Genomic DNA, 144,179 nt, shown 5'->3' with positions numbered 1-144,179 from the left:
CCTGATGATATTTATAATGAGATTGTTGGGCTTCCTGAAATAAAGGAGAACTGGCCAACATGGTTAGAAGGCAATCTACCTTTGAATTATCATCAAAAATAGGACCTGGAAGTCCACTATGAGAATGGACATGCAAGATATCAATCTTACCTTGATGCTTTCTCACTTGCTCTTGAAGTTCCTTAAAGAGCTGATATATATTGGAAGCTACAAATTTTATTTGGGCTGTGGCAATTCTTTGTACCACACTTACTGAATAGGCAGAATCAGATATTATATTTATATCTCCTGGATAATAAGTAAGAGCTAGAATGATTGCATACAATTCATTCTGCTGAGTGGACTGAAAAGGAATTCTGACTAGTTAAGTCACGAGAGTATACAGCACAAATATTATGTTTGGATACATCTGTAAAGATAGTTGGTCTTTTAAGAGGAACTTTGGAAACAATTTCTTCAAGAATCCATCGCCAATTATGTAATAATTCTGGTTATCTTTAATGGAGACCCATGTGTAAAATTTGGAGCCATGGCCAATAAAATTTGCCACTCTGGGATTGTTTCACAGCATGCATTAATTTGTGCATTAGTATTAAAGGTGTATGTCTTGTCAAGTCTTATCCCAGATAATTGTACTGCTCCCTTAATGGCGACAAGCACTCGGTAAGGAGTAAGGCTTTATTCTGGTTGTGCTGGAAGGTTCTCCCATTCTATCATACTGTCTCTTTGATGAAAGACTGCTGTGAGTGCCTCTTGTGTAGCAAAACCTGATATTTCCAAGGGTATTTGAATGACTCTTTCAATTATATTGAATAAAGCCAATTCAACTTCTCTCAAAGCCTCTTGAGCTTCTTTTGTAAGCTGGCATGGTGAGTTTAAAGCACTGTCTCCCCTTAAAATGTCATATAATGGTTGCAATTGATAGGTAGTCAAGCCTAACACTGGACACATATATTGGATATCTCCTATCAATTTATGATTTTCATTTAAGGTGATTAGCTTTTCTGTCCTTAAGGAAAGTTTTTGTACTGTAAGCACCTTAGGGTATATTTCATATCCTAAGTATTGAAAAGGAGAATGTCTTTGAATTTTTTCTGGAGCTATGTGCAATTTGTAGTTCCTTAGTGATTCTATGGTGTTTTGTAGACATGCTTCTAACATTTGCTCCTCAGGTGCACACTCCAATATATCATCCATGTAATTTAACAACATAACTTTTGGAAATGCTTTTCTTACTGGAGTAAGAACAGCAGCAACATATATTTGGCACATAATAGGGCTGTTTTTCATTCCCTGTGGCAAAACTGTCCATTCATATATTTTATAAGGCTCAGCTAAGTTAATGCTGGGCACTGAAAAGGCAAATCTTTTCATATCCTCCTTATCTAGAGGGATAGAATAGAAACAATCCTTAATATTTATAATTCTTTAGGCAACTGAGTAGGAAATGAAAATTCCAGTTCCCATCGTTTCCATCTTTTCATTTACTTTTCTTAAATCAGCCAACATCCTCCATTTTCCAGATTTTTTTTTTACAACAAATATAGGGGAATTCTAAGGACTTAGAGAAGATTGTAAGTGTCCTCGGTCAAGTTGCTCTGGTACTATATCTAATAAAGACTGAATTTTATCTTTGGCTAAGGACCACTTTTCTATCCATACTGGTGTACCAGTTTTTCACTGAACAAGAATAGGTGAGAATGTTGGCAGGCCTTCAACAGCAGCCCTGCTTAAAAAACCCGAAGTACTCATTTGTAATCTTAATTGTTGTAAAATGTCTCTTCCCCACAAATTGATGGGGATTTTTTTTTAACTATAAAAGGAGTAAAAACTCCTGTTTAACCTTCAAATGTCTATCTCAAAAGGGTAGCACTAACTTCAGCTGCTATTGGTTCTCCTATGCCAGACATGGAGGTGTCTGCTTTTTGATAAAAGAGACCCTGTCTTCTCATGTTCGGATCTTGGGAAGTCTGCATCGCAGCTTGGGAATAAAATTCATTTGTGTCCATTGTGGCACAGCACCTTATGATCTCCTCTAAAGGAGCTTCCTTGTGTAGTCCTAGTATAATTTTTCTGCAAACCTCATTAGTATTTTCTTTAACAAGTTGTGTTATCATAATTTCTGTTGCTGCATTTTCACCAATAGTTTGTATGACAGCTGTCTGCAGATTTCCCACAAAATCAGCAAAAGATTCATTTGGACCGTGCTCTATTTTTGTGAAGGCTTCCCCTCTATCCTGGGAGGGTGTCCCATGGTTTGATAGCAGCAAAAGCAATTTACTCATATGCTGCTATGGGATAATTAATCTGTGCTGAAGTGTCTGCAGAAGAACTTACAAATATTAGTTGGTCACAGATGAGTTGTATATTAACTCCAGTTTGCCTGTTTTGTTGAGCTTCTTTCTCAGAGTTCACTATACTCAGAAAGCCACATCAAATTCTGTCCAGGTTCTAAACATGTTCTTGATATATTTTTCCAATCACTAGGGTTAAATTTTCTTAAGCCAAATTCTGTAATAACATCTTAACATAAGATGATGTAGACCCATAAAGAGTGCAAGCCTTTTTCAGATCTTTGATAATTTCTAGATTGAAAGATTTAAGAGTTAAGCTGTTCAATCACAGGATAAATTTCTATTCTCAAATCAGCTGTATTCTGCCCTCCTCTTTAAGCAGTACCTTTTGCAATGGAGTCATAAGAGGTGGTGGTGGCCTGGGGGAGGTGCTGGTGGTATCTGCCCTTTACCCAGGAAGATGAAGTTAATGGGGTCAAGTCAAGCTCCTGCTGGGGCATAGGTGGAGATGAAGCTGAGCTATGAGAGTGAAAATCACTATACCCTTTAAATTCACTCAACTCCCCATGCCTTTTGGCTATTTTATCAGTACCATGCCCCTTCTCTTCCTCTTTCTCCTCCAGCTTCCTTGTGTGGCTGTTCTCCTTAAAACTTTTCTTTTTCTTTTTCTTAAAACTTGTGAGAGTCTTTAAGGCCAATTGTGTTTTGTTGTATATATAGAATGTTTTCTTAGAAATTGAATCAGGACCATTATCATTGAAATATTCATGTAGTTGCTCTCCTACTAATTTCCAATTATCTGCCTCTATTTCTTCTTTCTTGAAGATTCTAATGTTTCTAAGAGTCCACCAATCTGTTCCCAGTTATAAGCACATCTTGTCTCTTTATTAATTTAAGTATGATTTCTATAGAGCTCACTCAGGGTGGGGGTGGGGGTGGGTTTTGGGGGAGAATATTTTCCTAATATCTGCCCCATTTCAGCTAGAAAATGAAAGCTACTAGTTTAGCTCTTAACAAAGTTCCTTGTTTGTCTATTTCCTGGTCACAAGGAGTTCTTCACTGAAATTATGGTTCTTAGTCCACACTGGGGCGCCAAATTTAATGTCCAGACTAGCTCCCTGGAGGGCCTCAGGATTAGTCAGTCAGGATTAATCAAAGTTCTTGGTCTTTAGGGGGAGAAGTGAAGGAGGCAGGCAAGCTGCCACATAGCTTGCCAAAGATGTATCCTGTATTCTGGAGCTTAGAGTCTCCAGCCTCTCTTCTCCTCTTCCTGCATCCAAGTGACTCTGGCTTCTTTCTCTCCTCCCCCACTCCACCTCCTTCCAATCTTGCCTAGGATTATGTTACCACCAAACATTCAGCAAGTACCAATAGTGAGGAGAGCCATCATATCACCATCTCATGTAAATATGTATATAGAGCCATTATCTCAAATCAAATAGGTTATTAGCCTTAAGTGGTCTGCTTTCTGATTCAGGCATACCTTTTTGGAGTTCCATCCCTCTTCACATGGCAAATTTTGTTCTTTTTCTATTTTTTTTTTTTCTATTTTGAAATAAATTCTTAAATTTTTTTTTTCTTTTTCTTTCTTTCTTTCTTTTTCTTTTCTTTTCTTTTCTTTTTCTTTTTTTTTTTTTTGGCTGAGGCAATTAGAGTTAAGTGACTTGCCCAGGGTCACACAGCTAGGAAGTGTTAAGTGTCTGAGACCAGATTTGAACTCAGATCCCCCTGACTTCAGGGCTGGTACTCTATCCACTGAACCACCTAGCTGCCCCCCCCCTTTTTTTTTAAAGAACAAAATTGATTTTTTCTAGACCTGTTGTAATCCATACGCCAGAGGACTTTGAGGCTATATTGGATCTCTTGAGATGATGAGTTCTGATCTCTACTAAAGCTAATGTTGATCAGGAATCCACTATAAGTCTGGGACCAAAAAGATAAACCTGAAGAAATGGGTTCCCTAAAGAGCAGTTAAAAGACCCAAATTGGAAACAAGAGCAGGTCAAAGCTTTTGACATGGAAGCTTGAATGGCTGCTTGTTTTTCTCTTCAGTTTTTTTGATGCTTTTCATTTCTATTTTGTGGGAATTTCCAAATATACTCTTCTCCACCTAAAAAAATTCTCCTTTGAGGTAAACTAAGACAGTTAAGTGAAGCTATTTGACATGTTGATTATCTGACATTTGAAATGTGCTGGTGCCAGCCTGAACTAGTTGGAAAGAGCTAATTTTTACAAGTGATAGAGAAAATGTTTATATGCAAATCAAACTTTAAAATGTGTCCAGTATATTTCTTCTTTTCCTGAAGAGTCATTGTTAAACATTTACTAGCATACTACTGATCTTATAGTGTATGCGGTATTTTTCAACTGTAGTCCTCTCACCTCTCTATTAAAGTTACATCAACAATAACCAAGTCCAGGTTCCATTTCAATTCTGTTTGTGTGGAAAAGTGAAGAACTTACAGATTAAGTACATATTGATCAGAGACTATTAGCTAACGTAGATTAGGCCTATAGGCCCCAGTCACATGATTTTAGATAAGGCCTAGAATACATTCCATTATCCAAAGAAGGGATTAAAAACATATATGTGGCTGAAGAGGCTGTATATCACTTTGTCTATTACATTCCACTGACCAAATAAGGGAATACAGACTTAAATGACCAATCACAACATATAGAGGGTGGGAGGTTCTTTGTCTGAAATGTGTAAAAGCTGTGAACATTTTCAAGGGAGTGGCTCTCTCCTGCTGTGAATTTGGCTCACAGACCAGGATGGAGTCCGCTTCTCAAGATTCTAATAAATAATTCTGCTTTCTATGTGTGAGTTCTGAGTAGTCAATTTGGGTAGGTCTTTTTGTCCCAAACATGTTCTTGGAAAGTTATGATGTGTTTTATATTTCTATCTATCTATCTATATCTATATATTTGAAAAACAAGGGATCATAAAATATGCTTTCATTTAGAGATATGCTCTAACATTTGGAAGGAAGCTTCCTAGTCATTTTCTTTCTGTGTGCCTGGAAAAATCACCATTATCCAGCCATACACCAGAATTTTAGCAAATTCAAATAGGAAATTCATATGTATAAGTTGATTGCACATGTGTATGAGTAGTACAAGGGAAAAATGCAACAAACCCAATAACAACTTAGAATTAAATAACAGAGCTGCAAAGTGGATACTAGGTGCCATCAATCTCTGTCTCTTTGATAACTCTCATGAATTCCCATGTCTCCTTTTTAGCCTGGGATGGGAAATTACATTACTGCTACTGTTGTCATGTTGCAGCTCCTAGTTGCTTCTCCACTATCTGCTTTCTTTTTCTATACTGTTATCTGTGATTATTTTTGGAAAGTTAAAATTAAAACATCCCAGGGATTGTACATTTAGCCCTTGGAGAGCCAGATCATCCCATGAGGAGGGATTCCAACATATTCTAGGTTTGCTGTGATTGAAAGAAATAGTATATCCTTTAAAAAACTCAGATTTGCTCTTCCTATTATGATAGTGATGTGAACATTTGAAAAGAAGCAGTTCTCACACACACATTTTTCTATTTTACATATTTTTTTATTATTAAAATTTTTTATTTACAAAACATATGCATGGATAATTTTTCAACATTGATCCTTGCAAAACCTTCTATTTTAACTTTTCCCCTCCTTTCTGCCACTCCCTCCCCTACATGGCAGGGAGTCCAATACATGTTAAATATGTTAAAGTATATATTAAATACAACATATGTATACATATTTATAGTTATCTTGTTGCACAAGAAAAATCAAATTTAGAAAGAAGGTAAAAATAATCTAAGAAGGAAAACAAGAATGCAAATAGACAATAACAGAAAGAGTGGAAATGCTTGTCACACACATATTTTAAAGGACCTCAGATAGAACAATGATGAAGAAAACTAATGAGAAAGAGAAGAAGCTCTTGTATCTTGTCTGCACAAGGAAATGGTCAGGAGTCAAAGAATGGAAGGCAGGAAAACTAGAATGAGCTCTGCTAAACAACTTTGAAGCCAAAGGATTCTTACCCTGGGAGCATTCTAGGGAAGCCAACATAAACTTCAGCAAGTGGGTAATGTATGAGAAGTACTAGAGAAGCCAGTATGAGCTCAGGTAATTGCCCTTCAAGAGAAAGGGGGAATAGGGAATTAAGTGAGCATGAATTCTGTTAATTAAGGATCTGCCCTCATATCCCAGACCTGACCTGTCAGAGCATAATCAAGAATATAGCTTGTTCCTATGCATGGAGCACAGTGCAAGGAGTCTCCCCATGCCCTTTTCAAAGAAATGGGATCCACATCACAGTCCAATCATCTTGTAGGTACCTAGCCTCCTTGAGAATATTGAGAAACTCCCAGTATTGCTGGATTCCAGGGTTAAGTCATCATGACTTCTCTTAATTGGAGACCTAAAGCCATCAGATGACAGCCCTGACCTATTTGCACATAATCAAGAGATATAGTTTGTCACTCTCAAGTCACAGTGCAAGGACACAGGCCTCCCTTATATCTCTCAAAAAAATGAGATCCACATTAGGGTCCAATCAGCTTGTGAGTGCCCAGGTTCCTTGGGAATAATGAGTCAACTTACATTGACTAAGACCTGTTAGGAATATAGAAGAAGTCAGAATTAATTACTGTTAGAGCATTGTGGAAATATAGGACACATGTAAGGCTGAGTATAGCATCCTTAGGAGATTGAGACAGAAGTCAGGGACTGAGTCAGAGAGTGGGATTTACTGACAGCCACATCTTTTATAATGTTAATATCAGGAGCATGCAGATGACAGGTGACAGGACCCAGGAGGCCCTACCCAACCCATCTACAAGTTTTAGAGCAGTCAGAGCCTAGACTTCGTAGAGTTTAAATCTAAGAACTGAAGCTTGAAATATGAATAATCAGGGGGAAAAAACCACCCAGAAAATAATGAATACTGTTGATTAAAAAAAAAACAGACATAGTAAACTAAGAAGAAGAGAATAATTCCATAACAAATACAACCAAACCTCAGTGGACAAAATGGCTTGGCCAAAAGACATGTGATTTGGAGAAAATCTTGCCAAAAAGTAGAAACTAAAGGCTTACTTCTGAAAATGACTTACTTTAGAAAAGTGAGTATAATTTTACATGTAATATGAAGAGAGAGGGAAGGAAAAATATCTTCAGAATTGAGAACAATAGAGCATTCCTGATGTAAAGACCAAACCCAAGCAGAAATTTTGAAATGCAAAGATGGAAATTGAATAAATCTAGAAAGTTCCTTTGAGAAATTTAAATGAATGAATGTGTTCCTTTGAATGTGTATTTGTACTTTATATCTTAAAATGGGTATGCATTATAAGGCTGATATCCTTCCTTTCAACATTAACACAATTTTTATATCCATAAAAAGACCTATATTTCCCACAATTGTAAGAAAATTCTTCAAAGTAATCTTAGGTCTTCAAAATTAGCCACTATGAAATTTTCCATTGCTATGTTTAGGATGCTTATAGACCAGGACTAGCTTTTTTGGTAATCTTTGAAAGCTGCTTATTTTTTCTAAAATCCCTAAATTTCATTCTGGATTTATCCTTCACTGAAGTAATCATTGACCATCTGTTTTGGATTGTGATCTGTCAGTTCACAAAAATTAAAAACAAACAAACAAACAAAAACCCCAAGATAGAAGAGTCTTATTTGTATGGTATTCACCTTTAATGTCTTCTCTGGACAATTGGAATTTTTTATTTTACTTATATAAGATTTAGAATATCAAATTTATTGTTCTTTAATTAAAAATTTTCCTGTTAAAAAACTTAGTAGGAAGAGGGTATGTCCTCAGCAGGTACATGGCACCATAGTGCTTGCACAGAAGACTTGAATCTTGGATTGAATCTCAGACAGTAGCAGCATGACCCTGGGCAAAGCTCCTTAATTTCTGTCTACCTCAGTTTTCTCAAATTTAAAATAGGAATAAATAGCATCCACCTGTAAAGTATAGGCTAGTTCCCTGGAGGGCCACAGGGTCAGCCAGAGTCAGGATAAATCAAAGTCCTTGGTCTTTAAGGGGAGAAATGAAGGAGGCAGACAAGTTGCCATGCAGCTTGCCAAAGATGTATCCTGGATTCTGAAGTCTAGAGTCTCCAGCCTTTCTCCTCCTCATCCTGCCTCCAAGTGACTCTGGCTTCTCCCCCCACCTCCACCCCACTCTGCCCCCACTCCAATCCTTGCCTACCATTATCTCAACACCAAACATTCATCAAGCATCACATCACCACATCATATGAATATGTTTATAGAGCCATTGTCTCACATTGAATAGATAATTAGCCTTAAGTGCTTGGTTGTCTGATTGAAGCATACCTTTTTTTGGAGTTTCAGACTTCTACATTTTCCACTTTCTTTTGTTTTAGAATACAGGTGCTCAGGCTCTCCTTGACTTCTCAAGGAAGTGAGAAACCCAAAAAGAAAGTGATCACACCCCTCCCTGACTTCTCAGGAAAGGAGGTGAAAGCTCTAAAAAGGAGATGATCATGCCCTCCCTGACTTCTTAGGAAGGGAGATGAAAAACACCAAAGGGAAGTGGGGATTGCTAATGGGTTTCTGGGCTGAACGGTCTTACTAGAAACAGTTATACACAAATCCATCAGCATAGGAAATGTTACACAAGCACATAGCAATAAAGCACAGGCTATTAGTGATGACTTTCCCCACAGCTGGTGCAGGCTCAATGTGATGTAACAAACATGAATTATATATGCAAATAGTAATATAACAAACAATATGAATCAACATGGTATTGTAAAAGATTTCCAGAAGTCCTAGAAGGAGGCTATATAAATAACAATCGCACATACTTCTCCTTCATCAATCAAGAGATAGTCCATTACTTTATGTGTAAGAGAATCTAATGATTCCTGCAGATTTTGAAGTCCTGTAACAGTCTTATCATGTCTCAGGGATTCCAATGATTCCTGAGGTTTTTGAAGTCCTGCATCAGTCTCATTAACAATTTTTGATGGCCATGAGCATGTCTTTGAATTTTTTCTAGAGCTATATGCAATTTATAGTTCCTTAGTGTTTCTATGGTCTTTTGTAGACATGCTTCTAACATTTACTCTTCAGGTGCATATCCCAATATATCATCCATATAATGTAATAACATTTCTTTTGGAAATGCTTTTCTTATTGGAGTAGGAGCAGTAGCAACATACACGACACATAGTAGGGCTATTTTTCATTCCCTGTGGCAAAACTGTCCATTCATATTTTTTTATAAGGCTCAGCTAAGTTAATGCTGGGCACTGAAAAGGCAAATGCTTTCATATCCTCCTTATCTAGAGGGATAGAATAGAAATAATCCTTAATGTCTATAACCCAAAGAGGCTATAGAGGCAATTGAATAGGAGATGGAAGTCTAAGCTGAAGAATTCCCATAGTTTCCATCTATTCATTTACTTTTCTTAAATCAGTCAACATCCTCCATTTTCCAGATTTCTTTCTTGCAACAAATACAGGGGAATTCTAAGGACTCGGAGAAGAATGTAAGTGTTCTTGGTCAAGTTGCTCTGGTATTATATCTAATAAGGCCTGAATTTTATCAATAGCCACTATTCTACCCACATTGGTGTATCAGTTTTCTATTGAATGGGAATAGAGGAGAGTGCAGCCAGGCCTTCAACAGCAACCCTGCCTAAAAATACAAAGTATTCATTTGTAATCCTAACTGTTGTAAAATGTCTCTTCCCCACAAATTGATGGGGATTTTTTCAACTATAAAAAAGAGTAAAAACTCCTGTTTCACCTTCAAATATCCATCTCAAAAGAGTAGCACTAACTTCACCTGCTATTGATCCTCCTATGCCAGAAATATAGGTATCTGCCAATGGCCACCTTTGCCAGTGACTGGGCCAGTTGGCACCTCTAATGACTGTACAATCTGCACTTGTATCTACCAATCCTCCTAGTGGTATGCCATTCACATAAATAGTGAGCATAGGATGGTCAGCTGTCATAGCTTCAATCCACAATATTCCTGGATTCTGTTGCTTGGAGTCAGAATCTGGGCAACTAACACCAGACTGATTATTAGGAGTCTGTATCAGTAAACCTGATGCTACTGCTTCTCCTGGTCTACCTGTATTAGTGACAGGGATATTGTCTACACCAATGGTCCTCAAACTTTTAAAATAGGGGGCCAGTTCACTGTCCCTCAGAATGTTGGAGGGCTGGACTATAGTAAAAACAAAAACTATGAACAAATTCCTATGCATGCTGCATATTTTGCTTATTTTGAAGTGAAGAAACAAAACAGGAACAAATACAATATTTAAAATGAAGTAAAGTTAAGTCAACAAACTTACCAGTATTTCAATGGGAATTATGGGCCTGATTTTGGCTCATGAGATGGTCAATGTCTGGTTCCATATTTGTCACTTTTAGTCTTAACAAGTGATGCAAGTGTGCATCCATTAGTCTTGATCTAGTTGGAGATTTCAAATGTTTCATTCTAGAAAAAGTCTGTTCACAGACCTAAGTGCTGCCAAAGATGGTTGCCATTTTGAGGGCATGGTTCCTGAGTTGAGGATATGTCTCAGAGGGGAGAGATGCATAGAAGGAGAGGCTGCTTGACTTGAATGCGTCTTTCAGAGTCACAATTCTGCAGTTTAGCTAGTTCCATTTGGTAAATTGTATCCACATTTTCAATGTCAATAGAAAATGGGTTATGGAAAAGCTGTATGTCCTGTCCATGGAGATGAAGCTCTTTAAATCTAAATTGGAAAGCCTTTTGCAATTTTTCCAATTAATCCATACATGTTTTATTTGGGAATGCAATCAGCGGTTTTTCTGCTAACAGATTTTGAATTGTGGGGAGATGGCAGAAGTTTTCCTCCTTCACGTGTTTGATAAGGAGCCCTAATTTTACTTCAAATGCTTTGACATGTAATCACATGCATATCACAGATGAGCTTCCCTTTTCCTTGAAGTTGCATATTGAAATTGTTGAGTTACATTTGTCAGAAAAGCAAGGTGCCATTTCCATTCTGCATCATTGAGCTCTGGTACGTCTTTGTTTTTTGAAAGCAGAAAAGTTGTAATCTGTGGAAGTAAGTAATAGAAATGTTTCAAAACTCTCCCTCAACTCAGCCAATGGACTTCTGTATGATATAGAACATCTTCATACTCAACATTTAGCTCAGACAGAAATTCCTGAAATTGTCTGTGATTTATTGCATTAGCTCTAATGAGCTAGATACCACAATTTTCATAACAGAGTCCCACTTCAGTGATTTACTACACAGCGCTTGTTGGTGGATGAGGTAGTGTATGGCTATTTGATAAGAATGGTTGTTTGTCCATCTCTTGATTAATGTGAGAAATTACTCCTTTCTTAGACCCCGTCATGCTAGGGGCACCATCAGTTGTCATGCTGGCTAGTTTAGCCCAGTCCAGCTCCAAACCATTCATAGTTTGGCAAACCTTTTCATAGATATCCTTTTTGGTAGTTGTTCCTTTGATGCTTTGCAGTGCAGCAAGCTCTTCTATGATTTCAAAATAAATGAATAAAAATTAGAAGTTGTGCAGAATCACAAACACCATTGCTTTCATTGAGTGCCAAGGAAAAATATGAATTTTTTTTTTGTGTGTGTGTGTAGTTTTCCAAATGTTGATGCAGACTATCTCCCATTTCTTCAATCCTTCATGTAATTGTAAGTCCTGAAAGACTCACTGTGTGTCTCTGGACACATCTTTTTGGCAACAGAAAGAAGGCATTCTTTAACAAATTCTCCCTCCATGAATGGTCTGCCAGTGCATGCTATTAGCTTGGCAACTTGAAAACTTGCACGCAGTGATGAAATATTTAGCTGCTTCTGCTTCACTAAAATATTTTGCTGAGTTGTCAATGTATTTTTCAGTTTTAATATTTTATCTTTTATCATTTCTCCAACCAATCATATTTATCTTTATGTTGAGTTTCATAGTGTCGATACAAATTATATTCTTTGAGCACAGACACTATATTCTGGCATATCAGACATACAGCTCTTTCCTTGTACTGCATGAAAAAGTAATCATAAGTCCACTGTTCTTTGAATATACTACACTCCAAGTCAATTTTTCTTTTTCTTGACATCATTATTTCTAAGGGATTCCAAATTGCTATTAGTAAAATACCTACATACACACACACACACACACATATATATATATATATATATATATATATATATATATATATATATATAAAGTACAAAAACAATATACCAGCAATAACTTTGCCCACACAGAGACATACAGACTGCAATGCCCAACTTCCTCCAAGCTGCCTCTGCACTGTGATGCCTCCATTTCCTGTACTCTTTCTCCTGCTTCAGACTTCCACTGCACACAAATCACCACTCAGGCGGCCTACCCAAATGCCCTGGCTTCCTTTGAATCCTGGGATCGATTCTTTTTTTTTTTTTTTTTTTTTTTTTTTTTGAGGCTGGGGTTAAGTGACTTGCCCAGGGTCACACAGCTAGAAAGTGTTAAGTGTCTGAGACCAGATTTGAACTCAGGTCCTCCTGAATTCAAGACCCCGGGATCAATTCTCATGATCCAGCCCTGCATGATTGTATGTGCTGCACTCATAATTTATCATAATTGCAGGCAAGACTGCATATATGTATATAATTGCATGATATATTGTATGTGCAGAATGAGCTTCAGTGACAAATTGTACATTGAGGCTTCTGGAGCAAGTTATCACGTGACTTGAAGCTGCACAAATGTATGGGGACCTTAAGAATCTGGAGGAGGATGAAGCAGTGCACCAGCTCTGCACCCCTTCTTACTCAGGATAAGTGGGGGGGCATTAAGGTCAGACTCTCAGTGATTATAAGGTGATGACATATGTTAGCAAATTCCATCTCTTTATGAAACTACAGAACATACACACAATGATAAAACTGATGACCACAACAGCCAGATATGAGGTCACTATGGATACAAGGCCATGGCCTGGTACCAGGAGCCTCAATTGGACGACAATAGCAGTCAGTCCTGCAACATGTGCTAAAGATGAAGCTGTTACATTGTCATTACAGCATAATGACAATGATAGTCAAGCTGGGACTTGTAGTACTAACTGTTACTATACCTGCGCACCAGCAACAGCCCATATATTCCTCCTTCAGTGGCTGTGACATGCACAGCATGCACTGTACATCCTTTGCACCTGTCTGTTGTTCTGGGTTCCTTTACTTTACAAGGCTGTGGGCCTTCAGTTCTCTGTCTTCTGCATCTCTCTCCCTTCCCCACACCATACACCCAGACCTGAGAACTCATCTCACCTCAGTATCACCTCACACTCTGTCTTTGCGGCCTCAGCCCAGTGCCGGAAGTGTGCGTTGCTAATGCGAGTTTAGGTCAATATCACTTCCGGTCTGATTTTGCCATAACCTGGTGGGTTGCATCTGGCCGGCAGGCAGTAGTTTAAGGATCCCTGATCTACACATTCCCCAGTTTCCCATACCTGTGTACTGTTGAACACTGTTCTGTAAGTACTCTCAGGAGGCGAAATGGTGAAGCCTACTGTGCCTGGAGGCAAAGGATCTATAGGCTGGAGAGGAACAGATTTCACCTCTCCAGGGGATATCTCAATAGTCGCAGCAGCATACAACTCTATTTTCCCCAATTGTAATCCCTTTCTTCCATCAGATTGCTTCCTGGCTGATTGGTCCTGTCTGAGTACTAAACTTCTAAAAACTCTCTGGGTGTAGCATCAGCTGCCATTATGGCCCAAGTGTTTTTTGCCTTGGGCCCTCGGGCTGGGTCTCCCATCTCCTTTCTCTGAATCAATCTATATTCTGATGCTCAATGGAAGGCTCTGTTGCATTTTGGACAAGGGGGTTTGGGTCTTGTTCTTCCCACCTTGTTTTCTCACTCTGTCTTGATGACTACATTGAGTTTTTAGATGCCCTACTTTACCACATTGAAAGCATTGATGAGTCTCTTGGGAAGTCCCTTGACAAGAGACCCTGTCTTCTCATGTTCGGATCTTGGGAAGTCTGCATCGTAGCTTGGGAATAAAATTCATTTGTGCCCATTGTGGCACAGCACCTTATGATCTCCTCTAAAGGAGCTTCCTTGTGTAGTCCTAGTATAATTTTTCTGCAAACCTCATTAGTATTTTCTTTAACAAGTTGTGTTATCATAATTTCTGTTGCTGCATTTTCACCAATAGTTTGTATGACAGCTGTCTGCAGATTTCCCACAAAATCAGCAAAAGATTCATTTGGACTTTGCTCTATTTTTGTGAATGCCCCATGCTTTAATAGCAGCAGAAGCAAATTGCTCATATGCTGCTATGGGGTAATTAATCTGTGCTGAAGTGTCTGCATAAGAACTTACACCTGTTAGTTGGTCACAGGTGATTGGTGTATTAACTCCAGTTTGCCTGTTTTGTTGGTCTTTTATCCTGTAGAGTTCACTATATTCAGAAAGCCACAAGTTTTGTCCAAGTTCTAAGCATGTTCTTGCTATAAATTTCCAGTCACCAGGAGTTAACATTTCATAAGCCTAATTCTATAATAACATTTTAACATAAGATGATGTAGATTCATAAAGAGTACAAGCCTTTTTCAGATCTTTGATAATTTCTAGATTAAAAGGTGTGTATCTTCTTTTGTCTTGACCTTAAGAGTTAAGCTGTTCAATCACAGGATAAATTTCTATACTCAGATGAGCTGTATTCTGCTCTTCCTCTTTGGCTTTAAATACATTTTGCAATGGAGTCATGGTCGGGGTGATTGCTGGGGGAAAGGTACTGGTGATATCACTGCTCCTCCTCCCTCCATCCAGGAGGGTGAAGTTGATGGATTGAGGGTTGAGGGTCAAGTGCCTCCTGGGGCATAGGTGGAGATGAAGCTGGGCTCTGAGAGTGAGAATCAGCACATTCTTTAAGTTCACTTAACTCCCCATGCCTTTTGGTGATATTTTCATTACCCTCTCCCTTCTTTTTCCTCTTTCTCCTCATGCTAGCTTATCTGGTTGTTCTTAAAACTTTTCTTTTTTCTAGAACTTGTGGGATTCTTTAAGGCCAATTGTATTATGTTGTATATAGAATGCTTCTGTGGAAATTGAATTGGGACCTTTATCATTGTAATATCCACATAGTTGATCTCCTACTAGTTTCCAATAATCTGCCTTTATTTCTTCTTCCTTGAAGAACGAAGGGGATGTGCATTCTAATGTATCCAAGAGTCCACCAATCTGCTTCCAAGTTACAAGCAAATCTTGCCTCTTTATTAGTCTAAATATTCTTTCTATGGAGCTCCCTGGGGGTGGGGGTGGGGGTGGGGGAGAATCTTTTCCTACTATCTGCCCCATTTCAGCTAGAAAAGGTTACTAGTTTAGCTCGTAAGGAAGTAAGTTCCCTGTTTGTCTATTTTAATACTCACCCTATTTCCAGGTAATAGGGACTTCTTCACTGAAATTATGGTCCTTGTTCCAAACTGGGTGCCAAAAATGTAAAGTACGGGCTAGCTCCCTGAAGGGCCTCAGGGTCAGCTAGAGTCAGGATAAATCAAAGTCCTTGATCTTTAGGGAGAGAAGTGAAGGAGGAAGGCAACCTGCCATATGGCTGCCAAAGATGTATCCTAGATTCTGAAGTCTGGAGTCTCCAGCTTCTCTCCTCCTCTTTCTGCTTCCAAGTGACTCTAACCTCTCTCTGCACCCCCTCCCCCAATCCTTGCCTATGATTACCTCAACACCAAACATTCAGCAAGCAGCAATGTTGAAGAGGACCATCACATCACCATCTCATCTAAATATCTATATAGAGCCATTAACTCACATTGGATAGAGAGACATTTTAAGATTACATGTTAAGACATGTTAAGATTACAAATGAATACTTCAGTCTTTTAGGCAGAGCTGCTGTTGAATGCCTACCAACACTCTCATCTGTTCCTATTCAATGGAAAATTGATACACTAGTGTGAATAGAATAGTGACCCTTAGCTAGTGATAAAATTCAGGCCTTATTAAATATAGTACAGGAGCAACTTGACCAACTATATACTTACAACCTTCTCTAAATCCTTGGAATTCCCCTGTATTTGTTGTAAGAAAGAAATCTGGAAAATGGAGGATGTTGACTGATTTAAGAAAGGTAAATGAACAAATGGAAACTATGGGAACTCTTCAATCTGGACTTCTATCTCTTACTCAATTGTCTAGAGAATGGCCTCTGTGGGTTATAGACATTAAGGATTGTTTCTATTTTATCCCTCTAGATAAGGAGGTTATGAAAAGATTTGCCTTTTCAGTGCCCAACATTAACTTAGCTGAGCCTTAAAAAAGATATGAATGGACAGTTTTGCCACAGGGAATGAAAAACAGCCCTACTATGTGCCAAATGTATGTTGCTGCTGCTCTTACTCCAGTAAGAAAAACATTTTCCAAAAGTAATGGTATTACATTACATGGATGAGATATTGGAATGTGCACCTGAGGAACAAATGTTAGAGGCATGTCTACAAAAAACCATGGAAACACTAAGGAATTATAAATTGCATATAGCTCCAGAAAAAATTCAAAGACATGCTCCTTTTCAACATTTAGGATATGAAGTGTACCCTAAGTTGCTTACAGTACAAAAACTTTTCCTTAAATGACTTTTAGAAATTGATAGGAGATATTCAATGTATGTGTCCAGTGTTAGGCTTGACTACCTATCAATTGCAACCATTATATGACATTTTAAGGGGAGACAGTGCTTTAAACTCACCATGCCAGCTTACAAAAGAAGCTCAAGAGGCTTTGAGAGAAGTTGAATTGGCTTTATCCAATATGGTTAAAAGAGTCACTCAAATACCCTTGGAAATATCATTTTTTGCTACAAAAAAGGCACACACAGCAGTCCTTCATCAAGGACACCAGTGTGATAGAGTGGGGGAACCTCCCAGAATAAGCAGCACAGTGCTTGTGGCTAGAATTTTATTAAAGGCCATTAAGGAAGCAGTACAATTATCTGAGATAAGACCTGACAAGTTATAAACCTTTTATACCAATGCATAAATTAATGTATGCTATGAAACCATCCAGAATGGCAAATTTTATTGGCCATGGCTCCAAATTTTACACACGGGAATCCATTAAAGATAACCTGACTATTATACCCATCTAAAAGGATAAAAGCTCAAATGAGATGATATTTTTGAAGCACTTAGTATAGTGCTTGGAATATAAATATTTAACAAATGCTTATTTTCTTCCTTCATGGCTGAAGAAAAGACCCCTTAATGGCAGAAGAAAATTAACTAGGGGCCTATGAGCTTCCTCTGCATGCAGTGGTGATTACTTGTATTTTTTTCAATATTTAATGTCAGACACTTATTTTAGAAAAATGGGATATGAATTTTTAAAAATAAATGAACAAATTTCAAATTTGATTGGCCAATACTAGTACTTTAATGTTTCATTCATTCATTTGGACTGTCATATATAAGAAATATGTTTGTCTTAATACTGTGAAAGGACAATGTTTAAGGAAAATACAATTCCGAAAGTTATTGTTAAAAAAGGAGGCAAATTAGAAAAAATTAAAGAACTAACTTCAGAATAACGGGGATAAGATAAGAAAAAATAATGTGGATTTTTAAAATTCCCTATAGCACATTCCTTGTCTTAACTTTGTTTGACTGTAAATGGATACCAATGGAATCAAAATCACACTTAAATCTAGCTGTAGTGAGCACCTTTGCCAATAGGAATTTTCAAAAGATCAGTCTAGTATATATTAATCTGGTACAATATTTTGAAAGCATAATCCAGATAAATTTGTACTACCATCAAATTAAACTTTAAAAATATTAAGGAAAATGTCAAACCACAATTTTTGCTTTAATTTTTTTTTTTGAAGAAGATAACTTGTGATTTTTCTTCTTCTTCTTTTTCTTTTTTTTCTGTAAGGAATCCCAGTTAGGAATTACTCTTCAAAAATGCAGATAGCTGTTATGCAATTTTAGTTATGAGAGTTAGAGTATTTATGTTGATTCAAATTTCAATGGTTTTCTGTAGATGTTAATATCTATAATACTTTTGTATAAATTAGAGATGTTAAAAGTAGGTTGAACATGGATCATCATAAATCTGTCCAGAAAAAGAAATGAGGAGTGTAAGAAAAATAGGATTGGTTTTCACTTCTTCACCTACATATTTAAGTTGCTAGTCTTCTTTATTCATAGGCAAAAACAAGGCCTATTATTAGGAAGGCAAACATAGAAAATTATTTCTATCTCTTTCCATGATGCCCTAAAAAGAACTCCCATCAGTCATTTTGGTTAATTTCACGGACATTCTTTGAAAAGATCACATAGAACAAAAACCCAAGTTAGAAAATGTTTATACTTTCTACTTTATTCTCTTTCTTTAAATCCCCCAACAGGAACACCAGCAGAACACATCACCCAAGCCTAATAAGCACTCTGCTTTGTGTCCAATCTGTTTTATAAAATTACTATCACAGGAAATAGAAGTAACTTCAATTTGGAAATTGAATGTTGATCATTTGAGATTTTCTCCTAAATGAACATTTCTTTAATACCCTGTTGTCCTGATTTAGTTGATTCTACCACAGAAACTAAGGTTTTGATCAAAGGCAATCACAAGCATCATAGGCTAGCTGTATTTCACTTTTCTAGGATAATTGCTTCTTTTTCCCCCCTCTTTTCTTCAAGTCCCTATCCCAGTAAAATCTTCCAAAATTTGATGTGAAATGCAAATATCAGAATTACACTTTACTCATGGAATATCGATGGATCTTCCAAGATTTGCAGGGTGTAACAAATGCACATTAGTTTAGTAATTTAAAAGAAGACAGTGAACTAAGAAGAGCCTTCTGAGTATATTTGAGATAGATATAGGATCCAGGGCCTCCCTTAACATGAAATTCATTCCAGTGAATGTATTCATGACATTGCAGGGTAGAAACTGTTCCACATCTGCCATTCTGAGAAGTGGAAGCTATCTGGTGGATAAATTGACATACTGTCTCTACTGCAAGAAATATGTATATTTTATTTACAGCATTTGAAATAACCAGATCCCTCAGTGGCTATAGAACTTAAGTTGATAAATTAAGTAGAATCAGTGTTTGAATCCAAAATATATAAAAAATATGATTTTCCCCCTAGAAATTTATCTCCCTATGATTTCTTATTGTTAATCAAATTCTCTCCATCTCCATATTATTTTCTATCATTAAGTGTTGGTCCTTGGGGCAGGTGGTTTAGATGGCTCAAAGTGAGTATAAATAGCAATTATTTCTGTTTGACCAGAAATCCTGAGGGTCTTCCTTTCAGACTGAATATTTTTTTGACTAGGTAAAAGAGGCCATTTATTGTCTCATTTCTTATCTAACTTTAGTCATTTTATGGGCATTGGCTGGGAAAGAACTTAAAAAGGCCAAGATCTCCCATTTCATCCAGGGCCATCTCCAATCATCCCCTGAGGTTAAATTTCCCCTATTAATCTGTCCCTGTTTACACTGTCTTGCTGAATTTCTCCTGGGTTAGCTCACCATGATGTTTTGTGGGGTCTTTCCTCTCATCCTCTCCCCCTTGCCTCATGGTGTCTTTCTCCTATATGTATTTAGCCTGCCACAGTGGTGTATTCCCAGCTCATAGTGTATGCCCTTTCTCTTGGTTCATTGTGAGTTCCAGTTATCTTTTTCATTGTTAATTGTTAACACCCCTTTCCTTCCTAAGTGTATGCTTTCCCAAATTTATTTCATATTTACCATTCCTGATGCCTATTTTATCTCTTCATTTTGTCTATAACCTCTTCTCATAAATAAATGTACCTTTTGGCAAAGAGAAAACCCTTGTCAATTCTTCACATGTGAATTGCTATTGAACCTCAACATTTGGTGCCAATTGCAATCCTTAGTCTCATCATTTACTGTCTACCTGAATCTCATGTCTCTCCCTCCCTTCCTTTCTTCCTTCCTTACTTCTTTCCTTCCCCCTTTCCAAACCTCTTTGCCTTCCTCCCTCCCTCTCTTCCCTCTTTTCTTTTTCCCCTTCCATCTCTGCCCTCCCTTCTCTGTCCCTCTCTTCCTCCCCCTCCTTCCCTCTCTTCCTTCCTCCAACCTTTTCTTTCTTCATCGTCTCCCTTTGTCCATATGGGAAATCTTATTCTTACTGTAATGCCTCAGTTTCCTTGAATTGTTCTGCTTCAATTTCCCTGAATTATTCTTCCTCAGTTCCCTGGTGGCAATCCCCCTTTCTGGCCAATAGGACTGAGATAATTAGAACCACTAGCATTCCAAAGAGTCATAAAAGTACAGATAGCTTATCTCAGATATCTTACACCTTGGGCTTAGTGTCTTCTACACTCCCAATTTATCAGAATGTATGATCCTTCTTCATCCCCAACCTGTCAGAACCAAATTTATGGTCTGCTCCTGGAAGTTCCCATTCACCAATGCTCTACACCCCCTCTGTCTTTGTTTCCCTGATCCCTGGATCCCTATAAGAATCCCTGGAATCCCTCACTCCTTGCTGGATACTTTGAGACAACAGTCTAATACAGAGAAGTAGTCCAAGTTCACCATTAATAAAATATTAAAAATCTCTAATCTCTATCTTGTCTTGGTTTCTCCAGCATTACATTACCTGCTGGTACACTGCCCAAAGGAACATAAATTTTGATTCCTGGAATATTGAAAAATATTTTGGGGTTTATGGGCCAGATTTTTTTTCTTCAGAATCCTGTCTTCAAGTCAGATCACTTCTGGTTCTCATTGCAGTCATCCTGATCTTTATCTTGACAAAGGACTCTGATAGCTTTGGAGGAGAGAATGCCTTTGCATAACTCTGCCTCACTTAAATCCAATATACTTGCAAATTATGGTATCACCTTCCTGATGTCATGGTCCTCTTAGGTGTGATTACTGTGATTAAGTCTATTCATCCCTTCTCTTGGCAGTTAGGAAGCTCACTGAAGAGACAGTTGGACCTAGAATCAGGTAGACCAGTTCAAATTTGGCCTCAGATACTTATTAGCCATATGTCCTTGGAAAAGTCAATTAACTTTTATTTGCTTCCATTTCCTCAAATGTAAAAACAAGCTAATAATAATACTTATTTTGTAGATCAAATGAGAATATTTGAAAAACTAGTAGGTGCTTAAAGAATACATGTTCCCTTCCTTTCCTCCCTTCCCTTTGGGGTATTCCTTTTGTACTGTTTCTGCAATAATTTAGACTTTAGGATGATTGTGAAATAAATTGTGAAATAAACTTTGAAAATCTGCAAAAAATGCTTACTACTGGTAAGGAGAGTATAAAAATAGCAACCCAGTATCAAGAGACCCCTGCTAATATTTTACATGAAGTAAGGAGCAAATAAGTAGTAGGGAACAAGGTTCCCAATTGTCAGGTCAAATATCTGGTCATTAGGCAGAAAGTTAATGATCTGAAATACTAGGCTGGGAATACCTCAACTTCACTCTATCCACATGAGCTGGATATGTATTGAGGCTGGGTAGAAAAGAACGTAAAGATGTAATGAAGAAGATTTGAATTTGAGACCTGGGATTTGAGAACATGCCATCCCCCTTGTGGGGAGAAAGAAAGGGTCTAGGAAATATGGATATGCTGTAAGGACCAAAGAATATTTCTGTCCCTCTAACCTTATCCCAGACCCCCTAATTCCCAGGTTTGGCATGGGGTTCCTGCTTTTCCCATTAGGCCCTTTGTTTGTTATTCTTTTGGGCACAGTGTGATTCAGCAGGTTGAATCCAGAGCTGCCCATCCTTGGCAAAGAAAGAAGTTTTGCTTCTCATTCTCTTTCTCTCTCTCTCTCTCTCTCTCTCTCTCTCTCTCTCTCTCTCTCTCTCTCTCTCTCTCTCTCTCTCTCTCCAGATACACACACACACACATACATATATTATACACATTTACATACTCCCTTCTCGACCAACTTGCTTTCTGGAAGCTATAATCCTGCACTTTCCGCTGGCCAAGGCTCAAGGCTGCCAGGAGTCCTGGGTCCTTTGTGGCTGTCTCTACCTCGGCTCTATCACTGTTTGCTCATGCTACTGTAGCTGCTCCTGCTGAATATGTGGGTCATTCTGTGACCTTTCTAGTAATATTGTTTTGGGAGCTGGAAAACTGTACCCTACAGCTGCATTGTCTTGCAGGAATTGCCCCTCGATTTGATTTGCCCACTAAGGTGCTCAACCTCAGTATTGAGGGTTCTAAATTGATAATCACATGACTACCTTTCCTGGGGAGGAGCTGCTCAAGGTCAAGGATAATAGCACCAGTGAGGAGCTGAGCATCGAGTCTAGCCAGCTTCAATGGCCTACTGGCTCAACCAAGATAACATCCAAATGTGACAAGCAAGTGAACCTTTTTTTCTCATCAAATTGTGTCCATAATTTTCAAAGCAGATGAGTGCTAAGGTATTACTACATATAAGATGTACATGTGTGTCTATGTCTATCATCCATTTATCGACAGATACATACCTACACACACACATACACACAATATATACACCTATGTAAAAGCATACACATGTATATACACATACATATACCTACATACTTACATACATATAAACACATTTATACTATATATAAGAATGTACATGTATATACACTGTACATATACATATACCTGCACACCTATATACATACAAACGCATCTATACTATATAATAAGAATGTGTTATATAAGAAGTGAAATAAACTATGAAATTAATCTTCTTCTCTCCAGAGGCTGAAGAATTATGGGGTAGGGCTGGGGAGAGAAGGGGAGAATAGATTATGTTCTATATGTTAGAGCCTATGTTTATGTATTTGTTATTATACTTTTAAAGTTAAGTATTGTTTTGTAAAAGCAGATCCAACTATTAGTGGCTAAAGGGAATTGGAACTCTCCTACATTTGAAAAAACACCATTGGCAGAGACTGGAGCCAATGATAGAGAACTGGACACCCCTAAGGCTCTATAAAGGTACCAGAGAACTCTGGGAGAGTAGTGAAATGTAACATACCTGACCTTCAGGCAATGGAGGCCAGGGTAGTATGTATTGCAGATACTTCCTATGCATGTCTACTCTTCTCATTAATGATATATACTTTATGGGAAAGTGAAATTTAAGTTCATGAGAACATTATTTAATTATTGTTATTTCCTTAAATGTCTTTTCTTTGAATGAAATATGTCCTATTAAAAGTAAATACACCACTGGGGGTTTGTGGACAACAGAATAGAGAGGATTCTGATTAACAAAGAACCTGGGGTAGCTCTTCAGGAGTCCACAAGTGAGAGGGACCCTGGCTACTATAGATACATATCCATTACATATTCCAAATGTAATGTTGGGGCCTCTCCAATCCAGAGGAACTGGAACAACTTCCTCTTTTTCCAATTCTCTTAATTCTCTGGTGAAAGCACAGAGACAGCTGTTACACAACCTGGTTTCTGGTAATCCGTGTTCATACATAAAAGCCCCAATAAAAGAAATTAAATACAATAAACATAGCAGGAAAAACAATCCTAGAATATGTGTCAATGACATGATTGTTCTTAAGAATGATTCTGCCAACATGGCCTTTCAAAGACTTCTTCCTCTTCAGTTGAGCTGAATCAGTGGTGGGGATGCTGGGGTTTTTGCTGTTCACTGAATATTCTTCTGAATGTATAGAAAAGGGGGTCAGGTCAATATCAGTCTCGCTGTCATGGTAACAACCATCAAATGCCATAGCTTGTACTGCCTCAATGTTATATATTCCAGAAATCTGATTAAAAAAAAAAAAAAAAAGAATTACTCTTGTATCATGAATTACAAAATGGAGCAAAAAGATACATGGGGCAGTTTCATGTATAAAAATGACATAGTTTAATCAATAAGTAAAGATTTATTGCCTTAGTGTTTATTTAATTCAACACAATTTTGCTTAATTTAAAGAAATTTGGAATTAAGTAACTTGCGCAGGGTCATACAGCTAGGAAGTGTTATTTAATTTTTTTTTTTAATTTCATTTTTTTCGCTGAGGCAATTGGGCTTATGTGACTTGTCCAGGGTCTCACAGCCAGGAAGTATTAAATGTCTGGGAGAGACAAGGTTTGAACTCAGGTCCTCCTGACTTGAGGGCTGGGGCTTTATCAACACTGTGCCATTTAGCTGCTCCAATTTGCATTCTTTTTAAAGGAATCAATTTCATAGATTTTTGTGTGTGCAATGTAAATATATTTATTATTTATTACCATAGAGCCTCATTTTCCTTCCCATCAAATGGGAATAATTATCATAGCTGATTTTTTTTTCTGCAGAGTTTTTTTGAGAATGCAATGGTCTTTTCTATGGATAATTTTTATGACTTAAAAAAATACTAGCTGAGCTTTCATTATTATCATTTGACAATAATCTAATATCCTGCCAACTTTATTTAATAAATTCTCATTATCTTTCTTACCTCCAAATGAAAGAGTTCTCTCCTTATTCATTTATCAGATTTGTGGATGACATAGAACTGAAAGGGAGAGGAAATTCGCTGGATAATTGAATGAATATTAAAAGAGACCTTGACAAGATGGAATTTAACTGGGATAAATGTTAAATCTTCCACTAGGATTCAAAAAATAAAGCTCACATGTATAACATAGGGGCAACTCAGTTGAACAACATCCTTTGAAAAGTATCTCAGGATTTTAATGTCATTAATACTGAGCTGAATCGTGGATCCTTGGAGGAGACTGGAGTTGGAATTACTGAGCTTGGAATCAAGAAGACTCTTCTTCATGAATTCAAATCTGGCCTCATACACTAGCTGTGTGACCCTGGGCAAGTCCCTCAGTTTCCTCATCTGTAAAATAAACTGGAGAAGAAAATAGCAAATCACTTAAGTATAGTTGTTAAGAAAATGCCAAATGAAATCATGAAGAGTCATGACTCAACAACAACAAATGAGAAGCAAGAAAATTTGACTTTCTCAAAAACTAAATTTGGAAATAAGTAATTTGCCTTTGATAGTCCTTTTCAGTTTCTTCATCCTTTTCCTCTGGTCTCGCATCCCATTCTCTTTACCTAAATCCCTTACTGAAACACCACAACTATACCTGTTGTACTCCTCACTCCCAAGAACTAAATTGTATAAAACCAGCAGTTCCTACTACAAAATGTGCTGTTAATCAGATATAAATATTAAGAATGAAAAAAAAATCCCTATTCTTTTAAGAGCTTACATTCTAATAGAGGCATATCTTCAATATTTATGAAGTTCCTACTATGGACAAAGGCAATGATTTGGACAACAATAATAATACTCTCTTAAGAATAGATGTGTATATTCACTCACATGTATACATGTATGTGTACACACATACATGCCTGAATTAAAACCCGTATTCCCTCATTACAGTTGATCTCAATGCTGGGTTAAATGGAGAGATCTAACTGTCTTAATAATCACTAAGGTATGAATGACTAAAAGCCTAATCTCCCATAAATCTTTGGTTGCTAAAGTTTTAGGTAGTAGAATAAAGTAAAAATTCAGATAGTGTCTGGGAAGGTATTTTTGAGATGAAGTCTAAGAACAGGTTAGCCTTGTCTGTCCCTTCAGCACTCATACTCTTAGTGTCGACATTATCTCTCTATATTCTCAACATCTTACTTTAATTCCAGTTATGGACTTCCACTACAGAGGCAGCTAGGGGTATACTGGCTGCACCTGGGGCCAGGAAGCTGTGAGTTCAAATCTAGTCTCACAGACTTAATAGCTCTGAAACATAGGGCAAATCATTTAATCTCTGTCTACTTCAATTACTTCCTCTGTAAAATGAAGTATTTACCTCTCTGGGTTGCTGAGATGATAATATTTGTAAAATATTGGCAAACCTTTAAATGCTACATAAATGTTAGCTATTGTTATTATTACTTTTATTTTATATTTTAGTATACAAATAAATACAAAGTATTTAGTATATTTCAAGCCCCTAACTTACATTTTAGGGGAAGTTAGGTGACATAGTAGATAGAGCATACTGGACTTGGAATCAGGAGGACTTCAGATATGTCCTCAGACACTTACTATATGACCCTGGGAAAGTTATTTAACCCTATTTGTTTCAGTTTCCTCTTCTGTAAAATGAGCAGGAAAAAGAAATGACAATCCATTCCAGGATCTTTATCAAGAAAATCCCAAATGGGGTTATGAAGATATAGATACAACTGAACACACATCTTGCATTTTAATTATGCATGCCCTTGTCATAACCCTCTCCAATCTTGTAAAATTATAAGTCACCTCAGGTAGGGTTTGCCTTTATATATAGCACAGTGTTTTTGCAAGTCAAAGCCATTTAATGAATTAAGTTGATCTGAATTTGGTTGCATGGTAGTCTGTACTTTGAGTCCGTTATTTTTGTATTTTATGGAAGGATTATGTTGTAATGGATAGTGTACTAGGCTTGGACTCTGATAAACCTGAGTTCAAATATTATCTAAAGATTTTATTAGCTATGTGATCTAGGGAAAGCGAATTAGCCTTTAAGAGATTTTAGTTTCCCCTTTTATAAAATGGGGCTAATAAAACTTACCTAACCTTTCTTACAGAGATATTTATTGTTCAGAAAGTACTGTGAAAACTAAAGTTCTAATGCAACCAAATTTAAAATGCAAGTTACTATTTCCATAATCTCTCTTTAATTTCTGAGTTTACAAATTATTTAAATTATTCTCAACTCCCAACAATCACAAACATGCAGACTAACTTTTTTGGCAATGGAATAGGAAAATGAGAGATGGGGCAGCTGTAACCTATTTGGCATTTCATGGGATATATGTCTTTGTAGCTTCATCACCTTCATTTTTACATGAGCAAAATGAAGCTCAGAGACGTTAGAAGGCTTTTCCATAGTTCTAGGTAACAAGTATAAAAGCTAGGATTTGAAGCTAGGTCCTTTGACTCCAAATGTAGTCTAATTTACTTTATCTTTACTTTACCAAGTAAAGATAAGAAGCAAGAAAATTTGCTATTTAATTTGCCAATTTGCCAAAAAATATAGCCATAGAAAGTGACCATCCATTTTAGTTGAATTTTAGAGAGGATATATGGTCTTTTCCTTTGCAAGCTGGATGATACTGGATAGGTCACTTAAGCTTTCTGTTTCTCTATTTCCTTATCTGTTATTAAAGTCCCCTTTGGATCTGCCTCTTGCAATTTGTGTGATGTTAGGAAGGTCATGCAAGCTTTCTGTTTCTCTGTTTCTTTATCTATTAAAGTCCCTTTTGGATAAGACATCTTTTAAGGTGTTTTCCAGCTGTCTATAACTCTGTGAATTTATTAATTACTATAAAGGGAAAAAGAGATGACATGGTTAATTCAGGCAAAGGGCTTGATTATTCTCCTCTGAGCCCAGGAAAAATTTGATAGCTGTTCTTGAGTCATTTCAGGTATGGTTTGATTTTTTGCGATTTGGGGATTTCTTAGCAAGGATGCTGGAATGTCTTTCCATTGCCTTGTCCAGCTCATTTTACAAATGAGAAAACTGAGGCAAAAAAGATTAACTGACTTAGCCAGATGGGAAGTGTCTGAGCCACATTTGAATTCAGGAAGAGATTCTAGACCCAGTGCTGTATTCAGGCTGCCCCAAATTCAATGGACAGGGCATTAAATCTGCAGTCAGAGGAATTAGTTTCAAATCTCATTTTTGCTTGCTACTTCTGTGATCTTGGGTAAATCATTTAACCCATTCAGTGGCCTCAGTTTCCTCACTAGCAAAATTAGGAGGGGGGACTAAAAGGCCTTTGAGATACTGACCAGTACTTAGTTTATAATTCATTAATTTAAAAATCTTTACCTTCACTATTTCCTCTCCTTTTCTAGTGAACATGAAGTAAACAATAAGTCTTGAGGATAGTGATCTATTAGAAGAATAAAATTGGATGCTCTTCCACTTCTCCAGACCACACTTTAAAAGGTGAACTATTCATAGATGAGGGAAGAATAATCCTCTCTGATCAAACTAGGATGATAAAGGACATCTTAGAGTAATCTCATATCAGTGAAGAGCCTCAGATTTTTGTCCTAATTTAATAAACTTGTATATTGTGAAGGTATCTGAGGGAATAAAGGCTTAGCATGTTAGGTTTGTGATGATGTCAGCTGGTGTTTGGACATGAGATTGAATTAAAAACACACACACACAAGAAAAACAAACATATGAGGCTGTACCTTCCCTCTCTTTTTAAATTGCTTCCTTTCTTCCACTGTGGTGAGATAATTCACTGCTGCATACTCAATGACAGACAGGAACACAAAGAGAAAACTGACCCATAAGTAAATATCCACAGCTTTGATGTAAGACACCTGAGGCATTGAGGCACTGGCTCCAGTGATAACGGTGGACATTGTCAGCACAGTAGTTATACCTGCCAAGTCAAGGAGAATGAATCATAAATCCAGTGAAAATAGATCATGGTATCAGAGCCAACTAGGTGGTACAAGGGATAGAGTGTTGAGCCTGCAGCTAGGAAGAACTGAGTCTGAATGAGTCTTTTGATATTTATTACCTATACAATCCTGGGCAAGGATCTTAACTTCTTCCAGCCTTAATTTTCTTAATTGTAAAATGGGGATAATAATAGACCTGTCCATTTGCAAAATGCCTATCATTACATAAATGATGGTTTCCTTGCTCCTTATCATAGATTCAGGCTGGAAAAGGACTTAGAAATTATCTAGTCATTTTTTCAGAAGAGGAAACTGAGTCAGTGGAAGGTATGGGAACATATTCAAAGTCATAGGTAGTAAGGGGCAATGCCAGTTTCTAAATCCAGGTGCTTTTACCCTAGATTCAACACTTTTCCATAATAAGTAATAATAGAACCTCTTGAACTTTATACTGGATTAACTCAGGCCACCATTTTCTTGTTTATAGCCTAATAATTTTAACATCAAAGCAAACAGCTAAAATAACAAATAAAATAAAAGCTGAAAACAAGGTTGAGCCAATCTTTTTTATTTTTATTTTTTGCTGAGGCAATTGGGGTTAAGTGAATTGCCCAGAGTCACATGGCTAGAAGTATTAATTGTCTGAGGTTGAATTTGAACTCAGGTTTTCCTGACTTCAGGGCTGGTGCTCTATTCATTGTGCCATCTTGCTGCCCCAAATATCTATTTAATTATCTATCTAAATTTTAAAACTTTTTTTTTATTGAGGCACTTAGGGTTAAGTGACTTGTCCAGGATCACACATGTAGGAAATATTAAGGGTTTGAAGGTGGATTTGAACTCAGGACTTCCTGACTCCAGGGCTGACACTCTCTATCCACTGCCATCCAGCTATCCTGTGAACCAATCTCAATCTTAAGTCTTTTTATTTATTAAATCTAAATCTAAGATTTTTTTTCCTCTCTTTACTTATCTCTTATTCTCTTTCTCCATCTTTTCCCCTCATTTCCCTTGATCAGGGATGATTAGCTAGATACTAGAGATGCAGGGATAGTTGCCACAGAGAAGCTGTTCTCAAGTAATTTATTACTAAAGAGTGGGATGGAGGTAGTGGGAGACGCCTACACAAATAACTATGATATGAGTGAGAGTTTGAAAGTGCAAAGGAGGTCAGATAAAGTGCAATAAGAAATTTGAAGGTGGAAAAGTCAGTCCAACTGGGATAGGGGATGTCAGAGAAGATTTGTTTGAGGAAATGGTATCTAGTGTGTGCCATGAAAGAAGGAAAGTGATGAATATGTTATATTAAAGTTTTCAAGGGATAGTGTGAACAAATCTATTAATAAAAAAAGATGTCAGGATGAGAATTTCATTGTTACATAGACTTTATAAAGGGTAGTGGTATGAGATAGAGCCAGCTAAGATGGCTCAGTAGATAGTGTGCTATCTCTGGAGTCAAGGAAGACCTGAATTTAAGTCTGATCTCAGACACTTACCAGCTCTGTTGACTGTTGGAAAGTCACTTAACCTATACTTTACTTAATCCACTGGAGAAAGAAATAGCAAACCACTCCAGAATCTTTTCGGAGAAAACTTCACAGACAGCAATAGAGTTTTATAGTCCATGGGGTTTCAAAGAAACATAACAGAAAATAATATGACATAATACTGAAAAAGTAGATGAGTGAGATTATGTGTGCTGGGGTGTGTGTGTATGTGTGTGTGTGTGAGAGAGAGAGAGAGAGGTGGGGGGGAAGGAAGGGAAAGAGAGAAAGAGATTGGGGAATGAGAACATTATGGGAATTGTGTGAATCACACTGACTCCATCTTGAAACTAAATTTCTGGATCTTGCTCAGTTTCCTTTCTCTTCAGTTATGGGTCTAGTCCAATTTCTGTTTTGCAAAAAAAAAACTGTTCAATTATGGGAATTGTAAGAAAACTTTATTTTATTGTTTGAACCTAATCCTCCATAGCTGGGAACCTAAACTACTTCCACCTATTGTTCTGAGGCCTTTAACTAAGGATCTAGATTGTGCTGACCAGAAACTCAGTCAGATTTGAAGATTAATACAAGGAGTTTTCAGTTCAAGTCGTATGTCTTATCTGAAAACTGATCTTGTACTGGTCAATCAGTTTCTGTTTCCTTATTCTTTTGAATGAACACAGACACTTTGGGAGAAAGACACATTTTTCTGTTTTTTTGGTTGTTGTTTTTTCAGTTTTCTTTACCTGTTCACTCACTCCCAACTTGGAAAGCCTCTAATCTTTCTAACAATTAGAAATCAGATTACCTAATCTTGTATCATGGTTTATGTTCTGAGTTACTAATTTTCTTTTAAGGCATAAAAATATATTTCCCTATATATTTAGGATCCAGTGCCAAGCTGAATGTGCCTGGACCAGATTTTGTTTCCTCACTCATTTCAGTCAATTTATATTTCACAGGAGGAGGGTTTCAAGAGCCAGCACCAATAACATTTTATGAGTAATTACTTGATTAGATTCTGACTAGCATATTTTAAACATATTAACTGTCCATGAAGAAAGTACAAAAGGGGTCTGAAGATTTTTCAAGTAGTGAGGAGCCTTTTCCACTAGTGTGAAACCCAAATAGCAAAATGAACTCTAACTGCACAGACTTAGCATGAATGTCACTAGCTACTAGTCACTCATAATACTTCTGACCCTCAAAACAGTTCTTTGAGATTTCCATTCGTTTAAAGCACATGTTGAATACGAAAGCATTGTTACAAAATCATTGCAGTTTTCCATTTCTTTGCTTCTTCATTTTTTTTTCTCAAAACAAAACCAAACCAAAAAGTAGAACTCCAGGCTCAACTTTTTCATTATCAAGATATGTAAGATCCTTGAAGGCTGCTCTAGGTTCTATTAAGCCATAAAGACTTTTAGTATAGTCTAAGTAATGTGTCTGTTGTCCAAAAATAAGGCCAACTAAATACCTGAGAATTCTAACACCAATCATTTGGCTGCTAGGTGACAGATTCTTTGACCATGGCATTCCAAGAAATAAGTCAAACCAACAAGCATTTGTTAATTCATCTGCCACGTGCCAGATACTGCATTAAATAAAGGAAAAAAATCTATGTGTTATAATAGTAAGCATTTATTTAGCCCTTTAAGATTTGCTAAGTACTCCACCAGTTCTTTTATTTTGCCTTCACAATAACCCTGATAGCTAAGTGCTATTATTATGCTGAGTCTAAAAGAAAGTTAAGTGACTTTTATATAAAAACAAGTATCTGGTACATGGCCATGATGGTTTTCTCCAGGTATTTTCCACTATCATGCTGTGAGTAGAGGAAAAAGGAAACTGAGCAACATCCCAGTATCTATTAGTGTCTGGTTTTTAGATAGGAATAACCATTACAGGGCAATTTTTTTTGCCTTTTGCTTCATAGTGTTTTGTTATAGGCCCAAACTCCAAAACAAGGATTCTTACAAGGTGTTAAGTCAGTGGAATTGATTAGACAATGGTTATCTAGTTTAGCATGGTGCTTAATAGTTCTCTAAGTTCAGTGTGATTGATTTAATCTTACAACAAATAATGGTTTCTTAGTGATATAATAATTGGTTCATACTCAGTATAGAGCATATAAACTGAGACAAACTCAGCCAAAAGACTGAGAGACTGATTCATTCATCCCATCCCATAGCACTATGGTGGCAGGGCTCTCCTCCTTAGCTTCTCCACTGAAACCAAGTCCCCCTGAAGACCACGAGAAAGCTAGCTGAACACATGGAGAAAGACAATAAAGACTTTTGGATTTTAACACCTGGCTATTCTTGTGGTGATTACTGAACTGAAGTGAAGGCTGCCCAGAGACCTCCAGAAAACCAAACAAGAACATTATAGTGTTTGATACACATTCTCACACAGACACACACAGATACACAAACATACATTCACAGAGTTTTGTTTTTTGCCTAAATCTGTGATTTCAGGGGTGAAAGGAGCTTAAAGGGAGGAAAGTTCTTCTGTTAATATGGTCAATACCTACTCATAACATAAGAGTTCTAGAGAGCCTCCTGAGAACATTGAGAGGCTAAAAGACTCTCTGTATTACTCAGTATTTATTAAGGGCAGGATTTGAAGCTAGCCTTCTTAATTTCAAGGACTATTTTGGAATTATTCTCTCTCTCTTCTTAGTTTTTAATAGCCAGGATTTCAGTGGGGAGATTCTAAAGTCCAGGAGATTCACAAGTCTAAAGGAAAAGCCTGTTCATGGACTTCCAGGAGATTCAGAACTAGGATTGACTTCCGGGAGATTCACAAGGCAGAAACCCACAATCCCACACTCTTGGAGATTCAGAGTCAAGATTCATTCCCACTTCAACCTTAGTGCTGGCTAGAGATACCGGGACAAGAGTTCTTGGGAACCAAAGAGAGAGTTCTAAGAAAGCTAACAGGGCCCAGGAAAAGTTCAGGATTTTGAAGGACACAATAAAGGATCTGGACTTTAAGCCCTGGCTGCATTTTGGGATTATTGAACTGAACTGAAACTAAGGCTGCTTCCAGAAGCTCCCCAAGAAATCTGCTCTTAAGAGAACAATTACGTTTTAGAAAAACAGAATATAATTCTCAGTAGGCAAATGAATGATTTACAATTCAATGTCAGAGAAGTCTTGTCTCATGTTCTAAATTAATGAAAGTTGGTACCCCCAAAATTGCATATTTACACCCCCCAGAAATCAATGTATTTGCAGCCATTTTCTTTTATAAGGTTACTTAAATCAACTCATTGACTTTGGCTTACATTTATATATTTATTTTGAATCTGCATTCAAAGCCCTAACCCCCCTCCCTCTTTTTAAAAGTAAAATAAAAATGAATTAGGTGAACAGGAAGGAGAGAATAGGGGGAGAAGGGGAGAAGTGATCATGCTCAAAAATAATGAATTATAAGAACACTCATATATAAATTCCTAGAGCAATAGGTCTAGGGTTTGAGAACATTATAGCTCTATTAGACATACTTGTGGGTCTCTAGCCACTTCTTAGAGATATATTAATCTTAAAAAAGTATTCCTATCAAAACCATTGGAATTAATCTCCCATCAAAAGAGTTTTGAATGATTTATACTGACCATTTACTGAAGAAATGTTTTCTCTTGGGATCAGAAGCTTCTTTTCCCATCCACTGACAATACTACAGCTGGAATAATACTAATAAAATGTTTTTGGTAAAAATGTTTCATAAAAGTCAAGTCTTTTGGGTCATAGCTTTGTTTTCTCTAGTAGATGGAGTATTAGAATCAAGAAGATTTGGATTCTAATCCTACCTCTGGCATTTCCTAGCATATCAGCATAGTCAAGTCACAATTTTCTGTGTCTTGGTTTCCATCTCTGTAAAATAGTATAATAATGCCTGTAAGTACTTACTTCACAAAGTTATTGTGAGATGCAAATAAGAGAATGTATGAAATGCATTTTGCAAATTTTAAAGAGCTAGTAGTCAGTTACCATTTTGTAGTTGCTGCTGCTACTACTTATGAGGTCCTGGATCATTAGGTGGGAGTTGTCAGAGAAAGCCTCAAATACTACTAAGATTACTCCCTGAGGCAAGCAAGGCAAAGGCACTGATAGAGATCATTTCAGTCTTATAGTCCCACCCATTGTGGAAGTCTTGGGTAATTCTACCTTACTGTATCTAATCAGAAAGCCAAATTATATCAAACCCAACAGGATGAATTTCCTTTATAACTCTGTCCATAGCCTGAGCCATCTTTGCTTGAATCCTTTTTGGGTTAGCTTGTCACAGCATTCTGCCTTATGCTTTCTTTTTCCCCATCCCTTCCCCCATACCTCATGGTGTTTTTCTCCTTATAGCTAACTAACTCTTTTAAGATGTTAAATCAGTCAGTGGCATATTCCCTTTCTTCTGATACATTGTGAATTCCACTAAAGAACTTGTCTTTTCCATTGTCAACTATATGCTTTCCCAAATCTATTTCATATTTGCCATTCCTGCTATTTTACCTCTTCATTTTGTTTTTAACCCCTCTCATTTTAGGATTCTTGTGGCAAAGGTGCTGGGATGATTTGCCATTTCCTTCTCTAGGTCATTTTTTAAAGGAGGAAACTGAGATAAATAGGGTTAATTATCTTGCCCAGGGTCACATAGCTGATAAGTATCTGAGGCCAGATTTGATCTCTGGAGGAGGAGCCTTTCTGACTCTAAGGCCAGCATTCTATCTACAACTACTTTACTACCACTACTATCACCATCACTGTTGCCACATTATTAAAGATCTTTAGTTTATTTTCCACACTTTTAATTAGGATTTTTTTTTGTTCTCTTGAGATTGCCATGTATTACTTGGAAATGAAAGTGAATAAAGAAAATGAAGTGCAAAAAAGTACACAAGCTTTCTTTAGTCATACAGAATTCAGATGGCCCAATTCAGAAGGCCTGGAAGTGACTGTATAGTGACAAGGCACAGCAGTATTTCCCAGCCCATTACCTCTGAGAGCAAATAGAAACACTTCCATTTGGCATTTAAAGCTCTTTACAGAATGAGCTTCAACCTGTCTTTCCAGTCTTATAATTCATTTTCCTTTACATATTTTATGACTTAGTCAGACTTGCTTTTCTGTTGCTCACATATGATACTCCATTTCCCATTTCAGTATTTTTGCTCCACCTGTTCTAGTTGATTGACTGGTAAAAACATTTACAATTATCCCTTTCGCAGCATGGGGTTTAAAGGCACAGTACCCCTTATCCCCATGACCTGGAAAATCTGCGTAAAAATTTTTGGTCCTCCCTTTGTACTAGAGAAGCCTGAATTATTATGGTAGTAAAAGATAAACTATATTGATTTTATACAATACTATACATATATTTTATGCATTTTTGAGTTTCTAAACTTTTTCTATGTCATCAAATGGCCTTTACATATTATCTCTGGCTTCTACAAAACTCGCCCTAAATTCCTGGCCTGTGATATATCAAAACCACAAGGGAAAGAAAGTCACGATGTGAAAGGAATAACTACTTTTTTTTTTTTTAACCTCAGATCACTCTGCTTTTTATAAGCTTCAGTCTAATAAGTCTCTCTCAAAGAGGGACAAGGCCAAGAGGAAATGTGGGATATAGAGGAAGCAGAATTAAAAGCAATAAGTTGATTTTTAAGTTTACAAGGTTTCAGGAAATAAAGATCTTTGGTAGAAAAAGCTTTCTGGCCTGATAAAAATTTGTTCTAGTCTATTGTTTGTTAGCTGGAAAAATAACTCTGATTATCCACTTGCCCCAAATATTTGCTTTGACCATAGATAGGTCTTATTACAGGAAAAAACAAAACAGAACAAATACTCACTTCTTACCTTGAAATGAATATAAACTTTTCCCCTTCTAGTTGGAAGGAAGGGAAGGCCATACATGTATGTGGAAGAGAAAGTGAGCTAGACATCTTTCTCTTATCTCTCCAGAATCCTATATCTTTCTGCCCACAAAGGGGTTACCCAAAAGCTTATTGAATATCTGCCTATAATTGGGTTTATTGACTCCTTTCTTTGTAAATAAAAAATCTAGCTCTAGTTTTCTAGATATCTCTTCCAATCACAAATATAACTAGATGGGGGAGATGTGAGTTGGATGCCAGTTGAGGGAAAAAATGGCATTGATGTTAGCAGGGTTACATGCATTAATTTGCGAATGGCTGCAGATTGAAAAATTTCTATTTCTATATTGTGTACAACCAAGACCTGGTTCATACCCCTTTGGTCGTTATTGTGGAGCAGTGGACTGAGAACTGGGCATAGACTCAAAAAGACATGAATTCAAACCATCCTCAGGCACGTATTAACTATGTGACCCTGAGCAAGTTTCTTAACCTGTTTGCCTCAGTTTCCTCATCTGTAAAATACCTTCCAGTACTGTTGTGAGAATCAAATAAGATAATTATCATGTACCTACTGTAGTTCCTAGCACATAGTAAGTGATGATGATGATGATGTCCTAACCCAATAAACCAGTTGACAGAACAGTGTACCTTGTATTGCTAGGTTAGGAAATATAATCCTTCCCTAAATCGGAAGGATATTTAGACTAACAAATTCATAGATTTACAGTTGATCTTGTTCAATCCTATGATTTTTTACAGAGAAGAAATTTGCCGTTCTAGGGGGTTAAATGACTTGCTCAGGATAAGAATTTAAAACATCCCTAAGCAATTGTCAGATAGTCCAGAAGCCTTACACATAGGTGTGGCTAGAAGAATATAATTCCAAATTAAATTATAACAGTTCTTTTTACTACCTATTTATGATGTAGTAGCTTAAAATATGTTGTTTTCAGGAAAGAAATTGGGGCAGCTAGATAGTACAGTGGATAGAGCAATGGTTATGGAATCAGGAGAACTTGAGTTGAAATCTGGTCTCAGACACTAACTATTTGACCCTGGACAAGTCATTTTGCCAAAGAAAAGACCTTTATTCCTTAGGATTAGGGATATTGTTAGACTAGAGAATCAGGAAGACTTGCATTCATATTCAGCCAGATACTTATTGGCTTTGTTACCCTGTTTATAAACCTTAACCTCTTTTCATTTCAGTTTCCTCATTTGTGAAATGGAATACTAGATAATATTTGTAAAGCACTTAGCCCAGTGCTTAGCATATAGTAGTCATTATATAAATATTTCCCATTTCATTTCCCCTTCCTCCTTGTTCCTTCCTTATGAAGACTTATCACAGCTTCCCTATGAATTAGGGGGTGGTCTTTAAGACTTTTGGCAAATTTATTCCATTAAATTTATTCCATTAAAGCCAAAGAGTCTTTGGAAATTTAGCTTAGCTGTTTCTCAGATAGAGGACATGGGCATATAGTTTATTGTTGGGTCTATCCTGGAAGCCAGCAATCTAGTGAGGTCTGCCAGAGCTTGTTCTCTGAGGTGTAGCCTTTAAGGACCTAGGATCAATGAAGTATTAGATTACTTCTGTAGTAAAGGAATAATAATAATAATAATCATAGGGGCAGCTAGGTGGTGCAGTGGATAGAGCACCAGCCTTGAATTCAGGAGGACCAGAGTTCAAATCTGGTCTCAGATACTTAACACTTCCTAGCTGTGTGACCCTGGGCAAGTCACTTAACCCCAGCCTAAAAAAATAATAAATAAAATAATAATAATAATAATGATACCATCATACCTCATTTTATTGTGCTTTACAGATAGTGTGTTTTTTACAAATTGAAGATTTATGGAAGCCCTACATCAAGCAAGTCTATGGGCACCATTTTTCGAACAGCATGTGCTCACATCATGGCTCTTGGGTCACATTTTGGCAATTTTCACAGCATTTCATACTTTTTTTTCTATTATGGTAATCTGTGATCATTGATGTTACTATTGTAATTATTTTTGGGCATCATGTATCACACCCATAAAAGAAGGTGAACTTAATAAATAAATGTTGGACTGCTCCACCAATTTGCTACTCTCTATCTCTCTCTCACTCCTCGGGCTTCCCTATTCCCTTAGACAAAACAATATTGAAATTGGGCCAATTAATAATCCTACAATGGCCTCTAGGTTTTCAAGTGAAATGAAGAGTCCACCAATGAGGGCTTGTTGTCTTATTTTTAAGAAATTGACTCATCCATCCTAACTTTTAATAACTATTATCATGATTAGTGAGCAGCCATCAGTATTGTAGCAAGATCTTCCACATGTGAAAAGATTACAACTCACTGAAATCTCAGATAATGGTTAACATTTTTTTTTAGCAGTAAAGTAAGGTATATACATTATTTTCTTTAGAAATAGAACTAATGTACACTTAATAGACTGCATTGTAGTATAAATATAACTTTTATATGCACTGGAAAACAAAAAATTCAATATTAATTTTATTACTGTGATCTGGAATTGAACCCCATAATATTGCCAAGATATGACTGTATAATGTAGTAATATTTTGAAAGATACCTATAATTTATGAATGTTTGACTTATATGTCACCCTTTCTGGCATAAATTAGATGCTGATTATAATAATTATGAAACACTTGTTTTAGTATGCTTAAGGCTATTATATATGAAAAATAACTGTTACAATGTAAACAGTACTGGATTCTGAAAGATTTAACTTTGAAACTTGGCTCTTCTATTTACTGTTTATCCATCCCATCTTGGGCAAATTATTTAACCATTCTGGGTCTTAATTGTTTCATCTGTGCATTATAAAATGAGAAGAATTTGATTAGATGATTTCTGAACTTCCTTTTAGTTATTACTTGTGTGATCTTAGGATCTACTCCTGATTTCTCAGATACATGAATGACAATGAATTTTAGTTTTTATCTTTCTCATAATTTGATATGTTTAAGAGTAGCAAGTAGCACAGAATAATCATTTGTCTATATATTCTGCTCTAAGAATTACTGAAAAGGAAAAAGATAAAAGTTAGGCTTGCCAAAGCTAAATATAACCTATTTCAGTGGTGTCAAGGGTTAGTTATGACTGATTTTATGGGGATAACTCAGTATATAACACGTCTCTGCTACCCTAGTACTTCACACAGAGCTTTCATACCTCTTCTAGTCAGAGTATCAGCCCCTTCTCCTTTCCACCCATAACCTGAATTCTTCTCTTGGATCCCTTGGCTTGATAAATGAAATTCAATATAATCTTTTTGAGGCTCAGACATCTTCCTAGCCAATAGGCTATTCAATGCTATGTGATTTCATTTGTCCCTTTCTCCCTTTCTAGTTTTTTTTTTTTTACTTGTTTTATCTTCTTCCATTAGTCTTCTTGAGGTAGGGACTAGTTTGCTTTCTGGTATTTATATTTCTAGCAATTAGCACAATGTATGGAAAACTTAATATATGCATTTGCTCTCTGTCTTTCTCTCTCCCTATCTCTGTCTGTCTCTCTTTTTCTTTTTCTCTGTGTGTCTCTCTCCCTCCCCTTTCTTTTTGCTCCCTTTCCCTCCATTGTATGTGTGAACATATGTGCATATACATGCATATGCATATAAATAAATAAACAAAGGAATAAACAAATAAGTAAAAGCATCTTCAAATCTCTCATCTTTTGTAGCTAATGGCTGATTTCAATCTCAATCAGTCTAATGATACAGTCACTGTCTAGAGCAAGGAATCACACAGAAACATTTATACAATCTCTACATTTTACTTCAAATCACTATTCTCAATTGCCTATCCAATTATTAACATTGTACAAAGATTCATGAAGATTTACCCAATGAAAGTCTGGCAGGAACAGCTCGTCTATCAATCCAAAATGAAACCCATGACAGCATCACCATAAGCATGGCTGGGAAATAGGATTTCAGGACAAAAAAGAAAATATGCCTCCTTAGCACAAAGTTAATGAAAAGTCTGTTGTACCAACCTGTTGGGAAAAGGTTAAGAATTTTCATTAGTGCAAATACCTATCTTTATATCCATCCTCACAATTATCAATCAAGTATTTAGTAAGTGCTTACCATATGCCAGTATCTGTCATAGGAGCCAAGGAAACAAATACACCTAATAAAAAACTTCTAATTGCAATGAGTTTACATTCAAGTTACAGGAAACAAAACTTACTAATATAATCAGGAACACAGTAAGTTATTTCCAGGAAGCAAATGCTTAATTGAATAAGTGAAAGTATGATTGTTTTAATTTTAGGTCAAATTATTTCAAGGAATTTTGCTACTATAATTCAAACAGTATTCTGTAAGTTGTCCTTTGAAGACAATCCTTAGTGATTCTTCATAATTAAACTTCTTCAAAAATATTTTCAAGTTTTCTACAAACAAACGGCTTGTTTCAAATACTTCAGTGTAACTATTGGACATGGGCAATCCAAGTTTAACCTAGAATGCCTTTGTTCTTAGTGTTTCTTCTTCAATTCTTATCCAATGCTCAGCTCAATTGTCCCTTAATTTTTTCCCTCTCTGTTTTTAATAGTATTTGTCATTTCTGAATGGTGGCATCACTTTTTACCCTTCTAATTGCATTTCCACTTTTCACCTCGTATTAGAACTATATAAATTTATATGTCTTTCAATAGATTATAAATTCTTGCTTGTATTCTTAGTACCCAGCACCTAGTAAAGTGCCTGGAACATAGTGGGAATTTATTAAGCTCTTGTTGATTGAGAGCAGGCAATATTTGTAAATTTGTAAATTAACACAATGCCTGCATAGGAGCTTAATGAATGCTTATTCCTTTTCCTCACTCCATTGTATTCTCCCAACAATTTTTAGCATGATATTTTAACCACCAATCAAAAATCATTAAATGATTATTCTCGGTGAATGAAATCCAATATTTCCATTGGTCAGTAAGTTAATGATAGCAAAAGTATTGTTCTACTATGTGCCAGACATTCTACCAAATGCTGACTTGCTTGAAGTGAAATTATTGAGAAGTAGTAGTAATTTCCAAAGTAACTTCTTCTGTGACTTCATTGCTTCTTAGTAATCCTACTCTGAATTATTTTGTCTCTCTAGGTAATTGCTTCACAGCAACTTTATCAACCCTTTGCTTTTTGCTTTAAGCCTTCAAAAACAACTCTGTACTCCTAGATGATTTCTTTATCCATTAAATGAAATTATATTTGTACCAAACCATTAGCACAGTGTGTGACAATAGTAGGTGCTATATAAATACTCATTCCCTCCTTCTTCTTCACTGAGAAACTTGAAGTCATAAAACTATATGGCTTTCATAGTGGCTAGAAACTGGAAAATGAATGGATGTCCATCAATTGGAGAATGGTTGGGTAAATTATGGTATACGAATGTTATGGAATATTATTGTTTTGTAAGAAATGACCAACAGGAGGAATACAGAGAGGCTTGGAGAGACTTACATCAACTGATGCTGAGTGAAATGAGCAGAACTAGGAAATCATTATACACTTCAACAATGATACTGTATGAGGATGTATTCTGATGGAAGTGGATATCTTCAACATAGAGAAGAGCTAATCCAATTCCAATTGATCAATGATGGACAGAATCAGCTACATCCAGAAAAGGAACACTGGGAAATGAGTGTAAACTGTGAGCATTTTTTTTGTTTGTTTTTCTTCCCAGATTATTTTTACGTTCCGAATACAATTCTTCCTTTGCAACAACAACAAAATTCGGTTCTGCACATATATATTGTACCTAGGATATACTATAAAATATTTAATATGTATGAGAATGCCTGCCATCTAGGGGAGGGGATGGAAGGAAGCAGGGAAAAATTCGGAACAGAAGGGAGTAAAGGGATAATGTTGTAAAAAAAAACCCAAAAAATTACCTATGCATATGTACTTTAAAAAAAAAGTTATAATTATAAAATTAATTAAAAAAAAAAGAAAAAATATATATTTTTTCTAACCAAAAAAAAAAAAAAACAACAACAACAACAAAAAAAACCAAAACTATATGGCTTTCCTTAGCTTGTTTCTATTTCTAAAAGTTTTTCAGCATCATCACCCATTTTCTCTTCATTCCTTTCTGTCCCAGAGAAAAAGCTATCCCTAAAAATTTAATTCTCTTATGATATTTGTGATCCTGTTCATTCTTATTACCATACCTCCAGATCCTGGTTTTAACAGTCATCCCCTATCACATATTTTCAATCTTTCCTTTACTACTACTACTATTGTTTTTTTTTACACTTATCTAAAAGCAGGCTCATGTCTCTCAAGTCCTAAAAAAAGGACTCTCTTCTGTCCTTCCAATTCATATTACATCTTATCTCCCTTCGCAGGCAAGAAATCTATATACAATTGTAATGGCTGGGCTACTTACTCTCTGGTGGGCATTGGGATCAGTCTGAGGCCTTGGGCTTAGTGAGTGAAGTGAAGGAGGCAGGAGAGCAGACATGTGGCTGGTCAGCTCGCTACACCCAATGTCTCCACTTCATCACTACATACTTCATCCTCAATAATTTGAAATTTGATTTGTAGCTATACAAACCATCAGTACTAAATAGATGGAAGAAATTGAAGATTATTAAAAAAGCTCTGAAATTTCCCAAGGATAATACATTCTATTCTCTTCTATTTAATTCTGTGGTCAACTCATTGTCCATTTGTGCGGATGGCAGAAGATATAAGATGGAGAAATAAACTCATGTAATAGGTTCCATGATATAAATGATAGATATTTTTATATACTTGATTTTTTCCCATATAGATGGTAGTCCAAACTTTCTAGTGTAGTAACATATAGCTTATTATTGGAAGTTCTACAATGTGCCAGAGCCTAATATCATTAGCAAATAGGAGGGACTGAAGAATCTCAGCATCTGTAAGTATCATACAATTCTAGAGAGACAGATTTAGAATTGAAAGGGACCTGAAAGGTAATCTTATTTAACCTTCTTCATTTTATATACAGAGACTGAGGTACAGGGAGGTTGAATAATCTGCCCAAGGTCATACTAATCATTAAGATCTAAAGCAGGATTGGAACTCTTTGAGGAATCTAATCTACAACAAATCCTTCCTTTTAAGCTCCTCAAATACAGTTATATTTGTTGTTATATCTCTAAATTATTCAATCTTGAATAATTTTGATGTGTGAATAGGAGACACTTTATTAGATATTTAATAGATAGTCTAATAGGAATATTAAGTAGGATCAAATCAGTGAAAATACTGACTTGGAATACAAATATTCAATCATTCAGCAGTTGTGTGGAAAGGGAGAAGTATTTATTTAGCTCCTAATTAAGACAGAACTGTCATACATCTGAGAGCCACAGATTTCTAAAAATTCTTTACAGAATAGTTAAGCAAATCTAGTATCAATATAAAATCTTATTTTCTTTTTCTTTTCTTTTACTTTTTGCTTTTCTTCTACATTTTATAAATGAAGTCCAAGTCAGGATTCAAACTATACTATTATATATGTATTATAACTGTTACAGAAACAACAGGAATAGACTGAGTGATGGATTAGGAATCATAAAGACCTGAATTTAAATCCCACTGCAGACACTAACTTGAAATGTAACCTGGAGAAAGTTTCAATTTCTCATGCATCTACAAGCAGAAATTGTGAAAATCTCCTATTTGTTTTGGTAGAAGTAGTTTTCTCACTGGAAGCTCAATAAAATCATACCTCTGGACCAAAAGGATAGAAAACTTTTTTTTTTGGGGGGGGTCTACCAAAGTTCTCAGAAATAGAAATAATCTTATAAAAACCATAGTTTTTTCTTCATTTTTTTTCTTAGACATTACATTCTTTTTTTAATGCTAAGAATTTGAAGTTCACTTTGAAATAACTTGAAACATATCTTTTAATGAGGCATAGCTTGTCAAAGAGAATCTCTGACTATAGACAGATTCAAGTATATGACCAGAAACATGAAAAATCCAAATGAAATACCATGGCTAACTAAGTCCAATGTGGCAGGTAAAGAGAATATTGTATAATTGTCATGAGTTAGCTGGGAAGTTGGGAATTGGAAGCTAAGTTCTTTCTGCTATCAATTTCTGGAGCAGGTCTATCAGCTAGGCTTGAAGTATATTTTTTTAATATTTATTATGTATAGTAGTAGTGTCAATTACAAATGAAGACCACTCATCATATATAAGGATCATTACCTGTATATATTGACTAATAATACACATAGTGACATTATGTAGTCCAATATTTGAAACAGATTCATGACTAGACCCCAAGAAAATTTATTAAAAGTTTGATATCCTTGGAAAGATATCTATAATGGAATATTTTAAACTTGACTCTACTAATATTTTTATTAGTGGCTTGGATAAACACATAGCTATCATACTCATTAAATTTTGCAGATGATTCTTAAGTTGAGAGAGATAACTGGCATGCTAGCTGACACTCAGAATTCAAAAATATCTCAACAGACTTCGAACCTTAGAATTAATTTTAAAAATCAACTTTGAAAATACAAGATAGATGAGGGGTGGTTGAGAAGTATATCATCTGGAAAAGAGGTTAACATATTAGTGAATTGTAAGCTCAATAATGAGTCAATAGTTTGATATAGCAGCCAAGAAATCTTTGGCAGCATTACAGGGGATGTAATTCATAAGACTGGAGGTGATATATCTATTGTATTCTGTCCTGATGAGTCATCTGGAAAATCATGAATGTGATTTTTTGGAGTTAAATTTTAGGAAGAATAGTATTTATAAGCTGGAACTATGCAACTGAGAGCAACCAGGATAGTGTGATGGACTTGAGCTCAGGCCATATTTGGAGTGGTTAGAGGAATTGAACAGATGTCCATCTTGATAAAGAGAAGCATTAGAATACTCAAGTACTTGTAGGGCTGTGACTTGGAAGAAGTATTTATTATATTTGTCTAACTTGTCTGAACTAAGATCAATGGATGGAAAGAGAAACTAGATGTACTAGGACATTGGCGATCAGTGTCAACACTGTAAGTGAACGTAAAGGTTCCCTTGCCTATCTATGTGATTCCCTTAGTATGTGGTATGATGTTTGTACCAGAAAAAACCTTCATCCTAGATGTAAAGGTACGTGTATTCCAACATCTCATGAAGAGTGAGATGTGGGTAAAACATTTGGTAAAGGATGGAGCAGAGAAAATGGGAGGAATTCTAGAGCAGAGACTCACTGAGTTCTCCCTCAAATGACTCCAAATATCTTTGAAGTAATGATGATAAACAAATTTTAGAATGTCAGAATGTACAAAAAAAAAAAAAAAACAAAAAAAAAACAAACAATTTTCCAGTAGATGACAACTTAAACTTCAGCAGGAAAGGTTTTTCAATAGGGTGAGAAACCAGTGAATCAGGAGTAGGTGTGGGTAGTGATGGCTGTGGTAGCTTTCAGAAGCCTCAGCTCAGCTCCTTTGCTAGCATTAAGGAAGAACTCTGTTGCTTTCGCACTTAGAGCCACAATGGAGCCGGAATACTTCACAATTCCAGGTTAGAAAAGAGTGTTTGTGATCAGGTCCCTAGAAGGTTCTCTAAAAATAGCTTGGAATAGTACACCCTCCACCCTGGAAACCATGGTACACTTTTAACAAAGTTAAAAGCTGAGTAATAAACTGGGAAAATGAGTAGACAACAGAAAAAGATTCTGACCATAGAAAGTTACTGTGGTGACAAGGAAGATCAAAACACACCCTCAAAAGAATATAAGAAAATAACAAAGTCAAAGCTCTTACATCCAAAACCTCCAAGAAAAATAAGAATTGGTCTCAAGCCATGGAAGAGCTCAAAAGGGATTTTGAAAATCAAGTAAGAGAGATAGAGGATAAATTGCGGAGAGAATGGTCAGTAGCAAAATACTTTTGAGGAGGGTCAGGGTGAAAGAGAAAAAATAGAGTAAACATGGGCAATCCAGTTAGCAATAATAATTGGGAAAAGAATTTTGAGGCAAGGTTCTCTGATGAAGGTCACATTTTTCAAATGCATAGGGAACTGAATCAAATTTATTTTTTTAAAAAAGCTATTTCCAAATTAATAAATGATCAGAGAGTATGAACTATGCTCAAAGGGTTATAAAATCAATGTATATCCTTTGACCTAACTATAACATTACTAGTCACAAATCCCCAAAAAGATGAAAAAAAGGAAAAAACCTATATATACAAAAATATTTTCGGGGCAAATAATTGGAAATTGAGGGATGCCCATCAATTGAAAAATGGCTGAATAAATCATAAGTAATTATGATGGAATATTATTATTTCAGAACAGGATGCTTCCAGAAAAAATCTGGAAAGTCCTTCATGAATTCAAGCAAAGTGAAATGTATTGTGTACAAAGTAATAGCAATATTGTGAGATGACCAGCTGTGAATGACTTTGCCATTCTCAGTAACACAATGAATGATTCATGACTACTTTGAAAAACTAATGATGAAAAATGCCATTAATACATAGAGAAAGAATTGATTATGTCTGAATACAAATTGAAACATATTTTTTTTTTACTTTTCTTGAGGGATTTTTTTTTTTTTTGGTGGGGAAGGAATTTATGATTTCTTTCATAAGAAATGGCTTTTATGGAAATATTTTGCAAATTCACATGTGCCTTCTTAAAAAAGATTGGGATGGGAGAAAAGGAGAGAATCTGGAACTCAAAGTTTTAAAAACAAATATAAAAATTGTTTTATATGTAGTTGGAAAAATAAAAGTATTTTTTAAAAAATCACTCAAAAATTAACTTTATAATGTTTAACATCCATCAAAAATAATAATTTTAGAGTGTTTTGTTACAAGAATTCTGCCACGGTTCTGATTAAACTAAAGGGTTCTCATATGGAAGAATCTTTAATTTGCTTTAAGAGATTGTGTTATCATAGCTCTTGTTTCTACTGCTACATAGAAGACACACCAAAGCTTTGTTAGAAAAGCTGTGGTTCTCTGTGTTGCCTAAAAACAACACCAATCTTTTCTCTCTCTCTTTTTTTTTTAATATTCTGCCCTTTTCAAAAGAGTGTAGTAACTCCAAAGACGATCTTTATTTCATTAAAGTGGATATTTTACATTGTTGTTTATCTGATAAATTCAAGTCAGACTTCAGATACTAGCTATGTGACCCTAGGCAAGTATAACCTTATTTGCTGCAGGTTCCTCATCTATAAAATGAGATGGAGAAGGAAATTGCTGACCATTTTAGTATCTTTGTGAAGAAAACCCCAAAATGGACTTATGAAAAGTCATATACAACAGAATGGTGTAGAACAGATTAAAATGCAGTTGGCAATAAATAAATACAAATACAATAAAACACAAATAATGTTAATTTATAGTTTTTTGTGTATCAACATGTGCCCACAGGCATCTGCTGCTATTTGAGTCTGACTCCATCAATATAGAAGGATTCTTATTCAAGTATAGGTTGAAATTGATGGCATCTGAAGATACCTTCCAACTCTCAGATTTGATGGTTCCTGATGATGTTTGTTGGATTCTGAGAACTAGCAACCAAGAAGGCATTCCTCTCCATCCTATGGTAGGATATGACTAATGTCCTACCAGATGTAAGAATCATGTGTAATTTAATAAAATGTTTTGAGATTTTTAGATAAATGTGAAACCAGGAGATATATTATCTTAATAATGAATAGTAGAATATGTCGCATAGAGCAGAGTTTTGGATAAATCATTTAATTTGGCCAATGATAGATTAGCATCTTTTATTACCTCTATGTCAGTTGGCTGCCTAGATATAAATATCTCGTTTAAACCAGTAGGTGTGCAATGCATAATAGGTATTCAATAAATGTTTCTTAGTAAGTTAAGTAACATACTGTACCAGTGCTACTGTAGAAGGCTAATCCACTAGATGCACTGAACTCTTCAATAAGGAACTGAGAAAGGGAAATATGCTCATCTGTGTTTAAGGACTTATTTCCATGTTTCCAGTATAACATCAAATCTTCCTCATTATATGCATCTAAAATAGAAAAGAAAAAAATATCCTTATAACTTTCTTGTAAACTCTTTGAAGGCTGATCCAGAGCTTCCTAGAACTTGCAGGACTTAACATAGGATGTTTTGCAGGGTGGGTACTCAATAAATGTTTTTGTCTAATCAGTCCTTGTGTCTAAAAAGAAACAAAGTTTTTCAATGATTATACTTGTCTGGCTGATATACAATAGGGAGTTTGTTTGTTTGTTTGTTTGTTTGTTTTGTTTTATTTTTTTTAACAAGTTTAGCATATTAAACTAAGGCTATTTCAATATGTTTGCCAAATCATTGCTTCCTTCTTTACAAGTTAGAGTTTCCCTAGAGTGAAGGGATTGGGATTCATGTAAATAGGATTGGTGGAAGGATCTGACTATGATCCTATGATCATGAGTTTAGAGCTGGAAATAACATTAAATGTCATCTAGAATTAAAAGAGACCACCTAGTCTCATCATCCCCATTTTACAGATGAAAAAACTGAGACCCAGGGAAGTGAAATGAAAAGTCCTAGTAGATAGTTGTGACAGAGCAGGAATTTGGAGACAAGTTCTTGAACTCTAAATCCAGGACTCTTATCACAGAGCCACTGTTTTTTCCAAAGACTTCTTTGGGGTATTTTATTCTTCATAAAAAAAGGACTGGAAAAAAAATGGAATACAATTGGAATTTTCAGACAAATCTCGGAAACATATTATGTCTTATGACAATTCCATATATAACAGGTAGCATACTAGTCTTCACTGAGATGCTTCAATGTGCCCTAAATAAAATACTTAATTGGTTATTAATATTCTTTAAAGGAAGTTACTTTATAGGAGACATTTTCATAGGAAAAATGCTCTGGGGGATACATTTCTAGGTAGCCAGAATTCAAATCATCAAAAGGTATTTATAAAAATATGAAAGTATTTATTCTCTTGGATTTTATTGATTTAATGTCAGTAAACATTTATGTGGCAGTTAGGTGAAGCAGTGTTTAGAGCACTGGGGCAGGAATCAGAAAGATTTGAGTTCAAATTTCACCTTAGAGATTTATTTACTATGTGACTGGGTAAGTCATTTAACCCTGTTTGTATCAGTTTCTTTACTTGAAAAATGTACTAGAGAAGGAAATGGCAAACCATTCCAGTATCTTTGCCAAGAAAACCCCAAATGGGATCATGAAGAGTTGGACATAATTAAAATGAATTAACAATGATAACACAAAACATTCATGGAGTGACCTCTACACATGAGACATGGTTTTAGGCTGTGGCAATATATAGAAACAAAAAAGAAACATTTCATGCTCTCCAGGACCTTATTACTGACAGGAATATAATATGTACATATCATAGATAAAGTAATTTCAGGAAGGAGGGAACATTGAAAACATAGGTCAGTGGCAGTATCAGGAAAAGAGGTGGTATCTGAGTCATAGTAAAAATGGTTGAGGAATAGGGACTGGATCTGTAATTTCATTGATATGGGGAATTCTCAGGTGAGGAAAACCAATGCACATCCCTACACCTTCCCAGAAATACCATCTGAGGAGGTTGAGTGATTTACCCAGAAAAACATAAAACCAATATGCATTAGAAACAGGACTTGAATCCAGGACTTCCTGACCTGGAGGCCAGGTCTCTTCAAGATCCATTATGTCATATTTCCTTGCTGGTGATATTTTAAAAATAGGAACAATGAAAAATCATTCTTTTTCAAATATGTAAGGATTTCAATAGGTTTATCAGCATCTTAAGTATGAATTCTTGCCAATCTGGTGCAGCAAACACAGGACTAATTAATTCAGGTTGTTATTGAACATCTGACTTATATCTTGAACGATGACCAAGTAATAACAAGAAACATTTCATGAGAAGATGGTAGAGAAGTGATAGGAAATGAGACATAGTTTTTGAACAGGACTAATGAGATTGTTTTTCTTGATTTTGTTGATTTGTTGTAAAAAACATATTTTTGTTTTTTCTCCAATGGGGCTGAGAATTGGGAACAAGAAAAAACAAATTTCTGTTAATTAAATTTTAATTTAAAAAGAAATGTTTATCCAAGAGCATCTTTGGGTAGACATTATGAAAATACTTGGAAGTTGGATTTCAAGTTGGAGTCATATCTACTAGTTAGTAAAAGTTATGCATAGTCAGATAGATTCCTAGATATTTGTTTCTGAGGCTTTGTCTTTCTGGGGCTGACAATATATTTTTTTTATTGATCCCAGGCATATGCAATGTGGGGAGGCAACATGGTATAGTGAAAAAACATTAAATTTGGAATTAGGTCCTGGAGTCCAAACCAATGTTATATCACTTAAAACTTGCATAATCTTGAGCACGTTGCCTAATTTTTCTAAGCCTCAGTTTATCATCTGATAATGAATAGGTTGAACTAGATAACTACAAATAGGATTCTATAATTCTAAAGCAGGATTAGTGTTTAGTTGTACTATTTGGCTAGTGGACATTCTCTCCCAGTTTTTTAGGTCAGGACTTAATATAAGTTATTGATTACTATTCAATGTAGTAACTTGTTAAGTGTTAAATAGGAACAAGATCATGATGTACAGCTATCATATTCTCTAAATTAAATACTATTTTGAAAATTCTATCATTTGAAAAAATTACAAAGGATATAATAAAAAAAACAAAAAAATCTATTAATTATGTTAAAGTGTGGCTTTTTGAAAGTAGTGTTTGAAAAAGACTACTTTATACCTTTGTAGCTAAATAACCCTGTTTAAAAAATAAATACATTTAACCTGCATCAATGACCTAATGTAAGTTAGTAATGATAGCTTCCCCTATCAGTATATTCAAATTTATTTTAAGTACAGAACACAGAGACATATCAAACCAGATTGTAAGACTTACAGCTTTCTAATTCAAGAGAGCAGTTTTGAGAGTCAAGAGGAAATTGGCTGAAATCCATAAAGCACATAGCAGAAACTGTGATCCTGTAAGAGAAATGGTACGGGAAAAAAATCCAGATCACTTTATTATAGAGACAAATGGGTATACAAGATAATTTGTTCTTGCAGTTTTTTATTAATTTATTTTTAATACACATTGCTTTGCGAATCACATTGAGAGAAAAATCAGAACAAAAAGGAGAGAAAAAAAAAAAAGAAAAAGAAGTGAACATAGCATGTGTTGAATTTACTTTCATTTCCCATAGTTCTTTTTTTCTGGATGCAGATGGCATTTTCTGTCCAAAGTTTATTGGGATTGTTTTGGATCACTGAGCCACTGAGAAGAACCAAATCATTCATAGCTGATTATGGTACTTCTTGTTTTAGTGTGTACAATGTATTCCTTATTATTGCTCAGCATCAGTTCATGTAAATCTTTCCAGGCCTTTCTATAATCAGCTTATTCACCATTTTTTAATAGAAAAATAAAATTCTTTTACCTTCATGTACCATAACTTATTCAGCCATTCCCTATTGATGGGCATCTATGCATTTTTCCAATTCTTTGTTACCATAAAAAGAACTGCTACAAACATTTTTGTTGTACTTGCAATTATTAATCTTCACTGTGATAAATTATATTGGAGCTAGGGACACCATAGGCCTGAGTGGAGAAGACAGCTATAGATGTAGTGTTAGGATATTAGGATATTCATATCATATCTACATACATGTCGCTACAATGTAGCACCATCTATGGAAATTCTTCCGTCTCCTGCCATTAATTGTAGTTCTAGAGGATTGTATTTAAGAACATCTGGGAACAATTTGCACTGTGGATTTCTAGAGTCCTGGGCCTAGCATAAAGAAGATCTGAGTTCAAATTTTACTTCAGATACTTGGGAAAATCATTTAACTTGTTTGATTCAGTTCCTCAACTATAAAAAGAGAATAATAATAGCACCTACCTCATAGGATATTTGTGAAGATCAAATGGGATTGTATTTGTAAAAATGCTTAGACTAGTGAATAAAATAGTGAATAGTGCCTATGTAGGCACTATTTAAAAATTTATTCCCTTCTATTGGTGGATATCATTTTGATATGACAAAAATAGGTTTGCATATTGTGAGTGAGGCAATGGGGAAAGGGAGGTAGTGACTATGTATTTCAGAGGTCACAGGTCACAGTAAAGTGAGAATAGATAAATGCTTCATTCCCCTATAAATTGTAGGTTCCAGGAGGGTAAAAGCTGGGAGTCCTCAAAGATAATACTCTTGCTATAAAGTCCTGTCTTCTATATGGATATTATGTCAATATTGGAACAGATTTTGTTGTCTGCTTGCTAATGTTCCCCACATAACATATATCAGTATAGAAAGAATATTGATGAAAATTAAAGCAGATCTATATTTGGCAAAACTGGTTCCAATAGTGGAAAGCTGAGTTATCTTCAGGGTTTTCGTTTTTAGAAGGAGATTTTTTGGATAGAAGGGAATGTAGTAAAGAACAGGGAGTTAGACAGGTTCCTGGACATCTGAACAAAATCCATTCTACTTGTCTAGAAAAGAAAAAGAAATGACTAAAACAGTCAAAATGCTACAAAGTCAAAAGTGTGTCTAATTGGAATTAAATATCAGGATTCTTATTTATAATTCAAATGCTAGTTAGAGTTGCTATGTGGCAATGTACTTCATATTTAAAGTTTATTTGGGTTTCTTACTCTTCCTGGACTCATTATGATCTATAAATAGCACTTAGCTCTAATGGGGGTTGAGGTCCCTTTAAGATCCCTTTCTGATTCCCCAACCCCCATAGCTGACCTTTAATTTACAAATCCTGGTCACCCAGCTTTCCCCAGCTAAATCTGATCTGAGCTAAACTTGAGTTTTTCCAACCCCCACAGTTTAAAGCCATTGAATTCTATTCAATGCTGACCCTGGCTGAAAGCCCACCAGGAGCCTGGGACTTCATCCACCTTCAAGATCACCAAGAGCCCCATTATAAAAGGGGCTACTTTGGAGTCCACGTTTGCAGAAGTCCTAAGCATGGCATTCTTATATCGGTCATGCCAAGGGTTTCTGCCCACCGGACCTAATCCAGTGTCCTTTTAACTCTACCCTCAACTTTACTAACTAAACTTTACTTCTACCTCCCCACAATAAACCTTTTTTTTTTTCTTTTTTATCAATCTAGGTTTTTGGGCCTGTAAATTCATTTACAGGGGACTCTGCATGCCATCATGGGACTATCCTTGCTCCGACCCAGGAGGGGTTCCCCCTTCCCTAACTCTCATCAGCTCCTCATCTTCCTCAGCTCCTAAAGCAATTTAAAATAAATTATTTCAAAATATATAATTCATGGAATTGCATCAATGGCTTACATAAATGATGAAGATTGTTTATTACAAGTTCTATTATCTTCTACATTTTTCCTGGCTTGAGGCAGAAATTACTGTTCTGACTCTGTCCAGCAGCAGAAATTCTGATTGTAGATTCATTAGAACAAAAGCAGATCAGAATAGATCAGAAATAGGTAGTATGCCCTCAAGAACATTTACAAAGAACAAAGGCAATAGAAACTTGACTCCATCAGCCTTTCATTAGATGAATGGAACATCTTTTTATCTCCATAGGCAGAAAATAAAAACTATAATGTTCATCTGAAAAAACCAAGAGCCACAGGCTCTTATGATAAAAAAAAAAAAAAAACAACAAACAAACCAGAAACCACCAAAAAAAAACCCTCCTTTCCACCCCTAAACATTTAGTTAGATGTGTTTGTCTATTCTTAGGTTGCGTATTAGATTTGAGTTCATAACTGGTCTCAGATATTTACTAGTTGTGTAACTCTGAGCATGTGACAGAAATTGCATCCTCCTCCTAGATTTGTTGTGAAGATAAAAAAGAGACAATTGTGAAACATTTTGCAAAACCTAAGTGTTAGCTTTTAAGAATGAGTGGATTGGACTGACTGTACTGATGATGAATGAGTTGATGATGAATCAACTCAGCATATTTCAGCTATTAAGATAATTCTCCCAGAATCTGTTATAGGTAAAAAATTTGTATTCTTGATTCCTGGTAATGATTAGAGCTGGTGCTTTTATTGTTTAGTTTCTAAATAAAAACTTAAGACAGAAATGCATACTACTATTTTTCTTCTATTGCTATAAGATGTTCAAGGCATGGAACAATGAAAAGACTCCAGGATACATGAATGAAAAGAAGTTGAAATTTCTAGTTTTAACTGGAGCCCTTTCTAAAATTAATCATTGATATACCATTCAATATATACAAGACTCAAACTACAGGAAGATACTGTAAGAAGACATGTTACATGCTAAATAATAGAGGCAAGGGGTAAGATAAGTAGAGAGAGTAGGTTTAAGTATTTATCCATTTTGAATAAGGAAATTAGAGAAAAGGGGAAATGAAATCTAACAGATTATGACTAGTCTTCATATGCAGAATTTTGTATATATAAGAGCTAAAGACATTTGGACAATACCAGGCAAAAATGTGCTTTTTAGAATTTTATTGTTTGATCTTCTTTAGACATTTTTTTCATATTATTCAATTTTCTGAATACCTTTAATATTTTCCTATTTCCTACTCCAGCAGTTCCTCAGGGTGGTTTTGGGACCTCTGGAGAACAGTTCAGTGAGATCCTTTCAGGTTTATGAGGGCAAAGCTATTTTTTTAAATGATAATAATATGTTTTAATTTTTAATATGGTAAAATCAATAGATATAATCAGCATAAATCAAAATTCTATGCAAGGATATGCTCAACAATTTTTGAGTATAAAGGAATCTTAGGACCAAAAAAAATGTGTAAGCTACTATATCATATCTAAAATATTTAGTCTACTTCCTTAATCTTATTACCCATAGCTTCTAACTGTTCATTAATTTTACTTAGGCTAACCTCTTTGTCCCAGTAGTATTTAGTATTTATCTCCTACCTCCCAGCCTTTGCTAATGTCATTACCCTAACCTGGAATTTTCTTGATTTTTTTCTTCTCTTTCTATTAATTCCTATCTAATATTAAGCTCCCCATTTCAGTCCTACCTTTTCTTTTCTTTTTTTTTAATTTAATTTTTATTTTATTTTATAATTATAACTTTTTTTGACAGTACATATGCATGGATAATTTTTTACAACATTATCCCTTGCACTTACTTCTATTCAGATTTTTTCCCTTCCTCCCCCAACCCCATCCCCCAGATGGCAAGCAGTCTTATATATGTTAAATATATTACAGTATATTCTAGATACAATATATGTGTGTAGAACCGAATTTTTTGTTGCACAGGAAGAATTGGATTCAGAAGGTAAAAATAATAATTTACACTCATTTCCCAGTGTTACTTTTCTGGATATAGCTGATTCTGTCCATCATTAATCAATTGGAATTGGATTAGCTCTTCTCTATGTTGAAGATATCCATTTCCATCAGCATACATCCTCGTACAGTATCATTGTTGAAGTGTATAATGATCTTCTAGTTCTGCTCGTTTCACTTAGCATCAGTTGATGTAAGTCTCTCCAAGCCTCTCTGTATTCCTCCTGTTGGTCATTTCTTACAGAACAATAATATTCTATAACATTCATATACCATAATTTACCCAACCATTCTCCAATTGATGGACATCCATTCATCTTCCAGCTTCTAGCCACTATGAAAAGGGCTGCCACAAACATTTTGGCACATACAGGTCCCTTTCCCTTCTTTAGTAGTTCCTTGGGGTATAAGCCCAGTAGTAGCACTGCTGGGTCAAAGGGTATGCACATTTTGATAACTTTTTGGGCATAATTCCAGATTGCTCTCCAGAATGGTTGGATTCTTTCACAACTCCACCAACAATGCATCAGTGTCCCAGTTTTCCCACAGCCCCTCCAACATTCATCGTTATTTGTTCCTGTCATCTTAGCCAATCTGACAGGTGTGTAATGATACCTCAGAGTTGTCTTAATTTGCATTTCTCTGATCAATAGTGATTTGGAACACTCTTTCATATGAGTGGAAATAGTTTTAATTTCATCATCTGAAAATTGTCTGTTCATATCCTTTGACCATTTATCAATTGGAGAATGGCTTGATTTCTTATAAATTAAAGTCAATTCTCTGTATATTTTGGAGATGAGGCCTTTATCAGAACCTTTAACTGTAAAAATGTTTTCCCAATTTGTTACTTCCCTTCTAATCTTGTTTGCATTAGTTTTGTTTGTGCAGAAACTTTTTAATTTGGTGTAATCAAAATGTTCTATTTTGTGATCAATAATGGTCTCTAGTTCTCCCTTGGACACAAACTCCTTCCTCCTCCACAAGTCTGAGAGGTAAACCATCCCATGTTCCTCCAATTTATTTATGATTTCGTTCTTTATGCCTAAATCTTGGATCCATTTTGATCTAATCTTAGTATGTGGTGTTAAATGTGGGTCCATGCCTAGTTTCTGCCATACTAATTTCCAGTTTTCCCAGCAGTTTTTGTCAAATAATGAATTCTTATCCCAAAATTTGGGATCTTTGGGTTTGTCAAAGTTTAGATTGCTATTTTTATTCACTATCTTGCCCTGTGAACCTAACCTATGCCACTGATCAACTAGTCTATTTCTTAGCCAATACCAAATGGTTTTGGTGACTGTTGCTTTATAATATAGCTTTAGATCAGGTACACTTAGACCACCTTCCTCTGACTTGTTTTTCATTAGTTCCCTTGCAATTCTCGACCTTTTATTCTTCCATATGAATTTTGTTGTTATTTTTTCTAGGTCATTAAAATAGTTTCTTGGGAGTCTGATTGGTATAGCACTAAATAAATAGATTAGTTTGGGGAGTATTGTCATCTTTATTATATTCGCTCGTCCTATCCAAGAACACTGACTGTCTTTCCAATTATTTAAATCTGACTTTATTTTTGTGGCAAGTGTTTTGTAATTTTGCTCATATAATTCCTGACTCTCCTTTGGTAGATATATTCCCAAATATTTTATACTATCAACAATTATTTTGAATGGAATTTCTCTTTGTATCTCTTGCTGTTGGATTGTGTTGGTAATGTATAAAAATGCTGAGGATTTATGTGGATTTATTTTGTATCCTGCCACTTTGCTAAAATTCTGAATTATTTCTAATCAGTCCTACCTTTTCAAAGAAGTTTCTTTTATTACTCTAGCCATCATTGGGTTTTCTTCTAAAATTCAACAATACTTTTGACATAGAAATAATTTCACATCTAATTATAGGTTTTATTTTTGTATCTCACTATTATTTTCAATAATTTTCAATTTCAACTCTTTGATTTCAGAGCAGAAAAATGTACAGGAAATGGTTTTTGGAATTCCTGAGCAAACAAATGTGTTGTGTAGGTCTATGTCTAAAAATCATATGTCTATAAGACCATAGCAAAATTAAACATGACCAAAATATTGTTAGGCCAACTTACTATGATTTGTCCTCACAAGCTTAGGAATAATTTTTTTTTTATTCAGTCTTTTTCAGTCATGTCCAAATCTTTTTGATCCTAAGTGATTTTTTTCTGGCAAAGGTACTGGTGTAGTTTGCCATTTCCTTCTCCAATTAATTTTACAAATGAGGAAACTAAAGCAAACAGAATTAAGTGACTTGCTCAGGATCACACAGCTCGTAAGTATCTGAGGCCAGATTTGAACTCAGGAATATGAGTCTTTCTGAACCCAATCTCAAAATTCTAACCTCTGTACCACTTAACTACACTTTTATAATTAATAGGAGTTTTGAAAAATGCTAGTCCTGTGATTCATGGCATTATTTTTAATCCTTTGCTTATGTTTTATTCTTGATGTAGCCATGACTAATGGCACAACTAGTTGGTTAATGCCTTGATTTCTTGCTTTGTGTTCTTCATCAGTGTAGAAACTCTTTTTATAAATGTTTATTGCAACTCCTCTACTTTATCATTTTGCGCCATTCTTGAATATCATAAATGCTCCATAGAGATTCTTTCTAATACCTTGAACGTCTTCCTCTTAGTCTTAGGGGAAATTCATTTGTCTATTATTTCTCTTCTTCTTTGTAAGACTGACTCTGCTCCTTTTGTGTTTATGACATTCTTGAACATGTATTTTGTACCACATCTTATATGGATGTCATCAACTCATGAAACGGAATAGAATTTTTATTAAATATTAGAAGTTTTGCTTCTGAGAAAGAGCCAAATAAATGATATTTTGTCTTTGAGTGATGTCTCTCTTCTGCTGTCTTTTTTACCTTCCATATCGATTCTTATTTTCAAGAGGAAAAAAAAAGTAGATACTTTACAAAGATGATACATACCAACAGGAATAAATCATTGATGATCTTATATAGATTTGACCTCCTTGTTGAAGTTTTCAGATACTTTCTCATATCATTGAAGTCTGTTATATTCTTAAACTGCAGCAAATTTTAAATATAGAGGGGGAAAAAACTAAGCAAAGATAATCCAAGTAAATATTTAACATGGAACTCATAGGAAAGCTGACCAGATGAAGTTGAAGTTATAAAATGTTTACCAAATGATTCTTGAAGATTAAGAAGCTTGTACTTGACAAAATGATGCTTACTATAATGAAACCTAGAACATTCCCAGCCTCTGTCCCAATTTAATTCAGTGAACAAAACAGCTGTTAGAAAGGAAGTCAGACATACTCCTTATTTAGTTTAGTCTGAAAGAGTGCAAGAAAAGAGAAATACTTTTGATGTCCGTGACAGAAAAGTTTTGTTCTTACCTGAGACTGAATAGGACATTGCCATCAGGATATACTCGCAACATAATGTTCTCCACAGTTGTATCATGGATGAAGGATCTTTTGGAATGTACAAAAAATACATCAGGCACCCAAATCTTTTGAATTAATCTACCATCAAAGGTCATACTTTTGTTTCTTGTACTAGGAAAGGTGAGCCTTTCATCTTTCCAGTAATGTCTGAGGTAAAATGTCATTGTAAAGTCCTAGGTAAGAGAGAAAAAAAAATCATTCCCAGCAGGAATCTCTTTCTAGATGATCTCTTGGAACTAGTTTGGGGGCATCCCATGCCAAAGATTATACTAAATAGCCTCTTTAGAGATTTTCCATGCCAGAATTATTAAGTCTGATGCCATCCTTTTATTTAGGAAAATGTTATTGACTTCAATTGGACCCTCATTGCTGCAAGGTAATGTTTTTATATTTCTTTAATTTGCTTACTGGAGAAAGGCAGGTGGTTCAGTGGATATTGTGTGGGCCTGGAGTCAATTCAGATCTGAGTTCAGATACTGATTAGCTGGATGACCCTGGCTAAATCGTTTAATCTCTGTTTTCCTTAATCTACTGGAAAAGGAAATGGCAAACCACCCCAGTATCTTTGCCAAGAAAACTCTGTAGACAGCTTTAATGCATTGGGGTCCATGGGGTCACAAAGCATTAGAGAAGACTGAACAACTGAACAAAAAATTAACTTATTATTCCAATAATTGCAGAGTTTTTCCAAACCTTTTTATATGTCCTCAAGCCTTCTATGGCTTCTTATTCTTCCACCTTCTTAGATGAGAACCTTTTCATTGAAAAAACTGAGGTAATTCACTGAGAGTTCGTTCTTTTCTTGATTTCACTTCATAAAGCTGCCTTTTGTCGTTTTTTCCAACTTCACCACTGTCTCACACAAGGGGGGGGGGGGGCTTCTAATGGCTAAAGCAAATATTTTTATTTTCACAAGTGATCCTATTTCATCCCATCTTCTCCAGCAGAGTGCCTCCTCTATCATCTGCACTCTCACTCATTTTCAATTTCTTAATGTCTACTTGCTGATTCTTTACTACCTATAAATATACCTTTAAATAAATATTTCCACCATTGTCAAAAAATATTCACTTGATCATATCCATCTCTCCTACCTATCATTCCATTTCTCTCCTCTCTTTTGTGGCTAGATTTCTTTAAAAAAAAAAAACTGTCTACAACGGATGCTTTCAGTTTTTTCCTTTTAATTCTCTTCTTAAATATTCTAGTTAAGTTTCCAAAGTTATCTTTTTCTTCAAAGTTAGTAATGATCTCTATCTCTAAAAATTTATTTACTTTAATAATAAAATTTTCTATCCCTTTCTCTTTCCCACCCACTGAGGAGACAAACAATATATTCTTTATAAAAATTATGCAAAACACATTTCTTTATTAACCATGACATGCAAAAAGCAAGAAAATAAAGAAGACAAGAAAAGAACATTTCAATTCATATTCAGAGTTCATCAGTTTTCTCTATGGAGATGGATAACAATTTTCATTTTGAGTCTTTTGGTATTGTATTGTATTGTATTGACCATAGCTAAGTCTTTCACAGTTGATCATCATTATGATATTGCTGTTACTGTGTACAATGATCTTCTGGTTGTTCACCTTATTTTATATCAGTTTATGTAGAACTCAGTTTTTTCTGAAAACATAATCCTCATCATTTCTTATCCAGAATAGTATTCTATTAAAATTACAACTTGTTTAGTTATTCCTCAATTGATAGCCATCCTCTCAATTTTCCAATTCTTTGCCACTACAAAAATAGCTGTTATAAATATTTTTGTACATATAGTTTCTTTCCCTTTTTCTTTGATCTCTTTGAACTCTCTCTCTCTCTCATACATATATATGAGCATATTATATATAACACACACACATACACACACACATATATATGAACTACGGGTATTGCTTGGTCATTTCTGATAGGTATAACGTGATACCAGAGAATTGTTTTAATTTGCCTTTCTCTAAGCAATGATAATTTTGTTCGCTGAGAAAGCTTGAAGGACTGATGAGATTACTCCCTGACACTTCCCCTGATGGGGATCAGCTCATTCTTACAGTCCCACCCCTGTGGAGGTCTTGGGAAATCCCACTTTACTGTATCCAATCAAAAAGCCAAGTTATGTCAAAGCCCTGAAGTTAAATTTCCCTTATAAATCTGTCCATGGCTACACCATCCTTGCTGAATTTCTTTTGAGTTAGCCCATCATGATGGTCTGCCTTATGGTTTCTTTTTTCCTATCCCCTCCTCCTTGCCTAATTGGATCTTTCCACTTATCCCTTCCTCCATGCCTTTGGGGTTTTTCCTGTTTCTTATGGCTAGCTAACTCTTTTAGGGTACTAAACTCCTCTGTGAATTCAACCAGCCAATCAAAGGCATACTCCCATCTCACAGGTGTATTTCCTTTCTCTTGGCTAATAGGGAACTTGTCTTCTCCATTGTTAATTGTTAGTATCATTCTCCTTGATAAATTGTATGCTCTCCCAAATCTATTTCATATTTACTTCTGATTTCTATTTTAATTCCTCATTTTGTCTGTAATCTCTTATAAATAAAAATACCTTTGGGCAAAGAGAAAGGCCATTGTGAATTCATCAGGTGACTGAACCCTAATATTTGGGATGCCTACATCAATCATCATTTGGTGCCAATTGCTCAGAATTCTGAATCTCATCATGAACTCCTACGGCAATCATTTCCTGATCTCTCTAATTCTCAATACATTATATTATCTCAATATATTGCATTATAATTATCATATATAATTATAATGGAAATATTTTTCTTGATAGATTATATCCTCCCAGTTGAATATAAACTCCTTGAGGGCAGGAACAGATTTAGTAAGTCATTAAATATTTATTAGATATCCATTATTGCTGGGAATTGTACTAAATGGAGGGGTATACAAAAAGAGATAAAAAGTTAGTTCCTACCCTCAAGGAATTCATAGTCTAATGAGGGATACAATAAGCAAATACATACAAACAAACTATGTACTGAGTAAACAGGAAATAATTGAGAGGAAAGACACTAGAATTTAAAAAGTTTAGAAAAGGGGCAGCTAGGTGGCACAGTGGATAGAGCATCAGCCTTGAAGTCAGTAGGACCAGAGTTCAAATCTGGTCTCAGACACTTAACACTTCATAGCCTTGTGATCCTGGGCAAGTCACTTAAACCCAGCCTCAGGAAAAAAAAAAAAAGTGGTTTTAAAAAGTTTAGAAAAGAATTCCTATAGAAGACAGGATTTTAGTTGGGACTTCAAAGTGAAGAGGGGACTCCAAAATCTGGAAGTCCTTAAAGAAGAAAATCTCCTTCAACTTTGCCTCAGTGAGGACCCCCTCCCCAAAAGACAAACAGTTTCATCTGTGTAATCTGAGTGGGGTTGGCTCAGTCCTGAAACTCATTGAATTCAATTCAGATTCTAGCTCTAGTTGAAACCCCTTTAGGAGCCAACTTGGGACTCCACCCATGGGGCCCCTTTAGCTAAATCTCTCATTATAAAAGAGCCAAACTAAAATCCTCTCTTTGCAGAGGTTCCAAACATACCAGCTGCACCATTCTTGGCATCCCAAGGAGCCTCTATCCACTGGAATACTCTTTCCTCACCTATTTCCCTAACCAGACTTTAACCTTACTTTCAATCCGTATAACAAAACTCTTTTATCAATCTGCAAGTTCCTTTACAGAGAACCTATGCACCACCAGAAGGGAACTCCCTACCCTTGCGCCGAATCCCAAGGGGTTGTAGGGGAGCCAAACCTCCTCTGAACCCCAAACCTGCCATTAGACCTTGCATTTAGCTCCCTGACTACCAGAAACCCTAATTTCATTTTGGTTCCCTAAAATCTAAACCTCATCAAAAAGAAGCCAGGGAAGTCAGTAAGCATAGTTGAGAAGGGAGAGCATTCCAGATTTGGGGGACAGCTACAGATAGTATCAGCAGCCAAGGTAATGAGTCATTTGTTTGAGAAACAGCAAGAAAGCAAAAGTTATTGGATTAAATGAGGTATAGCAGGAATTAAGATATAAGGAGATTCTAGAGGTAGAATGGAGTTAGATGATGACAGCCTTTGAACATGAAACAGAGGATTTTTTTTTCTTTTGTATTTTGAATCCCCCTGAGCTTAATATAGTGTCTATAGCAGGTACTTAGCTTATTTGATTGGACTGGAAAAAATTTTAGAGGTTGTCACCATCCTTAGATTATTATCACTATTCTCATTTCACTGAATTAAGTAGTACTTTCACCATACTATATTTAGTAAGCAGGTTGGTGTTTTATTAAGTGTGAATGTAAAAGACTACATACAAGAGAATACATGCATAGTAGGTACTTTAACTAAGCCTTTGCTCTCCAGGCAACATGATACTTAAATCAATATAGTTAAAAATCAACTTAACATCTTTCCTGTTCTAAAAAAAATCATATATTTCTAGTCTAGTAGACTGCTAGGTGATGTAATAGAGGCAGCTAGGTGGCACAGTGGAATACTGAAATAAACTGAGATCGGGAAATGATGGAAGGTGAACTCTAAAACTTCCCCCTTCTTGGGGGAAGTTCCTGGGTCTCAAACTCTCCTTTGGAAGAGGCTCATCCTCAGGAAATCAAGTTAAGTGATCTTATTCAGTTGGAGATCATTGCCAGGATATGGTCACATCTTCTATTGAGTTGAAGATTAGTCTGGAACCACTCCCAGTAGTTCAAACTCCCAATTAAGTGATTTTATTCAATTGGAGATCTTGGCTTGATAGCTGCAACTACTCCCCAGCCAAGATTTACTCATATAATCAGGGGTTAATCAAACTGTCCTTTGCAGAAGTCCTAAACAGGATTATGCTTGCCAAGAAAGCTGTTTTCTTAACAAGCTGCCCTGCCAGGACTTTTGCCCACTGGTGAATTGTTTTCTTAGCAAGCTAGCTTCTCAATGCCAATAAATCCCTTATGCCACACAGTTTTTGGGTTTGTGAATTCTTTTGCATAGGACCTGCAGCTCTGACCAGAGGGGATTTCCTATCCCAATTCTTGCACCTCATTAAAACCACCACTAACCTCATCATTTGCACATCATCAGAACCAGGCTTGAAGTCAGGAAGAGGAGTTAAAATTTGGCTTCAAATACTTACAAGCAGTATGACCCTGGCTTGTCCCAGTTTTCTCAACTATAAAATAGGGATAATAACAGTACTTAACTCCAGGATTGTTGTGAGTTTTAAGTGAAATAATATTTGCAAAGTTCTTAGTACAATGCCTGGCACATAATAGACACTACATAAATGCATATTCCCTCTTCCCCCATATTAGAATGGTAATTCCTTCATGGCCAAGATTATTTCATTTTTTCCTTCATCTCATGCCAAACACATTGAGTAGCAACATAGTAAGTACTTAATAAATGCTAGTTGAATTGAATCTAATTGAATGGAAGGAAGTTTCTCAGCATGATTAGTCATGGCAGAAGTAAACATTGCTTTACAAATTCAAATTTTTAGAATTTCACATTTCAAATCCTAGACTTCTGTATGAGCTCTGTCATTAATTAACTGTGTTGCCCTGAAGAAGTCATTCCTTCTCCCTGGTCCTTTTTTTCTTCACATGAAAAATGAGATAATTACATGAACTCTAAGGTATCTTAAACTACTGTAAATTTCCATGATTCTTTATTTTCTTGACTATCAATATCACTAATACCACTCTAACACATCCTAAATTCATTTCATTTTAAATTTGCCAAAAATGAAATACCACAGTTCACCATTCATTATCCATCCTTTCAGACCAGATGCCAATACTATATAATATTTATAATACTATAGCTTGTCTTTCTGCCAACTGCTCTGTTGCTAGACTAAAGACAGACTATTTCTGTAGTCACTGTGATGTAATAAGGGCTCTATGTCTCCTTGATCTTTGTGGAGGGTGGGCCTGAAGAAATTCCTAAAAATGATCCTCACCCTCCTACCTGATAGCCATGGGAAACTCCCATTTCCCAAATGATCCGAGAATCACTTTGGTCTGGGAAACAATTACTACTCTTTATTGATTTGAAAACCATAGAAGGCTGATAGAAAACAAGATTCTGTACCTAAACCTAATCAGGAGGCAGCCCACTGAGGAAAATTGTTTCTCAGTGAAAATAAACCCTTTTTTTTTTTTTTTTTTTTTTTTTTTTTTTGCTAAAAACCTCATTTGGAGATCAGGACTGCAAATTCTTTCTCCCAAACCTGCAACACCAGCCTGAGGATCCCCATTGCTGTTAGACTATCTCTCACCCCTCAACATTTCTCACCCCTCAACAATTGTGCCTAGTTCCAAAGTATAGAGGTCTAGAGTTGAGCTATGCTGGTCTTGGAGGAGGGAAAGAAGAAGGGGGGAAAAAGAAAGGGAGCGGGAACTTGGGCAACAGGAAGTTTAGGGTACAGGAGAAAGAGTATGAGGTTGGTGGGACCTGCCCTAATGCATGAAATGTAATTCTGTTGATATCTCTGTAATCATTAGAATCTTTTTTCCAGGCTCAAGTTAGGTGCCATATTTTCTCTTTGTGTTACTTTATTTGTCTATATCTATCATCTTCTTGATCTCATTATCTTTCTCTTTCCCATCTCCTATCTTCTATACTAGATCAAGATGTGTAGCAGGCAAGTTGGAGATGTGATACTGAAGGTTGGAAGAGAATATTGGAAACCTCAAATGTTCATGTCAACCTATGGCAGAACATCCCAAGCTCAGATTAATCTGATTAACCACACACTCAGACATGCTGTAACTTGAATCCAATATGATGTTATTATTTGAGTTCTCTTCAAATTTCTTATGGTACTTTTTGTGTTTATCTTATTTTAGCTGTAGCTCTGTCTAAGCTTTACTTATTTATATAGTGAGTCTTCTCTATTAAATTGAAAGTTCCTTGGAGGCAAGGATAATTATATAATAAAAATAACTAGCATTTATATAGTGTACTTTTTACATGTTGAAAGCACTGCATTTATCTTTGTCTTTTAAATCTAGAAGAGTACCGTGTGAATAGTAAGCATTTAATAAATGTGAATTGAATTCAATTTGATATAGAAAAGAAAAAAGAAGAAAGGAAATAGAAATTAAAATTTAGAAATACTCTAGAATACTCTAATAGGAAGCGTAGAATAAGAGGTGTAAAATGGAATATATAAAGTTATTAAGGAATTTTACTAAATTAATAGAATGATAATAGGGAAAAAATCCAAATATTCTGTGTTATGTTCAAAATGGGGACCATGGTATTATTTCTCATGGGTATATGATCAACAAATTAGAGTGTGGGAAGATGAGTTGTATGATACCCTCTATTCAATAACCCATCTTAGGCTTGTCTCCAACATAATTATATCACTCTTCAGCTTCTATTGCTTAACACTATCCAACTCTCCATCTTCCCACCAGTGGTCTTTGGATGATAGCCCCTCAAGGCAATTATAATCTATCCCTCAAACCTGGCACTAGAAAAAACTGGCATCTGTTCTCCCTTACTACAAACACACAACCAATTAGTTTCAAATCTCTATGCCATCTTTTGCTTTTCCATCCTTCTCTGCCACCATTCTATTTGAGATTCTCTCTTCTTTTCTAGATTATTTAAAAAATCTCCAAATCTGTGATTTTACCTTCTTTGAAGGTAAGGAGGGAGCTCCTTCAATTTATTGTTGTGAAGCTGCCAAAGTGATTTTTCTGAATTGAAGATTAGTTACTCTCTCACTCAGCAAATTCGAATGACATATTAAAGAGCCTAAGATTACATATTATTTTATCTTTTTTTCATCTTTTTTTTAACTCTCTATTTGAGTGTTCCAGGAATATATTACAGGCCTGGAATCAGGAAGACTCATCTTCCTGAGTTAAAATCCAACTTCAAACACTTTCTAGCTTGTGACTCTGGGAAAGTCCCTTATTCCTGATTGTCTCTGAAGAAGGAAATTACATACCATTCCAAGTATCTTTGCAAAGAAAGCCCCAAATGGGGTCACAGACTCAGACATGACTGAAAAACAAAAACTATTTTTATGTTTTATAATGAATATAACTCCTAATATATAATGATATAAATATATATATATATTATATATATAGTAAATATAGATATGCAGATGATTTTCATATCTACTTTTCCAGCCTGGGTGTTTGCTGTCCTCAGTCTTCAAGGAGAACTCAAATAATAACATCATATTGGATTCAAGTTACAGCATGTCTGAGTGTGTGGTTAATCGGATTAATCTGAGCTTGGGATGTTCTGCCATAGGTTGACATGAACATTTGAGGTTTCCAATATTCTCTTCCAACCTTCAGTATCACATCTCCAACTTGCCTGCTACACATCTTGATCTGGACATTCCACAGACAACTTTAACTCAGCATGTTCAAAACTGAATCCATCATTTCTTTCCTTCCAAACTATGTTAGCTGTTAGGTAGCACAGTGGATAAAGAACCATGCTTAAAGTCAGGAAGACCCGAGTTCAAATTCACTAGATGTGTGACCATGGGCAAACCACTTAATCTCTGTCTGTTGAATTTTCTCAATTGTATCAGGGGGTGACCTACTTCCCATGATAGTTGTGAAGCTTAAATGAGATATTTGTAAAGTACTTAGCACAATGCTTGGAACATAGTAGATTGCTTAATAAATACTTGTTTCCTTTCTTCTTTTCAGTAACACAGGCCCCAAACAGGACAGTAGTCATCATCTACTCCTTACTCTCTCACTCCTTCTTCCTTATCCAATTAGTTATCAAGTCCTGTCATTTCTACCTTTATTGTATACAATTTCTCCATTTCTTGTATACAAACCCTTTTCTCCTCTGACTATACTGACTTACTCTGGTATAGGCTCCCATGACTGGGCTATTGCCCTGGCCTTCTAATAACTTTAGAATTTTAAGAAATCTCAGAGATCATCTGATATAATCACATAATCAATTGTATTATCTTTATATTACTTCTTATAGTAACTGACTTGAATACCTCCAGTGAAAAGAAGATCACTACCTTTAGAGAAAACTCATTCTATTTTTGGAGAGCTCTGTTAGACAATTCTTTATGTGAAGCTGAAATCTGTGTCTCATCCCTTCTTTCCATTACTCCTAGTTTTGTGCTCTAGAAAATTTTAAATCATTATAAACTAGCTGAAATAATACAACTAAGATAACAGGGTGGTTTAAGAAGGAAAAACAAAATACCTTATTAAATAACAACAAAAGCCTCACAAAAGAACTCTGGGCTGGGAGTCCAGAGCTCCAAAGGAGACCTTAGCTATAGTCTTGAATCATACCAGATAAATACCTGTCTAATTTTAGACAGATTGTTTTCATGGGCTTGGTAACATTTGTAAAATGAGAGAAGGGAGTTCTACTGATTGATTTCTAAAATTCCTGCACTAAACTTATGATATTATGTCTGATTTAAATTAATGGGAGAAAGAAGAAGGAAGGAGTATGGGGCACAATTGGAGTGATACTCATGGATAGGAAGAAGGATGATGATACAAAGGCAGACCAACTTTATAAGGAAAGTCAAAAATATGTGTAATAATGTTAAAAGTAATGCTTTATAATGATTGTTTTCTATATCAGTAATTTTAATGTTATCCTGTATGCATCTTTTCTGTGAAAGAATTCATATCAAATCATGATACTTACCATGTCAACTTCTGAAATGCTGTCAATACTTTCAATCTGGACATCTATACCCACTGGTATTGGTCCCCCTGCAAAGCAATGAAATAATTGGATGTGCAGAAAAATAAAGGAAATACAAAGCAATTTGGGGGTTTAGAAGGATGGCATTAGCAATGGGAAGAGTAAGAAAGGAGACAATACTTGAGTTGAGTCTTGAAAGAATTTATGAGGCAGAGGAAAGGAGAGAGTATACTCTAACTAGGCATGGGAACAGAGGCATCAAAGTGAGATATGGAATTTGATTCATAGTGAACAGCTGGTAGAGTCATTTAGTTGGGAAATAGAGGCAATAGAGTGGAGTAGCATTTAATCAACTTGGAATGTAAATTGCAACCAGGTCTTAAAGAGCTTTATATGCTAAACAGAGATAGTTATATTTCATCTTGGATATAAGAAAGAGTCATTGAAATAGTAGTGCAATATATTCAGATTTGTGCTTTATGAATCTTAATTTGATAATTCGGTGGAGGATGAATTGGAGAAGTTAGACACTAGGGGGCTAGGACTAGATCATCTACATGTTCCTTTTTGGAACTCTCTGACTCCCCGATTTAACGGCGAAAGTTAAAGGAGATACAAGATTTCAAAACTTCCTTAAAATGACCCAGTCCTAGTTTTCACTTGCCTACTGCAAGTTTGGTGATAGCCATTGAAATCCAGGCACATTTTTATATGTTTCTTGGCCAGCACTCTGCTTCAGTACTGACTTCTGGGTCAGACCTAATTCAGGAAGGTTTAGTCATTCATATTTGAGATTGAATTGGAATGAGACTTTCAGACTGCATAATATTTAACAAAAGAAGTACTTAGCAATAGCATGGGAAAAGAAACTCTTCAAAGATATAACATTGATTTGGTTGGTTGGGCTTAGTCCTTCTAACTACCTATTTGTCAAGGTGATGGGTTCAGTTAGACACTGGGTGCCAGGTCAGATAACAGTGGGCCTAGTCATAAGTGTGGATCAAAATTAAGATTCCTGGATTACTGCACTGAGTTTTTGTAATTATGTGACCAGGAAGCTATTACAATGGCAGAGCTAAGGTTCCCTGAACCAATTAAGTTTCAAAAACATTACCAGCACCTTACAGAGTACAAAAGTCCCTCAACTTGGTATTTGTGGCATGAATCTTAGTAAATGTTGCTTCCTTTTTGTCCTGTCCCTTGTCTTCTGGATTATCCCAGAACCCATCCTTTATGGCTAGGCAGAAGAAAGACATATTTTACTGGGAAATCCTATGCCAGCGCAAGCTGCTCAGAACCCATCTAATCACATGTAACTTACATAGGATGGGAGCCACTATCTTATAAAGGTGAAAGTAACTATAAGACAAAAGCTTGACCTTTAGACAAGTTTCTTTGGGACACGGGTGGTGGATAAAGGTGGGTAAAAGAAAAAATTCTTTCCCATAGGAAAGAATCATAAAAGGGAATATTAACTCTAGCTTGATTAAGTCTTAGAATAGAATTAAAATCAATTTTCAATGTTACAGTAGGCTTGAGTCTTTGGAATAGAATCTCAGTAATTTTAGATTCTATCTTTTCCAAAAATCAGGAGAAGCATTTCATTATTCTCATGATAAACTAAGAAGTTTTGTGGCTCGTGGAGAGTGGGATTTAAAATCAGAAACAATAATTCATTTTTAGCCCCGGGCATTTATTAGCTACATGACACTTGTTCAATTTTTTAGTCATGTTCAACTCTTCATTACCCCTTTTGGTGTTTTCTTGATAAGAATACTAAAATGATTTGCCATTTTCTTTTCTAGCTCATTTTACAGATGAGCTAAGCTAGTAAGTGTCTGAGGTCAGATTTAAATTCAAGTATTTCTCAATTCAGGCTGGGTGCTTTATCCACTGCACCACCTCACTGACCGTCACTTACCTTTGTTTGTCAGTGTTTACTCCTCTGTTAAATGGGTGTAATAATGGTGCCTACCCCAAAAAATTGTTGCAAGGATTAAGTGACATAATATATAAAATGCTTTGCTAACTTAAAAGTGCTATATTAAAGTGCTATGCTAAATCAAGTTATGATTATTATTATTAAAAACATTTCTCTTTTTTTTTCAAACCATTTTCTTGGGATTTCATGCCTGAATGTAGATTCCTATGGTGTGTAGCCATTTATGCAATAGTCTTATAAATAAAGGATACCATCATATAAGAATATTTTCTAAGAGGCACTAAAATGAACGGTATCTAAATTTGTCACATATTTTAGTGGATCCTTGACCTTAATGATGTGAGAGATTCCCCAAAGATAAAATTTCAAAGCATTCACACCTTCTCGTCATGTGGGATTCTTACTCCTAGTAGGGCATTTTAAGGAACTTTCCCATCTACCCACAGATGCATATATATATATATATATATATATATATATATATATATATATATATATATATATGTATATATATATATATATATATATATATACATATGCAAACACATATACATACAAATAAAAATATATACATATATGTGTATATACATATATATGAGTTTATATATATTATATTTATATTTATACATATACGTGTGTCCACACATATTTCACAAAAAAGTGTTACCATCTTTTGAAGGCAAAACTCTTAAAATAGTTTGAAAATTCTTAAATTACCCTCAAGTCAGATTTACAATGTAGTCTCTAAAGATTCTTCTCACAAAGATATAGCTCCTATTCACCTTATAAATCTTGCTTAGATAGGATGGGTTATGATTTCATCAATATAAGAAATTCCTGAGAGGAAACTTTCAGCCAATGCAGGACAGCATCTTCACAGCAACTTACAGTCTTAGAGAGTTGTCCTCTCCTAGAGTACCAGGTTAAGTGACTTTCTCAGGGTTATATTGCCGGTATGTGTTAGTGAAAGGATTTGAACCTATCTCTTCTTGGTTTTGAATTCAGCTTTCCATCCATCAAGGTAAACATCTTCTTTGGATATGAAAGTAATTTTCAATACAAAGTACTCTTTGTTGGAACTCTAAGAAACAACTGTGGAGTTCCATAGTTCCAAAGGGTACGGTTTCCTTTTGTTCTGTCCTGCCAGAAAAAAATCCATTCCATACACCCATCCACCATCAGTATGTCCAACCCCTTCCCACCTGACTGAAAGAGCACAAGAGGAAAAAGTTTAGCTTTAAAGAGTCTTCAGTTAACAAGCTCTGTTCCTTTATGATAACATGGTAGGGAAATCAATTCTCCTGTCTATTGAGAATTTGTTTTGGGAGTTGCTGTTTTGTTTACAATAGCAGGCATTTCTCTCCCATTCCTGACAACTTGAGTCTTGATATGAGATTATTATAGTAAACTGGAGAGAAGGGAATATGCAGTATAGGAAGAGGGACTGAGTTTATCTAGCAGGAAAAACTCTCGAGGAACTGGGGATTTGGGGGACAAATCAAGGTGATCCATTCTCCTGTCTGTTAGAATGTAAGTGTACAGATCCCAGGGTCTGACTGGTCAATAAACTTGGTAAAATTCACTCTTCTGGTTGATGTGACACAAACAACCCAATACAGCCAATTCTTGAATCAAGATGGGAAGAATTCAACTGTATTTTCCCCAGAAACCAGAATTTGTATTTGTTATTTATTTAATTTATTTGCAGTATTGTAATATAAGAATCTTATATTCAGCTACAACTAAGAGAAATAACACCATAACAAATAGATAAATATAAGGAACATAAGACAGCTAGGTGGCATACTGGATAAAGTACTGGGAGTAGAATCAGGAAGATACCTTCCTGAGTTCAAATCTGGCTTCAGATACTTCCTAAATGTGCGATCCTGGGCAACTCACTTAATGCTGTTTGCCTCAATTTCCCCATCTGTAAAATGAGCTGGAAAAGGAAATGGCAAAATCATTCCAGTATCTTTGCCAAAAAACAACAATAAAAAAAGCAAAACCTCAAGGGATATAACAAAGAATCAGACAACTGAAAAAACAATAATAACAAAAAAGATCTAGTCAAGTAAAATCATAGAATCATAGAAGGGGAAATAGCCTGAGGAATCCTCTATCCCAATTAGTATCTGACCATAGATTTAATAATCTCATATTAAACACACACACATATATATCATTTAAGAGAAACTTAAATATTAAGTATTAAATTAACATATTTAAACATGGATTGAAATACCTCATTTAAATGCTAATTAAAATAACTTCAAATATCTACAATTTTCAAAATTTCCCCAAAAAAGAAAAAAAAAAAAAAAAAGAAAAATATAAACCCCCCCAAATGCCATCTAGTTCAATTCATAACTAAACAAGAATTCTGCCCTCCCTCCCTCCCTCTCCCAGACTCAATTTTTCCCTTGTAAAGTCTGGGCTAGCTCCCTGAAGGGCTCAGAATCAGCCAGAGTCTTAAGCAAAAGTCTTTGCTCAACATTGGGCGCCAAAATATAATGTTCTGTTGTCTCTAAATCATGATTGTTCTCTGGGAGCCGGATTCTTGGGGAGCTTCTGGAGCCAGCCTTAGTTTTAGTTCCAGTTCAATAATGCAGCCAGGAGTTAAAGTCCTTTACTATCTCTTTCCAAATCTTCTTTCCAGCTTCCTCTGAATCCAAAGCCTCCAGCCAGCACGAAGATAGATGTGAAAATGAAATCTTGACTCTGAATCTCCTAGAGTGTGGGAATCAGACTCTGCCTCCAAGAGTGTGGGGTTGTGGGTTTCCCAGAATTCAAACTTAGATGTGAATCTCCCGGAAGTCCATGAGCAGGCTTTTCCTTTAGACTTGTAAATCTGCTGGACTTGTGAATCCACTGAATCTTTGCTCTGAATCTCCTCGAGCTTCCCTGAAGTTCTCCTGGGAAGTCTTCTCCTTGACCCAATGCAGAGAATCTGAGCTAGAGAATTGTTAAGTACCAGACAACCAACTTAGCACCTGGTAATAATCCTAACATTTTCTACTTTAACAATGGTGGGGAACTTAAAATCTAAGGAAAGCTTATTCTATTTCTGTTCATCCCAAATATTAAGAAGGTACTTCCTTTCCCCTATAATTTCCCTCTGGGGAATGAATCTAGTTCCCTTTCTAGTATCTTAAGATAGATAGCAGGTATGTTCTTTGCTAAGTCTCATCTTTTCCTGGTTAAACAATCCAAGGGGCTCAATCAGTTCTCATGTAACTTAGTTTCCAGATATTTTGTCATCCTGGCTAATTTTTTTGAAGGTGTCCTGGTAAAATAAGGCACCCTAAGGTGACTATAATATTCATTATGTGGTCTTGTCAGTACAATTTCTTTACTTGATAGATGAAGAAAATTAACACCCAGAAAATTTAGTGCTATATCTATTCAGATATTAGATACTCAAATATCTACTATCTGAGTAGATATAGCACTAACTTTCACTAACCTTTAGAATGATTTTTCTGATATTCATAGAATTTTAGAGATAGGATGGAGTTCAATATCTTATGAAGTTCAACTCTCATTTTAAAGAGACCTTAGTCTTTATAAGCTCAAGTCTTAGATAAGTTTCAGTTCTACTGAGGCTGTACCCATTCAGTGATTAAGGCATTCAGTAGCAATTGAAGCAAAGAATCTCCTCTTTCACCTAGTCAAAAAAAATCTAAATAAATAAATCTGAGAGGGGAAGTCCCTCAGGATTTTCTTCCCTCCATACTCTTATAATTATTAGCGTAAGAGTTGGATTCAAAAGCAGCTTTCCATAGTCAAAAGTGCCCTTTTTATTACATCACTCTGCCTTTCTTTTACATAGGCAATGAATACAAGGTACTTTCTAGACATTTTGGAGAATCAAATGGAACAATAATCTTATAATGTTTTTTAAACTCTGTAGAAACATTTTATGTGTACCAATTAATTTGATTCTTGTGGTAGGAGCAATTTCCTGAGAAATAGATGATCAAGTATGATAAAGGCTTCAGAGAAATTAAGAAGGATGAAAATTGAGAAAAGGCTATTAGATTTGGCAATTAAGAAATTATTAGTAATATTGGAGCAGTGCATTGGCCTCTACATAGAGACCAGGATTCCTATTAATGAAGACTTAAAGACTTAGATAGCTTCATTTAAGGCTCACTTACAGAAACATACATGCACACTCATACACACTGTTTCATGTACACACAGAGAGATATATGCACACACTATCTCCCTCCCTCTCTTACACACGCATATCACTCACATGCACACGAAATTATTGCTCATGGGGGATAAATGACATGGCTTGATAAATAGGATTCTGTTAGGACCAAGGATCCAGACAGGAGAGCTGAATCCTGACTCTACTCTACTACTTGTGTAGGACTTTGAATAAGTCATCTCTTTTGACTAAGCTGCAATTTCATATATATATATATATATATAGCTTACCTTGCTTAAATTAGTTCACAAGATAGATTACTTAAGACATGAATAAGAAGGTAGAAAAAAGGAGCTCTTGGTGTATGCCCTCTTTTTTCCCAGTAAAATATAAGGCAAGATTCTCAGATGAGAAGGTAGGAGTCAAGAGAATCATGGGAAATATTAGAGGAAATGAAAAGCTACTGTGGTGATTGGAATGGCAAGTGGAATAATGAGAAGTGTAAGAAGATTGCCAAGGGTTCCTTAGTTGTGTGACCTAGGCATGTCACTTAAACCCAATTGCCTCAGAAAAAAAAGGAAAAAAAATTGCCAAGGGGGTAGCTAGGTAGTACAGTGGAGAAAGCACCAGCCCTGAAGTCAGAAGGACCTGAGTTCAAATTTGACTTCAGACACTTAATACTTCCTGGCTGTGTGACCCTGAGCCAAATGCTGGAACTCTGTCTTTCCAGAAATCAGCCAGAGTCAGGATCACCAAAAGTCTTTATCTTTGGTCTCTTGAGGTCACCATCAGGGGATTAGATCTAATAATCTCCACACCTCCTCTCTCAATCGCCAGGAGAGCGAATGCCTCAATTTCCTCCTCCTACTCTTCCCACACATGTCACTTCCTCCTCTTTGTCCCAACAATCAAGTTAGCATAGAACAGCTGGGGAGGGTCAACCTTCAAACAAGTTAATAGAGAACCATCCAATTGGCAATTAGTCTCACATGCTCCATTATCGAAGTGCATTTGCTCAGTTCTAGCCCTTTACACATCTCCCGCTTTCTTTTGTTTTAGAACACAAGTGTTCACACCATCCCTGACTTTTCACTTTTTCACTTAACCCCAATTGCCTCAAAAAGAAAAAAAAAATTGCCTTGCAGCAGTGAGGACCCTGAGGTTATGTAACATAAACGAGACAAAGAAATGGCAAACCACTCCAGTATCTTTACCAAGAAAATCCTTAATGGGTTCACAGACAGTCATACACGATTGAACAATAACCAACCATCCATCTCATTTTATATTGGGAACTGGGTACTATATTGTCTTCATAACAGCCTCATAAAGTAGCTTCCTCTTAAATGTGAGTAAACCAAGTTAGGGAGAAATTAAGAAACTTGTGCAGTTATAGAGTTAGTTAATGACAGTCAGGAGTACAGTCTGAGACTGAGCTCCCTGGACCAGTTTTAATGAGAGGATCACAGAAGTCCCTGCTATGTAGCTTGCAATTTTAATTGCGGAGACACAGCTGCCAGAAGCTCCATATTCTGTAATTGATTTTAATTCAAAGAAACAAAGTCCTTAGTTATAGATGAGAAATAATGAGATGCATAATAAATGAGATGCAGTTTATAACCTAAGTAAAAAAGAAAGCTCCTCCTAAATTTACATCCTAATGTTTTCACATATGAGTCAATTAATCTTTTAATGCTTTATAAAAGTAAAAACCACCAAAGGAGCAACTGGTTTTAATGCTAAAGCTAATTAGGAAAACAAAATGAGAAAAGTGCTTACCTTATATTTAACTCAAGAAAAAAAGGATATATACATGCATATATAAATGTACAAAGTTAGAGAAAGCAAATTGTAAATTACTTTTTACCTCCTGTAACCAGATTTGCTCATGTTCAATCATGTGTACAGGTAAAGGAGGTTTTCCTGATCTAGGGAAGAGACAATAGAGAACCAAGTATGGGGACACTAGATCAATGGATCACATGATTATGGAACTTTAGAGATTCACCATAAGTTTAGTGCTAGGTGTGTTGAAGTCAGATTATACCGAGAAGCTGATTGTTAAATTTTCACTGTGAAACTGTAAATCTCAGAAACTGACAAATGTTAAAAATGTATTGTTTGGTTTAGTTGTTAAAAAAAAAAAAGTGATGGAGAAAATGTTAATAATGCAGATTTAGAAGTGTGTGGTTTATATTTCCCTTCCTTCTATCCCTTCCTCACTTCCAGTCAGTTGTTAAATATTTATCAGCACATCTCTGGCTGGTATGAATTTTAGAAGGTCAATTTAGTTTAATTTTCAATAGCATGGGACAAACCATAGAGATTATCTAGTTTTTATAGTTGAAGAACCTGAGACCCAAGGGTCAAAGGGTAAAATATCTTATCCATGGTCACACAGAATATCAAATAGGGAATTTAAATTTAGCTATTCTGATTCCAAATCCAGTTTGTGCAACAAAGAACCATTTTTACACATTAGGAAACTGAGATCTAAAAAGAATGTGATTTGTCAAAAGTAAGTATTAAATAGTAATTAAAGTCACAATTCAAATTGAGGTCTTCTGATTCTAAATTTTATCTCTCTACTCTTTAAATATTTTTTGCCCAAACTACAGGAATTAGGACAGAATTCATTGAACATTCTGGCCATTTGACTATCATAAAAGGACAGCCTACAATAATAAGAAAACTTTCTTATCTCCTCTAGAATACTATGCTACTTTTAACTAATTAGCTGCACACAGATACACATACATATACTTCAGGTGTTTAGACAGCTTTTCTGAAGATAATGAAATTAAGGCAATATGGAATGGAAAGATTAAAAAAAAAATTAGTAATGTGGGATAAGTAAAAATCTTTAAGAAACAAGTGAAAATTTAGGTATTAATAATCTGGACTGCATGGTACAAATTCATATGACATTTGCTTAGATTCCATAACTGTTGCAGGAGCTATGTGCAGTGTATTAATCTTGAAATTTAGAATACCAAGGTCCAAATCCTGATTCTCATACTTACTTGGCATGTGACCATGAGAAATTCATGTAAATTCTTAGAGGCTCAGTTTTCCCATTTGTATGTACCTGCAGTACCAACCTTATTATTGTTATTCCATTGTTTTTCAGTCCTGTTTGTTTCTTTGTGACCCCATTTAGTGTTTTCTTGGCAAAGATACTAGAGCGGTTTGATATTTTCTTCTCTAGCTCATATTAAAGATAAGGAAACTGAGGCAAATAGAGTTAAGTGACTTGCCTAAGATGAGAATTATTATGACTCAAATGAGATAATGTATATAAAGAGTTATATAAATGTTAATGTTATTGTTTCTTGTTGCATTTGATTATAAACAGCCCTCTCCTTCAGGATTTTTAACAAATGAGTTTAACCGAGAAAACCTAACTTGGTGAAGGCATGAAGGTTGCTCTTTGGAACTTCTTTCTAACAGTAAAGAAAATTCATTGAATGATAAGTTTTAGGAAAGGTTCTATTTAGTTTGTGTTCCTTTCTTCCTATTGCTCATGTGATGAGAGCCCTCTAGTGGTCAAGAAGGACCACTCATTTCTTCCAGTCTATCTGTCAATTACCGTGTTTCCCCGATAATAAGACACTGTCTTATTATTTTTTTGGGACTAAAAAACACCAGAGGGCTTATTTTCAGGGGAGGGCTTATTTTATCCTCCATCATGCCCCTTTTATCCTCCATCATGCCCATTTTAGCCTCCATCATGCCCCTTTTATCCTCCATCATGCCCATTTTAGCCTCCATCATGCCCCTTTTAGCCTCCATCATGCCCCCTGAGTGCTTATTTTATTCTCCATCGCTTACTGAACTTACCGAGTTTTTAGATGGTCCTGTCTCAGCTCTACTCCGTGGCGCTGCTCTCAGTAGCGCCAGCAAGCAAATCACCAGGGAAGAAGAGGATGACGCGCTCACTGCTGCAGCTCTGATTGGATGCAGCTCAGAGCGCGACGTGCGTTTCACCCGGGAGGGGAGGGCGGCGCTGCTTACTGAAGGTACCGCTACGCAGCATATTGCGCAGGGGATCACCATGATGACCGTTTTCATAGTAAGTTCGATAGGGCTTATTTTCGGGGGAGGGCTTATTTTAGCGGAATATTAAAGAGTATGTGGGTGTCTTATTTTCAGGATAGGTCTTATTATCGGGGAAACACGGTAGCAATTATTAAGCCTTGGCAGGATGACTAAGCTCTAGAGATATAAAGAAAAGAAACACATATATACACAAAGATACACACACACACACACACACACACACACACACACACCACCACCACCACCACCACCACTACCACCACCACCACCATTACAAAATTTCCCTGAAATTTCTTTCCCTAGTGTGAGTTTTTTGAAAACAGGGATTTTTAAGAAACTCACAGTAAGGGAAAGGAATTTCAGGGAAATTTTAAAAGGATCAGTAGAGACCAAGTTTCTGAATGAGATTCTGAGTAATTTTTTGTCAGTGATATTCTTGAAAAATTAAAGGGGTGTGTGTGTGTGTGTGTGTGTGTGTGTGTGTGTGTGTGTGTGTGTGTGTGGTGTGTTTTGTGTTAAGGTGTTGGGGATTAAATGTGGGGAAGGGGAAGGAGAAGGAGAAAGTTTTCTTAGGACAGATTTCGTTGAAGGATGATAAAGACAACAAATAGAAAAAAAATCTATATATTTTTAGGTGAAAAAAAGAATTGTTTCTGTGGGGAATGTTAGCACAGGTCCACAATTCCTGTTACAGAGTTAGCAGATGATAGTAGATTGCTTGAATTTGGGAGTTCTGAGCTGTGGTAAACTTAGCTGATCATATATCTGAATTAAATACGGCAGCAGTATGGTGAACACCTAGGAAGAGAAGGCAACTGAGCTAGGAGAGATTGAATCTAGTTGTTTGCTAATAAAATATAAAACAACTAATTTCTTGGGGAAAAAAGTATTAAATAACAAATTTAAATTTAATTCACATTGTTAAAGTTTTCTTCATCATTTTCTTGAGTCTAGAAAAAAATCAGAGTGATAAACCAAGTCCCTATTTGTAGTTTGTGTATTTCAAAGATGCAGATGTTCACATTGAAAATTTAACACCCAGCTCTAGCCTGTATTAACTGATTCCAGCATATTCTTGGTCAAATAGCTCCAATCAGAACCTTGCCAAGTAGTAATAGGATCATTCCTGTGAATGGCTACTGCTCATCTAACTGAGTGATACAGGGAGACCTAGTTTCCAAAATAAACAAAAATAAAAATAAAAAATTCCCATCTTTATTTAGGGAGGGGACATAATGTATTAAGGGACTGGGAACCAGGAATCTATATTTGAATCTTGACTCTGACTTGCTATCTGTAACTTTTCAGAATCGCTTATCTTCTTTAATACTTCTTTCTCTGTAAAAATGAGGGACAGAAGGTAAATGGATGAGTTGATTCTTATAGTTCCTTCTAACCTAATGATATGATCCTAACAAGTTTATAAAACTTCTGAGTTGGAGGGAAGCCATCTAATACAAATAATACTTAGATAGGAATTCCCTTTATAAAAAACTCCTGGCTTATGATCATCCAGTTTTTGCTTGAAGACATCAGGGAGGGTAAATGCCACTGTTTCTTGAAATCACTCCAATCTCAATCTCTAATTTGAGATGTCTCTAATTTTTAAGTCTTTAAAATTTTTAATTCTTTAAAAAATGTAACTGATACTTATTAAGCACCAGGTACTTTATATTTTCTCATATTATCCTAACTCTAGGAGGTAGATGCTATTATTATTCTCATTTTTTTTGATGATTCATTTAAAACTTTTTATTGAAGTTTTTTATTTTCAAAACATATATAAGGATAATTTTTCAACATTGACCCTAGAAAAATCTTGTGTTCCAATTTCCTCCCTTTTCCCTCACCCCATCCCCGAGGTGGCATATAATCCAATATATGTTAAACATGGTAAAATATGTTAAATCCAATATAGGCATACACATTTATATAATTATCTTATTGCACAAGAAAAATCAGATCAAAAAAAAAAAAGAGAGAGAGAGAAAGAAAATAAAATTCAAGCAAACCCCAACAAAAAGAGTGAAAATGCTATGTTGTGATCCATCTTCAGTTCTCACAGTCCTCTTTCTGGGTGTAGACAGCTCTCTCCATCACAAGTCTATTGGAACTGGCTTGAATCATTTCACTATTGAAAAGAACTACGTCCATCAGAATTGATCATTGTATAATCTTATTGCTGTGTACAATGATCTCCTGGTTCTGTTCATATCATTTAGCATCAGTTTATGTAAGTCTCTTGAAACCTCTCTAAAATCATCCTCCTGAACGTTTCTTATAGAACAATAATATTCCATAGCATACTTATACCATAACTTATTTAGCCATTCTCGAACTGATGGACATTCACTCAATTGACAGTTTCTTACCACTACAAAAAGTGTGTTGCCACAAACATTTTTGCACATGTGTGTTATGGACCAGAACTCTGAACTTGAAACAAAGGGTTCTTACAAGGTACTAAGTCAGTGGAATTGATGGAGTTAATCTAATTTAGCATGGTTCAGTATGATTGATTTAATCCTACAAGGAGATGTTATGGGCCAGAACTTGAAACAAGGTACTAAATGGAATTAAGGAGACAATGTTTAGAATTGATTTAATCCTACAACAAATAATGGTTTCCTAGTGATATAATGATTGGTTTGTACTCAGTGTGCAGCATATAATCTCATATAAGCCTCAGCCAGGGAGATTGAGAGACATTTGGAGAGATTCAGAGGGCAGAGAAGAAGGCAGGAGCTCAAGCTCTTAGAACTAAGGAGAGAGATAGGCCTCTAAGAAAGCTAATTGGGCCCCGGGAAAGGAGATAAGACTTTGAAGGAGGCAATAAAGGATTTGGACTTTAACACCTGGCTGTACTGGTGGTGATTGCTGAACTGAAATGAAGGCTGCTCCAGAGACCCCAAGAAAACCTCAACAGAGAACATTACATTTTAGAGAGTACATTACATTTATGGCACCTGAACATGGGACCAAGAACCTTCATCTATGACCCAGAAATTAGGGAGCGTACAAAAACAGAAAAGGAAACTTTGTTAAGGGTTAAAGTAGTACTTCAATGAAAATGGGACAGATGTTTAGAAAACAGCTTTCTTTTCCAATTCAAGGAAAATGTGTATAGAGCATTGTCAGACTTATCCAAGGTTTGATTGTAACTTGGGAGCAGACCATTGAATGTTTAGAAACAGTACAGTACACATCTTCTTGGTTCTCTAAGGAAAAATAATTGAATCCAGACGAGTGGAAATTAGTAGAAGAGCAACTATGTAAATACTACAATAATAATGGACTTGACTCACTTTCCAAAGAAACACTTTATACATATAATTTAATACAACTGGCTTTAAGAAATTATATAAATATTAGAATAAGAAAAAAGAAGAAAGAGCAGGAGGGAGAGGATCCATACAAACTAGATGAAAAGGCTGAAGAGTCAAATAAGAATGTAGTAAAGTACAATTCTGAGTGTGGTATTTCACAGCAGGAGCTATTAGAACATTTCTCATCCCCTGATCTTCTTCCCTCAATTAACTCTTTAGGGTAGAGGTAGAAGGAGGAGGGGAAGAGGCAGTAGTAACACAATCAGCACCACTTATAAAGCAGCTTATGACAAGATTACAAAAGGCACTGGTTAAGTCTAAAAAAGAAGGACAGAATATATCTGATTTAATAAGTCCATACCCTGTGATTGAAGAGCTTGACTCTTCAGATAAACAAAGGAAAAGATACACTCCTTTTGATCTGGAAAAAAATAAGGATTTGAAAAAGGGTTACACTCTTTATGGAGCTACATTGTCTTATGTTAAGATGTTACTAGAGAATTTGGCTTATGAAATCTTAACTCCTAGTGACTGAAAATCAATAACAAAGACATGTTTAGAATCTGGACAAAACTTGTTGTGGCTTTCAGAGTATAGTGAATTATATAGAATACTAGCCCAACACAATAAACAAACTGGAGTTAACATGCAAATCACATTTGACCAACTAGAAGGTGAAGACAATTCAGCACAAATTAATTACTCCATATGAGCAAATGGCTACTGCTGCAATCAAAGCTTCGTGCTCCCTCCCAGGAAAAGAGTGAGAGGAAGCCTTCCCAAAAATAGAGCAAAGTGCCAATGAACCTTTTGCTGATTTTGTGGGACATCTACAGGCAGCTGTCACAAGAACCACTGAAGAAAATGCAGCTACAAGAATTATAAGACAGCTGGCTAAGGAAAATGCCAATGAGGTTTGCAAAAAGAATTATATGGGGACTACACAAAGATGCTCTTTTAGAGGAGATCATAAGCTGTGCTACAGTGGGCACAAGTGCTTATTATACCCAGACTATGATGAACATGGAAAGACAGGGTCCCTCTTGGCAAGGGACTTCTCAATGTTTTCAGTGTGGAAAAATAGGACATCTGAGAGCCCAATGTAGGTATAGAGATAGAGTGAGAGGACAGGGTAAGAGAATAAGACCCAAAATTCTATGTCCAAAATGCCACAAAAGCTTCCAGTGGACCTCAAAATGTAGATTGACCCAGGGAAATAAGAGGTAGGGCCCAGCTCCAAGACATCAAAGACAGATGGGGCGTGATGGCAGCTGAGTTTACACCCAGAGAAGTTCAGGACTCTGATGTAATCAATTAGCAAAAAAGCAATCAGATGGAAAAAAAAGGGATTACATGATTTATCAGTCAAAAACAATCAGATGGCAGAAAGAGCTTGCATGATCAATCAGCCAAAAAGCAATCAGATGGCAGAAAGGGATTAAAATTGGGGATAATACAGGCTTTTTAACCTAACAGAAGGGCAGTGTCCAGTGCAAGCAGCTCCAATGTAATTACGAGGTGATGAGGAGAGATTTAGAAAGTGGTAAATAGAAGGGACCAGATAGGTTAACTGCTTGGGAGAAAGAGTTTGCTGGTATTTCTACAGATGGAGAAGGAATCATATGGGTGCCAACGAGCACCTTGAGAGAGAAAGAAAAAGAGAAAAATTTTGAAACAAAGGAGAAGACCTAAAAAACATCTGATGCTGAAAGAGCATGGCTGATAATGAGACTGTTAAAGAACTTTAAAACCAGCAGGAATCATTGGATTTCTAGAGATAAAAAATTATTGATAAAATTGTTGTAGGACTTGAAAACCATCAGGAATCATTGGACTCCCTAACACATAATAAGACTATTGCAGGACTTCAAAACTTGCAGGAATTATTAGATTCCTGGCCCATGAAGTAATGGACAATAGATTCCTTTTGGATCTTATGGACATGTATAATTCCTCATGTTGATTCATGCTATTTGTTATGTCACTACTAAGCTGTGCTACTATGTGCTTATGTGTAATACCTCCCATATTTATATTATGTATTTCTGTTTTAAGAGTGAGACCCTTCAGAAACCCACTAATCTTATTTGATTTCCCATTTCCTTTGGTGCTTTCAAGGAGGCCATGACTACCTATGTTTTAAAACAAAAGAAAGTGGGAGATGTTATGGGCCAGAACTCTGAACTTGAAACAAAGGATTCTTACAAGGTACTAAATCAGTGGAATTGATAAGAGACAATAGCTATCTAATTTAGCATGTTTCAGTATGATTGATTTAATTCTACAAGGAGACATTATGGGCCAGAGCTTGAAATAAGGTACTAAGTGAAATTGAGGAGACAATGGTTAAATCTAGTTTACCATTGATTTTAATGGTTTCCTAGTGATATAATAATTGTTTTGTACTCAGTGTGTAGCATATAAGCTAAAAGCCTCAGCCAAGGAGATTCAGAGATTCAGAGACAAACAAACAGAAGGCTAGAGGCTAAAGGCTGGAGCACAAACCCTTGGATTCAGACAGATTCATCCTATCTCACACCACCTTGGTGGCAGGTTCTCCTCCTTTGCTTCTCCACTAAAACCAAAATTCCAGAAGGCCCCCAGTAAACTAGCCAAGCCCCAAGTGAAGGAGATAAGACTTTGAAGGAGACAATAAAGGATTTGGATTTTAACCCCTGGCTATTCATGTGTTGATTAGTGAACTGAACCAAAGATTGCTCCCAGAGACCCAAGAAAACTTCAACAAAGAACATTGCATTTTAGAGAGAAAATTACACATGTGGATCTCTTTCCCTCTTTAAGTTTTCTCTGGGATATAAGCTCATTAGAAACACTGCTGTATCTAAGCATTATTCTCATTTTTCATTGAGGAAACAGAAATTAAGTGACATGCAGAAGGTTACACAACTAGTAAGTGTCTCAGGTCACATTTGGACTCAGGTCTTCCTGATTCTAAGTCCAGAGCTATAAAGCTATAAAGATCATTCTACCTATTTGCTCCTTGGAAAGAACATGAAATCTGCTTCCTTGAAATTTCTACTTATCATTCAATTTAAAAAGATCCAGGATCTTGAAATAAAAATGTTTCAGGGCTCTGGAACAGCAAAAAACAAAACAAAGGAATGCAAAGGAAAACAAAATCTAAACCAAACAAAAATAAACCAAAACACAACAAAAAATTTTCTGCCTAGTTTTGCTCTAATTTTGCACAGCTAATAAAATAAAGCTGAGAATCTGAGGTCTATGTGATATCTGGAAATATTTTAAATGTTATTTGGTGATCGCAGGCATATGTTTCATCATACCCACCAAACTGGATTTAAGATGACAAATTTTTGAGCTGGAAGGAACCTGAGAGTTCCTCTAGTAAGCCTCCCCATTATACAGATGAGGAAATTGAATTCTGGAGAGGGAAAATGACTACTCTAAAATCATAGAGATAAGTAACAGGAAAGAAACCATGCATTCTTTCCTTTGAACCACATTGAATGGATTATATGAGAAAGCATATGAACAAATCTTTCTTATATTGTGTCCATCTGCTTGCTGTTCTTTACTGGCCCAAAACTGTAACCATGACAACAGTTTTCCTGAAAAGTTATAAGATTCCTCCCTCCCTCGGGCCCCATTATTATGATCACAGATGCAACTGTGTTTGTTTAATTGCAGGAAAAACCCTTTTTCCCACATCCCTTAAACTCATGTTTCCAAACAACATTAAAATAGCAGTTAACAGTTTAGGAAATCTGGGAGTGTACCAGGATCAAGCATGATTCTCCTCCCTCAAGGATTCTGAAAAAATGAAGTGGGGGATTTGGATTTATTTTACCAGATCATTCTGTGTCTTTATTATTATTTATGTCTTTATTATTATTTATTATTATTAAACCAGGGATTTTTAACCTGGGGTCCTTGAATTTGTTTCTAAAAAGTATTTGATAAGTATTTTCTTTGCATCCTTATATTTTGTTTTATACATTGAAAGGCATTATTCTGAGGTGTATATAGGTTTCATCAGACTGTCAAAGAGAGAAAATACTCAGTCCAAGGGCAGTAGTAGCATTTGACAAATGATTTTCCTACATTAATAGCACTAGTAACAAAGTTCAACTACTAATATTTACTTATTTCAAGGATTTGTGAATTCATTGGCATAAATACCATTAATGCAAATTACTGCCCTTTAATGTTTTAGTAAATTGATTAATAACTTGTGTAATAGTGGATAGAATAATATTGAATTTAGAGTTAGGATGACAATATCAAATCTATGTTCAAAAAACTTGTTGTCTTGGACAAGTCATCTAACCTTTTCTTGCCTTAGTTGTCTCAACTGTAAAATGAGGATAATAAAAGGGACCTATGCCACAATGTTGTGAGGATTACATGAGACAATATTAGAAAAGTGTTTAGCACAGTATCTGGTACGTAGTAGGTAATTAATAAATAGTTATTCCCTTTTCTTTTCCACCCTTCCTTTCAATTATCATCTGATAATAATGTATCTATCCAAATTTAGTGTGGCTGGGTGTTTTCAGTCTAGCAAAATTAACTTCACAAAAAATGAAAGTAGATATTTATAAAAGTTTTAAAATTATGAAAGTAACTCAATTTCCCTTTAGGAAACAATACTACTAAAAGATTTTTATCCCAAAGATATTTTTTAAAAAGGAAAAGTGCTTAACATATACAAAAATGTTGATAGAAGATCTTATTGTAGTAGTAAAGAAATTGAGGGGATGCCGCTTAATTGGGGAACAGTTTAACAAGTTGTGGTATATAATTGTAATGGAATACTATTGTGCTACAAGAAATGATGAAGAAGAAACTATCAGAAAAACTCTGAAAAACTTGCATGAAAAAAAAAAGATATCCTGCAACTTAAAAAGCTAGAAAAAGACCAAATTTAAAACCACCAACCAAAAACTAAACTTGAAATTCTAAAATTAAAAGGAGAAATCAATAATATTGAAAGAAAAAAAACTATTGAATTAATAAATAAAATCAAGAGTTGGTTTTATGAAAAAGCCAATAAAATAGATAAACATTTAGTAAATTTGATCAGAAAAAGGAAAGAGGAAAATCAAATTGTTAGTCTTAAAAATGAAAAGGAGGATCTTTCCTCCAATGAAGAGGAAATTAGAGAAATAATGAGTTACTTTGCCCAACTTTATGCCAATAAATTTGATAACTTAAGTGAAATGGATGACTACCTCCAAAAATATAGGCTCCCTAGATTAACAGAAGAGGAGATAAACTGCTTAAATAGTCCCATTTCAGAAAAAGAAATAGAACAAGCTATTAATCAACTCCCCAGGAGGAAATCCCCAGGATCAGATGGATTTACAGGTGAATTCTACCAAGCATTAAAAGAACAATTAGCCCCAATGTTATATAAACTATTTGAAAAAATAGGGGATGAAGGAGTCCTACCAAACTCCTTTTATGACACAGACATGGTAGATTGAAAACGGAGAAAGAAAACTATAGACCAATCTCCTTAATGAATATGGATGCTAACATCTTAAATAAGATATTAGCAAAAAGACTTCAGAAAATCATCCCCAGGATAATACACTATGATCAAGTAGGATTTATACCAGGAATGCAGGGTTGGTTTAATATTAGGAAAACTATTAGTATAATTGACCATATTAATAATCAAATTAATAAAAAGCATATGATCATCTGCAATAGATGCAGAAAAAGCATTTGATAAAATGCAACATCCATTCTTACTAAAAACACTTGAGAGTATAGGAATAAATGGACTATTCCTCAAAATAGTCAGGAGCATATATTTAAGACTGTCAAGTAAGCATAATATGTAATGGAGATAAATCGGAACCTTTCCCAGTAAGATCAGGAGTGAAACAAAGTTGCCCACTATCACCATTACTATTCAATATTGAATTAGAAATGCTAGCCTCGACAATACGAGTCAAGAAAGAGATTAAAGGAATAAGAGTAGGTAATGAGGAAATCAAACTGTCACTCTTTGCAGATGATATGATGGTATACTTAGAGAACCCCAGAGATTCTAATAAAAAGTTATTAGAAATAATTCACAGCTTTAGCAAAATTGCTGGATACAAAATAAATCCACATAAATCCTCAGCATTTTTATACATCACCAACAAAATGCAACAGCAAGAGATACAAAGAGAAATTCCATTCAAAACAAATATTGAGAGCATAAAATATTTGGGAATCCATCTACTAAAGAAAAGTCAGGAATGATATGAGCAAAATTACAAAACATTTGCCACAAAAATAAAGTCAGATTTAAATAATTGGAAAGACATTTAGTGCTCTTGGATAGGCCAAGCTAATATAATAAAGATGACAATACTCCCCAAACTAATCTATTTATTTAGTGCTATCAGACTCCCAAGAAACTATTTTAATAACCTAGAAAAAAATAACAAAATTCATATGGAATAATAAAAGGTCGAGAATTTCAAGGGAATTAATGAAAAAGTCAGATGAAGATGATCTAGCTGTACCTGATCTAAAGCTATATTATAAAGCAGCAGTCACCAAAACCATTTGGTATTGGCTAAGAAATAGACTAGTCGATCAGTGGAACAGATTAGGTACACAGGACAAAATAGGGTACAACTATAGCAATCTAGTGTTTGACAAACCCAAAGATACCACCATTTGGGATAAAAATTCGTTATTTGAAAAAAATTGTTAGGAAAACTGGAAATTAGTATAGCAGAAATTATATATGGACCCACACTTAACACCATATACCATGCAACAAGATAAGATCCAAATGGGTCCATGATTTAGGCATAAAGAATGAGATCATAAATAGATTAGAGGAACAGGGGATAGTCTACCTCTCATACTTGTGGAGGAGGAAGGAATCTATGACCAAAAGAGAACTAGAGATCATTATTGATCACAAAATAGAATATTTTGATTACATCAAATTAAAAAGCTTTTGTACAAACAAAACTAATGCAAACAAGATTAGAAGCGAAGTAACAAATTGGGAAAATATTTTTACAGTTAAAGATTATGATAAAGGCCTCATTTCCAAATTATATAGAGAACTGACCCTAATTTATAAGAAATCAAACCATTCTCCAATTGATAAATGGTCAAGGGATATGAACAGACAATTCTCAGATGATGAAATTGAAACTATTTCCACTCATATGAAAGAGTGTTCCAAATCACTACTGATCAGAGAAATGCAAATTAAGACAACTCTGAGATACCACTACACACCTGTCAGATTGGCTAAGATGACAGGAACAAATAATGATGAATGTTGGAGGGGATGTGGGAAAACTGGGACACTGATGCATTGTTGATGGAGTTGTGAAAGAATCCAGCCATTCTGGAGAGCAATTTGGAACTATGCCCAAAAAGTTATCAAAGTGTGCATACCCTTTGATCCAGCAGTGCTACTACTGGGCTTATATCCCAAAAAATATTAAAGATGAGAAAGGGACCTGTATGGGCCAAAATGTTTGTGGCAGCTCTTTTTGTAGTGGCTAGAAACTGGAAAATGAATAGATATCCATCAATTGGAGAATGGTTGGGTAAATTATGGTATATGAATGTTATGGAATATTATTGCTCTGTAAGAAATGACCAGCAGGATGAATACAGAGAGGTTTGGAGAGACTTACATGAACTGATGCTGAGTGAAATGAGCAGAACCAGAACATCACTATACACTTCAACAACAATACTGTATGAAGATATATTCTAATGGAAGTGGATATCTTCAACATAAAGAAGATTCAACTCACTTCCAGTTGATCAGTGATGGACAGAAACAGCTACACCCAGAGAAGGAACACTGGGAATTGAATGTAAACTGTTAACACTACTTACTGTCTTTCTACCCACGTTACTTATATCTTTGGAATCCAATTCTTAACGTGCAACAAGAAAATTGGATTTACACACATATATTGTATCTAGGTTATACTGTAACACATTTAATATGTATAGGATTGCCTGTCATCTAGGGGAGGGAGTAGAGAAAGAGAGGGGAAAATTTGGAAAATGAATACAAGGGATAATGTTAAAAGAAAAAAAATTACTCATGCATATGTACTATCAAAAAATTTATAATTATAAAATTAATAAAAAAAGAAAAAAAGATATAAAAAATTTTCACACAAAAAAGAAAGTAACATCAAGCTAATTTCAAAAGTTTAAAAAGTATCTAAAAGACTTAAGAAGTATGAAATACATATGAAAGTGACTAAGGATGTATCAAAATTATAAATATATATAATAGGCATTCCAATTGAAAATAAAGCAGTGTTTCCACCTTCATACTTGGTCATCACCAGTTCAATAGCAAGACCAAAAAATTACTTAAAATTAGTTATACTTGCAAGTTTTTATGATTATGCTTCATTTTACTTTGCTTTGATAAGCTTTCACTGTTTCATACTTATGTAATTCTTCCAAGCAGTATTTTGCTGTACACAAAAATTGCTGACACAAGCCACAGGCAAGCCTGTATTCAAAGCCCTTCCAGCAAATTAAATATGCTAAAAAACTATTCTGTATCCAATATCAATTTTATTTTACACTGAAAATTTACCTTGAAGAGTAAGTAATGTGGTCTTAGCTACAGACAAAGTACAGTGAAAGGATGAGCGTTTCTTTTTTCAATTTAAGGTAGAATTATGCAAAACATAAATTCTTCTGATTTTTTTTTTCTGTAAAATGGGAACAATAATACTTGTACAGTCTACTTCTCAGGGTTGTTGGGGAGAAATGTTTTATAAATTCTAAAGTGATATATGAATGTGAGCTATGATAAAACGTGAATCATCATTTAAGAAAAAAATCTGCTTCATAATCAGTTTTTCACCTTCCATTTTTGGTCAAACTTTCCATTACTATTTTCACTAGTGCTAATTTCTAGCTTTCCCATAGAGTGGTGCCTTAAAGCTTTTGCTCACCTCCAAATCCAGGTCTCATGGCAAAATCATGGTCTTCTATGTGGAGAAGTTGATTATACTTGAATGGCCATATTTTTGTACTGTCTTTCTTCCTCATTTTAATTTCTCTTTTGCTGTAAAAAATAACAAAATAAATAAAAAATTGAAGAAAAAAGTCTAGAAATGTTATTATTCTCTATAAAGGCTGAATTTAACTTACACAACGGAATGCACTGCATGATACTGTGAGAGAGGACTGGAGAAAAAAATAGAAATTTATATTGCACACAGCTGATTCTGATATTTACTAATTATTTACTAATTATTACTATTATTAATTTACTAATTATTACTTTGGAGAAGAGAGATGGGATGGCTAGTGGAGTGGAATTCCCGTTTGAATTCCACTGAATTTTATTTAACTGCATATAGATCACGTGTATTGTCCCATAATGTTCTCCAAAACAAGATGGAAGTAATTTGAATAAAAATTAAAAAGATTTCTTGTGCCTGTATTTACTGTCCAAAGAGAGTGATATCAGTTGCTCTTTTGATTTTTAAAATTTAATCCTTTCCTAAAATTACCATGAACACAAATGCAATATCTTATTATTAAGAGAATATGAAACAGAGGAGTCAGGGAGATTTTCCCATTGAAATCAGGATCGTGTCAGTTCCTGTTTGGGTGCCAAAATATAAAGTTCTCTGTTTCGGTTTCCTTGGGTCTCTGGGAGCAGCCTTCCTTTTAGTTCAGTAATCACCACAAGTGTAGCCAGGGATTAAAGTCCAAATCCTTTATTGTCTCTTTCCAAGTCTTGTCCCCTTTCTTGGGGCCCGGATAGCTTTTTTATAGTTCAGATCCTTTATTATCTCCTTCCTGGGGCTGGGCAGCTTTTTGGAGAGCTGTTCATTCTGGCCTTGGTCTTAGTGGGGGAAGTGCAGGAGTCCAGGCCAGCCGCCGGGAAGATCAAAGATTGAATTGAATTTCTCCCCTTGTTTTTGAGAGCTTAAGCTCCTGCCACCAGTCCTTTGCCTTCTCTCTGAATTTCAATCCTGGCTGAGGCTTCTAGTTTATATGCTCCACACTGAGTATACACCAATCATTGTATCACTAGGAAACCATTATTTGTTGTAGGATTAAATCAATGCTAAACTAGATTTATCTATTGTCTCCTCAATTCCACTTAGTACCTTGTTTCAAGTTCTGGCTCATAACAGCTAGGTGACACAGTGGGTAGAGCACCAGCCTTGAAATCGAGGAGGACCTAAGTTCAAATTTGACCTCAGACACTTAACACTTCCTAGCTGTGTGACCCTGGGCAAGTCACTTAACCCCAATTGCCTCAGAAAAAGAGAGAAGGGGGGGAAAGAGGAGAGACGAGAGAGACGAGACGAGAGACGAGAGAGAAGAGAGAGAGAGAGAGAGAGAGAGAGAAAGAGAGAGAGAGAGAGAGAGAGAGAATATGAAACATTAAGTCTGTATCTTCCTGTGGCTGTTTTTAAGTCATTTGGGTTTTTTGTTGTTGTTGTTGTTGTTTCGTTTTTTTGGCAAAGATTGTGGAGAGGTTTGACATTTTCTTTTCCATTTCATTTTACAGATGAAGAAAGTGAGGCAAACAAATTGATGTGAAATAAATAGACTGAAGAAAACAATGTAACAAATGGACTATAACAATATAAGGGCACAACCACAACAAAACTTGAAACTGAACAGCAATTGTAATGAGTAAGCCTGCAAGCAAAGAAAAGGTATGAAAATGTATTACCTATCCTTCTTCTATTCTCTGCACTATTTATATAATTAACATAGTAGAGTTAAGGGTGCATCATTGTTAAGTGTACATGGAGGGACAGGCTTCTATATAAAAGGGAATATTTGAAGTTGAATACAATTGCCAAAGGAGGGGATATAAAAAGAGAAAATGTAATCAAGGCAAAAACCAGGAAATATCCACCTCAAGGAATCAGGAAGAGAGTAAGAAGTCATAAGTGAAGACTTAGAAACATAAGAGCATAGTTCCAGAATGGAAAGTCCCCTTAGAAATCATAAATCAGTTTATTTTATGAATGTGTTTAACCAAGGTTCATAGATATTTAATAATTTGCCCAAGATGACAAAAACAGTAAGTGGCAGAGGCAGGATTCAAATTCAGTTTCTATAATATAATTTCTTCTCTCCATTCTGTCCTTCACACTGTTGCCAAATTATGCCAAGTTTATGTTACTATTCTGCTCAACAATTTTCAGCAGCTCGCCTTTGCTTAGTAAGAAAAGCTCATTTTCCTTATACTGGAATGAAAAAGAAAATCTGTCTTTACCTAACTTTTATTTTAGATATTTCCTTCTCACTGCAGAAAACTACTTTAAAACAAAGAAGGAAAAAAAAGAAAAAATAATTAGCTAATATTAGCCAAGTCTGATATATGCATTATTCTGTGTGCATCATTCTTTATCATGCAAATAAATCTGGTTCATTCTCATGCCTTTTCTCTGGGACCAGATTTGGTTATTATAGTTTCAGTGTTCACCTTCAAATTTTGTGATGGTTGTTCTATACCTTTATATTTTTGCAGTCCATTTTTTTTCTCATTCTGTTTAAATTCTGTCAGTTTATGTAAGTCTTCCTATGCCTCCTATGTTCTTCATATTTATTATTTTTAAGAATTTAAGAAATAGCTTATCACAATTATGTGTAGCACCTCTTTGGGCTACTTTCTTATCTACTCCTTGAATTAACAGGCTGAATCTCCAGAAAATGATTGATTACTTCTACCATTAGGAGAGATTTCAGGGATAATCCTATAGGCCTGGAGTTTCTACTGCTGTCACTCACATACCTTATGAAGTACTTCCTACTCATCCTTAGCCACTATGAATTAGCTTTTGGAAAAAAAAAGCAGATAGTAAGTATGTTGAAAATGATTATTATAGAAAGATCTTCTTGAAATGGAAGCATACTCTTTCCTTGCATGCACAAGGCCCCTGAGAAAAATGATATTAAACTTAGAATTTATGTTTCCAAAGAATGCAATCATAGCTGTTGGTTGGGAGAGCTTCAATAAGTTTCATCTAAACTTTGTAATTACCCCATAATTTAGAAAAATGAAGCCTCTATGAAAGAACTGACTAAATATTTGGTGAACTAAAATTATTTGAATGATATCCTAACATTGAGAATTGAGCAAACAAATTTATATTTACCTTATCCATACTGCTTTTTATAGGTTTAATTCCATTTTTAGTATTTACTTTCCAGACTAAAGAATCCTAATTATTTGACAAGGAGCAGTAAAAATATCTAGTGCTCTGGAATCATGGAAGTTTATATAACTTGTTTTGTGGGCATAGACCTATACTAGACAACATGGGGCCCACTGGAGCTTGGCTCAAATGACCTTGTGATTCTTTGGACAGGGCAAATCTGTGCTTCAAACTCATATACCATTTACCAAACATGAATATTATGTTTCAACCGAACAAGTGTCTTCGCTTTCTTTCAAACATGAACATTATTGTCTCTAAATCTGTCCATAAAACTGGAATTATGTCCTGAATCTTCTGATTCTTTTAAAAGTCTTATCCGTTCTTTAAAATTCAGTTGTGTGGGCTTGAGTTCAAATTCAACCTCAGACTTAATTGTGTAACTCTGGACAGGTTTCTTAACCCTATTAAAAAAAAAAAAGAAAAAAAGAAAGAAAAGAAAAGCAAAAAACAAAGAAAACAAACAAAGAAAAATGCAGCTGAAGACCTATTTGCTTTGATAAGGTTGTTAATGGTATAATGGATAGAGGGCTGTGTCTGAAATTAGAATCTGAATTAAAATATTGGCTGTGTGACTCTGGGAAATGACTAAGCTGCTGATTGCCTTGGCTTCCTTAACTATGAAATGAGGATAGTAATAATAATACAAGAGAGTTGCTCTTGTATGCCCTTGCTGAATACTTACATATCTTTGCTTAATGTTTGTTTAAATTTGGCAAAAAAACATTTTTTCTTTAAAATTTATATAATTGATTCAGTTTCTCCAAATTTATACTTTATCCCCCCATTACAGGCAAAATCATCTTAACATTTTCTTTTCAAATTTTGACTTCCAAATTCTTTCTCTCCAAATTCTCCTCCCCTGCATTGAGAAGGCAAACAATTTGACATAGATTATTATACAAAACACATGTAAGTCATAAATAGACCCCCTCCCAAATCCAAGAAAAATAAAGTTTTAAAAAAAAGTATCTTGAATCTGTATTCAGTTCTCTCTCTAAAGACTTTGAGAAGTTAATTCTGAACTAATTTTTGATGGAAGTTTAGTATTTATTTATTTTAGAGAGGAGGAAACTAAGGAAAGAGAACAGGATAAGATAGTGGCTGAAGACTAAGGTTCAAATTCCTCTCTGCTATGTACTATTTGATCTTGGATAAAATACTTTTATGGGCTTCAATTTCCTTATGAATGCAAATTAAGAGAGTGAATGAGGTGCCCTGTTAGATCTCCTTTCCTTCCCAAGATATGATCTCATGATTATTCCAGTTGAGGGAAGGAAGGATAAGCAGATAGGAATGAACATTGCACCTAAGAATTATACAAAGAAGCAACTAGTGTAAAGAACATTGGACACAGAATCAGGAAGACCAAAGTTCAAATCCAGGTGTTACTAGCTGGGTGATCTTGAGCAAGTCAGTTAACATTTGTTTACCTCGACTAGAGAAGGAAATGGCAAACTAATCCAATATTTCTGCCAAGAAAATCCCACAGACAGTATGGTCCATGGAGTCATGAAGAGTTGGACACAACTGAATGACTGAACAAGCACCACCTAAATATCCTAAGTATGCTGAGGTTTTGGGGGGGAGGTAACAGGAAGGAAGGGAACAAGTATTTATTATGCACAATGTACCTGGAACTATGCTAAGCATTTTATAAATACTTCCATTTTGCCTTCACAACAATCCTGGGAGGTAGGTACTACTATTATCTCCACTTTGTGGAGTTGAGAAAAGTCAGGCAGACAGAGGTTAATTAATTTGTCTAGGTACATACAATTAGTAATTGCATAAGGCCATATTTGAACACTTGTCTTTTTAACTTCCCTATATCTTGTCACTGGGCTTATATGGTTCTGGAGGAGAAAGGCTGGTGACTTTGTACAGCCCTCAACTCACATAAATCCAATTCATTTATAATAGATGGCTTCATGTTTGTGTCTCATGGTCCTTTTCAAGAATGGAGGAAAACAATAACAATAATAACAACAATAACCCCTTGTCACACTCCAGTTCAATAAAAATTCCTTCAGCAAAGAGTTTCTGTCACATTTTAACTTTGTTCAACAGCAATTTTCTCAGATGGGCTGCCTTGGAAAGAGACTCAAAATTGCTAAAGACATTGAGAATTGTTTTCCTCAGTGAGGGAAGAAAAAATTTATCAAGGGATGGGAATGGAGGGAAAAATTATTTACTACAGCCAGAATTTTAAATTTTTCTGTAGAGGGTCATAGAGAAGAAAATTAAAGAAGAGAATGAGAGACAGGACAAAAGGAAGAACTTGGGACCTTAAGGGTTGAGTGGGAAAGAAAAAATTGGGTGGTATAGGGACAACAGGTGAAAAAGAGAAAGCAAAAGTAAGGCTGAGCTCCTGCAAAGGAGAGATAAATAGGAAAAACATAAGCCTTACAGAAGCAAAATGCTTAGACTGAAGTCAGCAGTTGAAACCTGTTTAAGAACTGAGTAAAAGTCTTAAGAAAAAGGTCTACTCTTTTTCCATCCTGGTGCTTGTCCATTAGAACTCACTTAGAAATAGGAGTTGCTAATCCATAAATAAGGATTGTCCTTCTGACCTCAGGGCCAGTACACTATCCACTGTATTTTTATTTATTTCTAAAAAATATTTCTAAATTTATTTCTCAATTTCTATTATTTCTAAAAATATTTCTCAATTACATGCACACTCAGAAAGTCCACATTTAAAACCTCTGCATTAACAGACATGATGACATACTCTACTTACTACTTTACACAAATGTTTCTAGTAGCCTGAACTTAACCATAAAAAAATAAGCATAAAAAACCATAAAAAAGCCAGTGATTAAGTAGAGAAAAATGTTTTTTAGATTAAAGCAGAAAGCCAAACTTCTGTCTAAACATTAGGAGTTTTCCTAAGTGGGGACTTAGAGAGTATTGCTACTGAGAGGAAGATTTCATCTTAATGTTACGAAATACTTTCTAACAATTACATCTGGCTCAGAGTAGAATGAACTGCCTTGGTTGGTTACTTTGCCCTGTCACAATAGAAGTCTTGAGATGAGGGCTTCTTGTTGGAGGTATTATAAAGGTCCTTGTGAAGCTTAGCTGATCTCTGAAGTCCCTTCCTATTTTGAGATTTTATGATTATCTGATGTTAGGTTTACCTCCCTAACAGAAGTGATTTTTTTTAACATATATTATTTAGAATGGGCAAACAAGAAAGCAAAGCATCTGGAAAAACCTGAGAATTTTGAAAGTATTCAATTTAGGCCAGAACAGCATAATTAAATGTCTTGAGCTTTTCTCAGTATGTTTTCCTGGACTGAGAATGTATGGGAAAAATCTAGGCTGAGAATTTAGGATGCAACAAAGAAGTTTGTTTTTGGCTATATGAGACAATGTAGTATAATGTCCAGAGTGCCACATCTGGATCCAGAGTATCTGGATTCAAAGACCAGCTCTGTGAATTACTCCACCTCTGTGACCTCAAGTAAATCATATAAGCTTTCTCAGCTTTCAGTTTTCTCATCTGTAAACTGAATGTGTTGGATTGTACTAAGTACTTGATCAAGTAGGTCATATCCCAAAGAAGCTTTCTTCAGTAACTGCTTTAGCCATAATGATTTCTGTAGCACAGGTTTTTAAAAGAATTTTTCTCACAAATAACTATTTGAGGGAATTATCCCATTTTATAGATGAAGAAACTGAGTTTTTCAGATTTTAAATGACTTGTCCTGGTAACACACAGTTAAGCATCAAAATCAGAATGAGCTATTTTCTAAATCTATTGGTTGTTGTTTTTTTTTTTTTTTTTTTTCCCATTTTAGCTTTGATCCTTTATCTTCAATTCTGGTTTTGTTTGCTATAACTATACTATACTATATAACTATACATGATCTTTTGTCTGATTCAGGTTCTTATGGAAAAATAGCAAATAATAGAGGTAAAGGTTTGTAAAACATTTTATGTTTAAATAATCTTTTTTTTTTAAAGTTAAAAAAAAAAAACACCCAGGGATTCTTTGTCATAGCCACATTCTTAAGAAGTCAGGATACTTAGCTGTTCTATTGACTCTATTTTATAATCTTAGTATTTATGAGCTTCAGTTTCTTCCTAAGTTAAATAATGAGATTGGACTAAAATTATAGAGTTAGAGCTAAAGGAGATCTTTATTTCTTGTTCAGATATGTTGCAGTTGTGTTCAATTCTTTGTGATCCCATTTGGGATTTACTTGACAAAGATACTGCAATATTTTGCCATTTCCTTCTCCAGCTCATTTTACAGGTTAGAAAAGTGAGGCAAGCAGAGCTAAGTGACTTGTCCAGGGTAGTTAGTGAGTGTCTGAGGCCATATTTGAACAGAAAGATGAGACTCCCTGACTCCAGGCCCACCATTCTATCTACATTAGAGATTATCTAATCTAACCGCTAGTCATTTTAAAAATAAGGAAATTAAAGTCCAGAAATATTGTGTCTTGACCAAGGTCAGAAGCAGCACAGCAATAATCTGAATTTAGGGTCTCTGCTTACAGATTCAACACTATTTTTACAATATGATTCTGTTTGTAATCCCATGTTCCTAAATCCTAAATGACATCCAGAACTCTTTAAAATGTAGTATCAAAAGTGACCAAAATATTTGCTGGGCCCAATTTAAGTTAACTCATCAAGAGAATTTCTCTTATGGTAGATTTCCCCAATAGGGATTGCTAAGTTCCTTTTAATTTTAGAGCTACTTAGATCATAGTGAATCAGACTACCTAAATCATTTATTTATTCTGATTTTGTTGTTCTTATATAGACCTTGCCTTAGAAGGTAACATATCGCTTAATAAGGACTTTGTTTAACTAAATGACTATTATTGTGAAAAAATATATTAATTATCTTTCCCCCTCAGGATAAGAACATTTCTGCAGATCCACATTTTTGTCACAATCATATCCCTTGACAGATTGATCTCTATTTTAAGAACTAAAAGACCCCTAGAATAATGCTATTTATTGGGGTGAATGGATTGCTAAATACAGTCTTAATGGTAAAGCCATTATCATTTAATTTATATGATAATGAGCTCAAGATGTAGTGAAATTCACTTCATAATTTACTCTCCCAAACCAATTTAAGCAATAGTGCTTTTAAAGTTCCCATTAATTGTTGTTTCTTTTTTAAATGTTATAATAGTGAATTTCTATTTTTTTTCCAATGGAGGAAACAATCATATAACACATCATCTAGAAGGAACCACAGTAACTTTATAGTCCCACTGCTGCTACAAGATGGCATTTGATTTGCCTAAGATCACATATAAGAAGCAAGTATCAGAGGGAAGATTTGAGCTCAAGGACCTTTGATTGCAGAGGTAGTGCTATTTCTATATTATTATGCTATTCTGTTACCATTTTGCTTTTGATTATACCAAGCCTCTGTAGTTGTGATTAATCTTTTAAACTTCTTCCCAAAAGAATGAAGAAGGAAAGCTTTGAAAGTTGCAGAACTGGGTCTTGCTATTAACCAGGGGAACATGCTTGGTTCTCTTTTTTAAAAGATATTTTTGAGCTAGAGCCATCTACTTATTACTCTTTGGGGAATCCTAAGGGTTTTTCCATTGAAGAATAAGAGAATCTGAGAGAAACTGATGAAAATGGACTCTAACTTATTTCTCAGAGGATCAATCTCTAACTGAAATAAAATGCAAAAAAGTAAAAATTAAAACAAAGTCCTGAAAACTCCACAGAATATCCTCTAAATTCCTCTTCTTTGTTGTATGTTGACTAAAGATATAGACATATTTAGACATTATTAGAGATTGATTTTCTTCCCTTTCTCATCTTTGAAGGGAATACAGATGTGAGTGGTTCCCTGTCACAGAGCAAGTCTATCAATGTCTATTTCTCAAAATTTGAAAAATTTTATTTGAAAAAATCTATTTTTTGCCCTCCCATTTGTTTTCCATCTTTACTGCCACATTGAAAATAAAAGAAAAAGCAAAACTTGTGGTCCATTTTCACCCAATGGATTTGCTTTTTTTGATGAATATTCCTTGTCTGATAAAGTCCCAAAATAGTAAAACTTCAAAAGGCTTCTTCTTTCTAGGTTCTAAAAGAAGAACAACTATAGAAAGTGGGAAAAAATTTTACCTTACTGTAGTTTACCACAAAGGTCACCTGAAAATGCCCACTAACTGTTGGTTATAGTCTAGCCTCTTCTTTCCCAACTTTTTTGACTCATGTCTCAAAGATGACTCAGGTGGGTCTAAATGCCTAGGTTTCAGGTCCCACTTTGCTTGTACTTTATTACATTATATTGTGTAAATCACTTAATCTTTCATTGCTTCTATTTTTAACACTAACAGTCTCTGTTAAAATTTACTACCCCAATCTCCTAAAAAGTGCTCAGTCTCATAGCTGCTTGAAAAAGCAGATGGAGCATAGTACACTGGATTTGTAATGAAAAAAATTGGGTTGCAAATGTTGATTTGGTTATTTACCATCTATATAATATGGAGAAATCATCCAACCTCTCTGGGCCATATGTGAAATAATGATAAGAATACTAAGTCACACACAGGGTTATCATGAATTTCAAATGAAATGATGAATGCAAAGTTCTATGTTATTATTATTATGTTGCTATTTTATTTATTATTATTAAATTATTCTTTTTTTAAAATTAGTTCTAATAACCAGAAGAAACAAAGTGGGGAATCTTTGTGCTTGATTTAAGGGAGGCAGGGGAAGATATTTGGTGATTTTTTTTTTTGTCGACTTTTTAATAAAACTAGGGATCCATCAAAAAATGCCTATCTGGTATGCTATAGAGGACTCCCCTCTACCCATTTTGGGAGATAGATTCTTTCCCTTCTGAATAGTTTCCCTTATCTTTTGATTTGTTCTTTTTCTTGTTGGGGATACCTTATTGATGAATCCTTTAATATGGATGATAATGAAGAAACTTTACTTTGAAGTATAAACCTTCAGATATTTATTTATTCTTCTTTATAGGCAAACTAGTTTTATGTTAATTAATGTCTTTTAGTATCTCTTTGAAAGTTGCAGAACTGGGTCTTCTATTAATCAGGGAAACATGCCTGGTTCTCTTTTTAAAAGACTACTTCTGAACCAGAGCCATCTGTTCACTCTTTGGGATGCCTAAGAGTTTTTCCCATTAAAGAATAAAAGAATCTTGGATAAATTAATGAAACTGGACTCTAACTTGTTTCTTAGAGAATCTTTAAGTATCATATCTACTAAAAACATATAATAATTAGTCCTTAATATTAAAGGACACAGCAGGTTAATATAACACTTTACCAAGACATTTTGAAAAATTTTGCTAATCCATTAAAAGCTCTAAGATTTACCATTGTAGGTAATTCAAATCTAGAAATATCATGTACTTTTAATCTTACTATATGCTCATATATAAATGAAAATAACTATCTCTTCATTGACATTCTGTAAAAGATAATATCTTTTTAAGAGAGATGATATGATTTTACTTCTCCAAGATCTATTATGAAATTTTAACAGAGGCCCAATATCTTGCTTTTGAAAGTGTCAATCAACTTGGTATCTTGAAGCACAGATGCCATCCCCAGAAGCTAGTAGATAATTACCATAATAAAGCTTTGATGTTAATGAAGGAGAGAGAGGTCTTTGGTATCCAGCCTTCAAGAAGTGGCCCTGGGAGAATCAGGATAATGACTGATGCATTACAGAAATCTTACCTTGTTAGCTTTTTTGCATATGAATGCTGCTGTTCTTGCTTCTTAACCCGAGGAACAGCAAGGGCATTGAAAACTACCGTGATCCAGAGGCCTGTGAAAAGTAGTAGTCGGAGCACCATGTCTTTATAGGAGTAGAAAAGCAGTAGTTACAACCAATCCTGTCAGTGATCCTTCATTTTAACGTTTTTCTTATTAGAAAACTGCATATAAGCCAATGGTGTCAGGAAGCCTGAAGCAGGAGAAAAGACCAATGCAGCCTTGATTATCTTCAATGTTGACTCTGTTACAGTAGATCATTTGTGGCAAACACTTGTCATATTTAGCAAAGCACACTTTTCCTCCTCTTTTTCAGAGAAGGTTCTTAACTGAATGCTTTATCCCCTACTCAATAAACTCTCATCTGTAGACTTGAGCAGACAAAGAAGTGATGTCAAACATCAAATCCCCTTAATCCTACACAACATACACAAATCTTTCATTACCCTACAAAATTTAGCTTAATGAGAAAAGATTACTAAATTAATCTTAATTATACATTTTGAAAACTTTCCCACCTTGTGGATTTTTTTTTTTTATCCCTTTCCCTTACTCTAATAACAAACAAAGTATCAAACAAAATTCAAGGGATTACATTTCTTTGATATTTTCACACTGGCATTTTATCACATAGATAACAAAAGTGATTTATTTCCTTTGACTCTAGATACAGTAAGTCTTGATGTCAAAAAATAATTTGTTTTGCTCAGTATTTAAGGATGATCAAAATATTAAGCCTGACTCCGCTAAAATGCTTCCTAAGAAATAATGCACTCTGAATATTTAATTTAACAAATATTTAATAAGTGCAAGACATTGTGCTAGATATTGAGTTTGCAAAAATGAAAAAATAAAAGAGACAGTTCCTGTCCTCTGTGAACTTATAATTTCCTAATAGGAAGGGGAGGACATATAATTAGGAAAAAATAGGGACAGCCAAAGTGCTCTAATAGCCAAAGTGCTATCATCAAATTGAAATCCTCCTGTGACAAAATTAATGAGAGTGACACAACTTATATTATAGGTCTGCCTATACTTTTCCAATATTTCGTCAATTTTGTATTCCTGATATAAATCACAGTTTCATAGGTTATAGAGTGATAGCTTTGCAACTGGAGCAGAATTCATCTAGTCTAACCCTCTTCTCTTTCATATAGATGATGAAACTGAAACCCAGAGAGTTTAAGCAACGTGTTTAAGTTTAAGCAGTAACTAAGTTTATGTAATAAGAAACAGAGTCATCTGGGTCTTCTAACTTCAAAAACAGGAACATTGTGGGACATCTCTAATGAGGTATATTTAAATTTAAAAAAAATATATTTTTATTTAATTAAATATTTTTCAATTCAATTGTAAAATATTTTAATCACTTATTTAAAAATAGTTTTAAATTCTCTTCCTTTTTTTGTTCCTCCCTCCCTCCTTGAGAAGTTAAGCAATTTGATATCAATTATGCATGTGAAGCTACACAAAACATAGTTCCATATTAGCCATGTTGCAAAAGTAAACGAACAAAAAATAATAAAAAGAGTGTTAAAAAAAAAGTATGCTCCAATCTTCATTCAGAGTTCATCAATTCTTTCTCTGGAGGTGGTTGACATTTTTCATCTTAAATTCTTCAGAATTGTCTTGATCAGAGTATCTAAATCTTTCACATTTGATCATCCTAACAATATTGTTATTACTGTGTATAATATTCTCATGGTTCTGTTTATTTAATTTTGTCTCAGTTCATATAAATCTTTCCAGGTTTTTCTGAAAGTATTCTGCTCATCATTTCTTATAAAACAATAATATTCCATCACAATCATATACCATCATAATCAGCCATTCCTCAATTGAAGTGCATCTTCTCAATTTCTGGACTTTAGTTACCAAAAAAAGAGCAGTTATAAATATTTTTGTACACATAGATCTTTTTCCTTTTTCTTTTATTTCTTTGATTTATTGTGGTAGCAGGTGTTGCTGGGTCAAAGGATATGCAATTTTATACCCCTTAGGCTATAGTTCCAAATTGTTCTTCATAACAGTTGAACTAGTTCACAATACCACATACACATAGTGCATTCGTGTCTTATTTTTTCCACATCTTCTCTAGGATTTGTCATTTTCCTTTTCTGTCATGTTACTCAATCTGATAAGTGTTAGATGGTATCTCAGAATTGTTTTAATTTTTGTTTCTCAAATCAATAGTGGGGTAGCTAGCTGATATAGTGGATAGGTTCAGTGGACCTGAAATCAGGAAGATGTGTTTTCCTCAGTTCAAATCCAGCTTCAGACACTTATAAAGTGTGGGACCCTAGGCAAGTCACTTAACCATGTTTGCCTCATTTCCTCATTTGTAAAATTAGCCAAAGAAGGAAATGGATCACTTCAGTGTTTTTGCCTTAAAAACTCCAAATGGGGTCAACAAAGAGTCAAATATGACTGAAACAACTGAACAACAACATTTTTATATGACTATTGTTAATTTTGCTTTCTTCTTCTGAAAAGTGACTGTTCATATTCTGTTATCATTTATTAACTTAGGGACGATCTTATTTTTTATGAATTTGGCTCAGTTTCCTATATATTTGTTTTTCTTGTAATTGTGATTGCATTAGTTTTATTTGCACAAAAGCCTTTTAATTTTTTTTATTAATTTTATAATTATAACATTTTTGAAAGTACATGTGCATAGGTAATTATTTACAACATTATCCCTTGTACTCACTTCTGTTCCGAATTTTCCCCTCCTTCCCTCCACCCTCTCCCCTAGAAGGCAGGCATTCCCATACATATTAAATATGTTATAGTATATCCTAGGTACAATATATATGTGCAGAACCGAATTTTGTTGTTGTTGTTGTTTCAAAGGAAGGATTGTATTCACAAGGTAAAAATAATCTGGGAAGAGAAACAAAACAAAGCAAGAAAAACAAAAAATGAGTGGGGGGAATTTATAGTAAGTTTCTTTATCAGAACCTTTCACTGTAAAAATGTTTTCCCAGTTTATTGTTTGCCTTCTAATCTTGTTTGCATTAGTTTTGTTTGTACAAAAGCTTTTTAATTTGATGTAATCAAAATTTTCTATTTTGTGATCAATAATGATTTCTAATTCTCCTTTGGTCACAAATTCCTTCCTCCTCCACAAGTCTGAGAGGTAAACTATCCTATGTTCCTCTAATTTATTTATGATCTCGTTCTTTATGCCTAAATCATGGACCCATTTGGATCTTATCTTAATATGCGGTGTTAAGTCTGGGTCCATGCCTAGTTTCTGCCATACTAATTTCAAGTTTTCCCAGAAGTTTTTGTCAAATAATGAATTCTTATCCCAAAAGTTGGGTTTGTCAAACACTAGATTTCTATTTTCATTCACTATCTTGTCCTGTGAACCTAACCTATTCCACTAATCGACTAGTCTATTTCTTAGCCAATACCAAATGGTTTTGGTGACTTCTGCTTTATAATATAGTTTTAGATCAGGTACAGCTAGGCCACCTTCATTTGATTTTTTTTTTCATCAATTCCCTTGAAATTCTTGACCTTTTGTTCTTCCATATGAATTTTGTTGTTATTTTTTCTAGGTCATTAAAATAGTTTTTGGGAGTCTGATTGGTATAGCACTAAATAAATAGATTAGTTTAGGGAGTATTGTCATCTTTATTATATTTGCTCGGCCTATCGAAGAGAACTTAATGTCTTTCCAATTATTTAAATCTGACTTTATTTTTGTGGCAAATTTTTTGTAATTTTGCTCATATAATTCCTGACTTTCCTTTGGTAGATAGATTCTCAAATATTTTATACTATTGACCGTTATTTTGAATGGAATTTCTCTTTGTAGCTCTTGCTCTTGGACTGTGTTGGTGATGTATAAAAATGCTGAGGATTTATGTGGATTTACTTTGTATCCTACAACTTTGCTAAAGTTCTGAATTATTTCTTATAGCTTTTTAGCAGAGTTTTTGGGGTTCTTTAAATATACCATCATATCATCTTCAAAGAGTGATAGTTGATTTCCTCATTACCTACTCTAATTCCTTTAATCTCTTTCTCAGCTTTTATTGCCGAGGCTAGCATTTCTAGTACAATATTGAATAGTAATGGTGATAGTGGTCAACCTTGTTTCACTCCTGATCTTACTGGGAAAGGTTCCAGTTTATCACCATTACATATGATGTTTACTGATGGTTTTAAATATATGCTCCTTATTATTTTAAGGAATAGTCCATTTATTCCTATATTCTCAAGTGTTTTTAGTAGTAATGGATGTTGGATTTTATGAAATGCTTTTTCTGCATCTATTGAGATGATCATATGATTTTTGTTAATTTGGTTATTGATATAGTTGATTATGCTAATAGTTTTTCTAATATTGAACCAGCCCTGCATTCCTTGTATAAATCCTACTTGGTCATTATCCTGGGGATGATTTTCTGTAGTCTTTTTGCTAATATTTTATTTAAGATTTTAGCATCAATATTCATGAGGGAGATTGGTCTATAATTTTCTTTCTCTGTTTTCAGCTTACCTGGTATCAGTATCATGTCTGTGTCATAAAAGGAATTTGGTAGGACTCCTTCAATCGCTATTTTTTCAAATAGTTTATATAGCATTGGAGTTAGTTGTTCTTTAAATGTTTAGTAGAATTCACATGTAAATCCATCTGGTCCTGGGGATTTTTTCTTAGGGAGTTGGTTAATAGCTTTTTCTATTTCTTTTTCTGAAGTGGGACTATTTAGACTATTTACTTCTTCCTCTGTTAATCTGGGCAAGCTATATCTTTGAAGGTATTCTTCCATTTCATTTAAGTTATCGAATTGATTGGCATGAAGTTGGGCAAAGTAGCTCCTAACTATTGTTCTAATTTCCTCTTCATTAGTGGTGAGTTCACCCTTTTCATTTTTAAGACTAACAATTTGCTTTTCCTCTTTCCTTTTTTTAATCAGATTTACTAAGGGTTTGTTTATTTTGTTGGTTTTTTCATAGAACCAACTCTTAGTTTTATTAATTAATTCAATAGTTTTTTTACTTTCAATTTTATTAATCTCACCTTTTATTTTTAGAATTTCTAGTTTTGTGTTTGGGGGTTTTTAATTTGTTCCTTTTCTAGCATTTTTAGTTGTAAGGCCAATTTGTTGACCTTCTCTTTCTCTATTTTATGCAAGTAGGCCTCTAGCGATATAAACTTCCCCTTATTACTGCTTTGGCTGCATCCTACACATTTTGGTATGATATCTCATTATTGTCATTTTCTTGGGTGAAGTTATTAATTATGTCTATGATTTGCTGTTTCACCCAGTCATTCTTTAGTATGAGATTATTTAGTTTCCAATTATTTTTTTTAGTCTATTTTCCCCTGGCTTTTTATTGAATGTAATTTTCATTGCATTGTGGTCTGAAAAGGATGCATTTACTATTTCTGTCTTCCTATATTTAATTTTAAGGTCTTTATATCTTAGTATATGATCAATTTTTGTATAGGTTCCATGAACTGCTGAGAAGAAAGTATACTCCTTTCTGTCTCCATTTAGCTTTCGCCAAAGATCTATCATATCTAACTTTTCTAGTATTCTATTTACCTCTTTGACTTTTTTCTTATTTATTTTGTGGTTTGATTTATCTAATTCTGAGAGTGCAAGGTTGAGATCTTCCACTATTATAGTTTTGCTGTCTATTTCTTCTTGCAGCTCTCTTAATTTCTTTTTTAAGAATTTAGATGCTACACTACTTTGTGCGTATATGTTTAATATTGATACTGCTTCATTATCTATGCTACCCTTTAGCAATATATAATGCCCTTCCTTATCTCTTTTAATTAGATCGATTTTTGTTTTTGCTTGATCTGAGATGAGGATGGCTACCCCTGCTTTTTTGGCTTTACCTGAAGCATAGTAGATTCTGCTCCAACCTTTTACCTTTCTTCTGAATCTCACCCTGTTTCAGGTGTGTTTCATATAAACAACATATAGTAGGATTCTGGCTTTTAATCCAGTCTGATAACTGCTTCCTCTTTATGAGGGAATTTACCCCATTCACATTTATGGCTAGAATAACTTAATTCTATATTACTTGCCATCCTGTTAACCCCTGTTAACCTCTTTTCCTTCCCTCTTACCCCCCTCCCTAGTATTAAACTTGTGAGCACTTGCTTTTCACAGCCCTCCCTTTTTAGTATCCCTCCCCACCTTAAAGTTCTTCCCCCTATTTTACCCCTTTTCCTCACAATTTCTGTATTCCCTTCCCCTTAGCTTACTCCTTCCCTCCCACTTTTCAGTCAAGTGGAAGAAGTTTCACCATAAACCAAATATGTTTGATTGATACACACTATGTTCATCCCCCTCCTTTCTTTCTCTTAGATATAATAGGTTAGTTTGCCTCTCCATGAGATGTAGCACCACCACTTTACCCTTTTTTATGATATAATTTCCTTTCCACCTCTTGTTTGTAGGACAAATTATACTTGTGTTCTTTACATATTTTATGGTAGAAATATAGTTCTCAAGATTTCTTTTTGCCTTTTTAGAAATCTCTTCAATTCTGTATTTGGAGATTGAACTTTTTGTTTTCATTTCTTTACCTAATTTTTTATTTACCACCCTTAATTAAAAAAAATAATTATTTTTGTCTCTTCCAGGTATTTTCCCCACCTGAGGCTGGGGTTAAGTGACTTGCCCAGGGTCACACAGCTAGGAAGTGTTCACCAGCTGTCCCCATCTTCCAGGTATTTTTTTTATTATATTTTTTTAATAATATTATCCCTTGTATTAATTTTTCCAAATTATCCTCCCCTCCCTCTACTCCTTCCCCCCGATGACAGGCAATCCCATACATTTTACATGTGTTACAATATAACCTAGATACAATACATGTGTGTAAATACCATTTTCTTGTTGCACAATAAGCATTAGATTCCGAAGATACATGTAACCTGGGCAGTCAGATATTAGTGCTAACAATTTACATTCACTTCCCAGTGTTTCTTCTCTGGGTGTAGCTACCTCTGTCCATCATCAATCAACTGGAAGTGAGTTCTTCCAGGTATTCTTGATAGACTTGTGTATTGGCACAGTTTTTGGGAGGTTTTTCTAGAAGCTGCTTTTTACTTCATTGTCTTCTAAGTTTGTGTCTTGATCTTCTCTGTCACCATTGCAACTTTTTATTTCAGGGTTGTCGTTTTTTGCTCATTTCTCCTCCTGTTTCTTAATATGGAACCTTATGTTAATATTAGATTCTGTTTCCAGAGGAGTGGCAGAAGTGACACAGTTACTTTTTTTTTTTTTTGCACTTTTTTTCATTGTTGTTTTCAGAGCCAGCTGTGGGGATTTGAGTTTTTGGTGCTTCCAAGAATAGTAATATGGGGAGAGGTTTCATTAATTTTTTCTGGTTTATACTCTAGTCCTTTCCCAGGAAGGACCCCTCATCATTTGGGATTGTAATCAGTACTGCTCTTCAGGTGTCTTGTCTCTTGGAACCAGAAATAATACTGTTCCTCAGGGTTTCTGATATTTTGGGATCAGAAGAGAAACTGTTCTTCTTTAACTCCTTCTTGACCAAAAGTGCTTCTCTCTTCAATGGTTATAGGCAATGGTCAAACAGTGTCTATTCCTGTGTTCATTGCTAGGATAGGGGTCCTCTGTACCCTTGTTCTTTCCATTTTCCAGGCCCACTTGCAATCTCTTTTTCCCCCTTTTTATTAATTTCATAATTATAACATTTTTGACAGTACATATGCATGGGTAATTTTTTTACAACATTATCCCTTGCACTCACTTCTCTTCCAAATTTTTCCCTCCTTCTCTCCACCCACTCCCCTAGATGGCAGGCAGTCCCATAATATGTTAAATATGTTATGGTATATCCTACATACAATACATGTGTGAAGAACTGAATTTTTTGTTGCACAGGAAGAATTGGATTCAGAAGGTAAAAATAACCTGGGAAGAAAAAACAAAAGTGCAAAGAGTTTACACTCATTTTCCAGTGTTCCTTTTCTGGGTGTAGCTGCTTCTGTTCATTATTAATCAATTGGAACTGAATTACATCTTCTTTTTTTTTTTTGAAGATATCCAATTCCATCCTCATACATCCTCATACATTATTGTTGTTGAAGTGTATAATGATCTCCTGGTTCTGCTCATTTCACTCAGCATCAGTTCATATAAGTCTCTCCAAACTTTTCTGTATTCATCATGCTGGTCATTTCTTACAGAACAATAATATTCCATAATATTCATATACCACAATTTATTCAGCCATTCTCCAATTGATGGGCATCTACTCAGTTTCCAGTCTTTGACCACTACAAAGAGGGCTGCCACAAACATTCTTGCCCATACACGTCCCTTTCCTTTCTTTAAAATCTCTTTGGAATAGAAACCCAGTAGTAACACTGCTGAATCAAAGGGTTTGCACAGTTTGATAACTCTTTGAGCATATTTCCAAATTGCTTTCCAGAATGAATGGATGTATTCACAATTCCACCAATAATGTATCAGTATCCCAGTTTTCCCACATTCCCTCCAACATTCTGTATTACCTTTTCCTGTCATTCTAGCCAATCTGACAGGTGTGTAGTGGTATCTCAGAGTTGTCTTAATTTGCATTTCTCTGATTAATAATGACTTTGAGCATCTTTTCATATGGCTAGAAATAGTTTCAATTTCTTCATCTGAGAATTGTCTGTTCATATCCTTTCACCATTTATCAATTGGAGAATGATTTGATTTCTTATAAATTAGAGTCAATTCTCTATATATTTTGGAAAGAAGGCCTTTATCAGAACCTTTGACTGTAAAAATGTTTTCCCAGTTTATTGCTTCCCTTCTAATCTTGTCTGTGTTAGTTTTGTTTGTACAAAATTTTTTCATTTGATATAATCAAATTTTTCTATTTTGTGATCAATAATGATCTGTAGTTCTTCTTTGGTCACAAATTTCTTCCTCTTCCACAGGTCTGAGAGGTAAACTATCCTATGTTCTTCTAATTTATTTATAATTTCATTCTTTATGCCTGGGTCATGAACCCATTTGACCTGATCTAAGTGTGGGTCAATGCCTAATTTCTGCTATAGTAATTTGCAATTTTCCCAGCAATTTTGTCAAACAGTGAGTTCTTATACCAAAATCTGGGGTTTTGGGGTTTGTCAAATACTAGATTATTAATGTTATTGGCTGTTTTGTCCTTTGAACCTAACCTATTCCACTGATCAACTAGTCTATTTCTTAGCCAATACCAAATGGTTTTGGTAACTGCTACTTTATAATATAATTTTAGATCTGGTACAGCTAGATCACCTTCATTTGATTTTTTTTTTTCATTAATTCCCTTGAAATTCTTGACCTTTTGTTTTTCCATATGAACTTTGTTGTTATTTTTTCTAGGTCATTGAAATAGTTTTTTGTAAGTCTGATTGGTATAGTGCTAAATAAATAGATTAGTTTAGGTAGTATTGTCATCTTTATTATATTTGCTCGCCCAATCCAAGAGCATTTAATATTTTTCCAATTGGTTAGATCTGACATCATTTCTGTGGAAAGTATTTTGCTCATATAGTTTCTGATTTTCCCTTGGCAGATAGATTCCTAAATATTTTATATTATCAGTAGTTACTTTAAATGTAATTTCTCTTTGTAACTCTAACTGTTGGATATGTTAGTGATATATAAGAATGCTGATGACTTATGTGGGTTTATTTTGTATCCTGCAACTTTGCTAAAGGTGTGGATTATTTCTAATAGCTTTTTAGTAGAGTCTCTGGGGTTCTCTAATTATACCATCATCAGCAAAGAGTGATAATTTGCTTTCCTCATTACCTACTCTAATTCCTTTAATTCCTTTCTCAACTCTTATTGCCAAAGCTAGCATTTCTAACACAATATTGAATAGTAATGGTGATAATGGCTAACCTTGTTTCATTCCTATCTTATTGGGAATGGTTCCAGTTTATCCCCATTACATATGATGCTTACTGATGGTTTTAAAAAGATGCTACTGATTGTTTTAAGGAAAAGTCCATTATTCCTATACTCTCAAGTGTTTTTAATAGGAATGGATGTTGGATTTTATCAAATGCTGTTTCTGCATTTATTGAGATGATCATTTTGTAAATTTGGTTATTAAAATGGCCAATTATACTAATAGTTTTCCTAATGTTGAATCAGCCCTGCATTTCTGGTATAAATCCTACTTGATCATGGTGTATTATTCTGGGGATGATTTTCTGTAGTCTTTTTGCTAATATCTTATTTAAGATATTAGCATCAATATTCATTAGGGATATTGGTCTATAATTTTTTTTCTCTGTTTTCAGGCAACCTGGTTTAGATATCATTACCATGTCTGTGTCATAAAAAGGAATTTGGTAGGACTCCTTCATCCCCTATTTTTTCAAATACTTTATATAGCATTGGGGCTAATTGTTCTTTAAATATTTGGTAGAATTCACACATTAATCCATCTGGTCCTGGGGATTTTTTTCTTAGGGAGTTGATTAATAGCTTGTTCTATTTCTTTTTCTGAAGTGGGACTATTTAAGCAATTTACTTCCTCCTCAGTTAATCTGGGAAGACTATATCTTTGGAGGTAGTCATCCATTGCACTTAGGTAATCAAATTTATTGGCATTAGGTTGGACAAAGTAGCTCCTTACTACTGCTCTAATTTCCTCTTTATTGGTGGAAAGTTCTCCCTTTTCGTTTTTAAAACTAACAATTTGATTTTCCTCTTTCCTTTTTCTTATCAGATTTACCAAAGGTTTATCTATTTTATTGGTTTTTTCATAAAACCAACTCTTAGTTTTATTTATTAATTCAATAGTTTCTTTACTTTCAATATTGTTAATTTCTCCTTTTAATTTTAGAATTTCAAGTTTCGTATTTGATTGAGGGGTTTTAATTTGGTTCTTTTCTAGCTTTTTAAGTTGAAAGCCCAATTCATTGATCTTCCCTTTCTCTATTTTATTCAAAATAACCCTCTAAAGATATAAAACTTCCCTTTATTACCACTTTGGCTGCATCCCACAAATTTTGGTATGATATCTCATCATTGTCATTATCTTGAATGAAACTATTAATTGTGTATATAATTTGCTGTTTTACCAAATCATTCTTTAAGATGAGATTATTTAGTTTCCCATTACTTTTTGGCCTGTTTACCCCTAACTTTTTGTTGAATGTAGTTTTTATTGCATTGTGATCTGAAAGAATGCATTTACTATTTCTGTCTTCCTATATTTAATTTTAAGGTCTTTATATCTTAGTATATGGTCAATTTTTGTATAGGTTCCATGAACTGCTAAGAAGAAAGTTTACTCCTTTCTGTCACCATTCAGTTTTCTTCAAAGATCTATCAGACCTAATTTTTCTAATATTCTCTTTACCTGTTTAATTTCTTTCTTATTTGTTTTGTGGTTTGATTTATCTAATTCTGAGAGTGCAAGGTTGAGATCTCCCACTATTATAGTTTTGCTGTCTATTTCTTCTTGCAACTCTCTTAACTTCTCCTTTAGGAAGTTAGATGCTATACTACTTGGTGCATATATGCTTAGTATTGATATTGCTTCATTGTCTATGCTACCCTTTAGCAGGATATAATTTCCTTCTTTTAATCAGATCAATTTTTGCTTTTGCTTGATCTGAAATAAGACTGGCTACCCTTCTTTTTTTACTTCACCTGAAGCATAACAGATTCTGCTCCAGCCTTTAACTTTTGCTCTTTATGTATCTCCCTGCTCTTAGTGTGTTGCCTATAAACAACATATTATAGGGTTCTGGCTTTTGATCCAGTCTGCTGTCTGCTTCCACTTATTGGGAGAGTTCATCCCATTCACATTTACAGTTAAAATTACTAATTCTGTATTTCCTGCCATCATATTATCCCCAGATTATGCTTTTCTTTTTTTTTTTTTGCCCCCCCCTTCCTCTCTTCCCCAGTATTAAACTTATGGGCCTCACTTGCGTCACACAGCTCTCCCTCTTTAGGATCCCTCCCTCTTCCCTTTGAATTCCTTCCCCTTTCTTGTACCCTTCCCTTATTACTCTTTCCCTTTTCTTCTCTCACTTTTTAATGAGGTGAGATAAGATTCTCTGCAAAACAAATATGTCAATTATTTTCTCTTTGAGCCAACACTGATGAGAGTAAGATTCACACAATGTTCCTCCCCTACTTTAAATTCCCTCAGATATGATAGGCTTCCTTTGCCTCTTAGTGGGATGTAGTTTCACTCTTTTTATTTCCCCTTTTCTCTTTTTCTGACATTATCCTCTTTCCATTTCTATTTCCCTTTTTTATGTTATATCAGTAAAGTCAAATTATACATGTGATCTTTATGTATTTCCAACAACAGAAATGCAGTTCTCAAGAGTTCTTTTTACCTTTTTCTGCTTCTCTTGAGTGTTTTGGTTGGAGATCAATTTTTTTGTTTAGATCTGGTTTTTTTCCTTAGAAATAAATGGAATTCATCTGTTTCATTAAATGTCCATCTTTTGCCATGAAAGGAAATGCTCAGCTTAGCTGGGTAGTTTATTCTTGGCTGCATTCCAAGTTCTTTTGCCTTTTGGAATATCAGATTCCAGGCCTTTTGATTCTTTAATGTAGAGGTCCTTGAGTGACCCTTATTATGGCACCTCAGTATTTGAATTGTTTTTTTCTTGGCTGATTGTAATATTTCTTCCTTAATTTGATAGTTCTGAAATTTGGCCACAATATTCCTTGGAGTTTTTATTTTGGGGTCTTTTTCAGAAGGTGTTCGATGAATTCTTTCAATGTCTATTTTACTTTCTGGTTCTATTACATCTAGGCAGTTCTCTTTGATGATTTCCTATAAAATAGTATCTAGGCTCTTTTTTTGGTCATAATTTTTGGGAAGTCCAATAATCCTCAGATTGTCTCTCCTAAATCTGTTTTCCAAGTCTGTTGTTTTTCCAAGTAGATATTTAATGTTTTTTTTTTCTAATTTTTCATTTTTTTTGGTTTTGTTTGACTGATTCTTGATGTCTCAATGAATCTTTCATTCCTATTGTTCAGTTCTGACTTTTAATGACTTATTTTCTTCATTAGCTTTTTTGCTTCTTTTTTGTATATATCTAATTGAGTTTTTAAATGAGTTGTTTTGCTCTATGGAATTTTTTTTCCATTTCACTAATTTATTTTTTTTTCTAATTCACAAATCCTACTTTCCTGGGAGTTTTTGCAATTCACAAATTCGTTTTCCCTGCACTTCCTGTGAGTTTTTTACCTTTTCCAATTCACATTTCAGGAAGTTGGTAATTTCATACATAGCTTCTCTTTCCTTTCCCCATTTTTCTTCTAGCTCTCTTTTAATGTTTTTAATAGTCTCTTCTAGGAGGTCCTTTTGTGTTGCAGACCAACAATTGTCTGGAGACTGCTATTAAGTCTTCTTGGGGTTGAAAAACTGATCTCTTTTTGAATAGAAGCTATTGATTGTCCTTTTGATTTTTTTGCTCATTTTTTAAAAGCCTGTAGTGTCTGCCTTCAGGCACAGGAGGTTACCAGCTTCCTCTGCAAAGCAGGGTTAGATGCCAACTGCCTACAAAGAGTGGCATGGTACGAGAGTGCTCTGTGAAAGAGTTCCCCACCAGAAGTGATTCAGGTCTGCACAGTGGAGCTGTGGAAGTGCCCTGTGAAGAACCCTGCTGTGTGCATTAGCGATTGCCCCAAGGTAGCTCAATCCAAAGCCGGTTGTGGGGCTGTGGGTATTAGCAGTTGCCCAGCGAATTCCTGCAGGGCACTGGTAGTGGCTCTGTACAGGGAAGCATGCTATGGAAGTTCTATTGCCCCAGGTCACTGTGCAGATTAGAGGCTGCCCCAGGTTGCACCTCCCTGCTGTGCAGATTAATGACTGCCCACTAGAGCTTGTGCTGCAGATTGTTGCTGCACCACTGTGTTGTAATATGTGCTGAGTCATTTCTGGTTTTGGACAGTTATAGCCAGATATTGTTAGATTCTGGTGTTTTTTAGAGTACCCTCTCTCTTTGGCTTTATTTCTCTGCTGGTTATCTTCTTTATAATCAAGGCAGAGCAGTCAGCCTGTGGCAGAGTCGGCTCTGTAACTTTTCTAGCCACAGAGGTCACTCCCCTCCCCTGGTCCACTGTGGATGCTAGCCTCTCCTACCTCCCTCCTTGTGCTGGTCTGCTCCAGCCCCTCAGGACAAACCTGTTCGGGTGATCTTCCAGATTATCTTTGGCTGGTGAGTTGTTGTACTTTTAATTTTTGTGTCAAGCACCATTTTTGAGGCTGAATTTAATAATTGGTCCTGAGGGCATGAGAGGAGCCTTTTCCACCATCTTGGCTCTGCCCCAAGACAGACTTCTAATAAGCCTTCTTTTGTCCAAATATCCTGGGAGAAATGTTTTCATAGTCAGCATCATAGTAATTTATACTCTGGGCCTTAAATAAAGATCCTGTAACCTACTTATAATGAAAGGAATAACATATATAGGTATTCAAGGAAGACTAGCACCTCTGGTGTGAGGGTTTTTTCAGAGCTGTTTATCTACTTTGGGGGTCTATCTGGAATTTAACTCTCACCTGTGGCTCCAAGAAAGTGCAGTATTAGCAATGGATACTTCCTAGTAAACTGTTTAGGTAGACAGATAAACCAGGTTAATAGTAACCCAGAAGTCTCAAACCTGTTGGTGAGTTATGAGAATAGTTTACCTCAATCATATGAAGATATCCTTTGGTGAAATGGGCAGATGAGAATAATCTGTTTCTAAGAGCCATGAAGTAGAGACTTTGGAGTGCTAAGAGATAGATCAGACATTGTGAAGATGCCAAGATCATTCAGTGCATCTCAGCTATTGTCAGTTCTCCTGACTTTTGTGCTTCCATTGCACTTCAACGACTTTGGAAGAGACAGTGAAGCTGAAGACTTTGTGTAGTCCTGTTTCATTTAAATCCAACTCATGACAGAGTAAAGAAATCACTCTGGGATATTATTGGTCCTCTGAGAACAAAGGGCAAATATCAATAGAAGGAACTCATCTTTTTCCAATACTATAATTTCTAGGGAATACAACTAACTTCCTTGGGGAAGGAGGGGATAGGCAAAGAGTAGGAATTTACATCACAGATTTAGAGCTGTAAGAAAACTTACAAATTATTTAGTCTGGCTCTAGTTTTTAAAGCGAGGAAACTAAAATCTAGAAGGTGAGTTATCTTGCAAAATTGTGAGAGAGGAAGAATTTGATCTGAAGACATTTTTAAAAATCCACCACTCTTTCTACCACACCAGGTTGTCTCTAAAGAAAGAGAGAAAACAGCAAAACAGATTGTGTCTTTTTAAGTTCTTGATTAGCTACAATTGAATTGAAATTATTGGAGGCATGGTTATATTAATAATAAAATGACTGACTCATATGCTGAATGCAGACTTGCTTACAGAAGACCCATACAGATCTTAATGACTCATTTTTGACAATTTACTTCAGAGCATCTTTAACAGTTTTTCTCATCTTTTGAGTCTAATCATTTTCCCAAGAGAAATTATTCCAATAGTCACTAGTTAGATAAGGATGCTGCTGATAAAATAAGCTCAACATAGAATGTAGCTCCATTGGTCACAATTAATAGGATATGTTCATCAAATTCGTGTGTTGAAAATACCTTGCCCGGAGCTGAGATTATACTAGCAGAGGTTTGAATCCAAGATATTTTGAGAAGATTATTGCCATCATGATGTTCTTCCTCTGAAATGGTCTTGAAATATCAACACAGAGGGAAGAATAGGTCAGAAAATTTCAAGTTCTCTAGATTTTCTTCACAAACAAAATAAAGTTGCATATTAGGGCAAATAGACCAGTGAAAAACAAATAAGACTATGGGATAAACAGGACTCCTTTTGGTACAATTGCAGAAAATCTGAAGAAAGACCCCAGAACTGGATTTAACTGGTGTGAAATGTAAATACCTCCAGCTTAGCTCCACAGACACAGCAAGTAGGGGAGTCTTGGGGTTATCTAGGTTGAGAGATAACATCAGCTACAGGTACAGAACTTTCATCTTCTGGAACACCACACCCAGCTATGTTTCTGAGATGTTGCCCTGGTCAAGAAGGAACCAACACACCTAGTGAGTGCAGAAGCAATGGGATGGGGATGCTGCTGGCTGTGGGTACTTGAAGGAGGCAGGAGCTTTGGGTTTGGGGTTCTTGGTCAGAGGGAAGATCTAAAGTGAAGCTAGAGGCACCATTATCTCATTCAAAAATTAGAGGTGGTTGCAATTATAGTTCTCATTTAATAAATTAACAGGAAAAGTAGAATACAACCATATAAATTTACTATGGGAATAGGGAAGACTCCTCTTCAGAGGAGGACATGAAGTAAAAAAATAAAAAAAAACATCAAATCCCTTCTATAGAGTAATATTAAATGGTTATCTGTCCAGAAAGAATTTATAGAAATACTCAAAAAAATTTAAAAATCAAATGAGAGGGGCAGCTAGGTGGCACAGTGATAGAGCACCAGCCCTGAAGTCAGGAGGACCTGAGTTCAAATCTGATCTCAGACACTTAACATTTCCTAGCTGTGTGACCCTGGGCAAGTCACTTAATCCCAAGTGCCTTAGCAAACAAACCAATAAAACAAACAAAAATCAAAGGAGAGAGATTGAGGAAGAACTTGAAAAAAGAAAAATCCAAGAAAAATAAAATTATGAAAAAAAAGTTAACCAACTAGAAAAGAAGATACACTGTCTTAAAGAAGAAAATAATTCCTTGAAAATTAGAATTGGGTAAGAGAAAGCCAGCATGAAAAACATAGAATAGAATGTGAAACATAAGAAAGACAACAGATCTGGAGAACAGATCAAGAAAAGAAAATATAAGAATTGGACTCTCTTTAGCTCTGAAAGCTAAATAAAACATCACAGGCCCTCCCATAATATATATTCACAAACAAAAGTACTAGTCCTGCAGTCAAAAATTTCATCTCTAGCAAAACTAACCATTGACATTTAACAAACACAGATTTTTAGGAATTTGTTTCAAACAAACCTGAACTCAATAAAAATTTAACATATAAGAGTAAAAATCAAAAAGTAAAAACAAGTTGTTTGGTTTTTTTTTTTTTAACATGGAAATGTATATCGAATGTTTAAGATTGACATCAATAAGTGGGTAGCTCTTTTATTTAGCTGCTGATAAATCTAGTACAATTCTAATTGAAGCTCTAGCATATTTCAGTTGGTCTTTGTTTCCTGTAGAATTTTCTTTTTTATATGAATTTTTGAAATTTAGCAATAAAATTCCTATGTGTTTTTCATGTAGGATCTCTTTGTGTGGTTATCATTAGTTTTTTTTCCTTTATATCTACTTTCTCCTAATATTCTATTATTCCAGGACAATTTTCTTTGATTATTTCTTGAATTATTGTGGCAAGGTTCTTTTGCTATATAAATGAAATGCAGAAGGAGAATCAATACAGAAGCATTAGAGGGGGATGGAGAGCTAGTAATTCTGAAAACCTATTCACATTGGGAATGGGTTAAATAGGGAACTATACACACACATATACACATGTAAATATACCCATACATATACATAGATAGACATATACAAATATATATGTCTGTCTGTCTATCTATATTCTGTCTGTCTATCTATCACTGAACTTAACTGTAGCCTTCTTAGGGGAGGTAAGAGGCAGTGAAAGGGGAAAAAATAAAGTAAAAAAACAAGGAGAACAAAAGAATACTCTACAAGGAAATAAAGAAAAGATGTAAAGTCATGAATATACATTCTTTTCTATGATTACATATGCTTTTTCAAAATAAAAATTTATTATTACATATTTTAAATCCTTCCTATTTTGCTAGAAACATGACAACATATATTTAAAAAACAATTCCTCTGTCTTCCTTTTCCTATTTTGTTTTTTATCTTATCTTGTATTTATTTTTAAATAAATAAAAATTAAAAATAAATCAATATAGTGGGAAGACCAAGTTAGCACCCGAGTTAGCACCCAGGATACCTTAAAATCAGCCGGAGTCGGGATTAGCAAGTCTTTATTCTTGGTCTTTTGGGGTTGCAGTCAGGGGAATAATCCACACCTTCTTTCTCTCTCTCCACCACTAAAGAGTGATTCCCTCTTGTCCCACTCCATCCTCCAATACCTCTTTTCATTTACTGTATACACCCACAGATTGAGCCAGCACAGGGTCTGGTCATTCTCCAAGCATATGCTAATAGAGTATTGTCCAATTGTTAATTAGCCTTAAGTGCTCGGCTATTCAAGTGCATCTGCTCAGAGAGTCAGCCCTTTACAATATAGATTCTAGGCAACTAAAGTTTTATAGTCACTTTGTGAAAAAGGATATGCTTTTTATAAATTAGGTTGAATAGTCTCACAAAGCTTAGAATCAATTCCTGGTTTTAAAAATAAATTCTAGCCAACACTTTTATGGAAATACTTTATGAAAATGCTGCTTAAATTATAGCTAGGCTAGTGTAATAACTATTTTTTGAGATAATATAGTTTCTTCATAGTGGTTTTTGTGGGTTGGTAGTCATTATGACAACTTGATTTTCTTAAGCAGTTTCTCTGCTAATCACCCACTTAGAGCATGGGGAAGTCTTGAATCTTTCCTGGTTAATTAATGATGTCATTTAATCATTATGAAAAAGTATGACAAAATGGTCTTCTTATAAGAGAAAAAAAATCTTCCCCTGGAAGTGACAAAACATAATTAGGGCTCTATTGTGATTATGAATCAGGGAATTTACATTTGAAATCATCCCTCCAAGTTTGTACATAAGTCTATAGACTTACATTTCACAAGAGACTCTAGTATTATATACAGGGTGACATAATTATGGTTGCCAATTCATATTATCCTAGACATACTAAATGATATCACTTAGTGTTATTTAAATGTCAGTTATTATCATTGATAATAAAAGGGAGAATGTGGTGTGATAAATTATTAATACTAGACTGAATTAGGAGATCTAGATTCAAATCCTAGCTCTCTCTCTAACTAGTTAAGTAGCCAGAAACAGGATATTTAATTTCCATAATTTTCAATTCTTAAGGGATAAGATCAGGGAATTGATATAAAACAAAGTTTTTTGAACTGTGGGTGGTGATCTCACTGAATGTGTGAGTCAAAAAATTATGATTTACTATCAGTAAATGTTTGCATCAGTAAATAATTTGAATATTTACTTTATATGCATATATACCTAAGATTGTATTATGAGTTCTTGGTCGAAAAGGGGTTTTGAATGGAAAAAGTTTAACAAACTTTGATATATGTTAACTCTTGCTGCTCACCTCAGCAGGAGTCAACTAGCATCTTACCTTCACCAGGTCTTCCAACATCATAGCTCCGATTAGCTGAATCAGAGATCGACCACAAGGGCCCCCCACAGAACACCCGACTCCCATGAATATGCAGCAACAAGTCTTTATTCTATTATTTCACTACATAGAGTTCCCTCAACCTAATGCTCTAATGATCTAATGATTCCCTGCCCTTTCTGCAACCCCTTTTTTATTTTCCCCAGGTCACAGAGAGTGCCAGAGCAAGGTGCATAATCAATCAAGAGTGAGGAGGGCTTCCACCTCGTTGTATGAGGCTAAATCAATGCCATCAATGCCCTATTTTGGACTCAGGCAGAATAAGCCTCTGAGTGCTCTAAGAGATATGTTATGGTGGCTCCTAGCTATAATCTGACAAATTTTGAGTCACACATTCAAGAAAGAATTTTTTTTTTTTTTTTTATAGAATCTACACCTAAGATATCTGAATTTGGGAGAGCACTGCCATAGAACTTTATAGCCTAAGCAAAAATTAGTATCTCTGAATTGAATATGAAAATGCTTTTCCTGAATTCTGCTTAACTTGGATTGGACCTTCGAATCACCTCCCTTCATTAGTATACCTCTCTGTGTCTGGTAATCTTCACTTAAAATTCACTCTCCAATGACTAGCATATTTTTCCTTCCTCTTGCTCTCCAATTCCTAGCAATATGGAGTACCTATCACAAAATAACCCCTGCTTCTTCAATTTCATTTGTCCACTTCTTGATTCCCATTTTTCCTTTCCCTTCCCTTCCCTTCCCTTCCCTTCCCTTCCCTTCCCTTCCCTTCCCTTTCCTTTTTTTTTTTTCTCTCTTATTATTATTTGTTGTTGTTGTTGCTTTTTTGTTGAGGCAATTGGGGTTAAGTGACTTGCCCAGGGTCACACAGCTAGCAAGTGTTAAGTGTCTGAGACAAAATTTGAACTCAGGTCCTCTTCTTCAGGGTTGGTGGTCTATCCACTGTGCCACTTAGCTGCCCCCGATTCCCATTTTCTGTGAAGTTGAACTTCTTCTTTGTTGGTTCTTTCTTTGGAATTTAAGATCCATAATAAAGACGTTATTAATTTTGAACCACTTTCAATTTTTTTTTAATTAGTTCATTTTGAACCACTTACTCTCTTTTCTGGCATTCACTGAAACTTGGTCTCCTTTGGATAATGGTATATCACTGACCATCCTTTCCAGTACCAGCGGTTCTTTTTCTCATTACCTCCTTTTTGTGTCCCCTGATCCCAAATCACCAATCCCTTTGGAGGAGTAATGTACTCTTTTTCTCTCTGGTAACATTTGCAGATTCTCCTTCTACTATCAGATTCTCTTCTTACTCTTAATCTCTCCCAAGAGAACATTGTACACAGTAACAAGATTTTGTGATGAATGACTGTTACTGATTTGACTTTTTTCAGCAAGGCAATTCCAAAAAGATGGAAAATGACATCTGCATCCAGAGAGTGAATCACGGAGAATGAATGTGGATTGAAGCATAGTATTTTAATTTTTTTTCTTGTTATTATTGTTTGCTTGTTTTTATGGTTTTTTCCCTTTTGATTTGAATTTTCTTGCACATTGATATATATATATATATATACATATACATATATATATAAATACATTTAAAGAATTATACATATTTAATCTATATCAGATTGCTTGCTGTCTTGAGTAAGGGGGAGTTAGAGGAAGGAGGAAGAAAAATTTGGAACACAAAGTCTTACAAAAATGAATGTATGTATTTGGAAAAGTAAAATAATATTTAAATTTTTTAAAAAGTAAAAACAAACAAACAAATAAAAAAATCAACCATTGATCAATAAATAAACATTATATTAAACACTATGTGCCAGACATTGTGCTAAATGCTGGAGATCCAAAACCAAAAAATAGTCTCTGCTACTAAAAAGCTTACATTTTAGTGGAAGCACCTCTACTTAAAGATAGAAAATACAATGATGTAGAGAGCCAGAACTCTGGAGAAGCATACTTGAAAGAAAGTGTTAATTCATGGACTTGATAAGACAATGGTTATCTAGTTTAGCATGGTGATTAATAGTTCTCTAGTTCAGAAGAAAGAATGGTGACATTTTGAGCTATATATCTGGTATCTCAGGTTATCATGCATAAAAGAAAACCCAATATCTTTTCCCCAAATGCACCTTTTTTTTTCCTCTGAAATTTTCTTGAAAGTACCACCATTTTTTTTCTGCCAAGATCAAATCTCAGTGTTGTTTTTCACTCTTCACTTTTATCTCCTATATCCAATTGTTTGCCAAATCCTTTATTTTCTTTCTCTATGGTGTCTTTTGATATTCTCTCTTTTTACAAGCTATTATCCTACTTCAATTCTTCATACCTTTTTACCTAACTCATTGCAATAGCCTCTTAATTGGTTTCCTGGCTCCAATCTCTCCTCCCATCCCATTTAATTTTTTTGCCCAGATAGCAAAGTGATTTTATTAAATTATTTCACTCCAAAAAACTCCAATAATTTCCCATTGGCTCTGGTCACACATATCAACTCCTTTTGACATTTTAAGCTCTTTACAATTTAGCCGCTTCTCTTTTCTTACTCTCACCCATCTACCTTTCTGTCTGGCCAGCCTAGCCTATTTGCTATTCCTCACACATGATACCACATTTACCATATTCATTTCTGGTCATACTCCATAGTGACATGCTCCCTTATTTTACTTCGTCTTAAAATCTCTGACTTCCTTCAAGATTCAGATCAAATGTCACTTTCTATAGCCCCTAAGCTACTATTGCCTTCCATTTTGGAATTATTTTTTATCTACTAGGGATTCATTTTGTATGATTCTATTCATGTATCTGTTGTCTCTTCCACTAGAATATAAGCTCTTTAGTGGCAGAGACTATTTTTTGGTTTTGGATCACGAGCCTTTAGCACAATGTCTGGCACATAGTGTTGAATATAATGTTTATTTATTGATGGATGATTGAATATGTTTGCTGTTAGGTTTTGGAGCTTTAAATCTTTCATAGTTCAGGAAACTCAAATAGGGACTGTCTTATCTCTTTGTATTTTCAGTGCCTGGCACATAATAGGCATCTGATGTTTATTTATTGATTGATAATTTATTGCTTTTCACACCTGGTTTCTGCAGTAGTTTCATCCGTCATTTGGCAAGACTAGATCACTACCAACTGCTTCACAATAATGCTCAATGCAAAATCACTGCTGTAGGTTAAGAAAGTAGAATAAAGTGGAGAGTAGGAATCACTCTGTAGAAAACTGAAGTCACAACCCTAAAGCCAGGAAGTAGAGTAGGCAGAGTAGGGTAGGAAGAGTAATTGGACATCTGTGGGGTGAAATATATGGAGGGGTTTTAACTACTTCATTTAAAACTGTTCAGTTAAGACAATATGTAAGTCTCATCAAGTTTTGCTGAAAGTCCTTGGAGTATTAAAGACAAAAACATCTCCCATGCTAGGAAAAATAATTAGAATGGATTTTGACAATGAATTATGTCAACAAGTATTCTATCCTTGAGCTCAAGGCAAGACAATATTCTAGAATGTTGAAAAGTGAATCCTCTGGGGGACAGACACTTTTTTGCTCCCTTGAGAATTTGAGAATGCTTAGATGTATCTACACATATCTCCCTTAGTTGTCCACATATGTGACCTTGACAAAGTAGGGACAGTGGAGCAGGGGTTTTCTCTTGACAAGAAAACTTTTTTTTTTTAAGGGAATCCTTCCTTCCATATTTCTCCTGGGAAAGGATTTTTACAATCTTCTCTTTAGTCCTTGGAACAGAGAATTTGAAAGAATGAGAGTAGATGTCCTTTGAAATGGCACTGAAGAGTTTTTTTCTTATTCCAAGTATGTTAATGATCAGATTTGCTCAGCAGGAAAAGAAAATAACAAGGTATCAAGAGAACAATAATAATCAGTAATCATAAAAGCCACAGGAGAAATGTTTGTAGAACTTGGTGAGTGGTAATTAGATAAAATTCACTGGAAGTAACTTCTTGATTTGTGTAAACAATGAGCAATGGTAATCATTAGGAAGTCAGACCCCAGTCACTGTAGTAAATGATTTTGGGGCTCATTATGAGAAAACTAATGTAGACAAAACTATTTCAGATATCAACTAACTCTGATATTAATGATTAACTGATAATACTAATGATTAACAATAGACTTGACTCTCCTATTAATTCTTATTCAAATTAAAAATGTCCATTGGGAACTAAAATTTTCCTTTCCACACTATTCCAACTCCATCTGACTGATATGTGATACAAATTGGTTTAAGGCCTTTTAAAATGTCTTTGTCACCAACTAATTCTGATTTCACAGATAGATTTTTATTTTAAAATCTTAAAATTATTTAAGCTTTCTATCCATATAAAATTTGTATTTTTACTCTTGCAATAAGACCTTTATTCATCTCTCCTTTTCCTTCATTCGTTTGTTTGTTTCTTCCTTCCTTGCCACAACTTGTTTTTATATAGAAGGAGTTCAACATCCATAATGATACTTGTTCAAATTCCCTTTTATCTCAAATACTGAAACTCCTCAAATTCCATGTTTTATTTCATGTTACCTAGAAGCAGTTGGTAAGGCAGTAGATAGAACAATAGACCTGGAGTTAGGAAAACCTGAGTTCAAATTCAGCATCAGATAAAATTTGTGTGACCTGTGGCAAATGACTTAACTTTTGCTCACCTAAGTTTCTTCACCCACTCCCCTCAATTTTGTTGTGAGGATCAAATGAAATAATATTTGTAAAAAGCTCTCAGCACAATACCTGGCACATTGTAGGCTCCATATAAATGCTTATTCTCTTTCCCCTTACCTCAGCAGTACACACTAATGGGTCACACCTTTAATTTCATCATTATGACATTCCTCTTATTATTCCAATATTCCTAATGTCCCATATCTCCTAAAATCTCTAATCTTATCACAAACTCCAAACTTATATCCTTCCATTATTTTGGGGGGCTATTATATCTTCTTTGATTTCATTTTTTTATCTTCTCATTCTTGACCCAATTCATGTCTCTATTTTCACCTGAACTTAAATTCCTCCCCCTCCCCCACCTTGGTTTATTGTTATGTATTCTTTGTCACATTCCAGCCTTAACTGACTTTTACCTCTTACCATCAGTAGTTCACATAACAGTACTTTGCTCTGAAAGACATAGAGGCAGAGCAGATGGTAAGCTCTGAAGGATCTTAGGAGGTGTTGGCAGGGCAGATGGAAAAGCTTTCTGGTCCTCCATCAGAAGATTCCTATTGTTTTAATACCTAAGTTGTCCAGTAGTCCAGAAGGGTCCTGGAATACTGGAGACCAGAAGGCAAATGAGAAGGATGTCACTAGTAGAGATGAGTATTCTTTTCCTCTTTTTAGAATGGTATTCACACAGAGGGAAAGGGGGGGGGGGAATAAGAGGAAAAGAGCATTCCTGGTAATAGCAGAAAGATGATAAATGGGTAACTTATAAATTTATACTATCCAACTTCAACTAAACCTTCCCTGAAATAAGGCAATTCCTTTATTCTTCCCTAATTGATTCCTTGGCTATATACCTTATAATGCTGGAGAAACTGAGATAAGAAGAGGTTAGAGAATCATAATAATTTAATTTATTGGAGAGCTAATCAATTGACTGGATCGTAATGGGGAGTGGCACTAGAGATGGAGAAAGTCATCTGATATTCTAATGGGGTAAATATCTGACATTCTAATAGATTGGGATGGAGAGTTGTAAAGGGCTAGAACTGAGCAATGCACTTGGATAAGGAAGCACATGAGACTAATTGCCAATTGGACAGTTCCCTATTAACTTGTTTGAAGGTTGGCCCTCCCCAGCTGTTCTTGACTTGATTGGTGGGACAAAGAAGGGGAAGTGATTTGTGTGGGAGGAATAGGAAGAGGAAGAAAAACTTGGGTCGAGGAACTCATGCTCTCTCACACTCGTGACCTGGTGTTGGAGGGTGACTGTAAAAGATCAAGAATAAAGATGTTTAGTGATTCTGACTCCGGCTGATTTCTGGGAAGACAGAGTTCCAGCATTTGGCGCCCAATATGGGGCTGGCACCCTACTTCCACCAAAGTCCTCTGGTGACCAGGAGATTAGGTGAGTATTCTAATAGAAATAAGGAACTTACCTTGTTAAGGATTAAATACACAATTTGGCTTATGAAACCTTAATCCCTAGTGACTGGAAAATCATTGCAAAGGTGTGCTTAGAACCTGGACAAAACTTATTGTGGCTTTCTGAATTTAGTGAGTTCTGTAGGATTCAAGCCCAACAAAATAATCAATGTGGAGTTAATACTTCAATCACCTGTGACCTACTAACAGGTGTAGGTTCTTATGCAGATGCTTCAGTACAGATTAATTACTCCATAACAGCATTTGAGCAAATTGCTGCTGTTGCTATCAAAGCATGAGCTTCTCTCCCCAGTACAAACTACAAGGATGAGACTTACACAAAAATTGTACAAGGACCAAATGAACCCTTTGCTGATTTTGTGGCACATTTGCAAACAGCTGTCACATGAACTAATGGTGAAAATGAAGTAACAGACACTTTGGTAAGGCAACTTGCTAGAGACAATACCAATTAGGTTTGTAGAAGGATTATACTAGGACTACATAGGGATGCTCCTTTAGAGGAGATCATAAGATGCTGTGCCACAGTGGGCACAAATACCTTTTATAGCCAGGCTATGGTGCAGACTTCTCAAGATTCCCACATAGGAAGACAGGGTCCCTTTTGGCAAAGGACTTCCAGAGAGACTTGTCAATACTTTCAATGTGTTAAAGTAGGGCATCTGAAAGCTCAATGTTGGCATAGAGACAGAGTAAGAAAACAGGTTGGGAGAACAAGACCCAAAACCCCATGTCCAAAATGCAACAGAGGACTCCATTAGGCCTCAGAATGTATACTGATTCAGGGAAATGGGATTGTAAGGATGTGGTTCCCGCAAAACAAGAGGAGGGAATTGTAAGAGCCCTTTAAATGGGCGGACACAGTGCATCGGGAGATTGAGGCCCAGAAGTAATTTCTGTGGATATTAGGACTGCCTTGTAGGTGGGATCTTGGCCACGTTGATATAGCTTCGTAATGGGTGACTCTCTCGCTGATTGGCTGTGTGTGTGACCTCACAGGCCCTTTATAAGCCCACTACAGGCAGCAGTCGCTCTCTTTAACCTGGCGCTCTTTACCCTGGCTCCCTAGCCTGGGTGGCCAAGCCAAGATGGGTAGCCAAAAGAGGTAAGGATTTTGGTAGTGAACACGTGAACCAACAAGTCAGAGCATCAGTCAGGGCATTATGTGAGTAGGTATAATAAAGGCTTTTAAGATTACACGTGGCTGTTCTTGAGTGCGTTATTAAGCTTTATCTTGAGTGTGTTATTAAGCTATAGATTCAAGAGATCGTGGCCAGAGACCTTTGAAGTCCTCAGAGGAGGCGAGCCAGGTAGAGTTCACACTGCAAAGGTCAGTGGTCAAAGGTACTCTGTTGGGCCTAGGACAGACTAGTAATTGTAACTGCCAGGAGGGCATGCTACATGGGATGAGGGGCCCAGCTCCAGGGTCGAAGGGAAAAAACTTGGAGTATGATGGCAGCTGATGTCACACCCAGAGAGTGCCTCCAAGTCCAATACCCAGACATGACACCCAGGAAGCCATCTGATGGGAGAAAGGGATTACACAATCAGTCAGCCAGGAAGCAACGTGATGGGAGAAAGGGACTACAATTAGGGAGGATAGAGTTGTATGCAGCTGGGACAACTGAGATACCCCCTGGAGAGGTGAAATTTGTTCCTCTCTAGCCTATGGATCTCTTGCCTCCAGGGACAGTAGGCTTGACCATTTCACCTCCTGAGTGTCCATACACACACTGATGTGGGAAACTGGGTAATGTGTAGATAATATCCCAGTCACTAATACAGGTAGGCAATGTGTGACTTATCAACCAGGGGAAGTAGTAGCATCAGGTTTATTGATAGACTCCTAATAAGCAATCTGGTGACAGTCACCCATATTCTGACTCCAAGCAACAAAATCCAGGAATATACTTCACAGCAGCTGTGACAGCTGACTGACCTATGCTCACCATCTATATAAATGGCATAGCATAGAAGGACTGGTGGACACAGGTACAGATTGCACAGTCATTAGAGGTGCCAACTGGCCCAGTCACTAGCCAAAGACTAAGGCAGACACTTACATATCTGGGGTAGGAGGATCAATAGCAGCTGAAGTTAGTGCTACCCCTTTAAGATGGATATTTGAAGGTGAAACAGAAGTTTTTACTCCTTTTATAGTTGAAAAAATCCCCATCAATCTATGGGGAAGAGACATTTTACAAGAATTAGGGTTAAAAATGATACTTCAGTTTTTTAGGCAGGGCTGCTGTTGAAGGCCTGCCACCACTTTCACCTGTTCCTATCCAATGGAAAACTGATACACCAGTGTGGATAGAACAGTGCCCCTTAGGTAGCGATAAAATTCAGACCTTACTAGACATAGTACAGGAACAACTTGACTAAGGACACTTACAACCTTCTCTAAGTCCTTGGAATTCCCCAGTATTTGTTGTAAAAAAGAAATCTGGAAAATGGAGGATGTTGACTGATTTAAGAAAGGTAAATGAACAGATGGAAACTATGAGAACTCTTCAACCTGTTCTTCCGTCTCCTACTCAATTGCCTAGAGAATGGCCTCTGTGGGTTAAAGACATTAAGGATTGTTTCTATTCTATCCCTCTAGATAAGGAGGATATGAAAAGTTTTGCCTTTTCAGTGCTCAGCGTTAACTTAGCTGAGCCTTATAAAAGATATGAATGGACAGTTTTGCCACAGGGAATGAAAAACATTCCTACTATGTGTCAAATGTATGTTGCTGCTGCTCTTACTCCAGTAAGAAAAGCATTTCCAAAAGTAATGTTATTACATTACATGGATGATATATTAGGATGTGCACCTGAGGAACAAATGTTAGAAGCATGTCTACAAAAAAACATAGAAACACTAAGGAATTATAAATTGCACATAGCTTCAGAAAAGATTCAAAGACATGCTCCTTTTCAATATTTAGGATATGAAGTATATCCTAAGGTGCTTACAGTACAAAAACTCTCCTTAACAGAGAAGCTAAACACTTTAAATGACTACTAGAAATCGATAGGGGATATCCAATGGATGCGACTCATGCTAGGCTTGACTACCTGTCAATTGCAACCATTATATGACATTTTAAGGGAAGACAGTGCTTTAAATTTACCATGCCAGCTTACAAAAGCAGCTCAAGAGGCTTTGAGACAAGTTGAACTAGCTTTATCCAATGTGGTTGAAAGAGTCACTCAAAAACCCTTGGAAATATCAGTTTTTGCTACACAAGAGTCATCCACAGCAGTCCTTCATCAAGGAGACAGTGTGCTAGAGTGGGTGAACTTCCCAGCACAACCAGAACAAAGCCAGAGTGGCAAATCTTATTAGCCAAGGATCCAAATTTTACACACGGGTCTCCATTAAAGATAATCAGACTGTTACATAATTGGCAATAGATTCTTGAAGAAAAGGTTTCTAAAGTTCCTCTTAAAGGACTAACTATCTTTACAGATGCATCCAAACATAATATTTGCGCTGTATATTCTTGTGACTTAACTATAAAGAGAATAATCAGAACTCCTTTTCAGTCCACTCAGCAGAATGAATTGTATGCAATCATTCTAGCTCTTGCTTATTATTCGGGAGACATAAATATAATATCTGATTTGGCCTATTCAGTAGGTGTAGTACAAAGAATTGCTACAGCCCAAATAAAATTTGTAGCCTCCAATAAATATCAGGTCTTTAAGGAACTTCAAGAGCGAGTGAGAAAGCATCCAAGTAAGATTTATATTTTGCATGTCCACTCCCATAGTGGACTTCCAGGTCCTATTTTTGATGGTAATTCAAAGGCAGATAGCCTTCTAACCATGTTGGCCAGTACTCCTTTATTTCAAGAAGCACAAGAATCTCATTCTAAATATCATCAGGCTGCCTGAGCTTTACATTTACAATTTGGAATAACAAGAGAAGAAGCTAGGAGCATAATAAAAGCCTGTACATCTTGCCTTCCTTTCCATGCTCCTACACTCCCTCCAGGGAAGAACCCTGGTGGTTTGAGACCTAATGAAATTTGGCAAATGGATATGACCCATTATAAATCTTTTGGTCGTCTATCTTTTATCCACGTTGTGGTAGAAACCTTTTCAGGATTCACATTTGCAATGCCAGCAACAAAAGAGACAGTCTGAGTGGTCACTGAATTCCTTATACAAGCATTTGCAATTATGGGTGTGCCACAAGCAATAAAAATAGACAATGGACCTGCATATACATCTAAACATTTTACACACTTTTATGCACAGTATAAGATTTTACATACCACAGGCATACCCTTTATTCCTCAAGGGCAAGCAGTAGTAGAGAGAAGAAACAGAGATATTAAGACACTCCTCCAAAAACAAAAGAAAGGGGGAGCCATGGGTAACCCTAGAGAACTTCTAAATTTAGTTCTCTATATCATTAATTTTTAAATTTTTGACAAAGATGCACTGGCTCTGGCAGACAGTTTTTATAATCCACTGGAAGGGCAGTGTCCAGTACAAGCAGCTCCACTGTCTTTAGATAATCCCCAGGTGATGTGGAGAGACCCAGAAAGTGGTGAATGGAAGGGACGAGATAGGTTAACTGCTTGGGGGAAAGGGTTTACTTGTATCTCCACAGATGGAGAAGGAATCAGATGGGTGCCAATGAGCTGTATTCACCTTATCCCTCAGAGAGAGATGGAGCAGACCCTTGAAATTAAGGAAAAGACCCAAGAAACATCGGGTGGTTTTGTTGCTGACGGTGCCCACCACTGAAAGAACCTGGCAGTTATGGCGTTTGACTCATGGACATCAAAAACTGTTGGACTTGAAAATCCTCAGAAATCATTGGATTCTCTAAGACATGATAAGACTATTGTAGGACTTGAAAGCCTTCAGGAATAATTGGATTCTCTGAGGCATCATAAGACTATTGTAGGACTGAAAGTCCTCAGGAATCATTGGATTCTTTGAGGCATCATAAGACTGTTGCAGGACTTCAAAACCTATAGCGATCATTGGATTCCCTAATATATAAAAAGACTGATGTTGGACTTCAAAAACTTGTGGGGATCATTGGATTCCCTAACACATGAAGCAATGGACAATAGATTGGTTTTGGATTATCTCTTGGTTGCTGAAGAAGGCGTATGTGTGACTGATGTTTACATACCCTCCTTCTAGGACTTCTGGAAATCTTTTACAAAACCGTGTTGATTTATATTTTTTGTTATATCACTACTTGCATGTACAATTCCTGTTTGTTACACCACACCGAGTCTGCACTGACTGTGGGGAGAGTCATCACTAATATCCTCTGTGTTATTGCTGTGTGCTTGTGTAGTAACTCCCATGATGATGTGTTTGTACATACTTGTCTCTAATAAGGCCCTTCAACCCAGAAACCTGCTAGCAAATCCCCACTTCTCCTGGTGCTTTTCATCTCCCTTCCTGAGATGTCAGGGAGGGTGTGATTATCTCCTTTTTAGTGCTATCATCTCCCCTCCTGAGAAGTCAGGGAGGGCTTGATCACCTCCTTTTTGGGGTTCTCACCTCCCTGAAAAGTCAGGGATGGTGCAACCACCTGTGGTCTAAAACAAAAGAAAGCGAGAGATGTAAAGGGCTAGAACTGAGCAATGCACTTGGATAATGAAGCATGTGAGACTAATTGCCAATTGGACAGTTCCTTATTAACTTGTTTGAAGGTTGACCCTGCCCACCTGTTCTGTGCTGACTTGATTGGTGGGACAAAGAGGGGGAAGTGACTTGTGTAGGAGGAGGAGGAGGAGGAGGAGAAACTTGGGTTGCAGAACTCACGCTCTCTCGCACTCGTGACCTGGCATTGGAGGGTGACCATAAAAGATCAAGAATAAAGACTTTTAGTGATCCTGACTCTGGCTGATTTCTGGGAAGACAGAATTCCAGCAGAGAGTGGCATCTGATATTCTAAAATATAAGATCTTTTATCCTTATCAAATATTCTAATAATCAAGAGAGAACGTTGGTATGAGAGCCTGGTGTTTGGGGGCAGAATAACTGAGATAAGGCAATTCAAGGAGACTGGCATTACAATAAAACTATTCCTGTTATGTGCCACTCTCGCACTCAACTACTGCTAATCAATACTGATTCCTAGGTCTAATCAAAGAAACTCTGGTAAATATAATATCATTCCTACCTCTATTTTGAGGTTCTCAGAAGTACTATGGCTGCTATCTCATATGGATGCAGTTTAAGCATAACAGAGCACCCAAGAGTTTTGGCAGACAACCTTAGACTTTATTTACATGATTTACATCTCACTCTATGACCTCCTTCACCATCTTGGTATCACTCCCCAGGGTGGAGCTCCATATGGAAAAGATATGGAAAAAGAAGTTAAGTCCCTCCTCCTCTGAACTTATCTAGGGTCTATGGAAGTGGTTCTCAAACCTTTTAAATAGGGGGCCAGTTCACTGTTCCTCAGACTGTTGGAGGGCTGGACTATAGTAAAAACAAAAATTATTAACAAATTCCTATGCATGCTGCATATATCTTATTTTGAAGTGAAGAAACAAAACAGGAACAAATACAATATTTAAAATGAAGTAAAGTTAAATCAACAAACTTACAAGTATTTCAATGGGAACTATGGGCCTGCTTTTGGCTAATGAGATGGTCAATGTCTGGTTCCATATTTGTTACTGCTAGTTGTAACAAGTGATGCAAGTGTGTTAGTCTTGATCTGGTTGGAGGTTTCAAATGTTTCATTCTAGACATAAGTGCTGCCAAAGATGGCTGCCATTATGAGTACATGGTTCCTGAGATGAGATATGTCTCAGAGGGGAGAGATGCATAGAAATTATGAAGGCTGCTTGATTTGAATGCATCTTTCAGAGAATCACAATTCTGCAGTTCAACCAGTTCCATTTGGTAAATTGTATCCACATTTTCAATGTCAATAGAAAATGGGTTATGGAAAAGCTGTATGTCCTGTCCATGTAGATGAAGCTCTTTAAATCTAAATTGGAAATCCTTTTGAAATTTTTCCAATGAATCCATACATGTTTTATTTGGGAATGCAGTCAGTGGTTTTTCTGCTAACAGATTTTGAGTTGTGGGGAGATGGCAGAAGTTTTCCTCCTTCACTTGTTTAATGACAAGGCCTAATTTTACTTCAAATGCTTTGACATGTAATTGCATATCACAGATGAGCTTCCACTTTCCTTGAAGTTACATATTGAAATTGAAATTGTTGAGTAGCTCTGTTACATCTGTCAGAAAGGCAAGGTGCCATTTCCATTCTGCATCATTGAGTTCTGGTACATCTTTGTTTTTTGAAAGCAGAAAAGTTGAAGATGGCGGAGAAGAAACACACGACTCTGTGAACGTCCTCACTCCCTTACAACCAATTAGATAAATTAAGTCTCAAAATAAGCCCAGGACTGATAGATACCACAAGGACTGGAAGCACGACTTACCAGCTGAAGAGAATCTGGAGTTTCAACAGAAAAGGTCAGTCCCCAGGGGAGGAAGAAGAGAGGCCAGCACAGACGGCTGGGTGCTAGCATACTATGCCCATTGCGCTGGGAAGGGCTCTGGGATCAGAGAAGCCACTGAGGTAAAGGAATCTGGCACAGGCTGTTAGCTCTTCTCTGCTAATTATTTAGCAGTTCAAAAGAGAAAGCCAAAATATTTTAAAACTCAGATTAGATTTTCCCCGGACCCTGGAGGTGACTCAGCAGATCTCGGCACCAGGGGGTGTGGCCTCAGCTACCACCTGAGAATAGTTAAGAGATTGACAAGTGGGTGGATACGGCCCAAGGCAACACACACTGCCTAGTTTAGCTGGAGGGAGTGGAACTCAGCTCCAGGAAGTCCCAGAGAAGCGGAACCTTTGAACTAGGGACCGCGGTTTCAGGCAGACACTTCCAGTTTGAGCACAGGGGCTTTTCACGTCACCTGCTGCAGATATCCACGCCCCACCCCGACACATAGGCTGGGCTTTGTGCTGTCTTTACTGTTCAGCGCCCTCGGGCACAGCAGTGCTAATCACCTCTGAGGCACTTCCAGGGAGGGGGTGGGGAACTCTCTCCCAGAGCTCTATCTTAGCTCAGGGGCAGGAGCCGCTGAATCCATCCAGTCTGGGAGGAAGCTGGCAAAGAAGTAAATAAATAATTTCCTACCCCAGGGACAGACCCCAAAAGATTTTTTAAATATGAGCAAAAAAGCCAGAAAAACTATAGATTCTTTCTATACAGAGAAAGAGCGGGTATCCAACCCCGAGGAAGTTAACAGCAGAGAGACAGCAGATAACAACCTAAAGGGGAACGATTCCTGCCCCCAATCACATAACTCTCTCCTAGAAGAAACTCTTAAAAAATTAAGGGAGATTGAAGAAAAATGGGGAAAGGAAAGGGAAGCTATGATAGAGAATAACAACGTCCTGAAATTGGAGCTGGAAAAAATAAAGAATTCACAGGAGATGCAGGGAAACAAAATTAGTGAATTAGAAAAGGTTAAAAAAAACACAGGAAAGTAGGATTTCTGAATTGGAAAAGATAAAAAAAGTCTCAAGAAAATAGAATTTCTGAATTGGAAAAAGAAAATAATTCTCAAAAAAAATATTAGGGAAATGGAAAAAAATTCAATAGAGCAAAATAATTCATTTAAAAACGAAATTGGGCATTTACAAAAAGAACTAAGAACTGTGAAAGAAGAAAATAACTCCTTAAAAGTCAGGATGGAACAAATAGAAATGAATGATTCACAGAGAACCCAAGAATCAGTCAAACAAAACAAAAAAAATGAGAAGCTGGAGAACAACGTCAAATACTTACTGGGAAAATCTATAGACCTAGAAAATAGATCTAGGAGAGATAATCTGCAGATTATTGGACTTCCAGAAAACTATGACCAAAAAAAGAGCCTAGATTCTATTTTACAGGAAATTATCAAAGAGAACTGTCCAGAGATAATAGAAACAGAAGGGAAAGTAGATGTGGAAAGAATTCATCGAACTCCTTCTGAAATAGACCCTAAAAAAAGAACACCATGGAATATAGTGGCTAAGCTGCAGAATTACCACACAAAGGAGAAAATCCTGCAAGCAGCTAGAAAAAAACAATTTAAATACCAAGGTGCCACAATAAGGGTCACCCAAGATCTGGCTGCCTCCACATTAAAAGATAGAAGGGCCTGGAACCTGATATTCCGTAAGGCAAAAGATCAAGGACTGCAACCAAGAATGAACTACCCAGCTAAGTTTAGCATCTTTTTCCATGGAAGAAGATGGTCATTCAATGAAACAGAGGAATTCTATATGTTTCTAAGAAAAAAACCAGACTTAAACAAAAAATTTGATCTACATCCACAAGACTGAAGAGAAACAGAAAAAGGTACACAGAACCCTTGAGAACTGTAACTCTGTTGTGGATATATAAAAAGTACTCAAGGATAATTTGATTTTACTGATATAAAAGAAAAAAAGGGGGGTGTAGTAAAGGGAAGGAGGTCGGTTCAGAAAAAGGGGAAGGAATGATAAAAAGAGGGAAACTACATCCCAGGAAGAGGCATAGAAAATACACCATATCTGAGGGAACTTAGTGAGGGGGAGAATCATTGTGTAAATCTTATTCTCATCAGGAGAGGCTCAAAGAGTAAATAATTAACATATTTGTTTTTCAGAGAATTTTCTCTCACCTCATTAAAAGGGGGGAGAGGAAAAGGGAAAAGGAAAAGGAGAATAAGTGAAGGGACTTGGAGGGAGGAGGGAGGGATCCTAAAAAAAAAAAAAAAAAAAGAGGGAGGGTTGCGCGTCACAAGGGGGGTCTGTAAATTAAATATCGGGGAGGGGGATCAGGGGGGTCAAGGGAAAAAAGCATAATCTGGGGATAATACGATGGCAGGAAATACAGAATTAGTAATTTTAACTGTAAATGTAAATGGGATGAACGATCCCATCAAACGGAGACGGATAGCAGATTGGATTCAAAAAGCAGAACCCTACAATATGTTGTCTACAGGAAACACACTTAAAGCAGGGAGATAAATACAGAGTAAAGGTAAAAGGTTGGAACAGAGCCTATTATGCTTCAGGTAAAGCCAAAAAAGCAGGGGTAGCTATCCTTATCTCAGATCAAGCAAAAGCAGAAGTAGATCTCCTTAAAAAAGATAAGGAAGGAAACTATATCCTGCTGAAAGGTAGCATAAATAATGAAGCCATATCAATACTAAACATATATGCACCAAGTGGTATAGCATCTAACTTTCTAAAGGAAAAGTTAAGAGAACTGCAAGAAGAAATAGACAATAAAACTATAATACTGGGAGATCTCAACCTTGTACTCTCAGATTTAGACAAATCAAACCACAAAACAAACAAGAAAGAAATTTAAAAAGTAAATAGAACATTAGAAAAACTAGATATGATAGACCTTTGAAGAAAACTGAATGGCAATAGAAAGGAATATACTTTCTTCTCAGCAGTTCATGGATCCTATACAAAAATAGACCATATATTAGGACATAAAGATCTCAAAATTAAATGTAGAAAGGCAGAAATAATAAATGCCTTCTTCTCAGATCACAATGCAGTAAAAGCTACATTCAGTAAAAAGTTAGGGGTAAATAGACCAAAAAGTAATTGGAAACTGAATAATCTCCTCTTAAAGAATGACTGGGTGAAAGAGCAAATTATAGAAACAATTAACAATTTCACCCAAGATAATGACAATGATGTGACATCATATCAAAATCTTTGGGATGCAGCTAAAGCAGTAATAAGGGGAAATTTTATATCTTTAGAGGCTTATTTGAAGAAAATTGAGAAAGAGAAGATTAACGAATTGGGCTTACAACTTAAAAGGCTAGAAAAAGACCAAATTATAAACCCCCAACCAAAAATTAAACTCGAAATACAAAAATTAAAAGGAGAAATCAATAAAATTGAAAGTAAAAAAACTATTGAATTAATAAATAAAACCAAGAGTTGGTTTTATGAAAAAGCCAATAAAATAGATAAACCTTTGGTAAATTTGATCAAAAAAAAGAAAGAGGAAAATCAAATTGATAGTCTTACAAATGAAAAGGGGGATCTTTCCACCAATGAAGAGGAAATTAGAGAAATAATAAGGAGTTACTTTGCCCAACTTTATGCCAATAAATTTGATAACTTAAGTGAAATGGATGACTTCCTCCAAAAATATAGGCTCCCTAGATTAACAGAGGAGGAGATAAATTGCTTAAATAGTCCCATTTCAGAAAAAGAAATAGAACAAGCTATTAATCAACTCCCCAGGAAAAAATCCCCAGGGCCAGATGGATTCACATGTGAATTCTACCAAACATTTAAAGAACAATTAGCCCCAATGTTATATAAATTATTTGAAAAAATAGGGGATGAAGGAGTCCTACCAAACTCCTTTTATGACACAGACATGGTACTGATACCTAAACCAGGTAGATTGAAAAGTGAGAAAGAAAATTATAGACCAATCTCCTTAATGAATATTGATGCTAAAATCTTAAATAAGATATTAGCAAATAGACTTCAGAAAATCATCTCCAGGATAATACACTATGATCAAGTAGGATTTATTCCAGGAATGCAGGGCTGGTTCAATATTAGGAAAACTATTAATATAATTGACCATATTAATAATCAAATCAATAAGAACCATATGATCATCTCAATAGATGCAGAAAAAGCATTTGACAAAATCCAACATCCATTCCTAGTAAAAACGCTTGAGAGTATAGGAATAAATGGACTATTCCTTAGAATAATCAGGAGCATATATTTAAGACCTTCAGTAAGCATAATATGCAATAGAAATAAACTGCAACCTTTCCCAATAAGATCAGGAGTGAAACAAGGTTGCCCACTATCACCATTACTATTCAATATAGTACTAGAAACGCTAGCCTCTGCAATAAGAGCTGAGAAAGAGATTCAAGGAATTAGAGTAGGAAATGAGGAAATTAAACTATCACTTTTTGCAGATGACATGATAGTATACTTAGAGAACCCCAAAGACTCTGCTAAAAAGCTACTAGAAATAATTCAAAATTTCAGCAAAGTGGCAGGATACAAAATAAATCCACATAAATCCTCGGCATTTTTATATATCACTAACAAAATGCAACAGCAAGAGATACAAAGAGAAATTCCATTCCAAACAAATGTTGAGAGTATAAAGTATTTGGGAATCCATCTACCAAAGAAAAGTCAGGAATTATATGAGAAAAATTACAAAACACTTGCCACAAAAATAAAATCAGATTTAAATAATTGGAAAGACATTCAGTGCTCTTGGATAGGCCGAGCGAATATAATAAAGATAACAATACTCCCCAAACTAATCTATCTATTTAGTGCTATACCAATCAGACTCCCAAGAAACTATTTCAATGACCTAGAAAAAATAACAACAAAATTCATATGGAAGAATAATAGGTCGAGAATTGCAAGGGAACTGACTTCCGGCCAAGATGGCGGCGTGGAGGCAGACAGCTGCTTGAGCTCCTCATTTTCTCTCAGAACTTACTTCATGACAAGCCTCTGACTTAATGCTTGACCCAGAAAGAAATCCACAAATTATCACCAAGAGAAGACATCCTTGAAAGTCGCCAGAAAAGGTCTGTGTTTGCTCAGGGGAGGGTCAATCAGACTGGGCGCACACTGAGGGCAGACAGCCAGAGCAAGACAGGCAGCTCACACAGCTCAGACCGGAGGGGGAGGGGTGTGATCTCTGCCGTTTCTGTGAAAGGGCTTTTGCCCCAGTGTGGATGCTCCCTCTTGGCAGCAAGCCAGGAGCAGCGGAGAGGGTGTAAACACCAGAGGTGAAGATTAAAACCCCAGAAAGCCAGCATCTCTCAGAGCCCGGCCACCCCCAACCCCCACCTGGACTGACTCGGTGCATTCTCAGAGCCTCAGGGTGCAGACTCAGTACAGTCATTGCTGTTCTGTTAGTGGCTCTCTGCTGCCCTACCCCCAGTCTGTAGAGGAAGCCCATTAATACCATCCAGCCCCATCCCCCGCAAAACAGACCAATTGTTTCTCTTGTCAGTTTGTTTTCTTTGATTCCTACTCTGACAAAATGAACAAAAAATTCAAAAGGGCTCTAACCATTGACAGCTTCTGTGTGGAGAGGGAGCAGACTTCAAATGCTGAGGAGACTAGGAACAGACTGTCCCCAGATGTATCCCCTGGGAGGGATAGAAGCTGCTCCTCAATACAAAAGAACCTCATAGAGGAAATCAAAAAAGCTCTCACAAGAGAGCTGGAAGAGAAATGGGAAAAGGAAAGGGAAGCTTGGCAAGAGAGCCTGGAGAAGTCATCCCATGCATTCAAAGACAGAGTGGATAAAGAAATCAAATCATTGAGAAACAAGATTAGTGAGCTGGAAAAGGTAAACAACTCCAAGGAAAACAGGATTAGTGAGCTGGAAAAGGTAAACAACTCCAAGGAAAACAGGATTAGTGAGCTGGAAAAAGAAACCAGCTCTCTAAAAAATAAAATGGATAAAATGGAAAAAAATTCCATAGAAGATAAAAACTCAATTGGACAATTACAAAGAGATATAAAAAAATTGAGTGAAGAAAATACATCATTGAAAATTAGACTGGAACAAGTAGAAATGAATGACTCAAAGAGAAACCAAGAGGTAGTCAAGCAAAACCAGAGAAATGAAACAATTGAAAAGAATGTCAAGTACCTTACCAGAAAGACAACAGACCTGGAAAACAGATCCAGGAGAGACAATTTGAGAATAATCGGACTCCCTGAAAAGTGGGAGGAAAAAAAGAGCTTGGACACCATTTTCGAGGAAATTATCAAAGAGAACTGCCCAGACATTCTGGAAACAGACATTGAAAAAATTCATCGATCACCTACTGAAAGGGACCCTAAAATCAAAACGCCAAGAAATATAGTGGCCAAGTTCAAGAACCATCAGACAAAGGAAAAGATATTGGAAGCTGCTAGAAAAAAGCAATTCAGATATGGAGGATCCACAATAAGGATAACCCAGGATCTAGCAGTGTCCACATTAAAAGAACGCAGGGCCTGGAACATGATATTCCGAAAGGCTAAGGAACTTGGTATGCAGCCAAGAATAACTTACCCAGCAAGAATAAGCATCGTTTTCCAGGGAAGAAGATGGACATTTGACAAAATAAATGAATTCCATCTATTCTTGATGAAAAAACCAGACCTACATAAAAGGTTTGATCTTCAAATACAGAACTCAAGAGACTTCTAAAAAAGGTAAAAAGAAATCTTGAGAACTATACTTCTGTCAAAAAAATATGTAAAGAACATATGTACAATTTGTCTTAGAAACTAGAGGTGGAAAGGAGATTATATCATAAAAAAGTATAAAGTGGTGGTACTACATCTCATGAAGAGGCAAAGGTAACCTATTATATCTGAGAGAAAGAAAGGAAAGAGATGAACATAGCGTGTATCAATAGACATATTCGATTTATAGTGAAACTTCTTCCACTTCATTGAAAAGTGAAATGGAAGGAGTAAGCTAAGGGGAAGGGAATACAGTAATTTCGAGGAAAAGGGGTAAAATAAGGGGAGGATCTTTAAGGTGGGGGAGGGATCCTAAAAAGGGAGGGCTGTGAAAAGCAAGTGGTGTTTACCAGTTTAATACTGGATAGGAGGGTAAAAGGGAAGGAAAGGGGAAAAGCATAAGCAGGGGTTAATAGGATGGCAAGCAATATAGAATTAGTCCTTCTAACCATAAATGTGAATGGGGCAAACTGCCTCATAAAGAGGAAGCAGTTAGCAGACTGGATTAAAAGTCAGAATCCTACTATATGTTGTTTACAGGAAACACACCTGAAACAGGATGAGACATTCAAACTAAAAGTAAAAGGGTGGAGCAGAACCTATTATGCTTCAGGCAAAACCAAAAAAGCAGGAGTAGCCATCCTCATCTCAGATCAGGCAAAAACAAAAATTGATCTAATTAAAAGAGATAAGGAAGGGCATTATATCCTGCTAAAGGGAAGCATCAATAGTGAAGCAGTATCAATATTAAACATGTATGCACCAAGTGGTGCAGCATCTAAATTCTTAAAAGAGAAATTAAGAGAGCTGCAAGAGGAAATAGATAGCAAAACTATAATAGCGGGAGATCTCAACCTTGCACTCTCAGAATTAGATAAATCAAACCACAAAATAAATAAGAAAGAAGTCAAAGAGGTAAATAGAATACTAGAAAAGTTTGATATGATAGATCTTTGGCGAAAGCTAAATGGAGACAGAAAGGGATATACTTTCTTCTCAGCAGTTCATGGAACCTATACAAAAATTGATCATATACTAGGGCATAAAAACCTCAAAATCAAATGCAGTAAGGCAGAAATAGTAAATGCATCCTTTTCAGACCATAATGCAATCAAAATAACATTTAATAAAAAGCCAGGGGAAAATAGACCAAAAAATAATTGGAAACTAAATAATCTTATACTAAAGAATGATTGGGTAAAACAGCAAATCATAGACATAATCAATAACTTCACCCAAGAAAATGACAATAATGAGACATCATACCAAAATGTGTGGGATACAGCCAAAGCAGTAATTAGGGGAAGTTTTATATCTCTACAGGCCTACTTGCATAAAATAGAGAAAGAGAGGGCCAACGAATTGGGTTTACAACTAAAATTGCTAGAAAAGGAACAAATTAAAAACCCCCAGACAAACACAAAACTTGAAATTCAAAAAATAAAAGGTGAGATTAATAAAATTGAAAGTAAAAAAACTATTGAATTAATTAATAAAACTAAGAGTTGGTTTTATGAAAAAACCAACAAAATAGACAAACCCTTAGTAAACCTGATTAAAAAAAGGAAAGAGAAAAAGCAAATTGATAGTCTTGAAAATGAAAAGGGTGAACTCACCACTAATGAAGAGGAAATTAGAACAATACTTAGGAGCTACTTTGCTCAACTTTATGCCGATAAATTCGATAACTTAAATGAAATGGAAGAATACCTTCAAAAATATAGCTTGCCCAGATTAACAGAGGAAGAAGTAAGTAGTCTAAATAGTCCCATCTCAGAAAAAGAAATAGACCAAGCTATTAACCAACTTCCTAAGAAAAAGTCCCCAGGACCAGATGGATTTACAGGTGAATTCTACCAAACATTTAAAGAACAACTAACTCCAATGCTATGTAAACTATTTGAAAAAATAGGGATTGAAGGAGTCCTACCAAATTCCTTCTATGACACAGACATGGTACTGATACCTAAACCAGGTAGATCGAAAACTGAGAAAGAAAACTATAGACCAATTTCCTTAATGAATATTGATGCTAAAATCTTAAATAAGATATTAGCAAATAGACTTCATAAAATCATCCCCAGGATAATACACTATGACCAAGTGGGATTTATACCAGGAATGCAGGGCTGGTTTAATATTAGGAAAACTATTAGTATAATTGACCATATTAATAATCAAATTAATAAAAACCATATGATCATCTCAATAGATGCAGAAAAGGCATTTGATAAAATCCAACATCCATTCCTACTAAAAACGCTTGAGAGTATAGGAATAAATGGACTATTCCTTAAAATAATAAGGAGCATATATTTAAAACCTTCAGTAAACATCATATGTAATGGTGATAAACTAGAACCTTTCCCTGTAAGATCAGGAGTGAAACAAGGTTGCCCACTATCACCATTACTATTCAATATAGTACTAGAAACTCTAGCCTTGGCAATAAGAGCCGAGAAAGAGATCCAAGGAATTAGAGTAGGAAATGAAGAAATCAAATTGTCACTTTTCGCAGATGACATGATGGTATACTTAGAG

At 35.6% G+C, this 144,179-nt stretch overlaps 1 protein-coding gene across 1 annotated transcript; it reads right to left on the bottom strand.

Moving 5' to 3' along the window:
• Positions 1–23,779: 23,779 nt before the first annotated feature.
• GABRR3 (gamma-aminobutyric acid type A receptor subunit rho3) lies at positions 23,780–102,015 on the bottom strand. The gene is made up of 9 exons (XM_074302018.1): positions 101,897–102,015; positions 90,951–91,063; positions 68,520–68,587; positions 58,803–59,026; positions 51,011–51,093; positions 47,993–48,133; positions 39,967–40,119; positions 28,526–28,722; positions 23,780–24,088 (listed from the first exon to the last, which is right to left on the bottom strand). The coding sequence occupies exons 1-9, from the start codon at positions 102,013–102,015 to the stop codon at positions 23,786–23,788; spliced, it is 1,401 nt and encodes a 466-aa protein (XP_074158119.1). The 3' UTR covers positions 23,780–23,785.
• Positions 102,016–144,179: the final 42,164 nt, after the last annotated feature.

This window comes from Sminthopsis crassicaudata, chromosome 3, assembly GCF_048593235.1.
Source record: "Sminthopsis crassicaudata isolate SCR6 chromosome 3, ASM4859323v1, whole genome shotgun sequence".
Lineage (NCBI taxonomy): Eukaryota > Metazoa > Chordata > Mammalia > Dasyuromorphia > Dasyuridae > Sminthopsis > Sminthopsis crassicaudata.
The sequence above is the reverse complement of the archived record's forward strand: the minus strand, read 5'-3'. Positions and strand labels throughout refer to the sequence as shown.

Excerpts from the sequence above, each read along its gene's own strand:
- GABRR3 (XM_074302018.1), bottom strand. The coding sequence starts at position 102,015 with ATGGTGCTCCGACTACTACTTTTCACAGGCCTCTGGATCACGGTAGTT. Across the intron at positions 48,134-51,010 it reads CTCTCTTGAATTAGAAAGCT|ATGCATATAATGAGGAAGAT; the intron begins GTAAGTCTTACA and ends TTTCTATTTTAG. Across the intron at positions 40,120-47,992 it reads AGCCTTCTACAGTAGCACTG|GTTGGTACAACAGACTTTTC; the intron begins GTACAGTATGTT and ends TTTTCCCAACAG.